This window comes from Aythya ferina, assembly GCF_964211825.1.
Source record: "Aythya ferina genome assembly, chromosome: 5".
Classification (NCBI taxonomy): domain Eukaryota; kingdom Metazoa; phylum Chordata; class Aves; order Anseriformes; family Anatidae; genus Aythya; species Aythya ferina.
The window spans coordinates 43,934,499-44,075,250 of NC_140301.1; the positions used below are offsets into that span (position 1 = coordinate 43,934,499).

Consider the following 140,752-nt stretch of genomic DNA (forward strand, 5'->3'; position numbering starts at 1 on the left):
GGGAGTAGAGAGGGGACCCCTGAGGGCTGCGAAGAATCCCAAGCATAAATCAGGTATCAGCTGGCAATGTCTAAAAGCCTTGCAGCTATAAAAACAGATACACCAGTATTAGGCATGAAGACCTTACTCCAAAGCCACTGCCAGGTTTGGGTGGCACTGAGCAGCCTGCAGGACCTGAACAGGGTGTCAGTGCCCACCAGGCAGGTAAGGAGCCCCCATCCCGTCATGGTCACTCCCCCCTCCCACCACCCAGCCACCCCACATGGATGGATTCCCCACCAGGGACATTTCATTGGCCATGCCCAATGCTGAGTGGCCATCAGCCAAGCCAAATCAGGCGGTTGGAAGCACACAGCGAGCCCCAGCCTTGCTCACATCTCATTATCAGGGGACTGAAGGCTCAGCCCTTGACCTCCTGCAAGCAGATGGGGATGAAAAGCATCCCGGGCAGGAGCAGGGTGGGCGTTCGCCTTCCCCACACTCTGACCTCCACTGCTTTGAAGAAGAGCATCCGTAATCTTTATGAGGCCTTGGAGATAGGAGCGCTCCAGGCACACGCAAGCCATCTGCTCCCATTTTCCTCTGCTTTCCCATCAAATCCCTCCCCATTGACACGATCCACGCTGAAGTCCTTACCTTCACAGTAAAGACTTTTAGGGCTATACATCCCAATAGCAAAGCCAGGTAAATTCAAGGTCCTGGGCACCTTCCAAAAGTAACTGGAGGAGAAGAGATGAGGTGGAGGAGAGCAGAAAAATGGCCATGCTCAGAGGTGAGGACAAGCAGGTGAGTGGGGACAGTGTCACCCTAATGCTTTGCACCTCCAAGAAACGTCCTGCTCCCCTGTGGGGCTTTAATGCAGGCATATGGACCACAGGGGTCAGAGTGTGCATTAGGCTTTGGGCAAATGCATAATTCCCAGGGTCCAGTTACTGCCAAAGCTAAAAAGTAGGTAAATCACTTGTAGTGGGCTTTGTGGAAGGCAAAATGGGGAATATATGGGAAAACAGAGGGCTCATAGCACCTAGACGTGGCCTGAACCACCTGGCCAGGTGGGCTGTAGGTCCAAGCCAGACCCTGGGGGGGCCATGGAGGGACTTCCCAGCAGATCCCAGCCTGGGTCGGGCATGGCCAGCACGAAGGGTTTGGGCTTGCCGAAACGGGGCCAGGAAGGGCGTGCTGGGGACCTGCATGGGGCGGGCAGGACTGTGCCGGCCGTGCCCTCTCCTTCCATTGAGATGCAGGAGATAGGGCTGCGGCTCACGCGGGTACACCAGGGCTGCAAACACGCATGCAGGCTCTTGCAGGCTTCCTGCCGGGGATCTGCCGTCCTCCTGGTGGGTTTGTTTTAATGAGAACTCCTTGTAATCACCCCTGTGAAACTCAGGGTGGGGAGCTGTTACTTATTAACGCCCGCTCTTTCCAGGGAGCATGCAACAGGGGATCTGCTGGGAGAATCAGCCTCGGATGGGCTGCAGCATGCCGTGGTGTGGCTGAGGTGTGTGCACACACTTGTGCATGCACGCACACCTGTGCACGCTCATCCTCACGCCTGGTCTCAGATGCTACCGCCAACACACCTCCGCCACCGCGTCCCGGGTTTTCTGCTGGTCCTTTAAGCCCTCTGCGCCAGCCTGCAGAGCAGGAATGATAGCAGAGGTGCAAAAGTCCTTTCTGGTGATTAATGCATCATGTGTACAAAGAAGGTCTGTGGTGAACAGAGGCTGGAGCCGGGATTAATTGCATACCTTGAAGTGGAGAGATTTATGTAAGGAAACAGACTTGGCGGGCTGCCCCGCTCCGGGCTGTGTTTACCTGCCTGCGCCTCCACACCTGTCATGCTGCAGCAGCAAAATATTATTTAATAACATTTGAAGGGAGATCTTAATAGCTGGGCTCCCTCCCCACCTCACCCCACCTCCACGGGTGCAGCAGTGAAGCTCGGCCTTACTTTTCCAGTGTTTTGGTGGGATCTGTGCCTGACCAGCCAGTCGAGGTGCTTGTGTTCCCGGGGGTCTCTCCCAAATGATTAAGCTCCAGTAATTGAAAATACCAGCCCATGGTGGTCTGCATGTGTGCCCATCCCCTAGGGTCATCCCACTGCAAGGTAAGCTGGAGGTCTCAGAGCAGGTCTCAGCCCAAAACACCCAACCTGGCCAGCCAGGGCTTTGCTCCAGGCATGATCCAAGCTCATGGGCTCCGTGCAGGAGCAACTGCCTCTGTTTATATGTGGACAGCACAGCTCCAACTGCTCAACATGTCCATTCAAATAAGAGACAAATATTTGGTACAGCCCAGTTCAGAAATGCTTGAGCGTGTCTCTTGAAAGGGATTTGGATATTAATTGCAGTCTGTTTGTTGATTTGCATGCTTATCAACGAGGGACAAGACCAAATAAAACCCCACAGGTCTCGAATGGGAGCACTTAGGGATTTTCTTCTTATCGACAAACCCTCTTGGTGATTATAAGCAAATAAGTCAGTGCTAAGGACAGTTGGAGGGGGGAAAGAGAAGTGCTTCCCACCTGCCAGAGCTTAGTCACTCCAGACCAGAGCTTCCCTTCTGGATGGAGACAACACCACACACCAATTATCCTCAGCATTTCCCCCCTGTCAGGAAGGCTCTGGAGCTTGACCTGTGTTTGGCATCTGCTCCTGCCCTTGGCTTTAAACAATGCAGGTCTTGAGTAGGCTGAATGCAATAAGGGGCTTGACCTGACTTTTACTGCGTTGTGTAATTGTGGTTTTTTTGTGTGTTCCTCTCACACCAAGACAGACCCTGGTGTAGACACATGTCCCTACCACCCTGCTTGGACACTGATGTTTGCAAGGACTTCAATCTGGGTTCAGCCGTCATCCCCAAATATAATCCAGCCAGCCTCAAGCCATTAAATGACACCGTACCAAATTAAGAAATCACTGCCATCACTTGTGGAAAGCAAGGACTCTGTTTCGTGCCCTGTTGGTGCAGCGCAGCCAGGGTGTCCTGATACTACCCAAGCACAAGCACAGCCAGTGTGAGGTCAAAAGAAGCTCTGTCCTCTCTGCTAATTGCCCCAAGGTTTGATGTTTTCTCTTCCCAAATGAAAACTTTCCACTAACTCAGACTGTCCCAAACCTGGTTCCTTTCTGCATTATTGAAGGAAAACATTGTGGGATTGTTTTTTGTTCTCTTTTTTTTTTTTACCCCCACAGGACAAACTTCAAAGGAGCAATGGAGACCTCCCCATTTCCATACGAAAAGAACAGGAGACCTGTTCTCCAGGGCCACTGCATGCATCCTGCTTCATTTTGCAGATAACCTCAGTGGGGGGCTCCGGAGGGGGACGGGTGGCCAGGGGGACAAGGTTCCCCAAGGTTAATCACAAACCGCTCGTCACAGCAGCGGCTGATTGATGGGCACCATTAATCACTGCCCAGCCAGGCTGGAGGGGACGCTGGAGCTGTGGGGACAGGGAGAGGGTGCCAGGACGGGAACGGTGACACCCAGCCAGGCTGCTGGAGCCTGGGGAGAATGGGTATCACGGGGTGGTTTTGTAGGTGAACAAGTGTATGGCACCTTGCAGCAACGGAGACAGAAAGGAGCAGGTCTCTCCAGCCCTTGGAAATCCCCCTGGCTTCCAGCAGGGAACCAGGATTTGGGATCCTGGGAGGGCCCGGGCCGAGGTAGGGGTGGGTTTGTCTCACAGCCGTAAGGCAATTAACAGATTTTCCATCCTCTTTATGGACTGAAATCCACTGAGATTTTTATAGGAACAACAAAGGCATTAAAAGCCACAAAAGTGAGATCAGTTGAGGACCTTGTGCATTTACAGGCTGGGTACCAGCATGTGCTTTTTCTTTCGTTCCTGACAACTTCATACACTTTTTCTTTCATTCTGGTCCTAGCTGCTGCTCAGACTTCTGGTCAGGCTCTGCCTGCAGTAATAAAATTTGCATCGGTGTTAACTACCTGGATGCAAATGACAGTAAGGACTTGCAGCAGAGCTTGCTGTGCTGCGATTTAACCTGCTGTGGTACAGGAGCAAGCCATGCTTTCCTCTACAGACATATCAGCTTTGCGCGGATGACCATGCCAGTAGGCTTGTTATGATGCCTTTGCTTCCAACACAAGCTGAAGAGCAGCTCGTGGCCTCAGGAGATGGCTACATTTTCAGGTTTTGCTCCTGCAGTGTCAAACACAGGATGATTTGGATCCTTGGATATGGCTGCTTGGACATGAAAAAGATCCCAGCCAGCTCTCACTGGATGCATTTAGTGCCATTTAAAGATACAGGCTGCATGGCCAGGGGGTGAAGTTGTGGGGTTTTTTGATTTAATCTGTGCTGTAGATCAGGTACATTGACAGCCAGCAAAGAAGCAGGGTCCATTTCTGATACTGCCTCATGCATTTCTACAGGCTTGATGCAAAGACCACTGAAAGCTGTGTCAGCCTGGACTTCAGTGAACTTTGGGCTGAATACGTGTTATTTCAGAGTTGGCTTCTTTGGGAGGGGAAGTGCTTCAGCCTCCATGAGCGCTCAGGTATATAGGGCAGAAGGCAACTCATCTACCTCTGACCACCTACAACTGGCTACAGCTGATGCATCTGCTCACCACGGACCCACCTACAGCCGTCAGGAGGGACGGGCATCACCCAGGGGCAGCTGATCCCATGTGAAATAGTCATCCTAGAGCAGGTAGAATGACCACCTCTGTCTTCATGGGCTATTAAAGCTGATGACTAGTTAAATGACTAACTTGAAGTAGACACCACACTCCTAGATGGCCAAAGAGAGATGTTTGTGCTGGATTTTTATCATCTCTTGTCGCACCCAGGAAGGCCTCTTTCACCAGGGGTGGTTGGCTTTGAGATGGGATTTCTGCTTAGGGGGGAAAAGATGATCAGAAAATACGTTTTACTTTGATTTTATGTTATCTTTTTCAGTAGCCGAGGCTTGTGAACACAGTCATTTTGTTTCCAAATGACCACCTCTGATCTCTGTGTAGGGCTGTATAATTCAGGAATTATTCTGAATTAATTTATGTATGTCAGTTACCTCAGCCCAGCAAGACTTCTCTTCTGTTTGCTCCTGTCCAGGACAGCGTTGAGTTCTTTCCCAACGAGGAACTTTTAACAGAAGAGTTCTCCCCCAGAGAGTTTATGAGTTAATCATCAATATCTGCCTTATTTTAAGCCCCTTTTTCAACCTGAACTACATTCCCTATGTAGAACAGCATTAAATAAATACATTATTATTATTATTATTATTAATAAAGATAAGAGATATAAGTCTCTGTTAAAATGACTGCCATTATTGCCAAATTTCTATGTGGCTGGGCCCTTACAGAATGGTGTCTCATGGGGGTCTATGGAAAGCTTCTGCTTCAACCTGTGCTTCCACTCACTGGCCTGGGTGAACTGACATCTTTTACCATCACTGCCTCATTTTTCCTTCTGAATATTAATATATTTTTCCTTCTGAATATTATTGCTGCCTGATGAAATCTGCATCTTGAACTAAATCAACAGGGACAAAGGTGGGCTGGGCATCTCAGAGCAGGCGGCTTCTTTTTGTTGGAGGCATGGTCCTTGGGCCTGGAAACATCTCTAAGCCGGGGTTGTTTTGCCATCCTGGGTGCATGTTTCAACGGCAACACTATTGTAAAACAGCTTTGTGTTTACTTTGTGTACAGAAAAGATAAAATCAGCATTTATATGCAAACATGAACCAACAAGGAATTTCAAAATCCTGCCATTTCACTCCTCTGAGAAGGAGAGCCAGGGTTATTGTGTAACCAGAAACATCTGAAAGCAGGGGATTTTCTGGGTCTAAATTCAATTTAGATTATAAGAGGCTAATTTAGGATCTGACTGTATCACCTTGGGCAGCCAAAATAGGATTTGAAACACGGGGAGACAAGGACTTTGGGGTGGAGAGGTCTCCCCTGTTTTGAACAACCCGGTACATCAAGCACAGGGAGTGAGGGCTTTCATGGGGATTTCACTCTTTAAGGACTGTATCATGCCCCCATGCTTTTTGGATTGCTCAGGGACACACGTGGGGCTTGGGGTAAAGGCAGTGAGGACCTTCCCTCCCAGCCCATGTTGGTTTTTAATTCTTCTCTGGCCGCTCTGTTACAAAGGAGTGAAAAACATCATGCAGGACAGTAAGGACGATGCCATCAGAGCTGGAGCTGCTGTGCTATTTGCAGCTGTGGGAAGATTGTTCCAAAGAAATGCTCCAAATTTTTTTGAAAGAAAATACCTATTGTAAAAACTTCAGGGTGCAGGTGTCAGAGGGGATTTCTCCACCAGGAAACATCCCCAGTGCAGGCTATGGCTGGGTGTTTGCTCCTCACAGGTCCATGTGCCCATGCACAGGTTCCCTCTGCCACTCCAGCCCCATACCTGCCTCCGCATCCTCTGCAGGGACAGCTGCTACTGGCATTTGTACAGGGTGGAAAAGCAGCTACGCTCTCTTTTGGGGTCAAATCTGTAAAATCTCTCTGCATCCTGCCTCCCCTGGCTTGCTGTGGGACGTTGGGCAGGTTAATCTACCCCTGAGCACATGCCACCCTCTGATAATGTCCCTGTGCTCATGTTCCCAGTGTCACTGCTGCACCTCTAGGGCAGGGGTGGGCAAGAGGGCACTTCTGGCCCAAAGCTGCCCCTTCCCCATGGGCACTCTCTCCCCCCTCACCCCATTCCCCGTTGGGTTTATTTACACTGGGACATGGGGATAAATGAGAGGAAGGAGGAAGGAAAGGTCGCCTCGGTGGTGGTCACAAAAGGGGACGTTGTGCCCCCAGGGAGGGAGCGGAAAGGCCCAGGGAGACACGGGGGCACTTTGATGTGGTTTGAATGAAAGAAGGGACAGAGGGAGGAGGGGAGGGGACAACACCAAAACTCGAAAGACAACAAAACCTCTCCCAGCTCGGACACAAGTCAGGCTGGTCTATTTATTTAGATGGATGGAGCCCAGCACAATGCACTGTGGCTGGGAGCCCTTGTCCCCACCCTCCTTGCCTCTCACTTTCTTCCCTTTTTTCCATTTTCATTCTTTCCTTCACTCCCCCGATCTCTGCTTCCAATTTATTTCCCTTTCTCCAAGAAAGGAAGTGGGATGGTATATGATGTGACCTTAATTTAAAGGCAGGAGGGGGGAAGGCTGAAGGCAGTAGCAGAGAAAAATGGCCCTCAGAGTGGGCAAGGGGATGCTTATGGCTGTTAACACCAGGTGAATCCCATCCCTCTGCACTCTTTTAGGAGTATAAACCTGGAGCACTCAAGCTACCCTCGTGGCTGGAGTAGTTTGGGGATAAGCATCCCCATGCATCCCCAAATGTCATCGCTGTACTTATGATGACATAATTCAGGGATCAGATGGAGAGTGGGTCTGACCCTGGCACCTTGAAGGGGCAGCTGCAATGGTGAGCCAAAGCAATTAGCTGATGAGTACCTCATCAGCTGAAGTGGTCATCTCATCTTGCTGGGCTGGAGGAGTACAAGGATGCAGTTATGCAGTCATACCTGATGCAGAACAGGCACAGAGACATCAAGCATCTGCTCAAGGGAACCAAGAAAAAAAAGTTTCCATCCCTTAAAGTGCTCAAGGCCAGGCTGGATGGGGCTTTGGGCAACCTGGTCTGGTGGATGGTGTCCTTACCCATGGCAGGGGGCTGGAATTAGATATTTAAAGTCCCTTCCAGTTCAAACCATTCTATGATTGTTGGGGGTAAGGAGACAAATGGTGATGTTTCAAAATTTCCCACACACTGAAATTTTAAAATAAGTTGACCCAAAGCAGAGCATCTACTTCAGACCACTGACTGCTGGACATTGCAACCATGCAGAACTTTGGAGCTTTCAATAACATGTTGAACACTTTGGAATTACAAGTTGATCCACTTGAAAAACTCCCTAAAGGGATAATTTTTTAGTTCTGCACTTAAAAAAAAATATATATTTCTTAGTCTGGATTTATATCACCCACACACACACATTAAAAAAAAAAAAAAAAAAAGTCTCCAGTCAAACAATTAATTATAAAATATCAGAGGAAAGAGAGCAGCAACAAATTCCCCACTTAGTTTAATTTTCAATAAATAACTTAATCAGCTGTGGCAGACTAATAACTTCTGTAGCGCTTCATCTGGAAGTGCATTACTGGTTGTTGCAAGGCACACAGCAATGCTACTGACAGAAGGATGCAGTGCGGATGATGCTTCACTGAATGAAGACAGAGAGTGGTGAGAAGTCAGGCTGAGAAGGCAGCAGGGGGGTGTTCAGCACATTTGTGAGGACTGATCCCTGCTCCTATCTCCCCAAAGGCACCAAAAGCAAACAACTTGTGGGCAGTCTGCCACACCAAGTCCATCTCCTCTCCTAGCACCCCAGATGCCACCATGGATCCTGTCCACAGAGCTCAGCCCAGCCAGCCCTGGAATGTGCAATACATGGACACCAGCCTTGCTTTCTCCATCTGTCTTTGCAGCACAGAGGTTGTTTGTCATGATTTCTGCTGGACCTGAAAGAGTGCTGAGAAGATTTGGTCCCTTTAACTAGAGGTGTGATTCTCTTTAATGACAAGACTTGCCTGCCGGCAACCATTAGTTCTCTTCAGCATCATAAACAGAGTCAAATTCAGCTTACACCACGTCTGAACTTGGCTTAGGCACTATTTTTTCTGCCAGTACATCGCTGTTTTCAACTCCAGTCAGCACTGGTTTGAAGTTATTAGTGTCTGGTGGTTGGGGTTTTTTTGGTGGTGTATGCATCCTAAATGAGCTTTGTGGTCTCCCCACTTCAAAAGCCTCTCTGCTCTCACCCCTGTCTACTGGCTGTCCTGCAGCAAGACCAAAGACTGAAGGGTATAAACTATCTCAGTGCTGTCCTAGATCCACACAGCACATGGGGAGGCAACGTGTGGGACAGCAGCTGGGATGCAGGAGAGGGTTTTGGGGGGGAATCAGGTGAAGAGATGCTGCAGAGCAATGTTAGGGTGCACCCCTCCTCACCTCCATTCATATCGGACCTAAATGTAACGTGTTCTGAAAATCCCAAGTTGCTTGAAGCACTTCTCACCCTCTCCATTGCCCACTCTGCTCTGGTGCCAGGTGTCTCCTGGGCCAGAAGCAGGGACAGGGACCGGTGCAGAGTCCCATCAATTGCACACAGGTGCTTCACCAAGGGAAGCGGATGTTTCCATTCCTACCAGTTGGCTCCCATTAAATATAAGGAAGCCCTTGGCAGGGCTAGGTTGATGATGGGTGCTGCAGAGAGGTCTCTGTGTGGGCTCTGCTGGTAAGAAAAGGGCTGTATTTGCTCATTTTTCTGCCTGGGTTTGTATTTGTTCAGTGGGTTTCACCTGTTTTCACCTGTTCTTTGCGTGCATAGTTCTGCGAAGGGGACTGGGGCTCCTTTGTGAAGTCCTGGAAGAATTGTGTGTATGAATCTGGGAAATGAAGAGAAAGGGAAAATGTGTTGGGGTATTGCAACACTTCCTCCTAGTATTTAATATCCTGACAAAAATCACTTTTTTTTAAACTATATAAAAAAAAAAAAGTCAAGTGCTTTACTCTATAGAAAGATATTTGCAGTGTTATAAAAGTGTCAACATCTCACTTACAAATTGGTCATTCTTTTGGCAGTGGCTTTAACGGAGAATTCCCCTTGGGGCTATCTGCTGCTCTGTGTTGGTTTTTCTTCCCCTTTGTAAAAAGTAAGAAACCAAACAACTTAAAAAGCAAGCACAATTTACTGGGTCTGGAGACTGGGTAGCTATTGTGCTGTAGGTTTGAAGTGGTGGGGCTGAGGCCAGGAGATGAAAGGAGATGAAGGAGGAAGAGAAGTGAGACTTCTCCAGCAGCAAGGTAGGTGCACACAGGCCAAAGCTTAAAGAACTTCCCTGGTTTCTGCAGCCAAAAAAAGCATGTTACCAGAAGCTTCTCCTTTTCTGCTGTTTATGCCTCTGATCCTACTAATGTCTACCCACAAAAAGAAGCATTTATAGGGCTGAGGGTCAAACAGCCCTCACCTGCAACCCAGCCGTGCTAGGACTTGTGTGGGTCACGGCATTGGTGGCGATGCCCTGGGACAAGAGGTGGCTACAGAAGGAAGGGGGCAAACAGCACCCTGCAGAAATTGAACACCTGATCAATGATCTCCAGGTTGCAGGCTCTCAGGACTGGATGAGAATCTCTATTTAAAACAGAGCAGCAATGCCGGACCCTGGTGCTGGCTTTTCCTTGTTTTCCCTTGCTGAGCTGATGACACTGTCCTTCTAGTCCCCACCTCTTGATGATAGCTACAGCAGGAGCAGAATAGTCTAGAAAGTGCCTAGGCAGCACTGGGCTTCTGTTCTTGTGCTTGCATCTCAGTGCAGACTTCAACCTTCTTGGTTACATGAAAATAATGGATGGAAGAAGTTACTTGTATGTATTAGAGACTGAGTAAGTGTGTGTCCTCTGATGCAGGTGCTGGAGCAGCAGCTCACTTCCTTGAGGAGCCAGCTCCAGGGGGCTACTTGAGGTGAGCTGTGGAGAGGTGTCCCAGGGGATGCTCTGACAGCACCCAGCAGAGCTCCTGTGCTCACATCAGCTGCTCAGAAGGAGCTACGGGTTCATGGTGTCCCCAGAGCTCACCATTTATTATCCTGCCTGATAGCCTCTGAGGGGCTGTGTTTTCCATAAGGGCCCAATATCAGCTTGTGACGACAGCTGCTGCTGTGTTCATATCGTTATTCCCATCACTCCCAAATACACTTCAGGCTGCTACTGCCCTGGTGGTAGCTTCGAGGAAGAAAACTGAGCCCTCCTGGCTGATGCCCAAGGTGGGTGAAGCCAGGCCAGCTCTGCCTGCTGCTGACTGTTGGAGGGGCTGCCTTTCTCTTCCTCTGGCACCCTGCCAGCCTCCTGGCCCCCATCCAATCCAGATAAGTGACTGAAATATACTTACTGCTACCTGGCTATCCTGTGCCCTGCATGAAAAGACTGAAATGACCTCAGGGCAAGTCCTAGCACACCACCGTTGGCCCACAAACTGTGGCAAGCCTAAAAGCTTTGGGACACAGACCAAAGGCTGAAAAGATAGCATTTTTCTGGAGTCTGCTCCCTGCAGACAGGAGGGGAGAGGTGGCAGTGATATTCAGAAGCTTGTCTTGCTGCCTGCTGTGCTAGGATTTGCTCTGCAGCAAGGTCTTCACAAGGCGCTAATGAAAAAATTGCTATGATTTGAGCCCAACTGTTGGTCCCTGTCCCCAGGAGGAGCTGTGGTAGCCCTGGCATTTGCTAGGGATACCACAAGGTGGTAAGACCATGGGAAGGCATTGCTGGTCCTTCTCCAAGGTTGGGTTGTCCTGCTGCATGGGGGCACCCTCATGGCCCCCCCCCAGCACTTCCTGTGCACAAGGCTTTAAACAGCTCATGTAGCCCTTTCCTAAGAAATTACTCATTTTAAATAGCACACAAAGACTTCTGGAAGAAGGGTGACCATGGAGGTGGACCTTAGGCTGCCCGTGAGGGCAGCATCATTTAAACACAAGCCTCAAAATAGTGTGGTTCATTGCAAGGAACTACTTTAACATGTGCTGGGCTTCATGTGTTGTGGGTAATGAGGAAGGCTTCAGCCTGAGCAATTCAAAATGCCAAAGGAAGGGCAGGTGATGAAAAATTGAAGGGTTATTTCAGCCTGGGGAAGGGGCTGATAATCCTGATACTGTCCTGCAACTTGTTTCTGCTTCATTAGGTGTGTTTGTGGTGTTGGAAGTGCTGGATGGCCTGTTTTTCCTTAATTACCAGGGTTCATCAGCATATTTCTTCTGACTCTCCTGCAGCTCTGTAGCTTAGGGCTGGGTTTGGGTCTTCCCTGGAGTTTCCCTTTCAGGCACAAAATTCCTGGTTACATGACTGAAGAGAAATCATGTGGTCTTTGGAGACATTCTCCATCCCTGCCCCTGGAGTTTCGGGGAGCTGCTTTGTCCTGCTCCCTGGCAGCCCTGGCTGAAAGCAGCAAGCCTGGGCACCTGAGATCCCCCTGTGGTACAGAGGTGACTTTTGTGGTCAGAGGGCTAAATCGCCAAGTCTTTACTCTGGCAGCACTTTGTGTATATGGAGCAGAGGCTTGGGAGTGTGTCTTTGGGGTCAGAAATCTCAGCTTGGTCCAGGTGGCTGCAGGTGAAGACAAGAGTGAGCAGAGCTGGCTGAAAGTACCTGCTGTCTCCACAGCTCTTGGAGACCCCATCCTGCATCCTCCATAATGCTTTTTAAAAGGGCAGAATGATTCAATATCCTGCTTTCTGGTGCAGCCTTCTTCTCAGCTTGATCTGAGAACTTGGTAGTAAGTTGTGGTCACCGTGACTGAGGCCAGAAGTCCCTATGTCCATCTCCTGCTTCCAAAATAGGGACAGACCCTTCTCCCATCACCCTTTTCCTTCCCCTCAAGCATTGAAAAGACTCATGACCACCTTGTTATTCACCCCAAGTGAATATTCCTGCACATTCCTGATTTCCCTCTATTTGATTTGTACTGAAATGCTGGGTGATAGTGTTAAGGCATTTTCATGCTGACTGAGCTCAGTTTTTTTTTTTCTCCTAATATTAATATTGCTTAAGTGAAAACTGTCCACAGCCCATTTCTTGCCAATACTGTTACAGTTGATACAGCTTTAATGTTGCTGCAAAAGTATCTTGGGTGATCTGATGAACCTATAATGATGCTGGGAGTGACTTGACTCAGAGCCAAATATTGCTTTTGGAAATACTAAAGTGATCAGTGCTCCTAATGAAGGAAAACAAACACCCTGCCAAGCCATAGTAAAATTGTCTGAACAGATGCCTTCTGCCATAGTTGGACACCTGTGAAGGTAAAGGCAGCAGTCCTGCTTCCTAAATCACATGCAGGCTAAGAATAAAGTCCTGCTTCCTAAAATCACATTAAGCTCTTTTAGGCTAAGAATAAAGTATGTGGTGATCAACAAGTGGTTTGATGGCTGGACTTGGTGACCTTGGTGTCTTCCAGCCTGAATGACTCAATGTCTGACTGAATTTTGAGAGCTGCTCTGTAAGGATGGAGCTCTTCTTCCAACACCAGGGGAAGGTCCCTTGTCACCCACCGGCCCTATGATGTGCTCCAAGTGGAGCACATCACTTAAACCCAGGGCCGCATGGGGCAGAACCTCTGGAAGCAATTTATTGAGCACTTCAGGTCCCAGGGCCTTTCCAAGGGATGGCTTCTTGGAGGAAACCTGATTAGGGAATGAACATGAAGTGCAATAGCCAGTCCTCTGTGTGACTCTTTGCCTGCAGGCTCCAAAATGCTACCTTGCTGTTAGGGCATGATTTTTTTTTTTTTTTTTTTGCTCGAGATGGAATTATGTGGGATACATGTATAGATCTGGATTACAAAGCACCCACTGTAACTGCTGGATTTGGGGCTGCTGAGTGACAGTAACCCTCAAAACTTCAGGGCCAGGGGAAATGTTACCTTCCCATTACTTAAGCAGTGGGGAGGTTACACACCAAGTCCCTGCACAGTAGGTTAAATTTAATAACCCATTCTGGCATGGCTTTGCTCAGCAAATTCTGCAAGCCAGCCCACTTTGCTCTGTTCAACTACTGGTGTTTATAAACAGCCCCTTGTCACAGGTTACCATGCCATCACTGCTACATTTTGGTTCACAGCAACCTTTTTACCTCTGGCTTGCCTCCACTGATGCAGGTCTTCAGCAGGTCTCCAGCCCTGCCTGCCCAGGAGAGGAGCTAGAAGTCCCAAAGCCACCTTGATGCACACCTGCTTCTCCCCTGTACCTCGTCTCCGCAAAATCTGCAGCAGTAAATGCAATTGTGCTCAATGTTGAGCAAATTCCCTGCTGCATGTGAAATGTGGCCCAGGGAGCTGTCTGTTCATCCCCTGGCCTGAGGCACATCTGGCAAGTACATGCATCTTGCAGCCCAGGAACTGTTTATAAATAGATTTTATTTATAAAGTCAATTTACATAAAATAGGATACTCTTTTTAAAAACTGCATATGTACAACTTAAGAAATCCTAGCAAGTGCATACAAAAATGCCTTCAATACATTTTTTTAAAAAACTTCAGTTTCAGAGAAGTGAACCTTCACACCAGGCAATCTCAGACACTGTTGTAGGACACAAGGTAACTTTACAGTATTTTACTAGTGTTTGGAGGAGAAAAAAAAAAAAAAAAAACACCTTTTATCTAAATCATGAATGTTGCCAAAACATTCTAGCTGGCAGTGTTCAAGAACAAGGGAATAGGAGTTGCTAAAAATAGAACTGTCTCCTCAACCCTTTTCCCTAAGGTTTCTTGTACAAAAATAAGTCTTCATACACCACTGTTCCCATAGGCAGTTCAAGTTGCATATAAAACAGAATCTGACACTATAAAAAAATTCCCTCCCCCTCCAGAAACAAGGAAGCATCAAGTAGGTTTGTTTTTCTTGCTTTTTGCCACTCCACCAGTTGCTCAGGCATCTTTCTCTGGAGAAAGCAGGTGAGCACCTTTTTCCATCGGGCTGCCCCGGAGCGGGGTCGTGAGCATCATTGCACTTCAGCTGGGGGAGCCTCGGAGCCCGGCGAGGAACGCAGCCAGCAGGGTCCCACCACGGCTGGGTGAGAGGATTTGGGGGAAAGAGGTGGTTTTTTAGGGGGGTGGTGATGTGATGCTGGCTGCTACGGAAGACGGAGGGCCCTGAGGTATATCTGTAAAGAGATCGCAAACCCCACGTTGATCCCTGGAGCACCACCAAGCATGGGTGAAGAAGCAGCAGCCCCCCCACCCCACCAGAAAAGCAGCCCCCCAAAGAGTGCTCACCTCCCGGCAGCTCAGTAGCTCCCGAGCCAGCTGGTGAAATCCAACAGCTCCCGCTCCTCGGGGCTGAGCTCCCCATCGTAACCACTCTCCTCGGAGGAGCAAGGGGAGGCGGAGGAGTAACCACCGCTGCCGCCACCGCTTTCCCCGACGGTCGCCCGCCCCGGACGGGGCGGGCGGCCGTCGGGGAAAGCGGCGGCGGCGTCGTGCTCGTCCAGGAGCCGCTGCAAGGCACGGATGTACTCGACGGCGGAGCGCAGGGTCTCCACCTTGCTCATCTTCTTGCTGGCGGCCCCGTGGGGGACGTGCTGGCGGAGGGCGGCGAAGCCCAGGTTGACCAAGCGCACCCGGTTGCGCTCCCGTTCGTTGCGGCGAGCCACGGCCGCCGCGGCCCCCCCGGTGCCCGGGAGGGAGGCGAAAGCCAAGCGGCGCTTGCAGCGCAGCAGCTCCGGGGATGGGGGCCGCCGGCGGCCCCGGGGGGCGGAGGGGTGAGGGGGGAGCGGAGGCAGAGCCCCGCTGTTCATCGCCGTGAGGCCACGGTGGCGGAAAGGGGGAGAAAGTTGCCGGGGGGGGGAGGTTGGAGTTGAGAGGAAAAGTGAATCGAGGGGAATGCAAATTGGGGGAGAGGAAAGTGGAGCGAAATGCAAGGAAAAGTGTAGCGAAGTGTGGGGAAAATGCAGGTAGAATGCAAAGAAAATGCAAGCAAAATGCGGGGAAAATGCAAGAAAAAAAATGGAAATAAAATGCGGGTAAAACGTAAATAAAGTACAACCAAAACACAGGTAAAATGCGAGGAGAAATGCAAATAAAATGCAAGCAAAACTCGGGTAAAACGCAAGAAAACCCGCCAGTAAAAATGCAAGAAAAACGAGAGTAAAAATGCGAGCAAAAACGCGAGAAAAATGCAAACGGCCACGCGCGTAAAAATACAAATAAAAACGCAACAAAAAAACTGCAAATTAAAAAAAAAAAAAAAAAAAAAAAAAAAAAAAAAAGCAGGGCCAGGAGCAGCCCCGACCGAGGAGGGAATTGCGGCGGGGGCAGCGCCGTGTTGCCCGCCTCCCCCCCTCCCCAGGCCTCCTTCCCGCTGCCGGCTCCGCGGCTGTGCGGCGGGCGCGGCGCCGCCCGGTGCTTATCAACGCCGCCGCTCGCGAGCCCCCGCCGGCCGCACGCGCCCCGCCACGCGCGCCCCCGTGCCGCCCCCCCTCCCCGCCTCCTCCGCGCGCGCCCGGCGCGTGGCGCCGCCGGCCCCCGGTCCCGTCCCGTCCCGTCCCGTCCCGTCCCCCCCCCCCGGCTCCATCCCCAGCCCCAAACCCCGCCCGTGCGCCGCGCCCCCGGGTGGTGGGTTGGGTTGAGTTGGGTTGGGTTGAGTGGTTTTTTTTTTTTTGGCTTTTTTGGGGGGTGAAGGGGAGGTGTGGGGCTGCTTGGGGGCACGGCGGGGAGGGGCTCTGCCGGGTCTCTGCGCCCCCTCTCCCCAAAAAATGAAGTGCGAAGGGGTTGCAGGTGCTGGAGGGTTTAGGGTTAAGGGGCAACCCCGGGGGTCAAGGGGGTGATAGGGAAATGCGGTGTGTGAGCTCGGCTAAAAAAAAAAATAAATAAATAAAAATGCAAACTAAGCCAAAGTGAGAGATGCAGAGTTAAACCCTGCTGCTCTCAGCCCCAGCTTGCATTTCTGGGTGAGGAGCGGGACCTGGGCAGCAGGCGATGCCCCCACCCATGCAGACCTGCCTCCCCCCAGGTAGGTGCAGCAGGGTCTGCTCATGGCGTGGCGTGCGTTTTGCTGCGGGAGGTCCAGGGGAGCTGCTTGCAGGGGTAAATGAAGCGGCGTGCAGTGTTTGCAGGGTTTGCTCCAGGCTGGTGCTTGGTTTCTGTCTGTGCAAGCTCTGCTTGCCCCGGGGTTTGTGTGGCACTCGCTGGGGATTGGGCTAGGCAGAGAGGGCACTGCTGCAGCAGGGCAGCGTTGCTGGTCTTTTAGTAGCAGGTGCTCAAAAAGTCACTGCTGGTGCAAGCCTTGCTCTCAGGAAAGAGGAAGCTGCTTTCTTATGAGCTGTTCAAGAGAAAACTTTCTGCAATGCTCAAGAGTAATAACCGGATTTTCATGGTACAGAAATAACTACAGGGATTCCTTTTATTATTCTTGGTAACACAAAAAGGCACCTGGGAGCACAGCAGAGCACGCGCTGGGCTCACCCCCACAGGGAGCCCTCCGTCACACGGAGCTGCTGCACTTGATTTTGCCTCCACTTCTGCACCTCATCAAAAAGTGACAGAGGCCCATCACGACATGGCTGGACAGGGAAAAATGTGAGCAATAAGTGGCAGGGGGTGGCCGAGCATCCTCGGCAAGCAGGTGCATGCCACCTGGGCTCTTCTTGCACTGTTTTTGCTGGAGCAGGGCTGGAGCTGCTGCTTGGATGTATCGCTGGCACAGCTGGCTCCCGAGCAGCCCCAGGTTGCAATGTGAATGCTACGTGGGAAAGCAAAAAGACTTGAGTTTGAGAATGGCGGTGGGCTTTAGAGCCATGAATGTGGTTGTTTCAGTTTTGGGAGGGGATAGAATGAAAGTTGAGTTTGGTCTGGGAACTGCCTGCCTTCAGTTTACACTCTTTTTCTTGCTGGTTTGTCTTCTCCCAAGCCAAGCCTTGCTTCCGCTCACAGCACGGTCCCACGCTGAATTCTAACCTTGGCAAAACTCAGCACCCTCCCCCTCCTCCCCTCTCCTTTTCTCCTCAAAAAGAGACAGCCATGGGCTTAAAAATTGGGGTTTCAGCTTGCTGGTGCCCATGTGCCATAGGAATGCTAAGCAGGCTGCGCAAAGTGTCCTTGTGGTGCCTGGGGGGGGAAGGCAGGCTTTGCATCCTGGGGTTCACACAGCCAGGGCACGCTTTGGTGCAGGGAGCCTTCATGCTGGCACGTTTTATCTGCACACGTGCTCACGAGTGCAGCCGTGCTATGGGCACCTGTGAACCTGCCACGTTTGGAGCCATTCCCACCTGCTGTTTTGCAGGAGGTTTTTCTTTGCCTGCTGCTGGGCTCTGCTGTGAATGACTTGTGCTGCAGTGATGCTGTTGCACTGCTGATGGCTACACTGACAGTGAGAGACCTAGAAAAGTGCAAGGCAAGAAAGCGCCCATACAAACCCAGCGTCTTCTCCTAAACTTCTGTTCAGTCCCACAGCAAATCTCGCAGCTCCTTCAGGGCTCACATCTGACAGCATGGGCAGCATTTCCCTCCAACTCAGAAGCGGGCTGGAGGTTTTTCAGCTCAGCAAAAATACACTCTCAGTTTGTTCCTTTTTTTTTTTTTTTTTTTTTTTTCTCTCTTTTTTACATCAGTCCTTTCCTTCTGGCTGAGGTGCTGTGTACTTCCTCCACCACTGCAGATGGGGATACCCGTGCTTGGTTTTGCAGCCCATCGATCTGAAGCTTGCAGCCTGCCACGAGGACCAAGGAAGAAGGCACCTGGGACCCCCCAAGGGTATGCTGAGCCTCGCTCCCCCCTTCCTGTGCTCTGGCTGATAACCAGAGATAAGGGAGGAAGCCACAGACTGGAGCTGTGGTCACCTGTGGTTTTCGCAGCAAGCTGGGAGCAATAAGCTGTGCTCTGGCAAAGGAGAGCAGCTGAGAAAAACTGGCAGCAAGGTGGGAGGGCTGCAGGAAGGGCCATGCTGATGGCCAGCACATGTGGTAGAAACAGCCAAAAATCCCACCGAGGTACCGGGAACAGGTATCTGCAACCAAACCAGGTAAAAGGTCTACTTAGACCGGGTGGTTAAAGCTCCAGCCCTGCCAGCTTGGAGAGGCAGGGAACAAGCTTGGGTTTTGGGGCTGGAGACGAAACGAGGCAGAGCATCCTCTGGGGAGAGAAGAGCAGCACCTCGAGAGGGGTGTAGGTGAGGATCTGTGTGTTGTGCAGCGAGCTCCGAGGGCGGCGATGGTGCTCCTGCCTTTGAGGCCCCTGCGGGTGCTGCGCCCAGGCCCCCCGAGCCCTCAGGGCTGGCCGGCAGCCCGGCAGAGCTGCTCCACAAAGCCCCCGGGGCTCCGGGCAGGGTTTTTGCGGGGCTGTGGGGACCTCTAGCGTGGGATCCGCCTGTGCACGGGGCTCTCCACAGTCTGGCGCTGCGGGTGACGAAGGAACGGGGCTTTAGGATGAGAAACCCAGCAGGGCAGGGACCCGCCAGCCACAGGGGACCCATCTTTCTGGGAACTGCTCTGGCAGCTCTCGTTGGTGTCTCTGGGGGTGCAACCAAGATGTTTTGCAAGAAAGCTCTTCCTTTCCCGGGCAGAAAAGGAGTAAGAAAAGCATGGCATGCTTTTTTCCTGTGCACATGGCTTTGTGCAATGTGCTTTGTCTTGCATCTCTGTTCTGCAAAGCGCATCTTCCTTCCTTTTTCCCCTCCCCTCTTACTTCTCTGTCATTTTACGGTAGCCACTGATGTGGGATGGTTTTATCTTTTTCCCCCTTCTTTGCCTCATGGGAGGACCGTGGCTATTTCCCGTCACTGCTCCACGGTCTAGCTCTGGAGCCAAGGATTATTAAAGCACTCAGTCACAGAGTCTCCCTTTAGGCAGGTTGTTCTTGAGGCTTCTTCTCAATTTTAATTTCAGAAAAGATACATCCAGCAGGCAGCCGGTTTTGAAGCACAAGCCTCTTCTGGAAGGCATCTGTGAAGCTGCTATTGTCACCTTCAGTGCTGTATTTTTATGGCCCCTGTTTTCATAGGGGAAAAAAAACACTCTGCAAGCCTGTGACCTGTAAGAGCTGTTCCCCGTGATGCCATGCCACTGCTCCAGGACTGCAGAAAGGCAAGTTAAGGGGAAATGAAGATCAGTTGGGTGATTTTTGTGCTGCACAAGACCAGAAGTCACCTGGGCCTGAGGGTCTGTAGCTGTGAGTCCATGGGGCTGCAGTGCAGGGGAGGAGAGCCAAAATGTGTATGCACAGGGTGGTGGGGTGCTTTTGAAGCAGGGGTTGTATCTACATATCTGCAAATAAGATTTCCCTAACCTTTTTCCCAATAAATAATTTATGCTTTTTTTTTTTTTTTTTTTTTTTTGCTTTTTTTTTTTTTTCCCTCTAAGAACTTGACTCTGAACTGCATGGCAAGCCATTTTTTTGCCTGCTTTTCCTCGCTTGCCACCTAGCTGTGTGGCTGCATTTGTGGGCTGCCAGCAGTTTGCTCTGGGCAGGTTTTAACAGGGGAGAAAGAAGAGGTGGGGACTACACTTCCCAAGAGGCTCCACTGTGGCCGTGCCTCCCTTCGGTGGCTTTATCAAGAGCTGGAGGGACCAACAGCCAGCTCTCCCTGGGGACAAGCAGCCATGGGGCCGAGGTGTGGGATGAGGACCGCCAAGTGCCAGCTGATGGCCACCAGCCTCTGCATCATGGTAAGCAAGCAACTTTGGGGGCAGAGGATGGGATCTCTGAAAAATTGGGGTGAGGAGAACAACTGCTTTCACCAGCCCTGCTCAGAAAGGGTCAGCTTTTCCCACGTTCTGTTTTTTGGGTGTGGAGGGGCAAGCAAAGCAAACTGCCTGAGTTATCATTGCGCCCTGCACAGTTATCGTGGGCCACCAGCATCACCGCCCCGCAGCTGATAGACTTCTGGTTTCTCAGGCTGCCGCAGCTGCTTCACAACTGGAAGAGGAAAGGAAAGCAGCATGGGTGGCTTTCAGCAAAAAATAAAGATGTTTGCTCCTCTCTTTCGGGGTTTAAAAGAGAGTCCTGGTGTAATTTCACTCGTTTCTGGGAGGTGGTCACCAGGAGATGGGATGGGTGAGGATGTGCAACTGTAGGGCTTTGGTGGAAGCATGTGTGATGGTGTTCCCTCCGTGGACCCACAGACCTGCCCCACAAAGAAAACACAATTCTAGGGATCCTTTTTAACAGCTTTTTGAAGCAAATTCAAGAAGCACTTCTTGACGTCACAAGGAGTTCAGGGGAAAACACACCACCGTTAGAGCTGATGGGAAGCCATGGACACTTGGGAATGCTTCTATTGGATGCTTCTGAGTTGTAAAGGCTCACTGCATTTTCACCTCATGGACATTTTCAAGCTTCAGAAGAAAACAGAATTAGGTTCTGTAGTTAGTTCAAAAAGTGTTGGTGGCTTGGAAAGAGTGTAATTAAAGGGCAATACCTTATTTCAGTCCACGCCTGAAATTCCAAGTTTGTCAAAATTTCATCTTTTTGGGACTTGTGGCTGTACATTGCTTGTTCTTCCAAATGACCTAAGGTGTCAAAGGAGGACTGCTACCAAACACGTTCAGAGGAGATGCTACCACACAGCTGCCATGGGTGGCTAGAATCACGTTACTGCTGTGTTGGAGGATTCCTTGGGCTGGTGTTTCTCAGAAATCTGAGCTAGCTGGTGTTGCACTAAGCATTTTGCTGGGCGTGGATCGAGATACGCAATAACGCACAGCATGAGGAAATCATAGGTGCTGTAAATTAGGTTATTTGTAAGCAGAAAATGCTATGGTTTGGAGGAACTTAGCTTCTGAAACTATAGTATCATTTTAGTATGTATGTGTCTAGGATTTGTCCTGCTGTGTGCATTTTGGGGTCTGTTCAGTGTTGTCCTTCATGGCTGTTTGGATGTCGAGGCTGTCTGCCTGTGGATAGGACTCAGGAGCATCCAGACACATTGTGTGCACTCAGCAGGACCTGCCACTGTGTAAATCCCTTCCTCCAAACCTTCCTTTGCAGCTGCTGGGGCTGTCCATCGCCACGCTGAGCACAGTCACCCACTACGGGCTGCGCTTCACCGTCATCAGCAACATCTCCCCCGAGAGCAACTCCTACCGGGTCATCCACCACACAGGTACGTCACGGTTACGCCCCAGCGAGACCTCTGGGGAAGGCAGGATCTGGGGCCTGGAGGATGCTCTAGGGCTAAAGGAGTCCTGCAGGCACTGTTTTTCCCACTGTTTTTGGACCCACACTGCATCTTTCCATCTTTCCCCTGTGCTGCAGAGCAAGCCCAGGGGCAGCTCAGCCAGATGTAGGTGGACCTAAAGGTGTGGTGGGACTGGAGGTGCCACGGGAGCATGGGGAGAGGGGCTGCTACAGGGATTGAGGCTGAATATGGTTAAAAATGATGCTGGGAGGAGAATGGGAGAGGAGAAATGAGTGGAAAAAGCTTTTCTTGGGGGAAAAATGTTTTCATTTCTTTTCCCCTGGTTTAATTTGGGCCCTGGAAGGTACAAAGGTCATAGGGAAAGACTAAATGAAGGAGAAATACAAACTGAGTCTTGGATACAAGACCAGAGCAAAGAGATGAGAACAGCCCGATACTTCACGCTTAGCCCTGAGCCAGGGCTGCAAAGCACTCGGGTACCGGCTGTGGCCCTGCCTTGGCCGGGAGGAAACCAGCGGGCGAGTGGTGCAGGAGATTAGCGGTACGCCGAGCCCTGATAGCAGCCGCGGAGCATCTGCTGCTCTTCAGCATCCCCAGTTTGGGGGCATCTTTATCAGAGGGCTGAAGTAATTGTCAGCTTATGGGCATCCTCCCAGGGTGCCTGGCTCTGCTGGAGCTGGGGTTGCTGCTCAGAGGCCTGCAAGATGAGCAAAGCAACTGGGAAATGATGAGTAAGTTATAAAGCATTCGAGTTCTGCAAAGTGGTCTTCTTACACCACCTCCCCAAAATGCAGTTTTTGTCCTCTCCCCGAGCAAAAGCATTTTGCCATTAGTCCCCTCGAAGTCTTGGTGTCTGACCGCAGATCCCATGTCCGGCTTCCTTCCAGCTTTCTACATTGGCATCTGCCTTAGCATGACCCTGATCCTCGCAGCCCTGCTGAGCTCGGCCGCCACGGTACGGGAGTCACAGTGCCTCACAGCGACGGTGCGTATCCCTCCCGAGGGGCCGGCTGGGAGCGGGTGGCGTGCAGGCACTCACACCTTCAACCTGCTGCATGCACGTAGGGGTAGGACATCCCATTACACCAAACTGTGCTGCAAGGGGATGTTTTTTATAATGCGCAGCCTGGCCTGACCCCGTGGGGCTCCTCCAGCTGAGGATTGCATCTTTATGCACCTTGTTGTTGGCTTTTTGGTGATGGTGGTGGGGTTTTCTTGTTTTGTTTTGTTTTGTTTTCCAAAGCAATTGCAGTTATGATGCACTTTTTGAGCAGTGTTTGAGCCTGGACTGTATGCTTTGCAGGAAGCCATGCGATTTCGTTAAGTTCTGGGGAGAAAAGCTCCCATTTTGGCTCATCGGTGCCTAGGGGCTGGGGTGACACGCTTCCCACGAGGCTGGTATTTAAATACGTGCTTTCTCCAGGCTCCTGCTGGCTTTGCCCCAGCACCTTCACTTCGGCTCCTGCCGGCTCCAGGCCCTTTTGGCCGCTGGGGGGGGCCGGGGAGCTGGCGCTGGGCAAGGCACAGCCGTGTCTGGGTAGCAGCCGAGAGCCCTAGGAATAGTCGAGGAGCCCAGGGCGGCCAGTTTATCCTCTGGGATTTCTCCTGGCTTTGGGACAGGGCTGGAAAGGTGCACTTGTCCTCCCTGCAGAGCTCTGAAGCACCTCCTGCACCGCTCCTCCTTGCACAAACAGCTCACCAGCATGGTAACAACTTGCATCGCAGGGTTTCTATAGGGGACCTTTTCCTAGACCTCTAAGTTGGCATACAGCCCTTTAAAACTGTTGATATCTTGCAGCAGGGATTATCCTGCAGCTGGTTTCCCCACCAGTCCCTACCCACATTTGATCTTGGATGTGAAAGCTGGAGATGAAGGCAGAGAGCCAGCCTCTGAGGTCGGATGTGACCACGGGCAGGAGTAGCACAAGTCAGACCTTTGGGGCTCTGAACAGTCTCCTCCTTCAGGAGGGCTGCATATGCAGAAGAGGGGCTTCAGTCCTTTTTGTCCTAATGACAACGATGGGTGCAGGGTGGTTAGAAACCAGAATGAGTTGAATCAGCAGCTCATGTCATAGCTGCAGCAGCGGCACCAGCCCAGGCAGAAACCTCTGCACACCCACCAGTGCTTGCAGGGAAGCTGGTTCCTGGAGAACAACTGAGATCTTAGAGATAAAATATTACTTTCAAAAATCCTGGACTGTTATTCCCAGAGCTCCTCTTCAATGGGGGAGCAGTGACTGGTTTATTGACTCTCCTCCAGCTGCAGTCCTGCTTCTTGGTGATATGCAGTGCACCAGGCAGGCAGCCCTGAATGTAAACATCCTGCAGCTCTCATGGCCTCTGAAGGCCATACTTCTATTGAAGGGGAGGAAAAGGAAGGAAAACTGCAATTTTGCTAGCACTTCTTGTACAAAAGGAACTGGCTCTGACAGCATTTAAGGCACCGTGTGATGGTAGCTGGTCCGACAAGGAGAGAGGGGGGTGGGGGGCGGCAGAGAACAACCAGAATATCCCACCTGAAACTCTCACACTTGAACTTTCCAGCCTAAAAATTACTCAAAATAAGTGTTTGGGATGGATCAACTGTTTCAAGCAATTTCTGTGGTGGAAAAGGCTCGGTGGATGCCCAGTGTAACCCAGCTTCTCACTGAGTGATGTGCCAGCAGGGCCAGCACACAGCACAGGCTGTTTGCTTTACTGCCCCCAGGTGTGTAATTGCAGGCAAGTGCTTTAAGGGTCCTTGATAACCCAGCAGCACACTTCAGCATCTCGGTTTTGCTGTGAATTTGTCTCTTCATAGTGCTGTAACACATCTGTGTGACAGCACTCCCCAGGAGCAGGCATTGATGCTGCGCTCAGCTGGAGCTGAGGAAGGGTTCCTCCTGCAGACAGAGATTGCAGGCAAGGCTTAAATGGAAAGGCAAGCACGCCACGTGCTGTTAGGTGAACTGGGGCAGGGAGGGAGGGCTGTAATCTGATGGATGCAATCTGAAATTATCTATCCCCTTCCCTGTCCCTGGGCTGTGAGTTATTGCAGGGGGAAGCTCTCACAGCAGCACCAAAAAGCAGCCAGAGCAGGGGAGGTCACAGATCTGCTCCTTCCCTGGCTGGGGGGTGGCTTGGCAGAGCTGCCCAGCCCGTCTGGGGCCAGAGCATCCCTCCCTCAGCCCCAATAACTTTCCCTTTGCTCTCCCGAAGCATCAGCAAGGTGCTGCTGGGGATGCTGCTGACTGCGTGGCACAGGGAGGATGCTGATGCTCAGGGACTGCTTTACCCAAAGGGTAAGCATGAGAAGGGTGAATTAAAAGTTACGCCCGCCGAGAGATGGCACACCATTTCTGCAGATGCTGCTGAGTCTCTAGGGGCTGAATTGTTCCTTGCAGCGAGGACGGGAATGAGGTCATTCATAAAAGAGGGACTGATGGCAGAGGGTGACAGTGGGGCTGTCCTCCTCCAGGGAGCCCCTCCACACATCACGTGCAAGCTGCATGTTGCCTTTTCATTTTTATTTTCTTTTTCCTCCAAATATCTTCTAATATAATCAGAAAATTGCACTTCTAAAAGTGCTTTTGGCCAGGAAAAGGAGACAGCAGCCTATGATTCATTTATAAGATGCTCTGGGAGCCGTGTAATTGCTTTGCACCGGCTGGAGGTCCCCAAGGGGCTGCGTCTCTATTCCCAGAGACGCTAGGCAGAAGTAAAGGGAGAGCTGATGCTGAAGGACTGTGGGCTGGAACTGAGGAAGGGAAGATGAGCAAGCGGATTTGATACTGCTGGTTTTTCTGGCCCCAGAGGGATGTCGTAAGTGTGGGAAGGATGGGAGAGTAAAAGGGGAGAAATCCAGGTGATGCCACTTGCATGCTGGGGTTCTCACTTCACAGGTTCACAGCAGGTCCTCTTGGTTATGGGAGAGCTTTCCCATTGCTGCCAGTGTTGGTTTTTCATCTACCTTAATTTTCTTTTCTTTTCTTTTTTTTTTTTTTTTTTTTTTTTCAAGCCTGATTTTGGTCCTAAATTGGATGAAAACATTGACTCTGCTATGCTGTTTGTCTGAGGGTGGTGTAAAGAGGCAGCAAAATGCCAGGGCTGGTTCCATTGTGGAACAATCTGAAAAGTCATTCTGCTGGCATGTGCTTATACATTTCCAGGATTTGAAGTAACACATTTTCCTTTCTTAGAGTATATGGAGGCTTTCTTTTTCTAAAAGCTTTTTTTTTTTTTTTTTTTTTTTTTTTTTTTTTTTAAAAAAAAAAAGCCATACTTCTTAAGCAAAAGTTACTCTTTTTCCTTCCCTTAAGCTTGCATTTGGTAAAATTTCATGAAATATTTAATCTTTAAGTGATTTAAACTAGGTCATATTATTGAAGTATTCAGATGGGAAAAAAAAAAAAAGAGAGAGAGAGAAAACAAAATAAGCTGTAGTCAGATGGGTAGTTTTCTCCTGACGCATAACTCCTTTTTGGAAGAGGGACTGTTTCATGGAAAAGCTTGTAAGGGCAATAATTTACAACTGCTGCTTATTCATCATCACTTGCCATTCTCAGACTAAGCTGTGGATTCATATTTGATGAATCCATTTGGCCTTCAAACGTTTTATAGGCACTTTTTTTTTCTTTTTAATGTGAACAAGATCCTTTGGTCCAGCTGTCACAACAGGTACTGATGTTTACATCAGGATTGGCTTTTTGTTTTGGACTGAATTTCTTCAAATAAAGAGACAGCACGTCTGACTTCCAGCTCTGTGAGCCTGGGGAAGAAGACAAAAGTCAAGCTGCCTCCTGTGTCATTGCTGTCATTGTTTGGACTCCCCAGGGTCATTTGCTGGCCTTGGTTGTATTTCTGTCTTCCTTTTGTCTAAGCAGGTCAACGTGGCCATGCAGCTCCGACATAGCTGACAGTGCTGAGATGTGGGCCAAGGGAAAGTTCAGCTCCTTTCCCAACACTGGTTGTTCTCCATCCCACTTCTTTATGGACTATTCATTTATGGACTTTAGAGTTTTCCCCTCCTTGAAACCCACAACTGACTTTCAGACATGGGGGATTGGATCCCTCGAGAGAGGTGCTATTTTTGTGCATGCTCTTGCTTCATAAGGGGAGCATGTAAACATTATTTATTTATTTATTTATAAGAAGAATTTGGGCATATTAGGTTAGCTGCTCCACAGGAAGCCGAGTGATTTTTTTTGGTCAACCCCTTCAAATGGCCACGTTGTAATCAGAGGGTTCCTGATGGAGAATCATGCTATTGCGCATCCAATTTCTTACAAGTTATGAAGCATACCAAGAGAAAGCAATGCTTAGCTCTAATTTTAACCAAACTTGCTTGAACAAGCACATTAAATATGTTCCTAGCATGTTTTCACATGGATGTCTTCTCCCCATAGCGTAACTGATAATAATTTTCTCTTTATCCTCAGGGGTTTTTCTGCTTCACTCTGGCCTTCTGCGGGCTGATACCAGCTGCCTGCTGGAGATATGCGCGCAGCACAGAGGTAAGCTTCCTCTGCTAGGAAATACCAGCAGCCTCTCATCAGATGCAGGTTTTGTACCAATTTCTCCTTTTAAAAGGGACAGCTGGTGGTAATTAAGCCATCCTCATCAAGGTCTATAGGATGTATGTTGTGTTACATCCCTCCTCTGCAAGAAATAGGTTATTTAAAGGGAGAGAAGGGATTGTGGGGTGCTGGCCCCAGAAATTCTTAGACAGGACAAATGTTTTCTCTTGAAGGTAAATTGAAATATATATCTTGTTTTAAATAGCTTTGGATGTTTCATTTTTTGAAAAATAAGGTGTTTGGCTTTTGGAAAGTTTTCTTTTTTTCTTTTTTTTTTTTGTCTCAAATATCGGGCAGTCTCCAGCCAGCTCTAATTCCTGGTAACTTCACCTGGGAGCCTCAGTTCAAAGGTTGTGGCTGCTTGGTTTGTCTCTGTCTCTGTTGAGATCTATGAGAAACACCCAGGAATTGTGCCTGTTAACCAGCAGCAGTGGCACAGTGAAATAGCTAGTGTGAAAAACAGCATTTGGGGTTGACGTCATGCTGGGATGCATGGTCTGGAGGAGAAGACTGCAGGAGGCTTGATTTTTCAGGTCTCTGAATTGTTACTCCAGAGCTCGCTGCTGGAGAGCTGGATGGTGCTGTAGATGAAGGGTGGTGGGGAGATGTAAGGTATGTGACAGCAGGATGGGGCTTAGTACTTCAGGAAGGCTGGACTTTTAATTCTTTCCTGAGCTGATATCATTTCTTTTCATCTGCTTTACACGTTTACTCCTCTTCCTATTCAGGTGAATTTGCTGCTTCTTGGTCTTAATTCCACCCATGCTCAAAAAAAAAAAAAGAGAGAGAGATCTGGGATTGAAATTTTTTGTGGAGCATGGTTCCACCAAAACCCCAGAGATTCAGTCTGTGCTCGGGCTGCTGCAATTGCACCTCTTTGTGCTCACACTCGACCCACAGAACACAGCTTGTAGAAACTCCATGTTGTAATGGTTTGGTGTCCTGTGGGGAGGTTAAAATCCTGTCCCTGTGGGGCTGTAAGACCAAAGGGCAATGGGGAAGCAGTAAGGGATAAGCTCCTGCCTCTAGAAAGCTTGCCCACAGCTGACCAGGAGCTGAAGATCCTCTGCAATAAGGGTCAGACCAAAGGCACCAGATCTCAGAAAGGCAGGAACACAAAAACCCAGCATGTGTGGAGCAATGCTTTCCAGCTGCCTACAGCCTGTCACTTAGAGATGAGCTGCTGGTTCTTTTGTGTGTGATGTCCTCTGGATTTTTTTTTTTCCTCCATGAATTTGTCCAGCTGCTTTGAAAACGTCAGGTGAACACTGATGGCATAGCAGCAGTGTTCATCTCTATTGCAGCACCACCTGTGCACAAAGGTCCCACCCTTACCTGGCTAAAGCAGTGTCCATCAGAGCTGAGACATCCATAGCAAAGAGTCTTCTTACAGCTTCTGTATAAATTTTCCTTGGTTTCAGGCAAAGCTATGAAAATATGTCATTTTCACACTAGCATTTAAATATGGAAATAATAATTTGCAATCAATACAAAAGGGAGACCTCAAGCAGGGAATCTCCTTCTTCTGCACAGGTTTCTAATGAGAGCTTTAAACAGAAGCGTTGTTACCAAAGAAGTGGCACCAGAAAGTGTGTCTGGGTGGTCTTTGGAAATTGCATTATGTGAACAGGCTGTTTAGATATTCTTGCTCCAAAAATGTGAAATAGGCTGTGAAAAGACCACAAGAAAAAGTTGTATATTGAATGAATAAGGGTATGTGCCATTTAACAAAATATTTAGCTGAGTATATTTAAAGAATGATACCAATCAACAAAACACTTAGCTGAACATATTTAAAGACTTTCTTTGTAAATGATTTAATCGCTACATCTGTTTTTACTTCAAATCATTATCCTGTTTTTTGCTTTGAGTGCCCTGCCCATAAATGCACCCATGTGTTATGGTTAGCTTTAGTACTCATTTTTTATTGTTTGTTTTAAGCAAAACAGAAATAGTTTTCACAAGACAAAATGTTTTTTGTTTTTGTTTCAAAATGTTTACTTTTCAGATATGGAAAAACAGCAATATTTCTGACAACAGAAAAAATAAAATACCATTGGGGATCCCCTTGGGTTTCTCTTCTTGCTAAAATGCAAAGAAAAGCAGGGACTAAAAATGAGGAAAGATTTAATTATAGGAACGTCGCTTACAAAACACATGGAAATTTGGCTTTGCTTGAAAGATAACTTGTCTCACCAGTGAAGAAGAAAGGCCAGATGTGACTGCCTCCCCAGGACAGACAGTGCAGTGGTACGGACTGCTGAGTGGGGTGGGGGATTCAAAAGGCTTGAGAAGTTTCATTATAGAACAGTTTGCTTGTCTGATTTTCTCAAAGTAAAGAGAAAAACTAAACCAGAGGCCCTCACACAGCCTCCTGCATGTTTGTGTTTTCAGAAATAGCAGTAATATGGGGAGAAATCAGTCAAATTCACCAGTATCTTGTAAGTCTGTTGGGATGAGCCCTTCCCTCCTTCTGCAAGTAGGAGCTGGGAAGTTTCTTATCCCCTGATCCACAGCAGATACTCTCAGTATTTCGTTCCAATTGATCTAAAAAATAAATAAAATTAAATAAAAATCCTTTATAGAACAGAACCCTCTTACTGAAAATCATCCAGCTAGAATGGAAAAGCCCAATCTTCAGCTGAAAAAGGGTTTTGATGGTTATTTTCAAAAGGCAGTAGATAGAAGTGTTGTTTGAACATGATAAAAGCAAGATGTCCTTTTTGCCTTTGACTCTTGAGAGACCTGTTTACAGTACTTCTTGCAGAGAAGCTGTGCAGGACAGGAGAAAAAGACAATTCATTTGTAAATATTCACTGTTCTCAGACCTCGCCACTGTAAACAAAATGTGAATCTTTCTCATTTCCCATTCTCTTCTGCTTTTCAGGGTTTCTATCCCTCCTAATTGAATTATTTCAGACATCTGTCATGGCTTTTTAATTTCAAGTTACCTACTTTCCAGACAGACTCAGTGTCACCAGTTTTTATTTGTAAAACAGCTTATCCCAGCTGTGCAAAAATAACAAATCCGGGATTTATTGTGCCTTGCCACAAAAACTTGAATCCTTTGTTCAGCAATGTAGTTAGCCCTTGCTCCATTGGCCTGTCTACGTGGCCAATAACTGGGTTTTGGGCTTTGGGCTGTCTTCTGAGGGTGCTACACATTCATCTGCCTGCATTAAATTATAGGAATTACTGTTGAGAAATAAGGTTCCCTTTTCTGATGTATGCCTGCCTGGTAGGTTTGGCCACAAAATGGTGAATGAAATGGGGAAGAACAAATAAATCAGAATAACATCTTGGATCCTATACCTATCTCTCTGATGTGTACAACGCAGCTTAGTTCCTATGAGATCAACAGGGATCAGCAGTCATTAGCAGGCAACAGTGACTGCTTAAGAAAGGAAGACAGTGTCCCTGCTCTGGCCCAGCTCATGAGGAGTAGCAAGGGTGGTGGTGGAGTTATGAATGAAGAAGCTCCCAAAACACAGTTTGTCCAAAACCAGAGCGTTGAACGTGCATCTGACTTTGTCTGCAGCACATGGCCTTACCCAGCCCCTGCTGTAATAGACAAGGAGGACTTTTGATGTTCTTGCTAACCAATACAGAATGGGTTTGAGGCTTAGTTCTGTGCTTTGCTGCAGAAAAGGCCAGAGGAGCTTCAACGTCATGTCACGTTCTGGTTTTCCCTTTCTCTGCAGCAGCTTAGTACGTGCTCCCAGGAGCCCCATGAGCCCGTTGGGGTTGGGAGGGTGAATCAGCAGAAATAAAATCACTGCAGCTCAAAAGGAGTTCTGCAGCAGAAGAGCTTCTAATTACAGGTTTTTTTTGTTAGGTAAATGTTAGCTTAAAGCCAAATACATTTACAATTTCCTGACTTGGGGGAAATTTTGAAACTAAGCACTGGTGCATATGGTTGTGCCAGGCTTCTTGTTTGGACTGGAGGAGCTGTTCCATTTGCCACAAAAGATACCAGGGGAAAAAAAATGCAGATGTATCCAAAACATCTCACAGCATCCTGTCCTGAGGGTGGAGTGGCCAGAAGATGACAATATGAGCAGCTGTTTTGTGCCTCCTGCATTGGTGTGTATCTGTCCCCACTTCTGGTGTGAAGACCCAATTTCTTGAGTAATTTTTGGTCAAAAGGTTGCTTGACTTTGAACTGGCTGTAATTATGAGGCAATCTCTTAATTTTCAAGTTGCTGGGTGATTTCAGAAGGAGGTTTCCCCAGCAGCTTTCCCTCCATGTGCTTAGAAAGGTGTCAGCCTCTTTTGGGTTGTGCTGGACTGCACGTACTCAGAGAGTTTGCCTTGTCCTTGCACATCCGTGTCGTTTCTGCAGTTATGCAAGAAGTTATGAAATGCTTCCCAGTAATTCCTTAAACAGGGTTGTAGAGGTTCTTCTGGTGGCAAGCAAAGTATGTTTTTTTGTTTGTTTCTGTCATTTGTAGCAGTTTATGTTGGGGCAAATTCCTACAGGGTCTGGTCCAGGGTGATGGTCTCACCCTAAGTAAATGCTTTAATGCAAGATTAAGTCCATGATTTCAGTTGGTCTTAAACACCAGCTGGAGGTGTGTTCAGGTGCTTTCTGAAGCTAGAACCAAAGCACACAGGCAGATTCCTTTCTGAAGCAGCGGGGCTGGGACAGGATTGCAGCTGTTCACAGGGACCTTTCAAGAGCCTTTGCCAAAAGCAGGGATTTTGCTGTTAAAACAATGTGAACAATCAGATGTCTTCCTTGCTCCTGATGTTATTCATATCGCCAGGCACAATTGTTTTAACGTAAGCATGAGTTTTTCCCCTGTCTCTGAAGCATGCAAAATTGGAATAAGAAAATAAATAGGGGAAAACCCTCCCCCCTTTTTAAATATCATGAATCTTTCCCAGCATTTGCATTCCCGTCATGTACAAATGCCCCACTCCTCCGGCGAGACAGTGCTGTCCTTTGTCTGACGCGACGCTCAGGCATTCACCCTCTTGCTTTTTATAATTTATCGCTGCCCCAGCTCTGAACCCGTGTGGCCCCATTGCTGCTGCTTCCCGTGGTAGAGCCGGGGATGCTGTTTCCAGCAGCATCAGCCACAGTGCCTGAGGGTGCTCGGATGGTCCTCAGCATCCCAGCACAAAGTGGCACGTCCAACCTTCACGTGGCCATAGGGGATTGGATCTAGTGCTGATACAACATTTTAATGGTAAAATTAATTTTTAAAAAAGCATTTGTCTATACTTTTAGTGGGAAAGCAGTCTTGACTGGCACTGGTTTCACATGCTACGGGCAAGAGATGGTATGATGATAGTTTTGGGAAGTTCATCGATGGTTGGGTGTAGCATCTGAACTGTGGGAGCACAAAGAAGCGGTGTGGGCCCTTGGCAGTACACTGGTTTTGCAGTTCTGTTATAAAATGTGGACTGAAATACTTCTTTTGCTCTACAAATATACAAAATCAAGGAAACAAGAGGACCTTGACACACTGAGGCTGGTGTTACTCATTGGAGGTACAGCCTTAGATCTGGAGGGTTTAAGGGAAAAAAAAAAAACTTTTGGTGTTTATTAACTACCTGACTGGTTTTTTATTATTTTTATTTTTTGGACTTTTCTGTGAAGTATCTGGTACCCTGCCACAGACACAAACCAATGCTCCTGGGCTCATGAGAAGCACAGATGCTGTGGTGTTCCCTTGCACACTGGCTGGATGCTATGTGCCCTGTTCATCCTGCTGGACTTCTGCTGCTGGTTTGGGCTGTGGGGGTGAGAAAGGAGGAGGAGGTTTGTAAGACAGCAGCTGAAAGGAGAAGGAAATGCGTGTGTGTGTATATAAAGGCATATATGTGATCTGCTGTTCTCAATGACAAGCAGGGAGATCTGGCTTGTGGTTTGGTGCTCAGCTAACTCAGGCAGCGTTCCTCCATTTAGCGAGCAGAGCTGTGGGAAGGTGTGAGTCACTCGTAATGGGAGCTGGCAGCTGCCAGAGCACTTTGGCCAGCCATGCTGTTCAAAGCTGGTTTGTGCCCCTGGAGAAGCATTGTCTGCATCTGCCTTTCGGGAAGGCAGCACTGAGGCGGGAGGGAAGCAGTGAAACAGGTCAGCACTTTCATCATCTCCTTGTGCAACTGATTCAAAACAGGAGGCAGCGCCGGAATTGGAGAGAAATAGCTTTGTAAGGCTTTGCTTCTCCTGCTTTGTTATTTCACGATGGCTTTTGCTCCCTTCTCTGTTTGCATAACCCTCAGTGATGCACCAAAAGACAGGGGCTGCCTGTTCCTGTCCCAAAACCTGCAAGAAAAGGAAAATCAATGAGTTATTTAAAAAATAATAACACATTTACAACAATACAAAATTATATATGTATATATCAAAAGAAAACATGAAAATGACTTGGCTGAAAGTCTCACTTGGATCACCCTGCTCTCTTTGCATCAGTGGTCTCCAGTGATTGCTGACATAAGAGGGGAGCAGCACCTGACGCAGAACCTTATGCAGGTTTTGGAGGCAGGGGCTGCAAGGCTGCTCTGGTTTGCAGTGCTGGCAGGATTTCTGCATCTGGGATTGACTGACTTGACGAAGCCTGAAGCAGAGGAAGGGAGCTGACATGCTGTTAGAGAAGTGTATATGTAGAGGGGCGTTCATTGACATCTCTTGCTTGCAAAGGAATCAGATCTGAATACTGATCTCCTTGTCACACGTATCTGTTCCAAGTACAGTTACAGGGTAAAAAAAAATCTCTTTTGGTGAATAACGAGGCAAAATCATGAATTTCTCTCTTGGAGGAAACAAGTGAAATTTATTTTAGTTTCTAATAGCCAAAGGCAAGAACAGAAGTGGTTTCAACAGAGTAAATGCCTTCTTGCAATCATAAATTCTTCTTCTTGGTGGGCATAAAGGATTTAGAGGATGATGAACAATCTCAAAATTCCTTCTTTCTTTTACTTTAAGTGAAAAGTACTATTCTATTAAATCACTTGGAGTCACCCACATCAATCTCAGTGGTGTTTTTCCATTTGTTGTATCCACTAACTCATCTCTATCACCCCTAAATGTTTCATTAAGGAATGCAGACAGAAATGAGAGACAGCAATTATTTCACTAATATAGAGCTACTACATTTTGCCAAGCTTCTTCCAGGAGAAGAATTACTGTAAGGTGCAACCTCCATACCACTTAACCTGGAGGTTTTTGTCAAGCCAAAGCCCAGCTGATGCTCCATTTTCAGCTTTCCCTGTTGTTTTTTCTTACTGACAAGCACTGGAGGTACATTCTCCTTGCAAGGGAGACCTTTGCCCAGAAATACCCCTCCAGCAACAGGCCTCAGTGGGCAAGCTAACTAGTTTTGAACCATGCAAAAAATCAGCAGCATGTCACTGGGAACAGGAAAATCCATGTGGCCATCGTGGTACTAACGTGTAGTGGGGGCATAAGACCTCGCAAGGAGAAGCCCAGACAGATTTCCTCTTCTGCAGCTGCATCTATCCACTCATCCATCACATGCTAACTGCTGCCTGACTTAAGGGATGAGGCACAGCTGTGGCTTTCTTAACGTGTTACTGACAGTATCAGCATAACCACTCAAACTTAACAAGCATCCGGTTGCTTAAATGGGAGAAAAAGCACCCTGATTACTATTTTTTTCCTCCAACACCTGGTGCAAGAAACAGGGAAAAAAAAAAAAGCAGTTATTCTGAGGTGATAGACTGAAAGTTGCCCTTCATTGGAATGTGTGATGGGAATCTATTGAGGATGGCAATTTGGTACACAGCAAAGAAGTAGTCAAGCTCTTCACTGTGCTATGTCCCAGCTCCCAGGAAACTTTAGGGATGAATTTGCGCCTCATGAACAAAATAAGCCATGTTGCAAAAAAAAGGCTAGGTCATGAAACCATCTGGTGACTCTCTCATGCTTTTGGTTTTTAATTATTTTTTACATCATTAGGCATGCATGAGGCTGCATGCCCTTTTGGCCTTAGTATATGCTGCCATGCATGGCTGGTGCTTCAGAGCTTGGCTGCAGCTCTGAGCACAAATGTAACCCCATCTCAGGCAGAAAAGTTGCTAGGATGATGGCTCATAAGTACAACCTTTTGCTGTCTCTTGTCAAACCAGCCCCCTCATATGCTCCATGGCACAGTTTCCTGCAGAGAAGGAACAGCCACTGATACACGGAGATTTAGGACTTTACATCCACCACTGAAATATTTAAACTGGAAAGCTCTCTGCAGTAATCTTTGCAAACAAATTTCTATGTTGCTAGAAGACAGCAACTTTCCCCTCCAGAATCAAATGATTCTAGCAAAAATCAGGAAGATGATATGGAGGAACTCCAGTCAAATCACTTTAAAAAAAAAAAAAAAAAAAAAAAAAAAAAAAAAAAGCTTTGTACTTTGATGTTCCCTTACTATGATCTGAATAGCGTGTTCAGATAATAGCTGGATATAAATGCTGGATATAAACGCTAGATGTAATTGCTAGATAGAAGTGCTGAGAACAACTAATCAGCAAATTGTACTCTCAGGCTTGCCTAGACACACGTCTTAAAAGGAAATTATTGCTATAAAACATTTTCCATTTAATCCTTTGTGCTTTAACTTCTTGGAGGCTGCTTGGGAAAACGAAAATTCAGTAAATAACTAAGAATCCAGCTCCTAAGTGAGCTCAGAAATACTGTGTAATTTAAGTCTCCAGTAGTCTTAATGTGTCTGGAGAGTACGCTTCCCTCATCAGCAGCAGCACTGCTGTAGTCGAGACAACTGTGAGAAGTGTCTGCTGGCGAATTCCTCCCTTGTTGTTTCTTAGGGTAGGAATAGTTTTCTGCCATAGTGTTTTTTTTATGGGAATCTTGTTCCTTCAATCCTCTCCCATTGCCCCCCTTCCTTCAAACAGCTGTGGCGAAAACGCTTGGCATCATCGTGGGGCACCTAAAATAAGAAGTCTCTTTTTGGGAATGACTTCTGTCAGATTGCTTTCTGTGAAGTACTGTGCACAGCTGCACCGCTCACTGCACAGATACTGCAGGGGAGAGCAAATGCTATTTACAGCAGTGAGTGTGTACTATCACAGAACAGTTTGTCTTGGAAGGGACCTTAAAAATCATCTAATTCTAACACCCTGCCATGGGCAGGACATCTCCCACCAGCCCAGTGTGTCCTCAGCCCCATCTAGCCTGGCCTTGGGCACCTTTAGGGATGGGGCCTTCACAGCTTCTCTTGGCAGCCTGCACCAGGGCCTCACCACCCTGAGTAAATAATTTCTTCTTTATATCTAACCCAAATCTACTCTTTTTTAGTTGAAAGCCATTCCCCCTTGACCTATCACTACACTCCCTAACAAAGAGTCCCTCCCTTGCTCTCCTGTTACTATTAGCAGTAATGAGGGCCTGGAGTCTGCAGTGGTCTTTGCAGATGAAATATCACTGGGTGAAGTCTCATCTTACCTGTGGTTTGAGTACAGTTATAAAGTGGCCAGATCTGGCCCAATGCTCGCTGCAGCCAAAGGAGTACTTTTTTGAGGTTTTGGGGAATATGCCCAGCCAAGGCAGGGGGCTTAAAATTACATGTCCCAACATTTCCTGGCTCAGGTCTCAGCAAACTTTTGACGTTAAACTTATGGATTGCTTTCAAACGCTGTTTGCTTTGCTGTTTCAGAGACCCTTTAGGGTAAGCAGGAGCATAATCTTGTGATAGTTTGAACCCGTGCTATCAAGTCACTTGAACCCTCTTGGGGAAAGAAAAAAAAAAAAAGTGCATAAAATCCAAATGTAGGCCTCTTAAGGGAAACCTTAGCATCTGGGGATGATAGTAAATATGAAAAGGCAAAATTGCATATGTAGCACTGTTAACTTCCCTTGATCTGTGTGTATGTAGTTATAACACAGAGTAGTTGTATTCCTGCAACCTAGATGGGAGCTGGGATATTCATAAGCAGCTGATAACTTTGTGGGTTAAGAAGCAGGCTGCTCTGCTCCTGTTCCTTCCTCAGCAACACAAGGCCACAAGAGGAGGCTGAAATATTATTCTTTTTCATTATTCTCAATCCAGTTCTTCAGTGGAAATGGAAACTTTTTTACTGAATCCATTTATTTAATTGCTGCTGCTGGAAAGCTGCTTCATGGCCCACCAGAACTTAGACAAGTTTAGATGTTTTGCTTTTTATTGGGGTTTAAGATTTGCTCAGAAGCAGGATGGTGCACACATCCACCAGTAATCTCATTTTACTCCGGTGCCTGCCCTTCCTCCTCACCTGTGTGGTACAGCTCAGTGGTATGGACCTTGACATTAAGGTCTGATGCACCTTGGCTCGGCATCTCTGTGCCCTGCCCATCGCTGGAGCTCTAATTAAAGCTACTGGATTGCTCCTGCCTCACTGTCTGGTTGCCCTCTGACATGCAGAGAAGCATCCTGATGGATGGAAGCTTTGCTGCAGGTTGAGCAACCCCTGGTCTGGTGGTGGGATTATGGCTCATCACCTGCCAGCTCTGGTGGACATGCAGGTGTGTGATCACCCTTAGAAACCTCCAACCCTCCCCACTGCTATTCCTCTTGATAGCTTTGGAATATCTCCTAAAGACATGGTGCTTAAATTTATCCCTGGTGACATGGAGCTGAGTCTGATGGAGGTAATCTCCTCAGCCTCCCTCTCTCCCTTTCCTTGTCAGTCATTGCCTTTTGGACAACCAGGTGGGACAGAACGATATTGCAGTAATGGCTATAAACCACCTCAAACAGCCCTGCTTTCACTCCCAAGATGTTCGGAGGCTGGCACATGGTGCTGTAATTTTTTTCCCTAGAGTAATTTCTAGTGCAGCCCCTTAAAACTTAACTTAAAAGCCTCTCTGAGTGGTGGCTTTGCTCCAAGAGCCCTCGTTCCTCCCCATGCAGCCACCCACTCCACTCTGTCTGTCTCGCAGATTGCCTTTCTGCTCTGAAAGCCAAGCATTGCCTTCAGACCCATTCAAATTAACATGGATGAGGAAATGAATGGAAGAAATAGGTGTTCTGTTGTGTTGTTGGTTTTTTTGCTTTTTTTTTTTTTTTTTTTTTTTTTTTACTCCAGGCACTAAATGTAATTGTCATATTTTTCCATTGAAACCCGAGCAGCAGGAGTGGGCTGGGATTTGTCAAGCTGCGAGTTCTCACACTTTTAGTAAATATTTAGGATCTGATTCACCGCTGAGTCACCCCGTTACTTCTTCTGCCTCAGTTCAGAGGAAATCCTCTGTCACTGGGATGACACTATCCATCTAACGAGCTCTTGCCTTTGTATTTGAGCATCTCAGGGTGGCAATACTTGTCCTCGCAGTCCCTTGTCAGAACAAGGAGGTGGTGTCATCCCTGCCTGGCAGGACATGGGGGGACTTGGAGGCATGTAGGTCAGAGGCACCCATGTTCCTCTTTGACACCAACTCCCAAACTGGCCAGAAGCTCCAGCCATCAGCAGGTGAGACCTTGACGTGGCGTGTAGCAGAAAGTGGTACACTTACAGCATCACAGCTCATGGTGGGACTCACCATGTCGTGGGTGCCCCTTGGTGCATGGTGGGTCATACAGCAGCTGCTGCTGTGTGGCAGTGGTTCAGTAGCTGCACAACTCATCTAGCAATATGCCTGGGAGAGACCTTTACATACGTCTGCTTCTATCGCAGGTGGAAGACAGCATGATGGACATGTACGACCTTGTGTACGAGGAGGTGAGGAGGAACGTCTCCAGCTTCAGGAGGCACGAGCTGAATGCCATCCATGAAGCAGTAAGTTATCTTCCAGCCTCTGCAGACAGCCTTGTCCTGGAGCATCTTCCCATTGGTTTCAGCAGGCTGTGGCTGGTGCCTGGCTATGCTTCACAAATGCTGTAAAACTGTTTTATCTTGGGAAGCAGAGGCTCCAGTCAGCTGTGAAGTCTTTCCCTTCCCACCTGGATTATCCAAGGGCCACCTACTTGAGCATCTCTCTGGTACAAAATCTTCAAAGTTTTTGTGCCATAGCTGGTACATATTGCCTGTCTCAGCCGGCCCTTTGCTATGCATCTCCTCCTGCAGCTGGACCTGCTTGGGCAGTGAGATCGTGGCCTGCAGCGGGGCTGGGTGGGAAGGTCAGGTCTGCTCACTTGTTTCCAGGCTTCTCCCATGCAGCTCCCTCTGTTTTTCTGTTTTCGTAATTTGTTGTAACAAGCACTTTCCAAAGCTGCTTTCATCCAGGCATCTCAAGACACAGAAAAGGGCAAATGTTTCTCAGTACCATAACAGTCGTGGCCCTTGGAGCTGTGACCAGGAACATCAGTGCTTGCTGCAGGGTTGTGGAGCAGCATGTCCAAACCCACCTTTGGCAAGGAGAACCACCCAACTTCATCCCCTGCTTAATTTAGCCACTTTAATTGATGGAAAAACAGTCCTCATTGATTTATTTTTTCCTGAGTTTAACTTCCATTGCAGAAATTACCGATTGCATGCCTACCTGCTTTGTTCCTTTCCTTCCATGAAACCCTGTTCCTCTCTTCCAGTTCCTGTGCTGTGGGAAACACTCCCCATTCGGGGACACAGCTGCTGTTGAGCACAATACGTGTCCTCCCAGCCAGGCACAGGCTGCCGGACAGGTAATCACAAAGCTTCTTCCACTCTCCCACTGTGCTACTACTCATGGACTGCTTAAAATCTTACTGTTTTTTAATGCTTAAGCCAGAGTTTTGACCTTTTTGTGGTTTGGTTGCTGTAGGTTAGGTTGTTCTTTGTTTCTTTGTTTTAACCAGAAACAGGAAGGTGTCTCTAGGGGCAGTTTGCTTTGCAGCCCAAGAAAGCCTCCAAAACACTTGTTCTTGCAGCCTGTTGCTTCTCTCCAGCCTTCTCTGCATCTTCTACCTGTGTGGAGATGATGTGATACCACAGGCATGTGTCTGACCTCAAAAAGCTATTGGGCTTGTCTGTGTGGTGCTAGCTTCTGAGACCGAAAAAGTGTTCTGCTAACAGCAAATGCTGAAGGTGCACATGATGACTCTATTTCCCTCTTCTGTGGGCATTAGTCAGGTATTAAAACTTAAAAGGAGGAATGCATAAAGTAGGATAATGTTGTCCAGCAGCAGCTGCACTGTGTAGACTGGATTTCTCTCCTGTCCAGCATTCCAGTGAAGTGACGGAGAAGCCACCAGTATTGGACTGTGTATGCTGTGAAGGTGTAATGCAATCTTCATATTCCAAGCTCTCTTGTATGCTTTTTTCTATGGGAGTAGCCAAATCAGCTGGTGTAGCTGAAGCTGCAAGCATCATACCATACATTGTCCTTAGGTAAAACAAAACCACGTTGCTACAGCTATGAAGAAACATCCGTGTTACGTAAGAGGCTAACGCAACCCTGTGATGCAGAAGCACGCCTCAACCTCTGGTTTCCAGCCACCTCCTGGAAAAAACAATCTCAAAGTGGGGGTGGGCAGCAGCTCGGAGGAGAGGAAGAAAGATGAAAGCAGACCTGGGCACCATGCATGGGCATTAGTTCGCCTCTGCTAATGGTTTGCATTTAGCAGAGAGGAGGATGTGAGGATGTGACTTGCAGTTGGGGACCTGCAGCATTTGGTAGCTGCAGTGCATTTGCTCTGGCACTGACATTGTGGGGCTGTGAGCACTTCTACCTCGCTCTGCAAATCGCTTAATCAAGGGCAGGCTTTTGCATTTCTGAAATGGCTCTCTTGGCTAGCACCCACTGAATTTCAGTGAGGTTGCGGGCATGCTTACCACTCAAATATATTAATGCTGGTGACACCTTGCAGTATGGAGCTGTTTGCTAGTACCTTTGGGGAACACAAGCAGCTTTATGGCAAACTCTGCTTTTCCATCTTTTCACTTCACTCCATCCATTTTCCATTGGGGTGGGGAACATTTGTGTATGACCACACTTACCTGTGCATGCACACATCCTCTACGCTCCGAATCATGGTAAGAAAATCATAGGCACATTTTAGTGATGGAAAATATATAGCATGTGTTTATCTTGCAGTGCAGTGTTGCATCCCTGGTGGTCCTCTGAGGACCTGGGAGTTGGACTCGGTGATTCTTGTGGGTCCCTTCCAACTCAGATATTCTGTGATCCCTCTCTTTCTACCTGGGGTCACAGCAATTGCTATTAGGGGGATGGACGCCTCCCAAGCTCCTGCTGTGCTGCAAGGGGTGTCTCTCTCTTCCCAGGACTGTCTACAAGAGATCCAGGGCTTCCTGAAGAAGCACATGGACCTTGTCTCCATGCTGCTGGGCACCACCATCTGCTTCACGGTAACTGCGCATATTCCTTCTCGTGTCTGGCCCCAAGAGGCAGGCGAATCACATTCTGAATTAGCCCCAGGATGCTAGGATTTGGGATGATTTTTGGAGATCAGTAGCAGGGAAACAAGTGGTAGTGGACTTCGCCTTGGAAATTAGGAAATAAATAGTCTTGGTTATTAGTTTTTCTGCCCCAAACTCATCATGTCAGCAAGGAATGGGGAGAGGTTTCTGCATTTTATCCTTGCAGATGTTTCGGTGTGTCCTCCCCTGCAAGCTAGAGGAGCTGTCACCTGGCGCAGGTCTTGAAGGTGGGGTAGGAGGCCCACAAAGCTTCATCTGCCAGGCAGCTTGGTGCCTCTCTGGTGAAGGAAAACCTGAAATGCTGCAGAAAAGGACATGCTCCTACTGCAGAAGGTGGTGAGGGTGCTCAGTGGTTGTGTGGGAACAGTGTGTTGAGAGCTGTAGAGAGCCCCTAATTAAAACAGGCCTGCTCCTAGGTCCACCCACTGTAATTACCCCTGTACGAGGCCTTGCACGTGTAGTGAAACATGCCAGAAAAGAGTTACAAGCCTTGTTTCTTAACCATGAAATTAGGTTTGGTCTGCTCTGATATCTCCACACTACTCCCCAGACAGGGCAATTTTTCCCAACCAGTGTGTATTTAGGGATTGTTTCAGTGCTTGTGTCCACCTCAGCACAATATGGGTTAGAAGATTTTTCCCTATCTCAAGAAAAGCCAGAGGAACAAAGATTTTTTTGTACTGCTCAGAGTAAATGCAGAAAGCCATCAGGCAATGACACAGGTATATTTCTACTTAGATGGAATTACGTACTTGCAGACAGAATTGTAGCATTAAAGCTTCATTGGATCTTAGTGCAGCTGAGCTCTTGCTCAGAAAATCTTTGGGACACATAGCTGATGTCTAATGCAAAGCCACATATGGGTATTTGGTGTCATTTCCTAATTTTCATTGGCTGTAGAAGAAATTTCACTTCAGCTCTACCCAGACAAAAGTAGGAACACTTCTATATTTTTTCCCTGTAACTTGATGCTATAGCCAGATAAGGCAAAAGTCTTTGAAGCATACATTAGAGGAAGTCTCGCTGCAAGGTTGGCTATTGTGATGGCAGGATGCAAAGGAAAACCTGGTGGCTGGTACAGCTGCTCTTGTGTCCCCGTCCCTCTGGCCAGCACCACGACGTGCACAGATGTGCCCCATCAAGCTGCGCTCAGCTTGCACAATAAGGCAAGCTTTCAGAGGGCTTTGCAGCCCTCATAATGCTTCCCCCAGCATCCTCACCTTTGATAAGCTGCCTGTGTAAATCTTGATACGTGACCAACCACCACTGCACAGGGTGATGGACCCATCAGAAAGCTGCAGTACAAAGGAAGCATATTGTCCTCGCAGTGTGCACGTGGTGGCCTTTTGTTTTTTGTTGATTTTATTTTTTTTTTTTACTCCAACCAAGGCATGAAGTTTTTTTTCTCTGTTATTTATACAAAAGGCTATTATGAGAGATGTATGTTTGTGTGGAGGAATGTTTTGTGGCAGGAGTTTGAAGTCTGAATTTCCTGGCTTCTTCTCACTTTTGGATATTTTTAGGACAGAGTTTGAGCCATGCTGTGCTAATTCCAATCAGATGCTTTAACCGCATGTTTTTTTCCCCCTATCTTGTGTTGGAATTGGTGTTCACCATTTTAGTGGAAAACAGCTCCTTCAAGAAAAATTTGATATTTTCATACATAACAAGTTCAGAAGTGCCAAGCAGACTAGCAGGCAACTCATGATCGCTTATTCATGCAGAGGGAGCATCATCATTAGTTCAGTATTTAACTGTTTGCCCATTTCGTTTATTTCCTTTTAGGTTTACGGGATGGTTCTGACTTCATTCCTCTGGTTCTACATCCACTTCAGCAACAACCTGGACCGGAAAGGCAAATACATCCTGCGGGCAAGGTAGAAACTCCTCTCCTGGGCTTCCCTACGAGGTAGAGCGAGCTTGGTGCAGGAAGACACCTGAAGACCTCCCCAAAATCACCTGGGAAGGCACTGTGTGGGGACAGGTGGAGGGATGGGTGTCACCACTGCTCATGTTGCACATTTTCCCCTCCTGCATCACTCACCCTTGCACACTCTTGAGCTGGTCAGCCCGGGTGATGCTCAGTGGAAGGGCAGCTTTACCGAAAATGGATGAGGACCAAGGTGCACCTGGGCTTGGAGATGCAGATCGCCTCACCAGGTGCAGTGCAGGGTATAGCTCCACAAGCAGGACACACACAGCCCCTTTGGATACATCCAGAAAGGAAATCCCAGCCAGAATCACAGTGCTAAACCAAACTTTTCTTGCACTGTTCTGGGTGACCCCAAAAGATGTGACATTTCTAGGGTTATAGCTTTGGACCGTAGCCTGGGACTGGTTCACTATCAGCAAATACATGGACACAGAGTGTGGCACTGCTGAAGGGAAATGTGCTCTCCTAACTGGAACACTGCTAATTATTGACTTAGGGCAAGTTTTGAGTTATCCCTGGAGTATGTAGGTATCCAACCACCATTGATTCTTTCTTTCCCTATAAAGTATTGTTGGAGCTTGTGGTGGAAATCAGGGAGAAAAAAAAAAAAGAAAAAAGTAGTGCCTGTGTTTTGAAACAACCAGACAGAATAAGGACACATCGCTCTGTTACTCCCCTTTTTGATGTGATATGCATCATTTTTAAAATTGTTAGGATTTGGTCAGCCTCCTAGGTACCGCACTGATTTCATACCGGCACATTCAACCACACTGCCTTAACTTTGTGTTTCTCTAGCTTCACTGACCTACCACGCTGCTGTGAAATACAAAGAGGCTTTGATATTAAATATATACAGGGCTCGTGTTTAAATCTGAGAGAAGTGGACTGATCCTCAGCCAGGTCAAACAAGACAATGTCCACTTCCTCTTTACATCTCCTTATCAACAATAAGCAGAAATTTGAAAAGCCTCAACCACCTGAAGATCTCAGCTTCTCAGCCTTGCTAAAATGATGGCTACCCGGTGTGCTTTGCCCTCATTGCAAGGAGACAGAGCTGCTTCTGAGATGAAAACCATCACTGCAATAGATTTAGCTGGAAAATCTGCTGCAAACTCTGGCTATGGAAAATGTCTGTTTGAACCAACACCAGCTTTCAGCCCTCTCCTTCATTGTGGGTTTTAGCCACAAAAAAAGTGTAAGTGGCAATTGGGATTGTCTTGATTGAATAAAATGAGGTAATCTCAGTGAGATAAAAGAGGAAAGCCCCATACTGATATTCAGGACTGCTACACGTGAAAACAGCAGTACAGCCTACAGCATCTTCCCTCGCCTGGTTAGCCTTCTAGCATGGTTGCAAATATCTTGCAGTGGAAGGAAAGGCATTGAGGGAGGAGAGCTGTCACTCCTAATCCCCATCCTCTGTGAGCGGAGCTTCACTGCTGACTTTGGAAGCAGGATCAAGTTAAAAGTGATCCAAAGTATCACCAGCTATCTCCTGACAGTCACTAACACACCTTCATCTAGCAGGGATTTAGAAGTAATATGCTTCGCCTACTAGCTGCACATGTAAACGTAGCCACTTGCTAGCACTGGGAAGCGATTCAGATACATGCGTGTGTGCATACAATATGTTTTCTGATGTGCATCACTCTCCAGAGAGAGACAATCTCCATTGTGAGCTCTGGCTCTTATTGTCCAGGTTACTGCTGTTGTCATTCCTCAGGCCAGCTGGCAGCTCACGTGACTCCTGCTTGCTTCAATAAAAAGGAAATTCTTGCAAAAGGCTGTCATTCCTTCTGTTTTTCGGCACGAAGCCTGCCGTTGCGCTCGGTTGTATAATAGGCTGTCGTCAGTAAGTCATTCAGTGCTGGGGGGAGATATTCCCTGTGCAGCTGGCACTTGCCTTAGCACTGAAGATGGAGATGACCATGTGTTCCTCCACAAGGAACCTGCCTGGCAGAGCCACCCATCCTCTGGTGTTTGTCACCACCCTCATCTGACCCTCAGCCACCTCTGGAGTAATGCAAGCATGGGTAAGGAAAAAAGCCTAAGGACACATTGAAGCAACAAGGAAAGAGCAAGGTATTTCTATAAAAGAACTTGCTAAGGTTTCCCTTGCCACCTGGCAGAAAGGTTCTTGGTTTTATTTTGGGCTTTGCTTCTCTTTTTAATTCCATGTAGGCAGGCCTTGTCCACTGCTCTCTGCTGGCTGGACAGCTGATGAAGTACAAAACAAACGAAAAAAAAAAACAAACACCACAGGAGAGTGAGCAAATAACGCAGTTTTACCAGGAGAGGCTACCTCATCAACTCTAAAGCCTAGTAGGAAAGATCTCTGTTAAAACTTTACCACCGTTACCACTAACAGCCCATCCCAGGCCCATTTGTAACGTGAAGGGGTGGTTATGGACGGAAGGAGCGCGCACATGATAAAGAAGCCTGAAAGGCTGCAGTATCCCCTTCCCCAAAACTTCATCTGGAGGAGCAGCAAGTGGCCAGCACTTGCCTGGAGGTGTGAATGAACATTGCCGCTGCTTCCACAACTCTGTAATGACTTCTGCCATGGTGGCAGCAGGGAGGAGAACATGACAAGCACCGAGCCATCGCACAAGGGAAGTTAAGTGCCCAGAGAGCGGTTGGTTCTGCCCAACAAGACACAGGCTGCAAGTGTACTATTTCTTGTCCCAGGGGTAGAAGTACTCACTTGGACATCCCTAGCATGGGATGAGGGATAGGAAGGGAGACCAAGGAGCAGGAAGGCAGATAACCTTCAACTCTTTGTTTTTAGAAACTGTGATCAAAACTTACTGCACGGAAGTGCAGCGTTATCATTTTGTTCATAACTGGAAAAATGGCACCATCCAGGAATGCCTCGGTGGAAGCTGTGAGGAGGGCAGGTGTCAAGGGCTTTTTAATAGCTGCACCAACAGCAAGAGAAAAAAAAAAAAAAAAAAAAAAAAAATCTTCCCTGCCCTGCAGTCAGTGTGCTTGCACTTACAAGTCCTGAATTTGCTGCTTGCTATGGGCAAAATTACAGCTCTTGCACAATGAAAGCAAAACCCCAGGAAGCAATTTGTAAGTGCTGCAGAGATTTACTCAGTGCTGAGCAGAGTGAGAGAGTGGTTTTGTCAGGATAAAACATGGAGCTGAACAGCAGGGACACAAACCCTGCAACCAAAACACCTGCAGAGGCCCCGTGAGCTTTCCCGGGGCTGGCATGAGGGGAACCTGGTTGTGGTACACACCTCAATGCTCGGACTGCAATAGGAGAGAAATCCCTGGTTATCTAGGCATAGGTGATGCAAAATGAATACATAAATAAACAAACAAATAATAAAGTTAACAGAAGAACAGAGGTACAAAGTTAACTGTTGAATTGTGCTTCAATTAATTGCCAATTATGCTCCAGCAATTAGTTCTACTATTGTCAGCTGGACAATGACAGCCTGGCCTCTATATATATGAGCTGCCCTAGTGACAGCATCAGTTTGCACTGAAATGAAACTTTCCTTTTGTTGTACAACCCTGATTCGTACCCAGAGCAAGCTATACTACTGAGCAAATCCTTCTGAAGCCTTAACCTGGGTGGACTTCTCTGCAGTTCGTGTGGTAAGGAAGCCATCTCCTGCCAAGGCAAAACAGTGGTTCTAAGCATCTCTATTTCTGCTAACTTATTTAACAACAGGGCTCTGCCCAAGCTCCAGCTGTAGCCTTCCCTTAGTTTGTGTGCATCCTTCTAAGGCAAATCCCCCCCCTTGCTCTCCTTAGCATCACTAAACGCTGCTGTTGTTTAACCCTGAAGCGTACCAGCTTGCTGGCAGACATTAATTTTCTTTTTAGCCGCGTTATATCAGCAACAAGCTATTCCAGCCTTTAGTCACCTGCTAATGAATTATACATTGATGACACAACAGCAGCTCCCTGAGCTGCGCTGCTGGGCTGGGCTCTCGCTTTCCTGCATCGCGTCTCACAGCAAAGCCCAGCTCAGCCCTCTCAGACGTGCTGGGAAAGAAGAGGAAATGTCTGTGCTGGATTGAGAAACCTGCTTGGGTTTGCTTTCTCTTGTTCACCACTGGTGCCTTCTGGAAGCAGCTCCTCCACTTGCATCAGAACCAGCCCTGGCAGCCAGCAGCACCAGGAGCTTCCCCAGCACCTCCTCCTCTTTGTATAACCTGGCCATTGCCACAGACATGTTGATGTAAATATTTAAAGATGGCAGAGAGACAGGCTGCATGGACTGGAACTGGTTGTTGAGTTTATTAGAAACAGAAACTTCAGGCACAGCTACAGGTTTCTGCTTGCCTCGTCCCCTGCCCAAAACACAACCCCCCTCCTGCTGCAGTGGGGCTTGAGCTGAATTTGCAGATCAGGAATTTTCCAGTTTGCCTTGAGATGAGCAGGCACCAGGATATCCCCAAAAAGATTTCCTGGAGATGACTCTTTAGCTGCGTGGGTGAGATTCTTGACGTTATTTATTTTTTCTGCTGAAAATGTAAGTGCTGGCTGCATCCCTGGTGCTGTGCACACTTGACCTTCTGCTCCTTGGCTGGGAAAGCAGATAAAAAAAAAAAAAAAAAAAAAAGGAAGCAAGTCATCTCCCTTGCTCTTTGCTTTCACCTCCAGGGCGAGCTCTGCTGTTTCCCCACATGATCTCCCACTATCTAGAAACTGGATAATGACCTGCAGCTAAATGTCACTAGAGGGGAACTCCCTGAGATGACAGAGCTCCCTGTCACTGCAGGCAAGGCCACTTGCTCTCAGCACCTTGGAAAAACAGAACTGTTGGCTGCCTAGGAAGTCATCCTGATGTTACCATCAGTCCCACATGTTACGTGGAACTATTAGCCTCCTGCAGGGTGAATTTCTGTGCTGTACAATTCCTTTGCATGCATCTCTACTTAAAGATTTTTGGTGATGCTGCTGTGTGGTTGTTTTTGTTTGTTTGTTTTTCCAATGCGGCAGGTAAAGTTGAAATGTGGGCTATTTCTTTCATACTTGGCACAGAAAATAAGAGGCAGTGATTAACAGCTAACCAGCTGTTAACAGCTAACCATAAAAAAGCACGTATTTTATCTTCATGGTGTATAGCCTGACCTTTTTCCATCATCTTTGTGCTGGAGGAGGGCAAAGGGACTGCCAGGTACTTACATCAAGAGCTCATCCACCAGCACAGCACACTGCGTGGCTGGAGGCCCCGTGGTCCCCGGAGGATGAGGGACTCCCATCTTCTCCCCCACATCTCCTGCTAGCCCTGGACAGGTCCTCAGTGTGTGTTTGTAGAGCCAGCATTGATGTTAATTATTTCACACCCTCATAACCGGTTTTCTAGCCATGCGTACGAAGTGGGGAGGTGATGCCCGAGCACCTTCACCATCACTCTTCTTTTAGCTAAAGGCTACCGCTGCTGTTTGGAAAGCACAACCAGGGCTTTTTCTAACACAGAGGTGCTCAAAGAGCTGCTAGGCATCTCCCCTGGAGAAGCGGGCTGGGATACACAGGGACAGGGCTTCTGGCATCCTTGTGGTAAGGGCTGGGAGGCAGCTCAGCCATGGCCTTGCTTTAATGGGCCCCCGTGAGTCACTCCATGGGTGTTGGCTGTGCTAAAATCCACAAAATTGACACTGACTTTTAGAAACAGTGTCAAAAAGAGAAGGGGGAAGAAAAAAAAAAAAGCCCAGCAGATGGAGGACGAACACTGTGACCATCTCTGGCCTCTACTGCTTTACTCTACTCCAAACCACAATTGTGAAAGCACATTTAAATGGCCCCTCTTGGGGGAAGGGGCGGGGTTTTTTGGACTTTCAAGCCTGTTTTACTTCTTCTTCACCTCTTTTTAGGCCCTGATTTTAAGCTTTCTGCAGTCTTTGTAAGTTAGGTAACTCCTTCACAGGGTTGCCTTTTGGGTAAACAAATCTGTGTTAGCATAGTGCCCTGCAGAAAACCTGACTTTAACCCTTCCTCCAAGAGAGGGAAATCCCCTGCCTGACCCACAGCACCTGCACTCCTTACCCGCACGTGACCCGTGCACTCTTACTGTGCAATTTAGTTTTACTTCCACAACAGCCTCTTCACAAAGAGCTGGTAATGCTGCTGGGAAACTTGGAAACACGTTTCTGGTCCTCTAAGGTCTGTCAGGCCAGCAGTATGGCATGAGGAATATGCAACATCTGAATCGACATATAAGCTGGGGAAACGCTCTGCAAAGGAATATGTGGACAAAGGTTGAAATTCTTTCCCACCGGGGAGTTGTGGAGGGGACTTTGCGGGGACTTTGCTGGGGCAGCCAGGCTTGGATACAGTGGGTGTCAGCCCAGAGCTGGGCAATGTAGGAGATGGGGGCTGTGAGCCTCCAGCCTGAGCCAGGGGAAGCAGATGGCTCAGGCCTACAAACATCCCAGAAACAGGACTGCCTTAGCTCTGATCTGGATTGTTCATTAATACAGTTTCTGGAGTGCATGAGAAGTTTTGTTCATCGTTTGCCACTTTCCATATGAAAAAAATAAAAGGAAGAAAGCAAGAAAAAAGCAACAGTGACACCCCCATGCTCTCCAGGAAACCCAAGCTCCCCGAAGGAAGCTTCAATGCCAACTTTGTGGCAGTGATTGCAGCTCAGGCCACCAGCTCTCCAGCACCCAGATGTGATTTGAGCATCCTTTTTGGCCTTATAACCTCCAGAGCTCAGTGTGCTGCCACCAAAGGCCTTATCGGTCTGCAGCTGGTTCCTTCCTCTCCCTGCCACAAACTGCACATTTGTTTAGGGGAACATTCACAGTTTTGGCAGAAAAAAGGTGTGTTGGGGTCCTGTGCTGCAGCGAGGGAGAGACTTTGGGATCCTGATGTTATCCTTTGGATCAACGGGCAGGAGCTGCACGGGATTAGGGATCATTCTGATAACTTGGGCTAGCAGCTACATGCCTTGTGAGCCTCTGGCTTCGTTGGTTAGGCTGCATGAGTGAATAGGGTTGAGAGACATTGAGAGACAAAAGGTTTATATGTCCATGTCAAGCCCACAACCAGGGACATATTCAGCATCAGTAATGAGGGAACTGGGCCAGCTTCTGCTCACCCCCAGTCCCCACCTCCACGAAGTGCCGTAGCTGGTCTGGAGGGGTTCAGAAGGGTTCAGAAGAATGTCCTAGGCAAATCATCCACTGGGGAAATAGGACAGTTTTGGAACAAACTGATTTAATTTTCAGCATGCATGTGTAGGAAACGTGTGCTTAGCTATTGGGTCAAACTCCTGCTGAGAAGGTGTGCTCAGGCCCCACCAACAGGCAGGACAGGCTGCAGGTTTTAGGCTCGAAAGCTGTTCTCTGCAATGCTGATGCATGGGCAGAACTGAAATGCCAATGTGTGCCCCAAATGCCTTGGGTGGCGAGCCCTGCCCCCCCCCCCCCCGGACAGTCAGTGCCTGAGCAGATCAGCAACTGATCAGCAGCATCAGTTGGGTAATGAACTGGGGGCAATTTTTTCACACAAGGCTTGGGAAGATGAGTTTTAATGCAGAGAGGATGAAAAAAAAAATAAAAAGGAAAAAAGAAAAAGCGTTGGGGAAAAGAAAAGAAAAAAAAAAAAAAAAGCTGAAACCATTAGGGGGGGGAAAAAAATGAGGAGGGGGAAGCGAGAGGCGGTCCCCCTGCTAAGGGGGGGAGAAGGATGAGGAGGAGGAGCAGGAGGAGGAAGGCAGGGGGCGGTCCGGGGGTGGGCTCTCCCCGCCGCGCCGCCGCCCCAGCCCCAGCCCGGCCGCAGAGAGCGAGCCGCCGCCGCAGGAGCCACCATGGGAGTAGAAGGCTGCACCAAGTGCATCAAATACCTCCTCTTCGTCTTCAACTTCATCTTCTGGGTGAGCCCCACCGCGGGGGAGGAGGGGGCGGCTGCCGAGGGGGCTGCGGCGCGGCTCGGCTCGGCTCGGCTCGGCTGCTCTTAGCCGGGTTTTTTCCATTCCTCCCTCCCCCCGTGCGAAGACCTGCGTGGTGTTGGGTTTTTTTTGGGGGGGTGGGAGAAGTGGGGGGGGGGGGGCACGTTTATCCTTTGCTTATTTTTTTTTTTTAATGCGTGCAAACACATCTAGATATATTTATTTATTTTCATGCATCTACGTATACACCTAGACGGCCTTTTTTTTATATATATACCTACATCTATGCACTCATATGGCATTCATGGATGTATATGTTTATATATTTATATGCACCCTTCTCAGCACGAGGCTGGGGGGCATTCCCCCCCCCAGACCCCCTGTTGTTGCTGTGGGGTTCCCTTCCACTGCCCAGGGGTGGATGGGGCGAGCCCCCTGCCCTGGAGGTGCTGGAGGGGAGAAGGGGCTTAAAAATAGGGGTGGCTGGGGCTGCTGCTGCCCCTCGATGCCCTGCGTTGGGTTGGAGCTGGGCACTGCCTCCCGGGAAGTTATTTGGGTCCGCAGCTGTTTCCCATGGTGGGGAGGCTTGCTTCCCTGGAAAAGTTTCCTGGGGAATAATTCGTCCCCAGGGGTGGCTGGACCTGGGCACAGTGGTGGCAGCGGGGCCTCCCGCGCGGGAGGAAGGTCACTGTCGGTGGGTTTCTGCACAGTCTTTACCAATTCTGGGTTAGCAGGCTCTGGATTTTCTGTCGCATCTCAAATCCGGTCCGAATTCAGGCTCTGCTTCGCCTTTCTCCCAGGGTAGCACTGACTGAGGGGAGCAGTGACGGCAGCAGTGTTAATTGGTACCCGATGCTCTGCCAGCTGCAGGATGCCTGTGGGACCTGTCTGCTTTTAACCTCTTCCTCTTCCCGCACGATGGAGCCTGGTGGCCCCCTCCCCGAAATGCCTGCCTATGTCGTTCCTCCCGCCTTATGGCGCTTATCCGGGGGCTTTTCCATCCCTTCTGCACCTCATTTCCTGCCATTCTTGCTGCTCAAGTGTGGATGCGAGGGAGGAAGGGTCTTTTGGGGGGCATGAAGGGTGCAGGAGGCCTTCGCATGTGGTTTACTGAATAACTTACCTTTTATTAAACCAGCATTTTGCTTCCTTCCTGTTTTCCTTCCCCCTTATGGCTTCTGCTTTGACCTGCCGGCTACCCGAAATGCTGCCCCAGCACTCACTTGCCAGCAGCTGGCTCCCTCAGGCTGCCTCCTGTGCAGATGGTGAGCCTGGGCTTCGTTAGCATTAACGATGCTCGCTGCCAGGCACAACAGTGGGTGAACAACAGGTCTGATGGCTTGCAGATCCTTCTGGTTTTCTTTAAGCAGAATTCACGGGGTAGCACCTTGCACCCTACCTGGGGGGGTGGATGCTTTGGTCACCACCGTGGCACCAAGACCCTACAAGAGCTGGCATTGTAAGGTCGGGAGCAGCATCGACATCCCTTTGTGCAGGGTGCTTGGGCTTCCTGCAGGGTGGCTGTGTGGGTATCCCAGTCCTGGGGTAAGCCCTAAGTCGAAGGGAGGTGTGAGACATGGGATTTCGTGCAAGCTGCTTGGTATGCAAGGGCTGCTGGGCTCCTCGCGCTCGTTTGCTTATCGTTTGCTCAGCGCTGAATCGAGGTCGGGCGCTGCTGGCGAAAACAAGCGCGAGGCAGAGCCAGAAGTTTGGCAGACACAGGGGCTTCGCCGAAAGGCAGCTGGCTTCGGAAGGAAGGAAGCAATTCTAAACCATCGCTGTGTTAACAAATGAGAAAGAAACTCCGATAACTTACTGAAGTGGCCCTGTTGTCTTGCTGGAGTGTAAATAAACCAACACCCCCTGGCAGCATGGGGCGAGGGGCGGGGGGTGGCTGAACAAAGCCGCTGTGTTGAAAAGCAAAAGGAAAAGGCTGCCCCAGCGCCAGATCCTTGGGGCATTTCGGCAGCCTGCCTGCCTGGGATTTTTCTCTTTTTTTTTTTTGTGTTGTTTTTCCCTTGTGTGTGTTTTGGGAAGAAGCAGCCAGGCTGGGCTTGGTTGTCTGCTGGAAGGGGCGAGTGGCTGTGCCGTGGTAACTCCCAAGGACCACGTGTACCATTGAAAGATGTGAGGCTTGGTAGGGTGCCCAAAGCTCTGTAAAGCTTTCAGAAGCCCCACTGCACCTCCAGCTCTTTGGTAGAGCACTTCGGGCCTGTGGCCAGGCTCCCAGTGGAGCTTGGTGCCCGCGTCCTTCGTGGCAACATTGCTTGGACTGAAGCTGTGGAGGAGGCCAAGGGCAGCACCTGGGGCGCCTCACCCAGTTAGCAAAACACAGAGCTGATAAAGGAAAAGCTTTTGTGCACTGCAAACTTGCCCTGAAACCTTGGTTTCAGGAAAAAAAAAAAAAACTTGAACTGTGCTTCTGGTTTTCCTTGCATGGCTGATATAAGCACTGGGTTAGGGATACTTTGAGGGACAATGGTTTCCAGGGGGTGGCTTGGGAGCAAGCTGCCAAACACAGGTCTTGGGGTTTTGCTGGTGGACCAGGCGGTCCTGGCTCGTTCTTCAGCCTGGAGCTGGCAGGAGCAGGGCGTGCGGTGGGGCAGAGCCCTTTCTCCACCGCACTCTTGGCAGCAGCCACACAGGCGGCTGGGCTTCGGCCGCCCACCGAAGTGAGTCGAAGCCCACAGAATCTGGCTGGACTGACCACTGTGGCGAAGCATCCCCAGAGAGGCTGAAGGAAGCCGGATGGCTATTTTAAAATGTAATTAAACATAACCAAGGAGAAATTGGCTTGCTCCGAGAAGGCTCGCCCATCCCATTAGCTAACTCAGTCAGTGGCAGCCTTCCAGGTCCGGAGCAGTGCTGGCTGCTCTGCCATGGAGGTGTCTAATTAAAAGAGCTCACTCCTAATGCCATTTACCAGGCAATGCACAACTATTTGCTCTTGCTTGTGTTGTCTGTGGTATGGGTAGGGTGTGAAAGAGAAGAGCAGAGGGAACACGAAAGTGAAAAACCACCGTCCTGAGAGGGAGGATCTCAGGGGAGCGTATTGTGAGAAGGGATGGAGGAACTGATATTTTCTCATCTTGTGCAACTCTGGAAAAATCTGTTGGTCATCTTCTGGAGTCTGCACGGCGTGCACAAAGGTGTCTGGCTTTGGCGTCAGGGGAAGGCAGTGAGCCCACGCTTCCTCCTCTCTGGGTGGCGGTTGCGGTCCCGGTGTGACAGTTCTGCCCCCAGGGGTGACCTCGCCACCTGGGTGTGCCGAGGAGGGCGGTGGGTGCTGCTGCCACGAGTTTAAATGAGGTGACGGAAACGAGGAGGAAGAGCTGGTGGTTAGTGTGATGTGCAGCGCTCTGAAGCACTGCTCAGAAGTAACTCGGTGGATTCGTAACAACAGCTCGACTTCTGTTTAGGTTGCAGCCCCACATGCATGCCTGTGCTGGAAACTGCTTCAGTTGTATTAGTCATAGTGTGTCACAGGCTTTTCCAGTGTGGAGCGGGGGTTTTTGTTTTGATTCTTGGTCTCCCAGGGAATTGCACACAGCATTGCGAATGCCAAGGCCACAGCACTTTTCCAGCATCTCCTTGCAGTGACTTGGGTTTGGTGGGGTTGGGCAACGCACAGCCCAACCCAGCGTATCTCCACGTGCCTTGGAACATGGCTATTTAATGCCTCTCTTTGTAGAGCAAGGAAATGTTTTCTTAGTGTGTGGAGAGGCTCAGGACCTGGATCCAGGCTTTCCTCCTGGTGACTCCCTGCAATGTGTTTCTGGGCTCGCTATCAAGTGAACGCAGCCCTACCATCACTTGCAAAACCTTAAGTATCCGCGTGATGAAGCTTATTTAACCAGGTCTTTCAAAGAGACCGATGCTTCATCATCAAAAATACCTGACTTCGCTGCATGAGCTGCACTGAAATCACCAGGAGGGAGCATCTCTGGCAGCTGAGTGAGGGGGGTTATTCTGGCTTCCTGGGGTGGTTCTTCTGCCAGCCACCTAACGCTCACCTGTGCAAGAGCATGAAGGCATGCACAGCGCCTTCAGAAACACTTTGATCCTATGATGAAAGGCGCTGTGCAAGCACCTTTCACTGTTATTAAAAGGAGAAAGCAGTTGTATTACTCTTGTAGTTAAACACTTTTGCGTGTGGCCAAATAAATTTTAAAGCAGTATCTGAAATTGTTTTCCAGTGGGGCAATTAACCCTTGCTGGTAGATGCCAATGTGTAGGGCTGCTTCTGGCTGAGGTGGTTAAAGAGCATCCCACGGTCTAAGCACCCTGCTGGTGTGTTGGGCACCAGGTTCCCACTCTCTTCTTCCTCCTCTTCCTCCTCCTCAGTCTTTATTTGGCACCCTGCCTGCCTCTACTCCGGGATTGTTTCTTCCAGCTTGTTTGGAGGAGCCGTGCAGTTTTGTTGGGTTGGTAACTATAGGCACCAGTGGAGAATTTAGCCCAGCTCTGTGGCTGTATTAATAGCTGCTGCTGGAAGGTGGCCATGGCTGAGCCACTCTCAAAGTGGAGCATGGGCGCAGTAGTGCCTTCCTCCCCCTGTGTGAAGAAAATGGGGCTTTTTTGCCTCCGTTTCTGGACAGGCTTTGCCTACGTGTTTTCAACCGCGTGGCCTGATCTTTGCCTGTCATCAAACATCACAGTTGCAGAAGACGGCAGAAAGGTCTCGTCTGCGCTTTCCAAGAAAAGTGTTGTTGTGGCTTGTGAGTGCCTGTGTCACGTTCAACAATCAAGTTTTTATGTTTTGTGACCATCTTCAGTCCAACTGCACCCGAATTTGTCTGATTTAAGTCACTTACCCTGCTTTCATCCCCCCCAAATCTTTGTATGAGTCTGATGGGTTGGTGCTCCTGCTCATCCCATGGTCACCACATCCTCCACATCACCGAGCAGAGCTCAATGCAACTCGACGTGATGAACATGGGGAACATCCACAGCGCTCGTCTCCTTAAAATTTTAAGGAACTTTCAGCATGAGGTTCTGCTATCTCAGTGTGAGGACCATGACAGCATCAAACCCACGTTCCTGCAGGCTGCCCTTAGCTTTTGGCATTCAGCTCTTAGCACAGGGGATATCGAGCCCCGAGCTCCTTAAGCACTTCCATGGGTGAATCTCTTCACCTTAGCTGAGAAATTCGGCTTCTGCTCCGCAGGGAGCGAGGTGCAGGGCAGGTATGCCAGCTTGGCAGTGCCTGTCTGCAGCCTGCATCTACGCGTATGCCCTGCTGCAAGCGTGCTCTGCTCTGGGCCGCAGCTCCGTCTAGGTATTGCTGCAAAACCTGCAAGGTCCTAGTGCACGCCTTGGCAGGCTGTGTGAGCATGTGGATTGCCTCTTCCAGAGATGGAGTTGCATTAATTTATGAACCTCTGTCTCCTTTACTTTTTGCTTCCGCTCACACTGGATGGATCTTATGAAGATCCATCTACAAAATGATTCTTTGTTATTTACGCTGCACATACTGGATAATATGATATCTGCTTTTCCATCTAGAGCCCAATAAGAGCTGGGAGCAAAACATTCAACCTCAATTTAGCAATTAATTCCTGGTTGCTTGTGTGATGAGACACTTCAGCTATGGTGAGCTGCTTCATCTTTCTGTGCCCCAATTCCCAGCACCCCAAAGAAGAGGGATCTCTGGTTTTGCATCATCTCAGCCACTTCGCAGCTTGTGTTGGAGAGGAGCCTCATGGTGCCAGTGCTCAGTAGTTCAGGGAAGCTGCTACAAGCAAGAAAACTTAACATCTAATCTTTGACCCAAGTCTTAAAACACCCCAAAACAGTGTCGGTGTTGGTGATGTCAGTGCTTTGTTTCTTCACTCTGGGTGATGGTTTGGGGTCACTGTGCTGAGTCTGTCCACAAGCAATATGCAGCCTGCCTGGGCTGTGCAAGAGGAACGGAGGCAGCATCTCCTTTGGTTGCGTTTTTGCAGTCTGCCCTGATGCTGGCGGCGACGGAGGGGTGAGGAAAGTGGCGTCCCAGCGGGAGGACCACCGCGTCCACGGGAAGCCGTGCTGCTAAAAATACAGCATTGTGAAACTGTCGGCACCTGGACTTCCCTTCTCTTCCTCAGGGTTTGGCTGCAGGATGTCTGCTGTGCTTCAGTCAAGGCGCACTATAGCTGCAGCCAGCGCTGCTTCCTCCTCCTCTTCCTCCTCCCTGCCAGGAAGCCTGTTTTGGAGGGAGGTGGAGGGAAGGGAGCAGAAGGAAAAGGGGCGGTGGCGGCAGCGGAAAGGACTGGGGGGTGATGCACATCCTGGTGTATGCGAGTGTCTGGGGGGCAGCGGGCAGAAGCGGGGTCATCTCAGCTACGGAGTACCCCGTGTTCAAGGGGAGAAAAGGGATACTCCTTGCACCCCTAAATCATGGGAATTTCTAGAGGAGGCGTGACCGGGCTGTGAAAGAGGGGTTATCACTGCACGTGGTGTTGCATCCTTATTGTGGTGCTCTACCGGTGATGCCCCATCCCATGGATTGCACCTCTCGGGGGTCTGCTTTCCTCCCCGCCGTCCTGTGCTGGCTGCCGGCAAGTCTTGCACACGCCCTGGGCAGGCAGGATCCAGCTGGAAAAGCCTGGCTGTCTGGGGAAGAAGCAATAAATCTCGTGAAGCTGGAAAAGAGCAGCAAGTAGGAAACAGCAGAGACTGCTGTACCACCTCTTCTGGCACGCTGTGCCCTTTGGGGTGTGAATCCCAGGGTCAGCTTGCTGTGGGTTTGCAAAGGGGCAGGGGAGGTGGAGAAAGTGTCATTTGCCCTTGGGGCTTGTTTTCTTTGGGGATTTTAGGGATATGCCCATGGGAATTTAATTTTTATTATTATTTTTAAATAAAGGTGGAGGGAAGCGCAAGTACAGGGAGGAGGCAGGCCCTCTGTCCATGTTAGGGGAATTGCAGGCTGGAGGGGTGGTGTTGTGGGAAGCATGTCTGAGAATAATGCAGCATGGATGTTGCCGAAATTGCAGCTTTTACTGTTGCTCTCATGGAAGCAGTCCCCAAAAATGTAAACTGAGGACTGTGAGATGCGTTTGTAACAAGCCTCTGAGACCTCACGCTCTGAAGAGCTGGGCAAGCAAAGAGAAATTCGGTAACCTGCACAGGGTGCTAGGTGCCTAGAGGAAAAATAGGACATTTAGAAAATAAGGATATGCAACTTGGAGACCAGAAAAGTGCCCAGAGAAACTGTAGCCCCTAGATGCTAATGCGGTACAAAAGCAGAAGGCAGGGTTACTGTGACAAAGGGACGAGGCTTTCTCCTTGTTTTCTTTCCTTTGGAAAATGCCTTTGTTACATTCTGTGCTGCCTGGTGGTGGAAGGATATATGGTTTTCATGGAAAAAGTTACTCAGCGTAGCCTAAATCCTGTTTTCATTAGTAAGTGAATGTCGTTTGCTCTTAAGAAACGCAGCTGCTGTTGGATTGAAACTTCCAGCCGAAGGTCCTTGGTGCTCTGTTTAAAAAAAAAAAAAAAAAAAAAAAAAAAAAGCTAAAACAGCTTTTCTTTCTGAGTTGTTCTCTTTAATTGAAAAAAAAAAAAAAAAGTTATTCTGCTGGAAGCCAGGGTTTCTATGGCAATCCAGTGATTTTTTTTTTTCCTTTCCTTGCGCTCCTTCCCCCCCAATCTTGTTTCCTTCCCTGCCAAATTCCCAGCATGGCCAAGTTTCTCTCTGCGTTCAGGGGACTGGGTGGACATGTCGGTGAGGGGCCGGGTGCCGTTTCACAGCTGACGTGCTGCTGTCCAAGTGTGCACACTTGGTGGTGCTGATTCCCAAAAACACTGCGGCATTACAGCGAGACCTTTCCCCAGCTGAGCGGAGGGATGCTGCATGGCACTGGGCTTATCACGAGCCTATCACTTTTTGGTGGTTTGGGTTTTTTGTTTATTTTTTGGAATGAAAACAAACCAAAACACCACAGATGGCTGCGATCTTTTCTTCACCTCTCCCCGCCCCCACAAGAATCACAGATCTTTCTTTGGGATCTCTTTTCCCATAGGAGCCACAGCGAGACCCTTAAGGGGAGTACTGATGAGTTTGGGGACCTTCCGCATCTCCCCAGAGGAGAAGCAGACATGGGCTCCGTTATGTTCTTAAACAATATACAAGCAGTGCCAGGCTGGATTTTGGGAACTTTCTGCCTTATTTGGAGCTGAGCTGGAGCGCTGGCTGGCTTTCATGGCTTTTTTTCTGTTGCAAGAGCTGGGAGAACCGTGGGCTGTCCCGAGTGTGAGAGCGGGGAGGTTGCACCAGTCGCTGGGGCAGGAGCATTAAGGGTGATTATTTTGGAGGCAAAAGGAGGGAACGGCTGGCAGAACCTCTCCTCCTCAACCTCCAAAATTGCCAGGTAGGGTTCATGGGGATTTTTTTTCTTCTTTGGGAGCTGCACGGTCAGCTTGCCCTGGGCATTTTGCACAGATGGTGTGCACTTGCCTGAGCTCCCATGGCACCCCAATAAAAGATTAAAACAAAACAAAACAAAAAAACTCCTGGCTGGGGTTTGCAGAAGTTAGCAAGGAAGAAAAACGCACACTGACCTCAGGAGGAGCAGAGCGAGGCAAACACAGGGAGCCTTTTTTGGAAATCCCAGTCCACATGTGTTTGCTTGGGCTTGCACAGCTGGAGACTTTGCACTCTTGCTCAACAAAATCTATTTGTTTTTTTGTTTTATTTATTTTTTTAATCTGACCTTCATGCTCACACCTGACCCTGCTCAGACTCTTTTACAAAAAACTTTTGTAACTGCTTCTGTACTTTTCAGTAGTTATCTTCAAATGGCTTGAAGGTTTTAGGATACTCACATGGGCAGTTAAGCAGACACTTCAAGAAATTCTTAGCCTTAAGAATTTCAGTCACTTTTTTTTTTAACCTGTGTTTTTATTCTTTCCCCCTCTCTTTGATGGTTTTATATAAAAGGGATGTCAGGGATAACACAGTTAGTCCTGCTGGAAGCCTGCTCCTGTCCCCCATTTCCATTCCCTGCCCCCTCCCCTAGAAGAGAAAATGCTAAGGAAGCCTTTCATAACATTTTCCATTACCTGAACATAATGTACAAATTTTATTTTTTTCCCCAGCTCTCTGGGGAAAGGAACAAGTCCCTTTGCCAAATGCTGCTGAGGACGGGCATTTCCCTGTCTGTCATCAAGTTTGATGGACTGGTTTATAAATCCCTGCGGGTATAGCTGGTTGTATTGGTTTTGCTTTTAAACGAAACCCACAACCCTGTGTGTTCATCGCAGATAAATGAAATCAGGTAGTAACAGCCTGTTGGGAGCAAGGGGTAATGAGGGCTGATCCTGATTTCTGCTGAAAATCCCCTGGGTTGCCCACCTTGTCCTTCTGAGGTGAGACTGAGCCTTCTATGGTAGCCGAGATAAAACAGCTCTGGGAAGGAAACCATGGGCAGGAGCTGGAGGCACCGTGCACCTGCTGGGGATGAGGGCTGCTCCTAACGCTGTGCAGGGTGTGTGAATCACGGTGTGTACGGCTCAAAGTGCTGTGGAGATGGGACAAGGAGGATAGAAAAACGTAGAAATTCTTCTCATAGAAAAGCCCAGGTGGGAAGGGACCTCGGAGATCATCTGGTACAACCTTTCACTGTAAAGCAGGGCACAGTCCCTGTGTCTAGCCAAACCTCAGGAGTCTCAAACTCTGGAGAAGCCACTACATCCCCAGGGAGGCTGTTCAGTGACTGCTTGTTCTCACTGTAAAACCTTTTCATCTCAAAGAAGAACCTGCAGAAAGCCACAAAGCAAGTGGCCCTGCTCCTGTGTGAGAGGTTTGGCTGTGGGTAACGCATGCTTCCTCTGCTTTCTCCCCAGCTGGCCGGAGGGATCATCCTGGGAGTGGCCCTGTGGCTTCGCCATGACACGCAGACCACCAGCATCCTCTACCTGCAACTGGGGGACAAGCAGGCCCCCAACACCTTCTACGTCGGTGAGTAGCAGAAAGCAGAACTAAAACTACCTGATATTCCCCTACTGTGTGGGCCAAGGGCCTTGATTAAATGCCAGCCATGCCTGAACGGTGTAACCCAAAGTTACGGCAGCTAAAAGTGCAGAGGGACCTTTCTTTCATTGCTGGGTAGCGCCTTTTGTTGGTCTCTCCTGGGGAAAGGATGCGTGACTGGGGATCAGGGAGGCTTCTTGGAAGCAAGTCTCCTTTCCTCTCCCAGCGGGATGTGAAATCGCTGAAGGAGTGGCTGGCAGTGGAAAGGAAAACTCGGAGAGCTCGTGACTCATGTTCTCCAGGAGGGGAAGGTGGAATGTCTGGGTATGGTTGAGGGTGATCTTTATTCATTTGACAGCATGCTGGCTTGCGGGAAGACAGAAACCATATTTTGCCTTATTTTGCAGTGATCAGTGGTGGGTGAGGGAGAGCAGCTTTTGCAGGCTATGGGGCAGGACTCAGGGTATGAACAGCCAGGAAGGGGTGAGGGCCAGTCCCTCCTGAATTCCTTGGATAAGAGGCACAGAGAGCACATACCTGTATGCCATGGAAAGGAGGTTTGAGTCTTCCCCTTTCCACAAATGAAAATTGGTCCCAATGCTGTGCTTTTCCATGGGGTTGAGGGAAGCATCCGTCCTGCGCAGTGATATTCCCTTGTGCCTGAAAGACCAGTTATCTGCTGAAAGATCCATTTTAAAAAGTTTTTTTGTTTTGTTTTGGTTTGGTTTTTTGCATATTTAGGAGCACCAAAGGATGCTGGTGGGGTCAGTCAGGTGGACAGAACCCCTTCTAGCTCGGAGGATATAGGTGTAGGAAACATGCAGAGCTGGACCCACCTAACCTATGTCCTTGTCTTGCCTGTAGCTGGAGTTACCTTCCTGGAAGGGTTTCTCTGCAGTTTGCTCTCCTTGCCCATCAAGCAGCATGCCTGAGCCCTTTTTCCCAGCAGCTGCTCCTGCTGTAAGCAGCAGTGAGTTTTGCACGGCAGCTGCCTGCTCCCTCCTGCCTTATACCCAGAGCTGTATTCAGAGCATTTCCCCTTTGTGTATATTAAACTTTTTTTTTTTTTTAAAAAAAAAAAAAAAGAGAGAGAGAGAGGGAGAGAAAGAAAAAAATGTTAAACTCCTTCCTTTCCAGGAACTGGTCCAAACATCTCCTTCCTTCTGAGGCCAAACTGATATGTCCCAAAACACATTTCTTCCAAAACCTGGGAGCATCCTTTGCTTTTCAACCCTTTTTTGTTTTGTTTTCATCCTTTGGCCATTGATATTTAGATGGTAATGAGGAAAACACTGCAGGAACAGGGTGAGTCCCACCACCTCGCTGGCTTCCCGGTGCAGTGGACATCCCAGCCCCAAGGCTGTCTGTCTTTTTTAAGTTACATTCAGCAACAGCTCTGCCCGGATTCCTTCTGGTGGCTGTAATTTCCATGCAGTAATAATAGCAGAGCATTTCTTTCAGCTGCTGCCTCTTCTAGCCAGCCCTCTTGAGCCTGAAGTCTGGGATTCCTTTTTTTCCTTTCTTTTCCTCTCCCCCCCAACCCAGGACAACTGACACTCCCTGCAAAGCAGTGCACGCCCTCCTCTTTCTCTCTGCTGTCCAACGTCCACATGCACACAATGTTCCTGCTTTGGGAACCTCTCTCTTAAGCCCAGGGCTGGCCTCCGGAGCTGTTTTTTTTTCCCCTTGCAAACTGCTTCTTGGTGCCTGGCGCATCCCAGGATCTATCGGGAGGCTTTCAACACCAGCCAGGCTGTGCTGCGGGACAGGGGAAGCAATAAAACCCTTGGAGGAGGCAAACGTGCACAGTGGGGTTTTGTACTTAGGGAGGGGGGAAGCGGCACTTTGCTGGCTCCTGGTTTTTCCTCTGTTTCCCTTCCACCCCCACCCCAAAAAAAAAAAAAACAACAGTTAAAGCTGGTTTGTAAAGACTGCTTCTCCCATGTGTGTGTTGGGGGAGAGAAAAAATATTGCATGCAGGATTGGACAGCGATGGGGAGATAGGAGGAAGGGGATGTGGGGAGTGAGGCAGCTGCTGGGGGACAAAGTGCGATGTTTATCTGCCTACAGCCTGCTGCAGACCTTCACCTCTGCCCAGAAATAACCCAGGTTTCCACCACAGCCACCTCTTCTCCTCCAGCTCCCCAGCCCCCACTGCAGAGCTTGCGGGGCTTTTTCCGGGGATTGCTCTCGAGACATCTGATCCTGAGCACTTGTTGCAGCTTCTGCTCGTGGCATTCCCCATTTGGCCAGGGGAGCTCATGCCACAGCAAACAGCACGTTAACTGCTTCGGTGCTTCCTGCTCGTCCTCCTCTTCAATTTGGTTGTAGTTGTAAATACCAAGCCCATCCTGCCTCTCAGCCATGGTATATTGCTGCTTCTAAGCGTATGGAGGCTGTGAGACATGTTGATAACCAGGTCAGAAACCATCATTCAAGGTAGCTAGCAGCATGGATGAGTTGGATGCTGACAACTGGTTAACTATTTCTTAGGTATCTATTCACCCACTGCCTGAAGTCCTGTTATTTTTTATTATTTTTATTTTTAAAAGTGTGATGCAACGAGCTATGAGAGCCCCCACCGCCAGATTGTCTCGCCGACCCAAAATAGGAAATCTGCGTCCAGCTGCTAATAGCAAGCAATGGAGCAACACGACCCGGTGCTTTGATTATCTTATCCCTGGGAGTGGGGCCAAGCTGCAAGGAAGAGTGCCAAAACATCCAGATTTGGGGTGCGATTTTCCATGTAGCTTCGGGGGTGGGAAGAGGGTCAGTTTTGCTTCTGCTGTAGTTTTTCCCCCAGCTTTTCACTTTTTGTTAGGAACTCCTTGGCTGGCTTGCGTCTCGTCCCCAGAGCACAGCGGCACCGTCACTCTTTGGGAGGGGTGTGAGGATTTGGACAGGCACACAATAACAGATTAAATTTGGATCTGGAGGCTGTTGCTATCACTCCCTTTCTCCACCATCCTGCTGGGTATCACTGCCTCAGTAGAAAGTTGAAAGGCGATGAATTATTTTGTTATGTTTGGGGCTTTTTTCCCCTAGCAGCCAGGCTGATTAAGGTGGCAATTCCGGGTCTGGCTCCCAAGCAGCTGCACGTCTGCCCTTGAAGTCATCAGGGTGTGATCCCCACCACTGGCGAGCTTTAATGGGCACCTCCTCCACAGCATTGCTTTTCGCAAGTACCTTCAGGGGGTTGTGCAGGCCTCCGGGGGTCTGATGCTCGCATTAAAGCATATTTAGCAGCATGCAGGAAGGGATCAGGTCACATATCTGAGCTTCCCTGGTGTTCCCTGGTGTCCCTATGGCATACAAGGATGCTCCTAACCATGGATTCCAGATATGGCCAGCAGCGCAGAGCACCCTGGCACATGCTGAGCAGTGCTATGTCATCCAAACAGCATTGGCAAAGCGATCAGCGGGGTGCCGTGCTTTCTGCCCATAAGGGTGGCTTTTTTCTTAATTACCCTTTTCAGGGGTAATTGGGCAAAAAGCAGCCATTTTCAGAGCTTCAGAGATGGGTATTTGTTGCAGAGGAATTCCCATCTTCATCCCCATCCCTCCAGAAACACTAAAGTTGGCACCAACGTACTACAGCAGGGGGTTAAACTCAACAGCAGACCTTTGGCTAAACTGCTTGTGGAAGGGCTACAAGATCCCAAGAGTCCTATTTCTAGGTCCTTGTGCTCTTCTTCAAGGCCCAGTGTGTCAGTGGTTTTCTGATGGAAGTGTGAGCAGTGGCCAGGCATGCGTGCTCGGAAGTGGAAACCAAGCACAGCGAGCAAAATGGGCGGTTGCAAAAATAACATGTATGTGGTTGTTTGGTTTTCTCCAGTAGAAGTACATGCATTTTTTTGTCTCTTGGAAATAAGCCTATTTATGGCTAAGGACAATTTAATTATTTAATCCCCTAAAGAAAAGAAGACTGAAGTTTGCTGGTTCTAGATTTTCCTTTAATCACATTTTTCTTTAATCAACTTCTTCAATATCGAAGGAATTCTTTTTAAAGTAGTAGTTTTAGTGCAAAACACTTTGTCAATACTTCCTGTTAAGTATATGGCTTATAACATTTATCTGACAGTAATTATAACACTGTTTCTGTATTTTTAGCACGGAATTCAGTTTCTATTAAAAAAGCCACTTATATTTCCCTGTGTCCCTTCATTGGGACCAGCTCCTGAGGATCATTTACTCTGCAAGCTAAAGTTGATTATGACTTAAGGCCGCTTCTCTGCTGGCTTTGTAAGTCTTTACTTAAAATTGGTGACAGTGAGTTATTTTGGGTTCAGACCTACCCAACTGCAAAACAACTTGTGTCATCACCTATTTGGGTTAGGTTCAGACGGGCAACCTTGTTTTCTCTCATATGCAGCCTATTGGTGCTCCTCAGCTTTCTGAGAACGCCAAAATAAAGAGCAGAAATGCAGGAGGGGTTGTCCAGAAGCACAGAAGGATTTAGGTGAGCAAACTTAGATGCCACTGAGTCCTTGAGGCTGGCAGCGTTGTCCCCTGTGGTGATGGTGGGAGAGTTAAGGTTGTTCCAGCCATCGGTTGTTTCCATGGTTGGTCCTGAGCAGAGTCTGTAAAGGAAAGAGCTTTGGTTCCTGCTCAGAAGGGATCCCTGTTATATCACTGGGGTGCACCAAAGACAGGTGAAGCTCAGAAACCCCTCAGTCCTTCAGATCCACAAGTAGTGATCCCCCTCCCTTGTTCCCTTCCATTGGCTGTGCCATGGGGACCTGTGTCAGCCATACTGTCTTGCTTTCCAGAGCTGCTTAAATGAGTTTTCCTGTGAAAAGCTGCCACATGTTTAGGCATACGATGTCCACAGGACATCCTCCAGCAGATGTCCAGAGGTGGTCTAGTTTGGGGCAGCATAGGATAGCTCTGGGCCTTCGGTGCTGTTACCATGGGCCATAGCAGTGCCAAAAGCCTCCTGCCAGTTCTCACGTGTGCCAGTGTTTGGAAACTGAAATCTCCATCCAACATTTCCCATGTAGGCAGAGCAGAAGAAATCTGACTGTGGCACTTCTGCCTCTGTGGGATCACTTAGGGTATGGGTGTGCACACATGTGGGTGTTGGTTTGGGTTTTCTCCGCTCTTTCCCTCTGTTTTTACAACGAAGGCATGACCTTTGCTTCCGTCCCGCATTGCTCTTCCCCACAAGGGCAGCATGTATGTCCTTTTGTCTCCGCATGCGCGCCACGCAGCCCCCGGAGAGCTTTCCATGCTTTGCAACAGTGGTGCTCCATCTGGAAGGCATTAGCAGCCATGGAGCAGCAGCGTTTTTCTTAGGAGAGGGAGCAGAGGGGAAGGAAAGAGCTTCCCAGTTGTCACCATCAAACCCTTTGCTTTTCCCTTCTTTCGCCCTGTTTTCAGGAAAGCGCTGTTGGTCCTGCTGGCACCACGAGATAGGGGTGAGCCTCCAGGGCTGGGAGGATCTGCTGGGCCAATTCCATGGGCAGTCAGACAAAAATGTGCAGGAGACCCACCCTCATGGGCTGCCCTGTGCAGCCATCCCTTTTCCACCAGGTTGTGGAGGGACTTCCCACTCCCTGCCCTCAGGCTGAAAGGAAGCAGGCTACAGCCAGGATTTTTTGGCTCTGGAGATGGTGTTCTTCCAGGATTGGTGCTGCAGGGTAGGAAGGAGTCTCCTTCCCACCTCCAAATGACGGTGCCACATTCAGAATGTCCCGACCAGGCCCCACTGCAGCACTCCCTTTCTCCCTGGAAGGTTCGCAAAGCCCTTGCGTTCACGGAGTCCCCTCCCAGAAGCCGATCTGTTGGAGTCTGAAGACAAAAATCTCTTTTTCCCTCCCCACTAAGGCTTTTGGAGCCCTGGCCCTGCAGCTCTATGCAGGAGGAGTGCCTCTGCTCTCTTGCCCCCTTCTCAAAGTGCATCCCCGGAGGGGGCTTGCAAGGCTTGGGGGACCATGAGGGTTTCCCAGGAAGAGTGGTGTGATGCTGGGGATTTTTCTTTTTTGTTTGTTTTTCTTTTGGAAACATTGCCATGGTGACCTGTGGGGGAAGAGACTGGCTTCCATTAGCTTAATGAGTTAAAGCTGGCAAGAGAGAGGAGGGAAATGGGGGGGGGGTAGGTGGGAGAGAGGATGTTGTTTGGGAATGCCCCTGCCTGGAGCCACACAGCTTCTTGCGCAAGGGGAGAGCTGGCTTGTGCTGACCCTCCTCGATTCAGAGTAATTTTGCTGTGCTTCTTCCTCCTTTTATTTGTTTTTATTATTATTTCTTCTCTGTTTTTTCTATTCATTTTTTTTTTAACTTCCCAGCAGGGACAGGACATGAGTTTTACAACCCTGTGGGCACCAGCAATGTGGCTTTAATGCTGGGGCAAGCAGCGACGTTTAACGCTGCCTTTTTCTCTCCCATCCCTGCTCCGAGCACCAAGCATGCTGCTTTCTACCTGGCCTGGAGGCATCATCTCCACAAGATAGGACCTAAGCTGGCCTCTTAATTGCTTTTTTCTCCACCCAGCGCCATCCAGAGAAAAGTGCTCGGTGGCTCAGTCCCCTGTGTCTGAGGTTCAGGTGCTAAAGCTTGAGGAGTCCCCACCACCCAAAGCAGCATGTGCTGGATGAGTTTTACTCTGCTGCTGCAGCTTTTTTGGTGTTTTATGTTCTGATGCTCTGGAGTGAAGAGGTCATATCGTGGTTGTGGTGCTGCTGCTTTGAATTAAGATGGGACCCTAAATCTCTTGCTGGTGCCGAGGTGAAACTGAGTCTGGGTGGCCCCGTTTCCTGAAGCTTTCCAGTTTCCCTCTCACAGGGAGATAACGGGGGACTCGAGGCCCTGGTTTGTGTGTGGCAGCTTCCTGCTGATAGTGGTGCCTTGGGGTTCAAGTGATGCTGTAGGAATGCTCAGGACTGTGGGACCATGAACACCTCCAAGTGGTTCTCTGGAGTTCCCAGGGTCTATCGTGCTTCACTCAGAGGGGACAGGATTGTTGCAGGCGTTTTGTATTTTATACCTCTCTGCTTTTATCCTTTGTTTATGATAAACAGCCTTTCTTGTTTTAAAAACCCTGTGGAAGCTGCCATACAAATGCACAAGCAAGATGTGAAAGGCAGATGGAGCTTTGCTCAGTCACAGTTGTGCCAGCAGAGGCTCGGGTGTTGCTTCTGGCCGAGGCGTTAAACGTTTCCATCCAGGACAGGCTCGCAGGAGTTAATTCTGTCTCTGACACCACAGCAGCGAGGAGGCTCAGGCTGGGAAAGCCTGGCCTGGCATTACAGAGGACAACGCCCCATTCAGGGTGGGCATGACAAGTGTCTTGCTCACAGACACCCAAACCGCGCTGTCCATCATCACCACGGGCTGCCAGGAATGAAAGCAAGGACGTGTCAGGTTGCTTTCTGGGAAAGGGCCTGGTTGTACCGGGCTTTCTGTCAGAGAGTGGTCCCACTGCCTGGTGACTCCCTCCATCCAGGCTGGAGGGAGAGACGGGGCACCGGCCCTTGTCCTTCAAGGGGAGGGATGGGTGTGGGAAAACACTCGTGGCCCGAAGCATGTGTTTGGGTGTTTTGGTTGCATTTGTTGTTGTTGTTGTTTTTTCCCATGCAGCATGAAAATGTTCATTGTACAACACTGTTATTTGTGTATTTTGTGCTTGGTTTTGAATAAGCCCCAGAGCAGAGTCCCACTGCATTGCCTCCTCATAGCATCTGTTTGTCAGTGAGAAAAGGGGGCGCCATAAGGGCCATTTATTTGTGCCCCACACTGAAACTGGCCTTCATCCCAGAAACCAGACACATCCTCTGGGTGCTGGTCAGGAAGCAGTGTGTGGGACATGGGGCTGGTGGTCCGGTAGTTGTCCATCATGACCTTTAAATGAAGCACTGGAAGGAGCTGGTGTCTCGTATGCCCATGGGTGTGCACTGGCCGTTGGGTTCCCTGCAGCATCTCAGGCTCCAGCTGTGCTGCATCTGTCTGAAGCCAGGGTGGGCAGCACCAGTGGTGGCTGAGGTGACGTGTCCCCTTGCCCACGGCCCAGCTTTGTCTGCTCTGTGCTGACCTCATGGGAGGAGAATTCAGAAGCCGCTGCACTCAGGAATGAGCAAAATTGATTTTGCCAGAGACTTGTGATGAAGACTCTTCCATGGAGCCACCCAGGGCTGTAAGATGGAAAAGGTTGATGCCGTTTGGGTTGGAAACCTAAAGCCTCAACATCGCTTGCACAAGTTGAAGGGGTGAAGGCAGTAGCATATTGCAGTGATAGTAAGCCAGCTTTTTTTTTTTTTCTTTATTTCTGAGAGACCACTGATCACACATTGTTCTTCTCGAAACAGCACTTTCGTTGCTTCTGAAAACCTCCATCAGGCACTCTCGTGCTTGGCAGGTGTCCAGCAGCCGGCCTTCACTTCCCAGGATGCATTAATGCCTTCCCATCACCCCCAGCCCCTGCGGGGCACACTTGTCCCATGTGCACCCTAGCCTGCTGCCCACTTGGGAGAAAACTGCTTTGTTCCACCTCAGGCAGGTGGAACCCCACAGCTTTAGCTGCTGGCCTGGCCTTTCCAAAAAACTCTCCCTGGGGGTTTGTCTTGCTCATTTTTCCCTCTCCTCATGCCTTCAAGCAAGGAGCTGTTGTCCCATCCCTGCTTGGTCAGCTTCAGGCAAGGCCCCCCGCCTGTTGGCTGGGTTTTGTTGATGCCAGATGCCACCAAAGACCCCTTGATAAGCATCAGGAGGTGCCACTCATGCCTTTTTCCCCTTTTGCTTGCAGTAAGCAGCAGCTCGCTGTGAGGATGTCAGTGTCACCGGCAGTGAGCGCCGTCAGGTTTTGTGAAGAGGGACATCCTGCTGGGTCAGCTCACCCCATTGTGCTGTGCTTCCCTTGCATCTGGCTTCCTCCCTCCTGCCTCCCACTAAATATAGCCAGGGGCATTGTGCAAGCGCTGGGCTCTGTCCCGCTCTGTCCCCTCGCCTGGGACAGAAGGGTCCTGGCAGTCAAGTTGTGCTGGTGGTGCTTCCCTTGCCAAGTGGGGTGGCTTTTGTTTTAAAAAGGGAAGGCTTGGGAGATGAAGTTGACCTTTCCTGAGCTTGCAATATCCATTAAGGAGAGTTAAACATGTCGGGGTTATTATCGTGTATCGGGTTTTTAGAGGAAGGTTTAGCTCTGCTCTCACAGAAGTTGGTTGTGTCATGCGTGCCCTTTAAACTTTACACATAAATTATCAGATGATTGCTTAAAAGCTACAAAGATAAGAAAAACCTTGGGCACCATGGGCACATAAAAAGCAGTTTTGATCTTGTTTGTACTTTAGTTCTGATCCTAAGAGCTGACTGGCTGATTAATAACTATAAACATGTTTAGACTCCTAGCAAAATAAAACACTTCATTGAAGGGATGTCTCTCTCAAGCACTGGGAAGATTTGCTATATTGCTGTTAGCTTTGAGATGCTTATACATTCATAAGCATAAATATAAAATACCTTCTTATTCAGATTGTTTTTTTTTCTCACTTTGGATTAAAAATGACTGAGATCTTGCCTGATGTTGAAGTATTTCTTTGATTATTTTTTGCACACGTCAAGCCACTTTGTTACAGAAAGTGGAATTCACTTACAAAATAGTAGACCCACAATACTTGAGAATGTTAGTTAACTAAAAATACCCAAAATGTACAAGATACATGAGGAGAAAGCTGTGTTTTTTGGAAAAAGAGACAGTGTTACCGAGCTGGTAGCATTGCGTGGCTGGGGAAGGAAAGCGTGGCTGTGTACCTCAGCTAAGTGCTTGGTTCCTGAGTGAAAATGGACTTTAGTTCCTCCGTTTTCTCACTCTCCCTGCCTGGTTTCCAAGCCTTGAGCTAGTTGGGAAGCAACTTGACTGTGCAAATTTAATAAGTTGAAATAAAAAAAAATCTCTGTGGAAGAACCTTTGACAAACAAAGGCTAGATTATATTAACTGGGATGCTTAAGCAGCACTTTTCCCTTAGTTATGTGGCTTGTCTGTCTCTGAAACATTAGCAGGATAAATATTTGTCTGATGTTTAATCTAAACAAGCCATATGCCTTATTGTTTGTTTAAAAAGATATGTTAACTAATCATTTTTTATCTCCTCTGCTTAAATATTTAAAATAGGGTGTCATGGGATCTCCAATAATGCAGCTTTCAGGACACTGTAATGCCTTTGTCTTCCTTGCTACACCCTCTTCCTATCATTGATCGCGCTCTGTGTGTTTCCTGTGATTTTGGGGGTGGCTGCTTTTTCAAGTTTCAGTATTACTACCTTCAAGCGCTTTGAGGCCCAACTGGTCTAAGTTGTGTGATTTGCATTGGTGCTGGACCAGCCATGAAGTCTTGGCTAGCACAGAGGGAACTCCTGTGGGCAAATTCACCCCAAATGAGCTTACTGATGCTGATAATGTTTATTTTAATGGGAGGAACAATAACAGTGGCCTGAAATAGTGTCTGAACTCGGGTAGCTGTGGACCACTTCCACCAGCCCATCTTGGTTCACACCTGAGGACCCCATTGTCAGCAGAAGAGTAGCAGAGCAGAAAGCAGGGTGAGACACGGTGGCTTTTTCTGCTGCTGCCACGTCAGCCACCTCTGTTGCTCTCAGGACTTAATTATGCACACCTGTAATTAGCTATGGAGCCAGCATGCCTGGTCCAGTGGTGGGATGCGTCTTCAGGAGGCTCTGCAGTAACGTCTTTGCCTCTCACTCTTCCTTGCAGGAATCTACATCCTGATTGCAGTCGGTGCTGTCATGATGTTCGTGGGCTTCCTGGGATGCTACGGCGCTATCCAGGAGTCTCAGTGCCTTCTGGGAACGGTAAGGGGCTCAGCACCATGAGGGCATGCGGCCACTGAACCACCTTTTTCTTACCTAACATCCCCTACAGCTTCCCCTTTTGTTCTTGGGTTTGGGGCCACCTGTGGGGAGTTCAACGTTTGTATGAAGTCATCTAATATTTTTACCTGTTAGGGCTAGGAAACAGCAAAGATTTCCCACAATATCTTAGTGAGGGTGTCGAGGTAAATCTTGGGAAAACCATTACTGAAGCACTACAGGCATCCTTGATGGCAGGCAGCAGCTTGGGATTCCTGGCGTGGGATGAGCTTAATTGCACAAGCTGCAGGCACACCAAAAGCCTTGGCCTTGGGGGTGAGGGAGACCCAGTTATTTGTAGCAAGTTCTTGCACGTGGTTCGGGTTTAAACCAGATGCCAGGCTCCATAACCATCACCAGGCTCTGCCAGCCTCAGGGAGAAGCTGGCTGGAAGTGGCCCCGTTCATGAGCCACCACGTGTGTGTCCTCATTCTGCAGCCCTTGGGATAACCCTGTTTCAGGGCTTTCTGTGATATCTGTGATATTTTATTTTTTTTTAATTTATTTTGATTTTTCCTCTCCTCCCTCCCATAGCAGAATTGTATGCAGAAGAAGAGAGTGCTGGCACGTACATACAGGCTCTTGGGCTGTTATTGAGGCATGTCAGAGCTTTTGGCACATTGTGCTTGAGAAGGCAAGAAATTGCACCAAAAAAAAAATAATAAATTGAAGGGATTAAAAAAAATACATAAAATTTGGAGGGACTTTCCAGCACTTGGCTTCATTGAGCTGGAAGACTGTGATCCGGTGACCTGTGGGTGTGGACTCAATTGGGACGGAGGGAACTGAAGCTTCTTGCTCTGCAGATTGCCTCACCTCTGGTTCCTTCTTTTTCTACATTGGCAAGAAGGAGGGGGGCTCTCATCAGCTTTAGTAAAGCACTTTGGAACATCGTTGGGTGAGAGCTGTGGCAAGAGTTTGCAGGCATTACCATTGCTGCCGGGAATAAAAGGAGTCTGTGTGCAAATCTGACAGTGGTAGTTGTAGCAAGGTCTGACAGCTTTGGATTGTTGTTTTTCTTTTTGTTGGCATGAGCTATTACAGACCCTGAATTACCCCTCGTTCCCTCTTGAAGTTGGAAAGAGGATTAAGAGGGCAGATGGTGATGGTACAAGGTACCTGCAGCTCGGCAGGGGAACCGGCTGCTTCGGCTGCAGTTAGCAGCTCTAGCTGCTGCGTGCTGCCCGTCTTTGCTCACACCTTGGCTTGCCAAGGGGAGGCTGGAGGTGCCTCCTGATGATGCTTTCTGCTGGCTAAGGCTCCCTCCGGGCTCCAAGGACATTTCTAGGCAGCATCCTTAGGGTGCTCCCCAGGAGTGACCAGGAACACCTCCACGCACCTGCCCAAGAACAGCTCCGTGTTTCCATGGTGTAAAGCTGCATCTTCAGCGTTTTACAGCTAGCTTGCAGAAGCTTACCTGCACTTACCTGCAGAAAGCTGGATCTCCAAATCTGAGGTGAACAAGCCAACCCTCACTAGAGGGTAACCACTGCAAGAGTGAGCCCTAGTGCTTAACCAGAGAATTACAGTGGCCTTGTGCTTGTGGTTTAGGGTGATGTGGGTCCCAGTCTACCATGGGAGTTCCTGGGAAACCAGTGACAGATAAGTGTTTAAATAGGAGTTGGTTGTTCTAGGGCAAAGATGTTTGAAGTCCTTTCCTGCAGGTAGGTCAGAGGTCCTGTTCCTGTTGTGCGGATATCCCTTTGCTTTTCTTGAGAGTAAGGCTGGCTTATAGCATCGTTCTGGAAACTCCTGTTTGCCCAGTTGTGGAAGAAAAGGTCCTGAATGTGTCTGAAAAAGGCACTACCCAGAATGTGGGGCTGTGTTTCCCACCTCATACTGTGATTTTATGCCATCTCCTGGCTACTTTCACCTCTTTTACTTATTTCCATGGAGCTTTTCTTAGGAAGAAGCCACTGAGTGTGATGTGGTTGCAGAGGTAATGTGGGCTGTGTGGAATGTACCTGCCTGTGTCTTTCTACTTGGCTATGATGTATGGTCTCTACAGCATCCCATGTCCAGTCTATTGGACCTCCCATCACGTTACTGGGATATGAACAGAAGAATGGAGGAAGGCTTGGAGTGGTGGCAGGGAGAAGGAGGAGTGTTGGGGTTGTGCTAACAGGGTGAGGCTGTGGGAAAACATCACTGCTAGTATTTATGCAAAAAACTGCAGTAGCCTTGCAGGGCGGAGAATGCCAAGAGAACTGGCCATAAATCATACCCTGCAGCTCCTCAGCAGCCAAAATGTGCTTTTAACCCTGTGCTGGCAACTCCTTGTCCTGGGAGCATCTGTGGCAGAGCAGGAAGCTAGGCTGGATATTCCTGCAGCCATATCAGAAGGGGCAATTTGTCTGGTGGTGTGCAAGGCATCCTCATGCCTGCAGGTCCCTGTGTGGAAGAGGGCTCTGATTGTCCCTTCTTGGCTGTACCAGTAGGAAGTTTGGGCACAGGGTGGCATCTGATGAGTTGTAGGAAAATGTGCTTGAGCAACGTGTGTGTGTGAGAGACCTTGCTCTTATCTCCCCCATCAGAAGTGCTGCTCCACACCCCTACCTACCTTATCACTTCTTTTTCCTGTAGCCAAGTGTACTAAGCATCCCTCTCACAATTTGTCTCCACAGTTCTTCACTTGCCTGGTGATCCTGTTTGCGTGTGAAGTTGCGGCTGGAATTTGGGGATTTGTCAACAAAGACCAAGTAAGGCGACCCTAAAACTTGTGGTGTGGGGCTGGGAGGCTGGGGTGGGAGCACAGTGGGATCCTTCTGCTCTTACAGTCCCAGACTGAGTCCCAGGAGCTGGGGTTTGCTACGTGACCTGGGCAGGTCACTTAACTACTCTTGGCTCGGCTGCTAACCTTTAAATGTGAGCACTTGATGGGAATGGCTGCCCCATGCGGTATGTGGTGCGATGTCTGGGATAAAAATAACCCCATCTGGCTCAGGTCTCCTCCTTGCTGCCAGCCGCAGCAGGAGTGGATTTATGTGTGAAGTCGAGGAGGAAAAGCCACCTGCACGCCTGAGGTGCCAAGGAGCAAAGCACAGACCTGGCCGTGTGGGAAGGAGGTGTCACTGAGTACACGGGCTGAAACCGGCAGCTTTGCACCTCTCTTCCCGTTGCCTTCCCTACGTTCGCTCTCACATTTGCAAGGTTTGGTCCAAAAACCACCAAGCTGTCTGTGTGTGGGAACCAGGGCCATCCTGCGGCAAGCAGAGGGCTGGGTGTCCACCACTTGGTCAGTGCAAGTTTGGGGAGAGAAGGGGATTTACTTTTGCTCACAGCTATGTTAGGCTTGGTGGTGAAGCAGCAAATGTGTTTACAATGAAATGTAAGGCAGCTGTGGAAGTAGGTGGTGGCCAGCTCAGCTTTCACTTGCATTTAGGACACAGATGACCAGCTCGGCTGTGAATGGAAACACCCTTGTAGTGATTCACAGGAGAGCATGACTTCACCAGCATAAACTCTTCCGTGGCTAACTGTATTACTATGCAAGCAGGGTGCTGTTCCCTAGCAACTTTGGCGAGCTAATTAACCTTTGCAGATGTTAGTTTGTGAATCCTGAGGAGCCCAAGATGTGCGAATGAAATGACAGAAAAACGAAGGCTGGGTAAGGAGGGAGCCTGTGGCTGTTGCTCTCCGTGCCAGGGAGAAGGCACCTGGATAAAGGTATAAAGAGCATAAAGCAGAGAAGTGTAGGATTTGCCAATGTGAAAGGAATGACCTCAGCCACCTAAAATTAATTTTGCACTTCAAAATGAATGGTAGCAATCAGTTGGCTCTGTCTGCATTTTCAGCTGTGATGAATGGGCTGTTTGTACATCACTGCTAGCAAGGCAAGCGGCTTGCTACTCCCCCAGCATGGTTGAGGGCATCTCATGAGCACCAGGGGCTGGGAGCAAAGTGCTGGGTGCTCCCAGCCACACTGTGTCACTCTCAGGGGACACCCAGTGGATAAGGTGGGAAGCCCCCTTGGGTTTACAGCCCTGGCCAATAGTCTGGGGGGACAGTCATCTCCCAATGGAGCAGGCAAAGGATTTTGTTTCACAAAATTGCAGGCACTCTTTCCGTGATCCCGCCTTGTCAGAGCTGCTTTAGATACAGAGTGAAAGGCGAGAAGTACTTTTGTTTTTGTTTTTGTGTTTTTTTTCCCCTTTACCAGAATCAAATGGTTTGTTCACAGGGTATTGCCCTCCAAAGCAAACTTTTTCGAGCATGGAGAAATGCTGGGATAATTGATTGAAATCATGCTCCTTTTTGCTGCAGTCTCATTTTTCGTGTGCTAATCCAGTGTGCACTGCCAAGAGCAGATGTTCTGGAAAGCGCTTTCCATTTCATACTTGTTCATATTTTTCCTTTGCTTCTTTCACATGTCCTCCTTTCATCTCCCTCCGAAATTATTGGAAAGTGTTAGAGGAGAAGACACAGGGTCAGTTTCTCTGAAAATTAGGGTTTTTTTTTTGTTTGTTTTTGGTTTTGTTTTTTTTTTTTGGTTGGTTGTTGCTTTTGTTTTTTTTTCACCATGGAGCGTCGACTCCCTGTGGGTGTCTGTGGTCTACCAGGCCAGATGGCAGAGCTGGGGTACGGATGTGACTTCTCATTTACAGGATGGAGGTGTCCTGCTCCATGTAGAGACCCAACAGGACTTTGCCACCCATCCAAGAGCATCAAAACCTCCAGCTGCAAATGAGCCACATAACTAGGCTTTAGTGTGTAGTCTCTCCCAGATTATTCCTGTCCCCTCTTAGCCAGACAGGTTGAGGTGCCCGTATCTGCTGATATCCACCCTTTGCTTGTTTGGTTTCCATGCCTTTGGTAGTTAAGAACAAGCCGTTTCTGAGTTCCTGGCAGTGTTAACAATCCACACAGCTTGAAGACTATCTCAGAGCTTGTGGTTCAACCTCTGTGGCTTGGCTGTCTTTGCATGCTACAGAGAGCTCGCAGAGTACTGAAACAAATTTGGGTGGAACCTGCTGGCTGGTGAATGAGGTTCTTAATGTTTGCTTTTTGTAACATGCTGTGGCTGGAGGGACTTGAGCCCCGTGAAAGACAAGCCTTTCTCCACTCACCTGGGTGAATTAGCAGCATCTGAACCTGTTTAAAACTTCTTGTTTACCTGCAAGTGCCATTTGAGGGAACCGTCCCTGTTCAGGCACATCCGCTGGATGGGTTTCCTTATGCTCCCCTGGCTGAAAGAGACTTTTTGCGGTCTTTCCTAGATAGCCAAAGATGTGAAGCAGTTCTACGACCAAGCGTTCCAGCAGGCGCTCATGGCAGATTCAGACGCGAGCAACGCGAAGGCCGTAGTGAAGACCTTTCACGAAACGGTGAGATGTCAGAGGTCTTGCTGCATGCTCAGGTTGGGCCACACATGCTCAGCCCAAGCTGGTGAATGGGGTCTGCAGTGCCTCGAATTGCACGTGGTTAACTTCTGCATGGGGTTTGTCAGGGTGTAAACTTCTGTATGGGGTGAGCGGCGAGGAGCGGCTGCCACTGTGTTTCAGATGCTCCTCACCAGAGAGGAAGAGGAATTAAGTTGTCCTGGGGTGGGAAGTGAAAGCAGTGCTGAATACGTAATGCTTAGGAGTGAAATGAGTGCTGAGTTTTTGTTGCTTGTCTTCTGAGCACTGTGCCAAAATTCTCCTTGACATAGGAATTTTGTGCAGCCAGAGGAAATGAGAATGTGGGAGGAAGGAGAAGGAAGCAGGGTCAGGAAAATGAATAGGAAAATCAAGGTCTAAAGCATATAATGCTTCATTTAGGTCTTAGCCTGCTAGAGGTAGCTCTTCTTAGGGGTCAGGTAAAAGAGTTCCACCCTCTTAAATATTTTGTCCTTAGCACTGTGCTAGGAAGTCTGGGCTGAGCTCTAATGAAGTTGTTTTCGATCCACCTTAGCACTCCAGATTAAGTAAAACTCAGTGGAAGACAAATGCTGCTCTGAGGAATAATTAGAGATCTCTGCTCAGCAGGAGGCAAATCTCTGGAGGGAGTCGTGTTCGTTCTCCTCCAGGATACCAGGCCTGATGTGTCTGGGATCAGTGCTGGAAGCAGCTGCATTGCATGTAAAGAAAAAAAATGAAATTAGAAAATTGTTTCTTCCTCCTCCCCTTCTTTTTCCCCATCCAAGGTGCCTCTTTAGTTTTAGGTGGCTTTTGGAAGTGTTTAATGGCAGGGAGAGCATTGCAAGAGAGCATGTGCTGTCTGCTAACCTGTTGGTTTGTTGTTGTTGTTTTTTTTTTCCTCTTTGTAGCTGGAATGCTGTGGTCCTGATACTGCAATAGGAGCAATCTCTGCGCTGTGGAGAGAGGACCTCTGCCCGAAGGGCTTCCAGAAAATCTTGGTTCAGGTAGGCTTGGCTGCTCTTCCCCTGGCACATCTTCTGTGAGGGAGCTTGGCTGCCAGGGAACTTTGGGGATTTATTCAGGATTTGGATACCAGGCAGAGATTTCATTTATCTGGGGATAAAGGTAGAGGGCTGTCAGAGGTTTGTGTCGATGCTCCCCTTGCTGTTCCTGCTTGAGGGGCTTACAGAGGGCTGATGTCCAGTGGGAATTCCTAGAGCCAAGGCATGGCACGAGCCTGGAAGCATGAGTAGGACCTGGGGGAAAGCAGGAACCTTGGACCTGCCTTTTTGTATGCCCAAGGGGGTGTGGGAGGAAAGCAGGTCTGTGACCACAGTGTTTCTCTGCTTCAGAACTCGAGCTGCCACAAAAAGATTGACGAGCTCTTCTCCGGGAAGCTGTACCTGATCGGTATTGCAGCCATCGTGGTCGCCGTGATCATGGTAAGCATTGCAGCAGGAAGGAATTTGCTATCCAGGACTTACTGGTATCGGTGATCTTAGGTCAAAATGGCCTGATCCCTGAAAAAAAAAAATAGCAGCAATTATGTATCGTCTCTGCTTTTATCTCTGGCATGAGAGTGTTTATGTGGAGAGGAGGCTGGGGGAAGACCAGAGGCTGTGAGGTTGTCCTAATCCCTAGCTTGAAGGGGGGGGAGCTCCCACGTCTTACAGGTCAGCACCTCACCAGTGGCCTTGTGTCTCCTGACAGATCTTCGAAATGATCCTGAGCATGGTGCTGTGCTGTGGCATAAGGAACAGCTCCGTCTACTGAGACGTGAGAGCCGGTGAGGGGAAGGGGGGAGCAGGGCGGACGGCGCTGGAGGGGACCCCAAGTGCCACCAAGTGACCAGGAGACATTTCAACAAAAGACAAAGAAACCTATGTATATAAATACTTCCAATATTACCATACAGTACTTATCATTTTTCTTTTGAAGTACTTTTTTTTTTTTTTTTTTTTTTTTTTTTTATAAATAAAACTTTCCCATATCCTTGTGGCTGAGTTAGTTACACATCAGTTTTGTGTGATAGGGAAAGCTGCTGTAGCAGGAGATCCAGTCCTTCCTCCCCTTTCCCCACCCCAAAAAAATCAGAAATATTGTTGGTGGAGGATGTACAGAGGGGAAGGCTGCAGCCTGTTCTCAGAAATCTTTGCATTTGTTTTTACTCTTTTTCAGCACGGACTGTTTTTTTGTTTTTTTTTTAATATACATATATATATTATTATATATATATATATATATAATTTGATGATGAAGCAGGATTTCTTGATGAAGCAAGATCTCTTTTCCCACCATCACCCTGATTCCCTGGCTTTTCCAAGCCTGGGAGAGAGGAGAGGAAGCAGCCCTAATCGTCTTGGTGTGATGTTTCCGAGGGGAGATAGAGGTGGATTGCTCCTATCGGACCTGTTTGCAACACTAGATAAACTCGTAACAGAAGTCACAATTTTTTGCATTCTCTGAAGAGTGCGGATGTTTTGCGCTTTTTTTTTTTTTTTTTTTTTTTTTTCCCCCTGGGGGTTATAACTTTATAAATTGGCTCATTTCCAAATATTCATAACATTAAGGGTCAGTTGCTGGGGGTGTGAATTTTAGTCACAATTTTTCAAACACAATCACCTGAAAGCTAAGTCACTTTTTTTTTTTTTTTTTTTTTAACTTTGTTAAATGTTTCTTTATAGGCATAATATTTTGGGAGAGACTAGTGTTGTACAAAGCTCCCAATGTTAAGCTGATGCCTAGATACAAGTGATATTAGGGAAAGAAAAAAAAAAAAAGAAAAAAGATGAAGAAAAGTCCTTAACCTTAACAGTCCTACATTTACATATTGCAGGATGACTTTGGGGGGATTTCCAGCTGTATACGTACATATTTAAATTTCATCTTTACATCACTCTCCTATTCAGTGAAATTTTCCTTGCTTATAGCATATCGTCACACACTGTAATATTGCTGGGAAAATTTTGTAACTTGATTTTGAAAACAAAATAATTACTTATTTCTTAAGACTTTCCATTTCCAGTTACAATAACAGCAGGAGATGAGCTTATCAAAGCAAGGGAATTCAGGATTTAAGATTGCACCAGTTAAAACACTTTTTTGTGCCCTGGTAAGCTTTGATTGCCAATTATGCGTGCGTGGCCTCTGTTGTATGCCACTCTGTTACTGTGTACATAGAGGGGAAGAGTGACCCAGGATCTGTGTAATAAAAATCAGAGTGTCTCTAAAAAGATGATCTATGTGTATAGTTCTATAGATATATATTTTTAAGCAAAGCCTTTTCCTTAGCTGTAGAGGCATTTGAGCTGGAAATGCTAGCATCTCTCAGCTCTTTGCCACGTTGAAGCAGGGGAGAAGAGGAGTTAAAAACCCACGATCACCTTCCTCACTTCAGGAATATTTCCGTTTCTTAAAGCATTTCACTTTCCCCCTCACCTTCAAGTTGCAATTAAGAGCTCCAAATCAGACGGGGAGAAAGACCCGGGACTATTATGAACTAGCACCTTGTCCATGGCATGTGGGTGCCATGGCCCCTGCCAAACGGGGACAGGAGATTCCTGCACTGAGGCGAGATGATCTGTGCAGAGGCTTTTCTCCCCTTCCACTCACCCCTTTCCTGTCCCTACCTTTTAGTATATAGGGCCTTCTGAAAAGTCTATATAGGGGTATATATATGAAATTGTGCTAGGTAAGAGGAGGAACTGCTTCAACAGATCTTTGGTTTGAGTGGGTTGGAGAAAAAAATCAGCCTTAGAAACAGCCTTAAAAGCAACACTGCCCTGAATGTCCACTTTGTGCACATGGAGAATGAGACTTGGTTTTGCAATAGGTAATCCCTTCCCCTGCTCCCCAGCGTAGCTCCTTCAGGTCATCTACTCTGTTACGTGGCTATATGTATATGCATCAACCAAGCATGTGTGTTTACATATATGTGCATCAGAATTGTTAGCATACAGAATGGATGTGTAACTTGCCGCCTTTTTTGTTGACTGTTGATAAATGTGTATAAATATGCCATTAAGCATTTCAATTCTGTTTTCTTTCCTTATACCATATTTTTGATATTGTTCAGTATTCAGTTGATGCTGCGTAAGTAGCTGAAGCTCTGTTTGAAGACGGACTGGGTCCTCCCTGCAGAGAACTCAGTGCAGGTTGGGCACGTCCTTGGATGTTGTAGCTTTGGGGGTCTGCGTTGTCCTGTGCAGGATCAACTGGGAGAAAAGTGGCGCTTGAAGAGGGAGCCAGGGCTGTGGGAGGAAGAACAGGGTGTTTGCTCAGACCATGTGCCACGCTGGCTGCCATTTGCTCTTTGGCTCCTTTCAGAGGAGAGCGCCCTGTGCCACCTCCTGTCTATGTGGATGCAGGAACTGGAGCTGGACAGGAGGGAAGTGACCAGGGCTGGGAATGTCCTGGGGAGATCTGAAGGAGTTCTGCAGGGACAGTAATGCTTGCTGTGGAATTCAGCTGAGGGTCCCCATGTTTGACTGCATAGTCAATCCCAAACAGATGATAGATGAAATTGAGGGCTGTAAATACAAACCTTCCCTCTCTGAGGAAGCATATTTCTGGAGCAAGTGGCAGCTGAGAAAAATGGCTGCAAGCCTGAGCAGGGAGGAGAGAGGTAGGTGGGGAGAAGCAGAGTGCGCTATCCAGGTCTAAGTTCAAAGACCACATGGAAAGGTCAAACAGAGCCACTGACAGCTTAACTGAATGCTTGGGATTTTTTCATACTGTGGAGCATGCCACAAAGCAGTGTGTTGAACTTGTTTCTGCCTTTTTTTTTTTTTTTTAAGAAACAAAACAAAAATCGATTTAATAAACATTTCTCATCGTGTGCATAGTGTGATGAACCGCTGCAATTTTACAACCAGTTAACCTTGACACCAGGATGCTTTGTGAACCAGGCTTCAGCAGCATGGGTTTTTCCAGCCTCGGCGAGGGGGGTGGCAGGCTGGGGACGCATCCAGAATGGTGCTGAGGGACAGCAGAGAGGTCGCTTGCCAGCAGCGGTGGCTGCTGCAATTGTGCCCCCCTCAATGGAACGGGGCACAGCTGTGGGGGAGCTAATGCGTATTGCAAAATGGGGTGACTGTGTTGAAATTCAGGGGAGGGGCTGTGGTGGCAGTATTGGGCATGCCCATGGGGCTTTTAAAGTGACCGAAAATAGCCCAAAATGCCCTCAACTGCCATCCAGCCAGGGGCTGGGCTGTTTTTGTGGCTGGTCTGGTAAGGCCACCGCTGCTGCTGCCGCCTGCCCCTCTGCACCATCAGGGGAGAGCCCTGCTGAGAGTGAGGGAGTAGGCCGAGTGCTGTGATCCCACACCCGCCTTTCCTTCTTGCTGTGTCTTGGACTTCTCGCTGCGTTTGAAGCATGGCTGTCCCCGATGGCCCCTGGCCATTGCCTGTGCAGAGAGGGAGGGAGAGCGATGTTCAGCTGCCATGAAGGAAGGCAAGCCCTGCTCCCTGCTCCTGGCGGCTGTGCCTGTGCTACGAGATCATCCCCATCTGTTGTTCTTTCACTTGTTTACCTGAATGTTAATGGAGTCGGACATAATGACTTCTGGAAAGAAAGAAAAAAAAGAGATTTAAAAACAATAATAATAAAAAAAGAAACAAAGCAAAACCTTCCCTTGTAAGTCGATTTTTAATGATGTGTTGTCAGATCTTGTTTCTTTCCATCGCGTACAGATTTCTGACGTGTCTTCCAAGGGAGCAGGGTTTTCTCGCTCTTGTGTCAAAGCAGAATTCGGGCTGCTTTGAGGAATGCAGTCCTTAGCTGACCTTCTAGGTGGTTTCCCATGAATATGATGCTTTGTGCTTCATGCCTTAGAACGTTTGGATTGTGGAGCTGTGTTGTTGCTCCAGATGGGTATGAAATTATTCTTACCTCTTCAGAGCTAAGATTAAGCTGATGTGAGTCACTGTCAGACTCAGGATAGTGTTCAACAGTAAGAAAAGCGATAGTGGAAACAAACTGGCAAAGCACAGCGCATATTTGGCATCCAGGCTGTGTGCCTTGGGACATCAGCCTGGAAGCATAGCTAGAATCTTAAACCTTCCCCAGCTAAATGCTGTACCTTGTTTGCACCTCAGGTTTGACTATTAACACTCATGCTCAGAGCCAGATGAGTTGTATGTGCTGGTGGTGCTGAGATGCTGAGAGGGAAATGGGCAAACCAGGCCCTTTTAAGGTGCTGTTAAGTGAAGACACAGGTTGTGAGTGGAGAACAGCAGTCCTGCGTAGGAGCATGTGAGGCTGCACAGATAAACCACTGCTAGGGGAAAGGGTGGGTGGAAAGCCTGCTGCCCAGTTGTTCTCATATTACACCAACAGCCATGGCTTAGGCTTTTTTTGGAAAAATGTTTCTTGTCCAGAGGATTGAAGGACTTAGGGACAAGGGCTGACTGAAGGGCCAAGAACTTCAGCTTCCTAGGAATACTACCGTGGATTTTATTTTTATTTTTTCAAACAAGAATTTATGCAAATTAAAAAATTAAAGTGTGAATTTTTCTAAGCTATACCAATTTGGGCTTTTTCCTGTGGAATTCTTCTCTTTCACCCATCTCCCCTAGGTGTTTAGAAAAAAAAAAAAAAAATCTAGAGTATTTCTCATGGGAGATTTTAGAAGTGTTTCTGCTTTGGCCAGCTCTATTTCCTAAGCCTATTCTGGGCTGTTTGTGTTATAAGTAGCAATGTGCCTAATTGTTTCCTACTAAGACAACTGGGACTAACAGCAAAGGTATAAATTGCCGATGTCCATTCTGTACTTAGATGTTGTCTAAGCTCTAACTATGTTTTGCTGTACTCCCACAGGGGAGAAAAAAAAAAAAAAAAAACAGCCAGCTCTCTCATGGGAGAGCTGTTTACAGCAGAGGTTGCTGCAGGGGAAAGCACCCTTCCTGTTCTCCAGCTGCCAGCTCCACTTGCCTGGCTCAGTGATGAAGGATGTGCTAGTTGCTGTGCTCAGATTCCTGCTCTGAACCACAGTTGCCTTTGCCGCGTATCTGTAGGTGCTGAAGGGGAGTGGTGAACATAATTACGTGACTAGTGCTTGATTAAGTGATAAGCACAGGCTAGAATCCCCAAATCCTGTACATACTGAACCAAAGTAAAGGTTCAGTGTTAATTTGTGTATTTTTTTGTCTGACCGCTCCTCGGTTTCAGCCTGGAGATCATTGTGCTATCCTGCATAGGGCATGAGCTCAGCAGGATGGTGGATGTATAAAGATGCACTCTTGGTGCAAACATTTCAGCCAACCTCTGGCAGCTTGTCTGACGCAAGCAGCCCGATGCTTTCCTTTCAGAGAGTCCAGGGAACTGAAGCAAAAAGAAAACACCATCCAGCTAATAAAAACGCATTTCACTTTTCACACTTGCAAATACAACAAAGTGGGCACGTAACTTTGCAACCAGGCATGCAAAGGTGGATTGCTTGGCGTTTCTCCACTGGCTTTACATTAACCAGCTCAAGTGCCAGCGGTTGCAAGTAACATTTCTAATTAGAGTTTAATCACACTTCTTTTTTTTTTCCTTTTTTTGTGTGTGTTTCTTGGCCTGTTTCACTAGTGCATTCCCTCATGTTCAAACACAGCTTTGCTAAGCTCTGAAAAGATGTTGGTGTTAGGCCAAGTGAGACTGTTCATGTACAACACCCTGCCTGCAGGCTGCAAGTCAACTGGTAAGAATCCTTCCAGCAAGGTTTAGTGGGGTTAAATGCAAAGCCCTGTGTCAGCTACAATGCAGTGTCAGTTAATGAGTTCCTACAGGCCATGTTCTAACAGAAGGTCTGAGGAGTTTTAGAGTTTTAAGAGTTTTTTTCCAAAAGGTTTACTTCAAGGCCCTCAGCTGCTACAAATGACCTCTTTCAGCTCTTCTGCTGGTAGCATCAGGCATGCTGTGGCAAATGATAGAAAAAAGACTCAAGATTTAGGAGAAGGGCTTTTTAGTAAAAATATTCTGTAGCTAAATCAAAATGAACAGTGGCTCCCAACTGCATTTTTTTTTTTTATTTGAAATAATTGCAGAAAGCATTAACTTTGCAGGACTTCACTTCCCACTCATGCATGTAGTGTCTCTAGCAGAAAAGAGTTGCAAATCTCCCTACAGGTAGGCAATAACTTTGTTATTGTGAAGAATCAGGTTGATACAGCCCTTCATGACCTGCCCTCATTAAGAAAACTCCTTCCACAGGAATTGGTTTTATGTAATCTTAGGGAGAATAAAGCATCAACATGGGTAGAGAGCACTGGACTAAATCCAAACTGCCTGCAGGTGGGCCAGGACCAAAGGAAAGTGCAAGGTAAAAGAGGTAAGCAAAGAGAGAAGCAGTCTCAAGCACTCACTCCACCACATTTTGAGGCTATTTATAGGCTTCCCTTCCCTCTGCTTTTACCCATTCTGGCATGGTGCAACTGCATTCTCCTGGCAGAGTGGTGTTCACTACCCTGCTTTTGATTTTTGCCTACAGGAAAATCCTCCTTTCCTTTCCCACTTCCCCTCAGGAACTCCAGCATCAGCTGAGCACGGCCACACCAGACTTCCACTCTCATTCTGCGTGCATGTGATGGAGAAAATGCATCTGATTACTGTCTGGCCTGTGGTGCCTGCTGGGGAATCACCTGCCAGTTTCCTACAGCCCCAAGGAGAGGGGCAGGCAGTCTCTGCCAGACACCCACCCCAGTCTCTGTGCACAGAAGCAGCAGAAGCCTTTAGTGCACGGGCTGGGGCCAGAGCCTGCCAGTGAGCAGCAGAAACAGTTACCAGATAGAGGCCAATGACAGATTTATTTGCAAGACAGGAGCATGAGGCTCCCAGCACTGGGGCTGAAAATGGTTTGCATTTTCACACACAGCTCCCCCACAGGGGGATGCGCTGGCTTCCTGCAGCGGCATGGGGCCATCTCTGCAGAGGAGTCCACGCACTGGATGGTGTGGTTGCTTGGATGATGGCCCATGCTGCTGCTCAGATCTCCATCCCAGCCTCCCCACCCCTCTTCAAGCCACCTTAGTTCACACTGGCGAGGGCGAAACGCTTTACCATCTGTTCATCTTCAGAGTCTGACTCATTATTTTTATTTCAGCTGTCGCCAAGCAATAGCGAAAATCCCAACACACCAGCATAACCACCGGTGCAAACTGTCTTGTTCTCAGTCAGCAGAGAAAAAAGCAGCTCATCCCTGGCTCTTTGCAGTGTCTGATACTCATCTTCTGCAAAGACAGGAAGGAGAAAAAGGGTACAGACAGCTTCTGAAGTAACCTTGGCCATCAACAGTATCCTGGCCAAAAAAAAAAAAAAGAAAAAAGAAAAATAAAAAATCCATGTCATATATTGCTTGTCTCCACCCTTACAAAAACAGGGCATGACACCACTTACTGCACATCTTTTTCTTGCCTATTCCTCATTACACTCAGAGTCTTGCTGCTGGTGCACCCCGACACCCCAGACTACATTACACAGAAGTGGCAGCCTTCATCCATGGTTTATGCTTGGCTTCCCTGTCCAACGCCTTCCTGTGCCTGCTTAGTGCCCTCCTCATATCTGTTCCTGCTCACCTGCCAGAGGACTCTGTTTTCCTCTTATCTTCCCTCCAGCCAGGAACCTATTTGTCCCTCTGTGCCTATACTATGTATGTATATACATTTAAGGAAAGGCTCACCAAATGGGGAAACACCTCTAGAGCTGCTGTTTTAAAACAACAGTACAGCTCCAGGCAGACACAAGACATTTTGTGCTAACCTTGCTATTGCTGCCAAATGTATTCCAAAAGGCAGCCTACATTTCATAAATTACTGTAGTTAGCAGCACTCCAGAAGGCAAAAGTACATATTTTAAATTTGACAATGCAAATGAAGTGGCTGAAGTTTATATTATGGATGACTCACAGTGAGGCCCCTCTTAAAGGGATTTGGCGAGCTTGTCTCAGACACAGACACAGCATCACCTTTAGCACATCTATCTGCAAACAAACTGGAGATGCAACAAGGTACAGATAACATGGAGGGGGACAGCAACATCAGGTGAGGTGAAGTTGCACAATCATATATATATATATATATGCATATATATATATATATATTTATTTTTTCTTCTGCAAAATGATGGCACAGATGAGGGGCTTTGTTTATTGCAAATCAAAACTTCGCATGTTGGTCTCTCAGAGCGGGGTGAGAGGCTCCAGAAGCTCATCCCCTCTGCAGTCATTATTTAATTCAGGCATTAATTTAATTCAATTTAATGATGAAGTCCCAGGGACATGCAATCTAGAATGAGACTGGGGCCCAGGGAACGGGTGGGGATGAGGCCAGCAAGCCGCTGCCACACAGCTTAGGGTAAACAAGCTAAGTATTAAAGCCACTTGGGAAGTATATTTCCACTGTAAAAGTAAACTTCTAGCTGAACGAAGGGGAAAAAAAATCAGGCAGTGCTGGGGCCAACACCAATAAAACATTTTCAGACAGAATTCCACTTCTCGACGCACACACAAAAAAATGTTTTCTGGGACAGAAAATGGAAACTTGTTTCTGGCTGAGCACTGGTTCTACGCCCCTAGTGACTTGGGGTTTTCTGGTTAGAAAATACAAATAATAAAAAAAAATAAATAAAGCCTGCACTTCCTCTGAAATCCACACAGTTGCCAAGCCCTAGTGTTCTGATGAGGAAAAAAGGCTCTGTTTGATGTGCTTTTTCCACACTTTGTCGCGGCAGCCCCCGGGCCATTCGGCAGGGCGGCGGGGCCAGAGCCGCCATTTCGCAGCCCCCGCGGCCACGGGGCAGGGGGATGCCCCACGGCCGGCCCCGTGCGGCGCCAGCGGATCCCCATTTCCTCACAGACTACAAAATGGCGGGCGGCGCCCGGCGCGGTGCACCCTGGGAGCTGTAGTTCTGCCGTGCCACTGCGCCGGCGGAGCGAGCCGGGGAAGTTTTTTCCTCACAAAATGTCGCCCCAGCCAGGACAACACGGGAGACTACAACTCCCAGGAGGCAAAAGGAGAGAGAGGGGAAGCTCCCGCCCGCTTCCCGCCGCTTTGCCTGCTGGGATTTGTAGTCCGGGCTCCGCGGGCTGCAGCGCTGCAGCGGCTCGAAAGGACTCAATGTCCCAGCGCGCCCCGCGCCAGGGCCGGGGCCGCGGCTTGGAGGAGAGGGCTCGGCGCTGTGAGGAGGAGGAGGAGGCGGCGGCGGGTGTGTGGCGCTGCGGGTGCGGCGAGCTTCCAGCCCCCCGCAGCCAGGCCGGGATGGCGGAGCCCGGCCGGGAGCTTGGCGGGCAGGGAGCCGCCGTCCTGCCCGAGCCGTGCTGCCGTGGCACCGCCGCAGCGAGCCTGTGAGTGCAGGGTGTGCGCGCTGCTCGCCTCGCGGGGTGCCGGCCCGAGGGAGGGGGCTGCCCCTGGAGCCGGCCGTGTTCGCCACTCACACTTCTTAACGCCGCCTTGGGGTCCTGGCTGCTTATTCTGCCTGATTCAAAACCAAATGGGAGGATGAAGGGATTTCAGGTGGCTCTTCCGCGTGTAGGGGTTACGCTGAGGGACGTGTGCCCAAAAGCAGCCGTTGGTCCCTTCAGTCCCTCTGGCAGAGACAGGCAGGCCTCGCAAAGACCACAGCACTTGGGCGCTCAAATTTTTTAGGCCTTTCTCCATGTTCTAACGCTTCGTGCCAGTCCACCCCTGACTGCAAATGTGGCCTTTCCTTGAAGACATCCCCATGGTGTACCTCGTAACTTTTCCTGCAGTATTTATTGCCTGCAATGCGTGACTAGCAGTTTGGTATTTTCTCAGCTTTATCTAACACAGCTCATTTACTGATTGTTTGCTGCACCTATAAATTCCAGTTTTATTTTTTTAAAGCCTCTCTTCTGCTCAATAGAAGAAGGCTTGGCAACATGCACGTGGGGCCTGAGTAAATACAGCGCTGCCTGCCTTATTAGGTTGTGTTGCTCTTTTGCCAAAATCCAGGAATATTTGCACGCTTTTCTGCTAGCTTGAGTTTGTGTCGGATTTGGAACTTGGTTCTGCAGCTTTGGATGATTCAGGGAGAAGGAATTATTCTCAAAACTCATTTTAAAGCTACATTTCCAGAATCTTGATGGAAATGTTTGTTTTCTAGGATGGAAGTGCTGAGATCTTTGGTGGCTTTAACTGACCCTCAGGAGGGGAAGCTGGCCCAGTCTCAAGAGAAAGTGAGTGACCCTAGGTCTGTTTACTGCATCGTTCGAGAAGAACCTTTAATTACGCAGCTCAGCTTAATCTAATAATGTATGAGAACTATTTCCATAATTCGCATTTCTTGGAGCTGAACCGAGGTGTGTGTTTGCCAGCTCTGTTTCTCATTGCTTAGCAATTGGTGGTGTGATTTTCGGCCTTCCTGGTTCTTTAGGGTTTCCTTTGAGCAGGTGGCAGAGTGATTTAGCCTGTACTGGAACTCAGGCTACAGATCTTGGTGTCTTTTTATTGACTGAACAGCCAACTCTTGCTGACCCTATGTTACGCTGTCCCCTTGTTTCCAGTGTGCTAGTGCAAGCATGGCATCTGCAATTAGTTTTCTTAATCCAGTGGGATTCATTTCTCAAACTAGTTTACCATGTGATTGCAGGAATCTAGTAATAACATGAGAGCTTAAAGCCAAAGAGGGAGCGGAGTTTGTACTTTGTTGAAAGCCATCGCGAAACTGTAGCAATGGGTTTAAACTGACAGCTGTAGTGACGCTCTGCAGGCTTCTCTGCCACGGACCTCAGTCAGCAGTAGTGCTGTTCATAATAAGCAGGACATGATGATTACTGGGGCAAGAGGCAAACTGGCAATAAAGGATTGCAGTGGCTAAAAGAAAATGTAAGAGATTAGGAGGTGTTTCTGTGGATTTATGCAGAATGATAAATGCCGGGTATGATTTAGAGAGGTCACTTTCGTCCAATGGAGGATGTGTGAGACTGTTACGGGGTTATCAGATTTGCTCTTTATGTACATCTCTTAGTAACTGGTCCTGCTGTAACCTTTAATGAAATATGGTGTGCAATGCTGTTCTTGCTTACTTTGTATTCTTGTACCTACTCTTGTGTAACTTTATATTAAGGTACTTCATTCCATAAATAGTGTTTTTATTTCAAGCAAAACTGCTTAGGAATTCCTGAAGTACAGTTGCTTGCGATATTGTAAAAACAATTATTTTGTACGGCCTAGAATGATAGTCATACATATGATTCTTATTTCACAGTTGAGTTTTCATGCTCCTTTGTATTCTAGGCATTAAAGTCGCTGGGCGTTTGGCAGACCATATTTGCAGACATTCCATCAGAGCCCTCAGTGGAGCGATAGCCCCAAGATGGGAGATCAAGATGCCGGTGAATCCTTCCTGGGCATAGTGGCTGGGGCCACTGACTACGAAGGAGCTCTGCCCTCTGACACAGTGTCGCTCAGCGATTCAGATTCCGATGATTTGGGGCTAGATGAAGCAGAAGTCAATACAGTATCTCCAGAGGAGCCACCTGTAGAGGATGGGGATTATGGATCAGAGGACGCCCCTGACCCTTCAGACAGCAGTCACAGATCTCCTGTCCAGCCATTCCATCTGAGGGGCATGAGTTCTACGTTCTCTCTCCGCAGCCAGAGCATTTTTGATTGCCTGGAAGAGGCGGCCAAACTGTCTGTGCCCTCAATGTCTGAAGATAATGTTGTTGACGGGAGGTTTAAACGTCCTTTACCTCCAACTACTGTGTCAAGTAATGTGGTTCCAGAAAACCCTGGAAAGTCAGCTAGACCAGTGCAGGCTCCCAAAATCTCTCCAGCGGTGCCTGACTACGTGGCACACCCAGAGCGCTGGACCAAATACAGTCTAGATGGAGTTTCAGAGTCTAGTGACAAGACTAACAGGACAGTGGCTATGGAATTTCTAAAGGGTCTGAAGAAAAGAGGAGAGGAACAAAGCTCAGCTGCCCAAGATAGTTATACCCCATACTTCAATCAGGATCCCTCCAGCTGTGGAGCTGGGAGGATTGTATTCACCAAACCAGCAAAAAGGGGTGTTGATGGACTAGAAAAGAAAGTAGCAGCAGGGGAGGGAGATAAGAAACACACAAAACCAGATCTGAAAGGAAAATCTCTGAAGACTGATTTGAGGGACGACGATAAGGTTGAGCTGGGGCACTTAGATGGTGGAAGTAGAAAGGCAGCAGAGGAGGAGGGGTGCCTGATGGTGGGGAACCTGAAGACAGAAGGTAAGCTTAGTGCAAGGTTTAGTGGTGCAGCTGAAGAACCTTTGGTAGAAAAAGTTGGATTCCATTGCAGTAAGAAGAGGAATAGGAAAAATTTCCGACCCAAAGTAGATGATGAAGGGGAGGAGGAAGAGTCCTGAATGATGGAACAAATTGGAAACATCCAAGAAGTTGTATCATCTTTGGATATGCTTGTTGTTTTTTCTTCCCTACCCATGTATATATAAGATATATCATTTTGTTTGGGTCAGGGACCCATGTTACGGTGTTTTGTCTAACAGTTTGTATTATAGCCACCCAGGACATTTTATATTGTTAGAAATTAAGCTATCAAAAGTGTGTTACAGACTTTTTTTTAGTGAGAAGTCTGTGGGCACAGGATCATTGCACCCTAGCAGAAACAGCAGTGTGCTTTATTTGCTTGAGCAGCTCCCTGGGGTTTGCTCTGGAGCTGAAGTTATCATGAAAGAACTGTTAGCTAAAACGCTGCAAGGCATCTTAGTTACCCCCAAGATTTCAAGCTGTTCCCAAATCCTATAGAATCCTGGAACAAAGGTCATGTAGAAGTCTTTAAACAACAAAAATAAAACCCAGTCTTCCACTAGATTTGATTTCTCCCAGTCTATGCTGTAGAGGGAAACTTTTTAGAAAATATACCCATCATTGCTATTGAGAGTGAAAGCACAACGTGCCCACTTGTGAGTTTGGAGGCCCAGGTGACAATTGGCAAACAAAATATTTTTAAGGTGGTCTTAATATTTAATTGCATTGGTACATTGAAAACAACAACAAAAAACCTGCCATGTCTCCTGCAGACAGGTACAGCTTAGAAACATCCCAGTGAAGACACGCTTTGGACAGCTTCAGTTGTTAGTTAGGCAACATCTTTTCCTCTTAGTGGTATGATGTGGTGTGATGATTTTTGGCCTGTATATGTGTTTATTTTTTCCAGGTGGCACTGGTTCCACACTTCTTTGTGTGGATTTGATGGGAATTGGGTATTTGTATCAGAACTGGATACTTTTTTATTCTTTGGTATTCAATAAATTTTTGGTTGTAGCTTGGCTTCTGCATCTCTTTGAAACATACTGATACTAGTGAAAATGGGGGAGTTCTAACAAATACTGTGTTTATCTGAGAATTGTTTAGAAAATCTAGAATCTACAAAGTTACTCTAAACTTAATGTTCCATAAACTTTTCCTGATCTTCTTAAATTTTAGATTCTAAAGCTCAGTTTTTCAACAATTTGGTGATTTTAGAGTATAGAGAGAATCACCTGATAGAATGAATCAGATCATAATGTCAAGTGTAGTAGTTTTTCATATATAATGTTAATAAGTGGATAGGTTTTTTTGTTTGTTTGTTTGTTTTCCTGTAAATAAGGCTGAAAGATTAAATGCTTTGAAAGGCTTTATTATTTGAAACTAATTCAGTTCACTTTGGACTGACTTTTGCAAGCATTCTAAGTTAACTAGCCCCAATGTTAATATTTATAACTGTAGTGAAAGATGACTACTTCAGAATATGTGATTTTTTTTTTCTTGCTAGACTGCGCTTGTTCAGACTCCAAAGGATGATTGAGGAGACTTCTTCCCCTTGGGTGGGATGTCAGCACCTTGCCAGTAACTGGTAGGCCTGAATCCTCTGGGGGTTATGTTTGAATAGATGTATTATTTATTAGCAGAAGTAGAAAATGTAAAATGAGTAGCGTGCCATCTTTTGCAATTCACTTCTTAATTTTAAAAGATGGTATTTGATCATGAGACTCCAATTCGATGCATGTTAATTAATGGTTCATTGCTAAATAAGTCAGATATTCCAGTGCACGTGAATGGGACATAACAAAAATTCCAAACAGACAGAAACTGGTTTCCAGTGGATGATGAATGTACCGGTCACAATAAAAACAGTAGCAGGGAAGCTGCTGTGAAGAGTATGGTGTGCTGCGGGTTGTACAATGAGCATTATTTCCTAACAAAAAATGTAGCACTGTACACACCCACTGGTTTTGTAACTTCTCATTTGCCTAGGGTGATGAGCGTTTAGTATAGTACCAAAATTGCATCACTGTTAATGTTACCACTAAGGTCTGGGGCACAGCTGAATAAGCTGGATAAATTTCTATTTTATGAAGACAACAATTAATTTCCACCATGCGTCTTTGTAAATAGAAAGGCATTTTGATCAGATTTGAGATTTTTTTCTCACCTCTGTATTGAGATACCTGGCAGTAGAGAGAGTTTCCATGCATTTATGTTGTATAAGAGCTGTGTTACAATAGGTATGAGGAAATGAAGTTCAGCTGAAGCTTATCACTGCAGCTGAAGCTTATGACCACAGCCTATTACTTCCCCCTTCCAACAATGTTTATGTTAGTCCAAAGAAATCTCCCATTACAGGACAGTAGTGAGATCCATTTTATTTGTGTAGCTTTTCATACAAAATTAAAATAAAGCCAGCTAACGTTTGTCTGCTTAAAAGGTACATGCTAGTTAAAGTAATGCAAAAAAATGGCCAACAGCCCAAATTCTTAGTTTCTAGGAAAATTCTTGCTTTATTATTTTTTTTTTCGAAGCTTTGAGAGAGAAATGTAGAATAAAATCAGAAAAATGCTTGGCTGTAGATGCAAGGGCAAGGTGTCTCATACAGTGAGATGACAGAAGATGAGTTTGACACTAAAACAAAAAAATCAAGCAGCAGGGGCTGCTTGGGACTGGTGGGAGGGTCACCTGTTTTGTCTTTGGAAACTGACTGCAAGCCACTGAAGACTTGAGGACCATGCAATGAGTTTCTGTAGATGAGTGAGGAGCACTTTAAGGAGAAGTCGGAAAGGGAACATCCCACAGAAGCCAGACTGGGAAGAGAAGATGGTAAGTACAATCATTTGAGGCTGATAAGAACTCTAGGAACTGGATTCATTGTAATAGTTCAGTATCCCAGGCCCTTTCTTTCCTGTGGAAACTTTTTTCAAAAGCAACTTGTAAATGCAAGTTTGCTTTCTTGGCCCAGGAAGCGGGTTGGGTTTTAGCGAGGAAATGATTACCTTTCAAAAGGGAAACTCCCTTGAAAAGAACACAGAAGTGTAGACATTGGCGGTGATGAAAGTTTGATTGAGGGTATGCAACTTAGAGAATAAAACACGGGCTATATAGAAAATAAGGTGGTGGTCATCCTGGAGGGGAAGTAGTGCCATTTGTGGAGGGGAGTGTTGGATAAATGACCAAGAAACATCAGGAGGGAAGGAAGGCCAAGAAGTTGAAGAATGCCCAAGAAATCCTCAGCAGTATTAACCATTAGCAGTGTTTGACATTAGGTGTGAAGATGCCATCAAAGGCTTTGAGATTTGGGTCTTAGGCCTTCATGAAATTAGGATTTTATTTCTGTAGTAATTCAGTAGTGGAAGAAGTTTAACTCAAAGAATTGAAAATAAAATTTAATTATCAATGTACATGATGTCAGCCTCAGACGGATCTGCATGCTCTTCTTCTTCACCCCTTTCTGGCAAAGGCACTTCAGTGTTGGCATTCATCAAACCTAATAGGATTGTGAAAAAACATATTTGTTAAAAGCTTTAGGACAAGGGTTGCATAGCAATGATTACTTACAAAAATGTAAATGTTGAAAATAATCCACAGGAAGATCATACCGTAGATTGTAGTACTTTGTTTGCTCAGTAAATGATAAAAACAGGTGTTTTTTTCATCTATGTAAGTTTCAGATTGATATACAGTTACAGTATTAAAATATCTGGGGAACATGCTACAGGATAGTTTGTCTTAGTGGAAAGTTTATAATGAAGCAGCGTATTGAAGTGCTTTATAAACTTGAGAAATTAAGTCAAATTTGAAGTTCTAGTCTGAGAAGCTGGTTACTGCAAGCTGTTGTAGGACAAAGCTGCAGTTAGGATCAAACTTGATCATTTATCAGTGATCTTCACTGTTTAGTGTATAGGGAAAATTGGTAACTCCTTTCATTGCTTTCAGAATATAATAGTTTGCTATGCATGCTGAGTTATTATGAAATAAAATATCTTTCCAGCCTGGCTTTGCTATGTCTAAGTTTACAGTTTGAATTTCATACCTGGTTAAGTATGTTCATAATTCCTCCTGCAGCTGGGTAAATTGCAAACTATTTGTGTTTGTTATGCCAGTGGTTTGCTACAAGAACCTCAGACAGATCTCATTCCCCACCTCAACCTCCATTGAAGTAAATACAAATGGACAAGGAAAATTGATGGGATCCAAATTACACACCTCCATTTACTAGAGTGCTTTAAGGTCTTGTCATGCCAAGACTTAACTAGGCTTCCAGCTACTTTTTTTCCCACGTAGTACCTGTATGTTCTGTTTAAGGGGGTTTTGATATTATTTTTGTTCAATAGATAGCTATTTCAATATCTACCTATTACTAATTAAGAAAAATATCCAAAATATTTATTGAGTCAGATATCCTGCAGTGGCTGAGACAGTCTGTTTCTGACTCTAATGTTTTAATCTCCAAACAGTGGAGCTCCAGGACATGCGACTATATTCTTGACCGACAGAAATAGCTGCAGCTCTGAAGGCAGCTGAATTGCAGTGATTAAAACAAAGTTGAAGGGGTTTTTCTATTTTATGATTATTGTTATCCATAGTAAATGTTTTGGTTATACTATCTCATTGACTCAAGAAACCCCTAAGACACAGTCCTTTCAAGAAACCAAATGGCAAATAGATACTTTTCTACATCCTTAAAGTTAGGTGAGATCATGGTAACCTGCAGTGAATGATGGTCCATTCCCCAAAGCTTTTAAATATATTTTGCAAAAGGTAATTTCTTCAAAATATTCATACTTCGGAATGTTTGTTGTTTATATTGCAACTCCTTTGCACTCCTTATGTGGTTCTTACCTTTGTTGTCGTTTTTATTTTTAAATAATAGTTTTATTTAAAAAACAAAAACAAAAACAAACAACTAAATTGTCTAGTTGTGTTGATTAGTTTTTCCATGGTGATTTTCAATACTTACGTGTATAATCTGGAGCTGGTTGGTTGCACAATAGGTTGCTTTTGGTTAAAGCATCTGCCATTGAAGAGATAACAGCTGTACAGTAGCATATCTATAAAATAGGTAGTGATTTCTACATCAGTTAATTTTCATAGTTATCCATTCTTACCCAATCTTAAATTTGCAGGAAAGACAATGTAGGCAGAAGCATGAAGCAACATCAGAAATACCACATGTGACTTTTTTATTAGTTTGTTTAGAATTAGATGAACTGACTTGGAGGAAGATGAGTATTAAATATCTTCCTTTTTTTGTGAGTATATTGCATTATCTCAATCTGGCACAGCCTTTTTAAAGCATTTCTCGTGTGTTCCCATTGAACCTGTATTTGGTTTCAGCATTGTTCATGGAATAGCGTGACTTTTTTTTAGGAAGCCATAGAATGGGTAAGAAAAAGGAGGGAAACTGCAATTGAGATAAACAACTTTCAGTGAGGCCAAAATTACACTGAAGAATTCTAAGGACAAAGAAAACAATGAGAGTTTTACTGTGTAGCACATGGCAATGGTGAGCATTTTCATACTGCTTAACAAATGTTTGTTTATGTTTCACAGATCTGTCATCAAAAGCTCAAGATAGGGTTTCCTTCTATTATTTATTTATTGCACATTTCTATGCCAGACACTTCCTTTTAAGAAGCTGATATGTGGTATCTAACAAAATTAGAAAAACTGATGTCCAAGAAGATTAGTCTCTGTCAAATCAGAAAGCATATGGGTATTTTCTAAGTTGTCATTTTTAAAGTAAGAAAAGGTTGGATGAAAGAAGAATGGAGGGGGTAAGATCAAACAGTTGCCTCCAGGGGCAACCTCAAGGTAAGAAGTGAACACTTCTCAAGTAGACTAGCAAAATAGAACAGGAAATGCTGTATTCCCCTTTTTCTTTTTTATGAGAGGTTAGAAATGTTTCTTTATGTAGTTATCATTATGGATAAAACAATAAGGAAAATGAAGTCATAATACAGATCCATTTCTTCATCCTTTTATCCCTGAACATGGTACCAAAACACCGTCAAATACTACCAGCAGTGATTAAAAATGGCCACACAAAAAATGAAAGAAACATGAAATCCTAAATCTGATATACATGTAAATGCCTACAAAGCTATTACTTACCTGGGATTCTATAATTTTAAGCCGCCTTTCTTGTTCTTTCAACCCACTAAGGTATTTAGATAAATTATCCACCCTGTGGAAACAAAAATGATGTGCTGAGTGAAAAGGAGAGGCCTCAGATGAAATCCTAAACCACAAAAAACGAGTAACTTACTATGTCTTTGACCCCTTGCTTGCAGTTCTGTGCTGCTGGGATATCCTGGAGCCCCCTAAAAGTTTTGTCTTTTTCAAGGGTTCCTGTAAGTATTTACTGAAAAGAGCAGCATTTCAGTCATACCTCTCCCATGCATACTGCCCAAGGGCTCCTCATAAACTCATACAGATTAAAGCAGCCGCTCAGTCCCCTCTGATGTGGAAATCAAGGACTGCAGTAAAGAGCCATAGGTCCAGCTCTGTCTTTCTAGTCCTTTATTAGTCCATCCACGCCAAATGTAAACTGATTCTAGCATGAAAATTTATGCCATAATATTTATTCCATTAACACAGGGCTGATGAGCCACTTGATGTATTTAAGGTTTCATTTTCAGACACTGATTTGATGTTCAAATCCCTTTTTCCACGCAGTCCAAAGGAACCATGTAGAGAACTTGAATATGGTCCCTCCAAATCAAATTATTCACACATCTTCTACATAATTTACCTCTTCTCCCATCAGTTTCTTATTCCTAGCATCCAGTTCCCCAAAGACTCCTTAAATCCCTCTCTGCTTTGTCCTAACTACTATTTAAAATTTTCCCTTTAACAAGTCATGTTGCACTCAGGTCTATGAGAGAAGGCTGTTTTGCTGGGTGTATCTAATGTATTTTGGAATTGGTTTACTGCAGAGTTCAGTGAATAGCTTTTGGAGGGTTCTGTAAGATTTCAAATACGCAGGTAAGTTTGCTGACACCTGAGAAATAAGATTAGTGGTGGTCATCTGAACCTCTTTCAGTCTGTGCTATATCTGAAATCATGTCCTTTGTTTAGAAGCAATTACATGCTTATTTATTGTTTGACCTGGGCAATTAAGCTCTTGCTTATTCTTAGGGCCAAAATCCTGTATTTTGTCAGTGACTTGTGTATGAGAATAAAGTTAAAACCAAATAATCTAAATTATTATGAATTTAGAGTCTGTTAGAGTAGAGGGAGAAGAGTATTTCCCAATAATATACTCGAGTAGGCTGGTCTGGAGTCCAGCTATTATGAATTAGATGAATGTTTTGAAAGGCAAAGCACAGAAAGAAAACACAGCACAAGAAGGTTACAGCAGAACTTTGTAACAACTTTCACACTCACTGTGACTCTATTTGAAATCAGATTTATTGTAAGAGGAAACACCTGAACCAGGTGTTAAAAGCTTATTCAAAGAAGGCTTTGCTGTGTGGCTTCTCGTGTTGTCTTAGATGTTTTAGTTTTCCCTGTATGTATCTATCTTGTGTCTCACTTAAAGGATGTAATCTTCCAAGTAGTAATTTTGTATTCATCAGAATATTAAACCAATTTAGGTGATATTCGTATTGGGAAGATATTCTAGAGAAATATTGAAATGGAGATCCAGTTAATAAAATCTAATTCCAGAGTTCATACCAGGAATTTCTTGTGCAAAACATTAGTCTTATGTCATAAAGCCATAAATAGTACTTCTCCTGTATTTGCAGGCTGGGGATAATTCCAGAGATTTTAAACTTTCATTCAAAAGTCTAAACCTCTTTCTGTTTTGGAAACAACAATTTCACAGGATTTTGATCAATGTTTTGTTTCCAGTACTGCTGTATTCCTACAGGGGATGGAAGTACATGCTCTCCAGTACAGTAAAGGAACTGTTCTTCCATCATTTCTTTGTGAATATGATTTTCATTTGAGCTTGACTGCAAGTTTGCCTGGAGCTTACAGGTCTGTAATTGTACGTACTTCAAGAATGTGAAAGACTCTTCTCATTATTGAAGTGATGCTGCCTTGTCATGTTTTTCATGCAATGAAGAACTGCATTCCAGTTGGTCTCCGCATATAAGTGTTACAGTACCCGAATATTTATCTCATGCAAATTTGAAGACCTGAAAGGTTCACTTAATATGGTTCATAATAACATACTTGTTAGATGTGGCCTTCAGCCTTTCTTCATTGCTTTCTTTCCTTTCTTGTTCAAGGTTTACAAGATAATTTTCTTTTTGTACCAGCTCCCATGTTATGATTTTTTGATCTAGGCCAACTGGAAGATCTCTTTCTATAGGGGGGAAAAAAGATATTAGGAACTGTATTTTGCTCCCTTTTTCCCTATAGTAATTTATGTAATGAAAGGCTGCTAAATTAAAGAAAAATCAAGTATTGCTTTGCCATTGCAGGAGTGACAGGCTATGAAGATTTATTGTAAAATAAGTATTTTCTACGTTTTTTTTTTTTGTGATGGAAGGTGATAGACCTTTTGCAGCTGGATAAGGGTCCTGAGTTTTCTAAAGAACAGCACAGGCCAATTTCAGTGATTCCATTTAAACTCCTTTAGGACATTACTGGACTTCTCACATACTGTAGCCCCCAACTGTTTAATGAGCAAAGCTTTACATTCAGATGCACTTTATCATCTAAGCTTCTTTATTAGAACAATTATAAATAGGAAAGAACTGTGAAAAATCCCTCCACCTTAAAGTGTAGATCTGTTGGCTGTTGTTGTCATCTTACAAAGCAAACCAACTGGCCCAGCCAACAGAAGAGCTCAGTTTCAGTGGTATCTTGAACATACCAGTTATGTATCTTCCTAAAGTCTGTTAAAAGAGCACAAGAGCACACTTGCTGCCTGCTCCAAATACTACCAAGGTTAGACCCTGATCAGGCAGGTACTTGCTTTCTTGGAGGGGAAGAAGCTTCAGCAGTGCATGTGCCTTGATAGCCAGAAGGTGTGTGTGTGTGACAGGAAGCTTAGTCTAAGGGCTCTGAACATCAGCAGCTCTGCTCCAAAGCCCATTATCAGTCTGCATGAGGAGGAAATAGGCTTGTTATCAGACACCATTAAACTAGATATACCAAGTTTGCAGTCACTATAGGAAGCTTCTAAATGCCTTCTGTTATTAATTAAATTTAATCCTCCTTTTTAATGACAACTTTTAAGGGGATGATCATTTCTCTAAATGTATTCTTTCTCTCTAATCTGTGCATTGGGAAATTCTACTGAACCCAGCAGATTTCAGACTTCATACGCACTTTTAGGGTTGTCCATTTTTAATTACTAAAATTTAAGAGCAGATAAAATAAATGGTTATAATTTATTCAAACTATACATTGTTTTTTCTTCAGAAATCAAATCCCTTCAACCAGTTCTGTATCATAACTATGTTGCACAGAGAAAGACATTGTGGGAAACTTTATAGCACAGGCTACGTTATAAACATTAATTTGTCATGTGTATTCTCCTGGCACTTTTTGTTAAAGATAATCAATTATGGCTCTCAGCTTATGAAAATCTTACTTGCTTCTCTGTTTGGCTTATGCAGCATACCTTTGAAAGAGCATCAGGGTCTCCAGTTGATAGACATTTGTTAGCTACTTACCCAGATGTTCTTTTTTATGTTCCTTTTTGTTGAAGATTATTCTGAGAACCAGAGTTATGTGGTTAATAATGATAAATGGTGGTGCTAAGGCAGGCCGTCCATGATATTCAACAATCAGATTGTAGCGCTGAAGCTTCCAAAAGATGTCTGCATTGCCCTGAACAACTTGAAAAGTGTAACTGTAAAGAAAAAATTACAGTTTTTATCTCAACAAGCTTATCATTACAAATACAAAATACAGCCCCAAGTTTTCTTTAATAAAAGGAACAGGAAGGTCAGCAAGTAGTTTTAATTTAAACTAAAGATTGTGCAGTTTTTTAGATATTAAAATAATAGCAGTTGCAGTCTTCAAATGTTAAAGAAATACTAGTGTTTTTTTTTTTCTTTTTTAAAGAAAGGTAATTCTAATTCACTCCATCAAGATTGGCAAACGTGCCATGTCAGTTCTTCAACCAAATCAATCATCATTAATCATGTTGACATTAAGTGTTTCCCCTTTGTGCAGATTATCCACTGTTAATTCTGCCAAGTTTACAGCTGTTTTGCACCTGTGGACTTCTCCTGCAGCACAGCCAGGGATCCAGACCCTTCTATGCACGTTTAATTGATTTTTTTACAGTAAAAGATGCTTCTTCTTGTCTTTAATGTGGCTAGAGTAAAGATAATGACAACTATATGATCATAAAAGTCTACCTATCAACCCCCAAATAATATTAGGAAAACTGTTAGTGTATTCCAAAATGACTAGCCAACAGCAATGTAGTAAACTCTGGCATTCGGTTGAACTTTTGCCATCTCTGTCTGAAACCTGCTGAAATCACTCTTACCTGAACATAGCAATCAGGAGGTTCATAAGGAGAACGTTTGTGACTAGTAGGAAGATAACCAGCAGAAGTATGACAAGCCAGTTGGCGTAGTTGTTAGGACATGATGGTGAGTTGTCCTGCAGAATCTGCAGTGGATTAAGTGTACAGTTCCGGGGAAACACTCGTGATGCTGCAAAGAGAGGTAGAGAAATATAGTTGTGACAAGTCCTGCCACACGTATTTCTTAGAGTGGAGACAAAAGTTTTGTGTTTTGGTGAGGAAAATTTCTTACGTTCAACAGTAAAGGGCAGGAATTACAAATTATTCCTGAAGTTTAAGACACTGAATTTTATAGCAATTTCAAGGCAAATAAAAACTGATTAATTTCTCCAACTGGCTTCTCAGTCTATGCACAGTTTTAGCATTCGAAGCATCATACAGCAATTAAATGGCTGACAGTTATGTATGTAAAAAAAAAAATAAAAAATCTCCTTTTGCTTGTTTCATTTGAAATCATTTAAAACTTATGGAGGAAAAGATAACTACTCTATATTGGTTATATTCATTATCATTCATCTAAGTCTTCTTACACTGGGCTTAAGAATCATAGGTGTTTGGTGTGTTTTTTTTTTGTTTTTGTTTTGTTTTTCAGGAAGTTCTATCATGTAATTAATTAAATCTACAGATTTAAAGTAGCCATACTTACTTGTTTGTTCTCCAGTTTTTCGTCAATAATGCCTTTCCCCACAGTCACAGGTAATGCTGTGATCTTATTTGTTAATGCAAAGAGTTATCTGAAAAGTCACTACAGCTGTCACCAGGCACATTACCTTATATTTATCTACACTGAATTTCAATTGATGCTTCATCTCTCAGGAGGGTCTTCTGCAACTCTTAGGTGTCAGCTTTAGTCTTTACTACCCGGTAACTTTGTTTCATCAGAAAATATTGCTGCCTTCATTAACCATTTCCTTCTCTATATGTTTTATAAAGATACTAAGTAAGGTCAAGAACATCCCAATACAAGTGATTCCCTTCTGGAATTTGTCCGTGTAATATTTTTTTTTCCCTGTCATCTAATCTGTTATTTATGTATATGAAGACACCTTTTGGACTCCCAATGGGGAGAAACAGCCACTTCTAGGGGATATTTTATCTGACCTATTTTCAAATGAGATTAATCCTATTCCAGAAATATTTTTTCTTACCAGTTACTTTAGTGGGAGTAAGAGTGACTTGTGCTGCGGATGCTTAAACTGTAGGCATTTAAAGCTAAGTGAGATGAATCATACCCCTGCTCTCTTGCCTCATTCAGACTTCAGTTTTCTAAGGTATGTGCCTTTTCTTATTAAGCAGGATGAATATGAAAGAATGCTTTCTAGTTTGCTGCCTATGGGATTTTTTGGTTTCATCTATATTACTTCAAGTGTAAATCCCATTTCAGTACTGTCACTAACATTCAGAACTGTTATTCTGGCTAAATTCTGTGACACTACATCAGACTTCTTTGGGAGATGACCTATTCTGTATTGTACGTGCTTCTCTATCAGAAATATTGCCTGTAAACCTTTAAGTCCAAAAATTTCCATGTATTCTGAGTATTTTTATGTTGTTTTGTTTGAAATGTAGCACAAATACAATTACTAGCTTTATTTGATTGGGGCAACTTTAACTCCAGAGTAAATAAATGCTCCAGAGGAATATTTATTCTAAAACACAAGTGTTTGCTTATGGACAGAGCAGTACTGCTGTAAAACTGTCATATTAAACAACTGCCAGAATATATGGAGATGTTGTTATTACAGTTTACACAAGGGTTATCTGGATCTAGGTTAAGCTGAGCAGAAATGGATTGAAGTGAAAGAAGGTATGCCAACCTTTTTCAACTGCAAATCCTTGTGCGAATATTGTAGACAGCTTCTCTAAACAGGGCCAATTCTCATGTTCTAATATAATTTCACACTGTACATTATCTCCATTTGCAAATGCACTATTTATATCATAGTGACGTAAAAGCTTTGGCTAGGGAAGTATGCACTCAAAAATGGTAAAGTTAGGGGAGAAGTTTTCTCACTGTCTATTTCGTCCAGTGGAATCTGGCCAAATATCTGAAGGTAGGGACGATAAAGCACTCTTCTGAATATCCACTCCACTCGGTTGTCATCAGGATGAAGCAGAGCTTGAGTTGTCACACCATAGGCAATGAGCCATACACTCAAGAAAAACAGAAAGAAGAAAACATCCTTCATCTAAAAGAGAAAAGGGGAGGGAGAAAAGGAGGACAAATGACTGATAGCATAATCAAAGAACAGTAGCTTGGTATGAAAACCGTTCAAGTAATTGTTTCTTTACAAGCTTGTTTAGGTTAAAGGAGGTGGAATACAGTTTCATGCACAGGATTTCTCTCTTGACCTTGCTGTTACCACATTGCTCCTGGTCCATAACCAGCATTTTTGTTTGTTAGCTAGTTTAGATAAGGGCATATTTTAAATTAAAACCTTGCTTTTCAATTGATTACTGTTTAAAAATGAAACATTTTATCTTTTAAAGTAATCTGTTTTAAATGCAGATTTTCTGTGAGATCTCACAGTACCATTGACTGTTTAGCTGTGAATTACAAGAAGTCTGCAGCAGCAGTCAATCCTGGATGACAGCACTCATTAATGAATTCTGAACCATGGATAGGGCAGACATTGAAGACTGCAAGGATCAGGTAGCTCCTGTCTTGGGTTTTCAAGTTAAGTAATGCATTTGAGAGATTCCTTTCAAGGCTTCCTGCTTTTAAACATTGTATTTCTCTACAGAAGCAGAAGTAATTGAATCCAAAAACACTTACTTTTAAAAATCGAATATGGATTTCAAATGCAGTAATTTTTCCCTGGTGGAAGAGGAACACTTCATCCTCTTCCCATCTAATCTGACAGAGTTCATTAGGGACTGTAGATTCATTTCAATTAGATAATAGGATTGCACAGTTACCTAAAAGCATAGGCATTTCAGACCTCCAGGAGGTTACTACAAGTTCCATTAAGAATTATAGTATCTAAGGCAGGCAAGACATAGTTCATGTCTCTCTGACTTTCATCCATCTATTTTGTTTTCTGGATGATTTCAAGTTTGTCAGTACTGCAGGACTGCAGTAGTGTCACAGTTAACAGAAAGCAACAGTATGTCTGGAAATATTTTTTCCTGACTGCAGTCTGTGTCCTCATAAAATGTCATTGGAGTGCCATTTTAACAGCGACGAGACTTATCTCAGCAATTCTGTATCAAGGTTAAAAAGAAGGAAGACGGTAAGACACAGTCTTGGTTTACTTCCCTATTTAAGGGAAATGATCTTGCTTAAACCCACCTGATGAACCTTTCAATAAGATGCTGTTTACTGAAGTCAGTTTCATTGTTCTTTCCCTTGATGTAAGGCTCAACACTGAACTACTGAAGCTAAAGTATTGTGTTGGCTTGGATGAGGGGAAGATGAAAGGTCCCGTTTTACAGTTTTGTCTAGGCTACTGTTTATGTTCTTATTTGCATCTTCTTAATCCATGTGTTATCTCATATGACTTCAGATGCTAACATAGTAGACATATCACCATATTTGTTCTGGGCCCTGGTTTAGTTTGGTACGCTGCCAGGAAGGGTTGGGAGCTGTAGATCTGCCTGGTTCTCTTACAGCAGAAGTCTGCTAATGCTGTAAACTAGATAATGTGCAAGAACAAATATTTATTTGCCATTTACCCTTTTGCTACTCAAAGCAAATGTCATGTTAGAGTTTCAGTTACTGCATTTGTAGACAGATCTAAATAGCTTGGTAGTTACGTTTATTCAATGTATAGGCTTGTTTAGACTGTAGAGCTTTTACTGAGCTCTGCTTTGAGTCACAAGTCAAATATTTGTAGAATCTATGATAGCATTTACAATTAGATGAACTCCTATTAATCAGTTACCTTGCGCTAATTGGCCTAGAGGATTAACATGCCTAAATAAAAAGCTGTTTCAAAGTTCCAACCTATACCCAAGCACAGTAAATATAGTCCTAATGTCTCATTTCCTGCAGGAGAGTGGTAATAAATAAAAATCTTTCATCAGCATCTTCCAACATATGCTTACAAGGTGCTGTTTTCATTGTAGCTTAGAGTTACAAAGTACAAGTAAGAACAACTCCCGTGGGAAACTTGCAACTATCAATTTTCTCAGATTTCTTTTCACACTTCTTGCAAATAATGTAAACTATTTCCCAAAGCACAGCAGGGCCATTCAGTAGATGCCCTGCCCTTCTGTAAACGGCCTGTTGTCTGTCTGAGGTCTTTGCTCCAAATGCACAGTTTATGAAATAGGAGTAATAGCAGTGTGTAAGACACAGACACTACCCCTGATTTGCCAGACCAAAGGGTAAGTGATTAGATAAAGTACAAGGATTAGTAAATTGAGGCTAACTTAATACACTACAGAGCTCTTTGGATGGATCTGTTTGAAACTCACTACATCTAATTTTCTTGATAAATAAGGCAATATACGCAAAATGAAAGGTCTTAAAAACATAAAGACGCATTATAAACTGATTTCCTTTGTAAGGAGATTTCCTGTTCTCCACGTTTACACAGTACAAGTATTTATCTGAGAGAGGCTGCACACTTACCATTCTTTCCACAATTATGATTTTTGGTCCAAGCTGTTTGTGAATTGCAAAAATGTGTATAAGTCTAAGGGTAAACACCATAAAATCAATGGCAAGTATTGTGCGGCCAGCTTGAAAAGTTGAATTCAGCATCCTGAAGAACAAATGAAACAAAATACCAGATCTTAGCAAGAACTGCTGAGAAGTCTTTTCTCAAATGTTACACTTGGTTTCCAGGCATAGTCTAGTTAGGAAAAGGCAAGTGCTTCAGGGTTGTGGTTGCATATGTCAGTCATTACAGCTGTAAGAAAAATGTAATGTAACATCTGTACATTGGTGAGAAGTAACCCAAAGATGCAGAGACACCAACTTCTCTGTCTCAGCTGAAATGAGACATTAAAACAAAACAAACATAGCAAAAAAGTGATTAAAGTGACTAAAGGCAAAAGCAAAAAAATGGGAAGGAGAGCTTCTCTGTACAAGTGTTTGAAAATAGCAATATGTCTTTTGTGGTCTCTGCAGCAACATCTTCAACAGAAATGTAGAGGCTTTTATTGCAGAAACTTTTTTCAAAATTTGTAAATATCATACCCGGACCTCACATGCATGTGAGACTCTCCTGTCAACTGGCACACGCAGCCCAAGCTCCTGAAGCTGACCACATCACATAAAACAGATGTATATACCTGCAGGTTACCCCAATTATGAAAAGGAAGATGGTCACCATATCACATTTATTCCAGTTATCCTCTAGATACAGTTTGAATTTCTTCATTAAATTTGTGTCTTCATCTGTAAAGAAACTCTGAAAAAGAGAAATGACCATCAGCACAGATCTGTTTAAAGTTTCGCTATTTCATTGTGAGTTTTAACATTATTCCTGTTTCCCTTTTGTCTTTCATTGCAAAAAGCAAAAATTTCCTAGCGTAATAGGAAAAAGAAAAAAAAAAAAAAAAAAAAGCTTGAAAACATAAGCTCAGTTTACTGTCTTAAAACACACACAGAAAAGAAAAGTACAACGTTAATCTTGTGATATTTTGATAGGGTCTGATTCAAGATGTGAGCATTCAGACTTAAAGAATGTAACAGATTTGTGGTCAATGTTCAATTTCTAGATACAGCTATTTAAACAGCATGTACAGATCTGGCATTTGTACACTGTAATTGTGAGTGCACATTTGATTATCTAGGCAAAGAGCTGTCTTAATTGGCTTTCAGCCTAGCACTCTACTTACAGGTTTATAATGAAATATTCTTTGATCCAAATATTCTCCCTGTGCTTTTCTGTTCATGCCCTTTCCGAATAATTTCAAATAACTTGTAACAAACTGGGATCTCCTTCACCATCCCCATCGCTTAAACAACAAGCGTCTATTTGTTCTTTCAGAATAAGTGTTTATATCTGGTTTTAGTCTGAAGAGGACAGTTTTATGCACCCACAGTTGGCAACGTGCTAGCATGCATTATTTCAGTTGTTGAACTGAAGATATTCCAAGAACAATAATTAGGAGATTAGTGAAGTCTCTATGTTTTCTTAAACAGGAAAAGCAAAACAAAAAAAGATCTGCTAATGTTTTGAATGTATAAATATTTTCAAACAAACAGAAGTAATCTGAATTCATTAAATCTTTTTTTTTTTTTTTTTTAAACAGTCCCCAGCAGGGTAGAAATCTTTGATTACGTTGTCGATGTATCTGCTGCACTTCCAAGTGCAGCCTGTAACTTCCAATTTATGTTAACTGTGGTGGGAAGTCCTAGTTCTGGGGAGTAAAACCAGACAGATACTTCATAAAGTGAAGGACGCCTGAGTCTTAGCAGCCCACTTGGCTATTGGCTACAGCTGGAGCAAGCTAGAAAAACAAAGGTGGAGCTACAGGCTTATAAGGTGCAGGGAAAGGGTGCTTTGGGAGGGAGAGGTGGAGTGTTTTGAATAAGGTAAGATTTGTATTTCTTTTCTGTGCAAACCTGCACATGAGAGTTGAAATCTTCAAGTTTGCACAGTTATGCGGTTTGTAAATCTATTCAAAATATTATCTCAAGGTTTATTGCATTGCTGCTGTGATGTTGAATGTTACTGACCTGTCGGATTTCTTCTAAGACCAGGGTAAAAACCCAGAAGTAAAGTATAATTTCTTTAACAGATGGACCCTCAGGTGGAGGTGGTTTAAAATCCAGTAAAAGGACATAAGTAAACAGAAACAGGAAAGCAAAATACATTATAACATTTCCCATAAATACAGTTACAGGGGCACTCCAGAATTTTTTCCACCGAGTAAACAAGAATGTTGCCCACGCTGTGTTTTCAGAAGGGTTCTGCTTTTCTAATTTACCATTTCCTCTGCAAAACAAAAAGAATATAGGCTTGGTGACAATTTCCTAAAATAAGTTCATGGGAATAGGCTCAGTATTATTCTATATAAAGCTTCTTTTAAGACAGTAACAGGCAGATGCTGGTAGAGGAAGGAGGAAAGCTGTGGAAATCAGAGCAATCATGTTACCATAGCAGAAATCAAAGAGAAGGCTTTGAAAAACAAAGATGCATCAGGCTTAAATGTGTATCCTTGTTATTTCAGTTTTGTTGCATTAGATTTGCAACTTCAATGTGTTCATACTACATGTAGTATGAACATCATGCAAATTCTCAGGAAGAAGGAGAATTTTGCTAGTTGGTCTTCATCATCCAAAACGATAGGTAAGAAAAGCAAATAGCTAGTGTAAGTTTGCAAGTTAGATCTTATTTTGGTCCTAGAAGTTTTTTGTAACAGTCACATGCAGAAGTTGTCATTGCTGTGGCTACTTGAGATGATTATTCTTTTTGACCTAGACTCAAAAGTGCTGAATCACGCTAAATGTGTTTCTTGACTACCCTTGATGGAGTCTACGAGAGCTACTGAAGGAATACTGCAGTTTACGTAACTGTGCACACTGGCATCTTGCCCCAATGATTAAATCAAATTGCAAAAGGATCACCAAAGAAGCCTTTCAGTGTAAAAAAAAAAAAAAAAAAAAAAAAAAAAAAAAAGCGGAGCTCATAAGTTATTCATACAGGTAGGCTTTGACTCTTCTGGAGTTGCACGTGTATTTTGGTAACCAAAGGGAAATTTGACCTATGCATCTACTGTTGTTTTAGCAGTGTTTTCAAATATGAAGTGTTATCTACTGGCAATGGAAATTATCCTGTGCAGAAAATGCAAGTTCCTTGTGTTTGGTAGCAATCTGATCTGATCTTAGCATGAGGTTTTGTTTCCATATAAATTGCTCACCTCTGTAAGTTAATGATATTATTGGATCCTTTAGTTTTCTGATTCTGAGAGGAATGATTCCTAACAAAGGAGGTGCATGCTAGAGTATGCTCTCCACCCCTCCCACTCCCCCCCCCCCCCCCCCCAAAAAAAAAAGGCAAACAATGACTCTTCAGTAGTCTTTAATTTCCCCTGACATTTTTGCTAATTATTAAATATACTCATTATAAGGAAAAGTTTCTCATCTCCAGTCTTTTCTGCGTGCCTGATTCTACCCTACCTCTTGCTTGTAAGAGACATTCCCATGGTAACAGGCTAATATCATAAACAGATAATTGCAGCTTTACTGTAAGATGCTCAGATGCTGAAACAACTCTGGGAGGGAGAGAGTCCCTTTGTTAAATTAAATCTCTAAGATAATAGCAATTGGAACGCACAACATAATGACCAAGAGTCATAAACCATGCCTCACTCAGGATATGAAAGGACTTTATGACATTACTTACAAATAGTCCTCAAGAGGCAGACATTTTTACACCTATTTTGCAGGTTAGAGAGGGAGCAAAAAGTCGTGGTTTTCTTCAATATACCAGCAATTAAATGCCAGAGCTAAAAACAGAGGCTAATTCTGACTTGGTCCAGCACTACATACTGTGGACTGTGTTTCATTGGTAACAATGTCCACATATTTCTGAAGCTCTCTTCAAACAATTGAAAAGCACGTGTTAAATACAAGCAGATATTTAGCTTCTGTTAGCTATTAAGTGAACTGTGTATTAATCAAAAGTTTTCCTGTCCTGACTTAAGTCTTTATGGCCTTACAGGTTTTGCTAAGGAGTGTGCGGTTGAAGGATAGGGTGGGGATCAGAAGTTCTGAATTGTGGCTGTATGAGAGCCCATGACCAACTGCCAAAATCTTTGTGCTTAGTTCCCCATTTCTGTAATGCTTTCTCTAGAACATAAGTCCGTTTTTGTAGTTCAGGTTCCTCAGGGCCAGTTTTGTTTTTTCTTTAAATATAAATGAAGAGGACTAGTATAGCGGGAAGCTGGCTACGTAAATTCCCAGGTACCGCTGTTTGCAAGTATTTCTGTTGCTGCCTTTGTAGGAAAGTATGCAGTGATGCATTAGAGTTACGCAAGAGTTAGCTGAGAACCTTTGTTCTGCTGAATTCAGTAGTCTTAATGGGGATTGTAGTTCCTAAATCTGATGTACTTCAGCTATTGCTGGCTGAAGGGAATCTCAGGAAATGCCTTCTGACTCCCCAGGTATTGACCAGATACTTTGTTCTGTAAAAATGGCCTGCTCATGAGGTGTAAAGTTGTCTCGGGGATATGGTGCTATATCCCCGTTTATATTCTGTATTCCTTTTACAGAGTAACAACAACAGCAATCAGAGGGAGCAGCACTTTTTGAGGAATAATGACTTTCCTGGCCATTCAGCTGCTCCTTAGGATCATTAGCTGGTCACTAATCACAAGAAGTGTCCTGTTCTTTGTAGTCATAAAAATTGTGTTAACCGATGGTTTTAAACTTACCTATATTCTTCCTTAGAAAGAAACAAAGTCCTTTCTGTATCTGAACTGTCCAGCTCTCTAGGTGGCTCTGGTTCTTTCTTTGACTGTTTTTCCTCACTGTAAGGAAATAAACTCACTAGTTAAAAGACAGTGGTTAGCAATTCTTTGCTACCAAACTGGCATTCCTACAGAACTGTTTGCATATACTTATTTGGGACTTGCTCTGCAGAAAAGCTATCAGATATGCATAAACCTTAGCTCTGCAATTTCTTTGTATTTGAAAGCTGAAGTCAGCCACAAGATTCAAAGGAGAAATGATAATCAACACGTGTTCCAAAACAAATGGAGCGAGATGCTCAGTTTCCTCAAAATAATTAGGAAAGAATTTGAGCAGAAATAGACACCTCAATCAGTCCTAGAAGACAGTACCCCCATGCTCCATTCCTGGATGCTCTCACTAGCACTTAAGACAGGAAATGCCAGGAAGCGTTGGGGTATGCATGTCAACTCTTGCATTTCCAGGGAAAGGAGAAATGTCCTCAACAGAACAAATTTGGAAAGGCTTCCTTTGAATAAGAATTGTTGGGCAGCCTGATCTAGTGGGTGGCATCCCTAACTGTGGCAGGGGGTTTAGAACTAGGTGATTTTCAAGGTTCCTTCCAACCCTAGCCATTCTATAATTTAAGCCTTTCTATGAAAACTTGGCCAATGTTTCACATTAAATTACTTGGATTTGTGAAGCTGATAACCACTATTCATAGGAAAAAAAAAAAAAATCTTTAGAGACACTAGCAGAATGGAAGTCTTAGGTCAGGAATGGCAAACAAGCTTTCCTCTTTCTGTATAAGTAGTTTAACAGTTAAGCATATGTATTTCTTAATAGCAGGTCATTCTATAGAATTCTATAGATTTCTATCTCTGCTTCTCACAATACTTGGAGGTTTTCCCAAAGTTTCAGTTCTTAGATTCTTATGACTGTGCCTGAACATCATGGCTGCTTTTTTCTTCTTTTCTGTTTTGCTTGGTTTCCTTTGGTGATTTTATTTTTTCTTTGAAGAAAGCCTAAGATCCTAGCCTCTTCGTTGTGACAAAAAGCTCAAAACTATGAACTCCAAAGCTGTGCCTGCAGAATACTACAAAGATCTCCCAAGATGTTAAATTAGAAAGTCTTAATTGGTTTCATATGAGTCCTGTGGTTTTAAGCTTGGCTTTTGGTTCCCAAGGCTTATGGCTGCTATTTCTGCTTTGTGATGGTTGTTTTTACTGCTAAGATACTGAGGTTTGAACCAGGCATCCTCACATCTAGAAATAGATGGTGCTATATCTGGAGATATCCTCTATATGCTACACGTTACTGTATATGCTGAACATTCAAGTGGAGCTGACAGAATCCCAACAGGCTTTTCTGTGGACTGTACAAAAAGTGATCTAGGTGAAATTGATATTGGCTTTTGATGTATTAGAATAAACACAGCACTAGCCCAGTACATACAAATCACTCAGTCCCATAGCAAACTAATTTGGTCAAGAGTGGTGCACTCCTTTTGTTAACCTTCTGAGGCGATATTACTGTATTTATTCATAAGAAATTTTCAGTTTGGATTTTTTTTCATGACTTCCTTTACTTTTCTCTTGCATTCAAATACTTGTTTTTACCTGAATGCTATTAAATTTGTGTAGATTAGGAAAGGACACCAGAATCCACAGATTAATTTCAGGATCTGTGTGCTTGTAGACATGTCACCCCACCATATTTTTGTCAGGAAGGCCTGAAATTCAAGAAAACAAGAGATGGCTTTGGCATCATAAAAATGTAAGTGCATCTACGTTCTGTGGCTCCTAAGACAAGTAAAGGTTAGTCAATGCTCTGAAGACCTTAAGAGCAGGCACACCTTCAAAGCATATGGACACTTTGCATGTCCTTCTGCAGTTGTTTTTTAGTATGCCAAGAGTTATGAGAGAACAGTGGAAAGAACTGTAATTCAAGTGGAATAAAAGAACATCTGTACTGCTGAGGAAGTGAAAGTCAGCCACTGGGAGCTAAAAGCACCATCACTCTTAATTTAGTTTAGTGTATGTGGATAGAACTCAGGTTGTGGGGGTGAAACTGAACAGTAATTTGATTTAACTTTTATCAGTGAGCTTCTCTGAATCTGAACAAGTTCTGTTAAGGAGCTACCTCATATCCTTGAGCAGCTTCATTGTGCCTCAGGCAGATTTTAAGTACTTTCCTGATGGTTTTCTCTGAGCAATGGAGGAAAAAGCACCAGATGAATGAGGGCTAAACATCGTCTTCAGTGCATTGGTCTGGAGGCTAACTGGATAAAAGGGACAAGAGTATTGCTTTGCCAGATATACAGCATGACATCCTCTTCATCCATTGCCAGGGAGAGTGAAGAGTTCCCTCTCCAAAGAATGTCTCTGATCTGAACATGTTTCATGGGGCCATTTGGTTGTTGTACTATCCTCTTTTGTGTCCAACATCATGCTTAAAGGCCCTGGTGGTAGGGGAAGTGTCTGTAGGACTTACCTGGACACCATCATGTGCAAAGAAAGACTTTGCATCTGCTTCTGTAGCCAGTTGAAGGCAGGTAGTTTTGCTCCAGTACTGATTTTTTCTTACCAACAGAGCAAATGCTCTCTCCTCGCTGTTGCGGTAGCATTCACTGAACAGTTCTGCCAGATGAAGGAAATGTAGACAAACAGATCTCGTCATTTAAAAACAAAAAATGAATGTGAGGCAAGAGGGTGATATATGGAAGGTGCAACATCTGCCAGATGTGTCTGTTGCACTAAAGAGTTCTGCAAGGCTGCAATAGTTAAAAAGCCCAAGAGCTAAGGTGAGGTGGGTGGGAGAGAGGAACAATCCTGGACACAAGAATAACTCTGAAGAGGCCAGATGTAATGGATTTGCTTTGGTGGGGAAAAAAACTACTGGAATTGTAATTTTAAAATTCCCAATGTTTGCAGGATGGTATGAAGTAAATCTCAGAACTTCCTCGCTTCTTTCCATCTGCATACTTCCTTCTCAGCTCTGGGGTGCTCTGTTTTGTTTTTTTGATCTCCTATGGAAATGTATTTTCTTCTCAGTTCCACAGACATGTCTTAGAAACATCGGTGTCTTATAATCGCTCATCTGTAGCTGCCTTGTGTGGAGCTTTAGGCAGCACCGAGCCAAAGCAAATCCCAGAGGAGATCCTCCTACACTTTGAAGGATGAGTTGCTACACTACTCCCTTTCCCCTGAATAGACTAAACAAAAGGAGTAGCTCAGGTTTGACTCATAGCCAATGAATGCTTTGTTTGAGACATAGATATTTGACATAAAATAGTATTAGACTTGATAGTGTGTTGTGGCATAGATCTATTTCAAGAGAAGCTTGTTCTGGAGCTCAGAAACTCAGATAAATAGTACAGAAAGTCAAGGTTTTCTCGTTAGACAAAATCTGACTTTTTGTCTCTCATTCTAATTCACTTGATTATCTCAGCACCTTTCCTAGGCTAGCCTACACCTTGTTGTTACACTGCAAGGGCTGGGGAAAGGATCGAGTTCACTTAAAATATGCTGATATGCAGACTTCTTTTGCAGTTAGTATGGTATTTATCATTCTTAAAGAAGGTTTGCTCTACATAATATTGACAGTATTATCTGGGCCAGAAACGGAAATTGAGGACCTGATCTCATGTTTACGAAAGCCAAGGAACAGACTGCTGTGTATTGGATTAGGCCCTCTAATTCCATGACTAAATTGTTGGACTCCTGTGATTATATGAGTGCTGTAGTTTTTAAAATAGTAATGGCCCTGTAAAAGGAGCATGAAATGTGGTCTGTGTATAAATAATGTATCAGTGTCTGCATGAGGCTTCGGGAGCGTGATGTACTAGTTCGAAGGGCAAAGAGTTTCTGGATTTTTACATGAACTGTATTCTAAAGCCCTCTGTTCACAGCAGCATTACCTTCAGGTACAAATTGGAGTGATGTCAGAACAGCAGAGAATCTCATCTGCAAATATCTGTTTTTAAACCAAGCTGAGGAGAGAGGGCTTGGCATTCCAGCGCTGTGGATGCCTGAATGCTGGCTGCTGTAGGGTGGGGCGGCTTGTCTGCTCTTAAGCCAACCTGAACCTTGCTCGGACTTCGGCAGTTCAGTTAGCCCACTTTTGGGTGAGGTAATCTCAAATTATTTTTAGCAGAGAAGATATCCCTTCAGAGTTGGTGCTCTATTACGTGGCCCATACAGAGTGAGGTTGATGTTGCAGGGCAACAAGACTGCTATGAGCCTGGAAGTGTTCTGGTTATTCTATCTTGCCTGTCATTGTAATACACCTTGTAGTAAGGTCAAACACTTAAAATACCAATATGCAGCAAGGAAGAAACTTCTTCCATGCATCCCAGGGGTCAGCCTTAGAACACTGATTTTTCCAGAATGAGAATTTGGAGTTTTAGTCCTCCTCCTGTGGTATTTGAACGCTTGGGACTGGCTGTGTTGCAAGTCTGTTAAATTACTCATGACAGTTGGCTTTTTACAACTTCTTGAGGGTTTTGGTGTGTGTGTTATTTGTTGCTGGTTTTTTACCCCCTACTTGCTTGTCTTCCAGAGTGGCCTCTGGAAACTGTTGATGCTGTTAAATAGCTGCCTTTACTTACCAACAGCGAGCTGCTCATACTTTGCTTCTTTCATTATACGTGCTACTTCTGTCTTTGTCTCCAGGTGGGACATCTCCCTAAGGATCTTACAGGCTGCCAGAGCTGAAGCTACACCCTCCTGACCCTGTAAAATGGAAAGGTATTACCGGTCTGAAATGCTCAATTGGGGATGCTTCACTAATGAATAGCAAATTCATGTATGTCTTCCCTTGGAAGAGCCTTCCCTAAAAGACAGACTTGAAAGTTTAAACTGTCTACAGAAATAGCAGTTTTGATATTTGAGAGTCAATAACCATGCGTTAGTAGTTTTTGTGCCTTATGAGGCTGGTGACACCTGGGTATGTTTGACCTTAGGGGGCCTGATTTGGGGTAGCAGTTGAGGACCTAGAAGAGAAGAATGGGTTATGGAAATAGAACAAAACACTCTCATGCTGCTCAGTTTCCTAGAACATGGCTGTGCTGAGACCCTGCATAAGGACATATGGGAAAGGAGGGAGCACAGCTGGTAGAGACACAACAGTAACACACAGCAGAGAAATGTGCTTTCTGGTAACAGGGCTCCACAAACACAAGGTCCTTCAAGGTGCGGATGTGTCTGCATGCACACACTCACTGGTTGAAGAGCTGTGCTGCAGTTTATCTCCCTTCACATGACCCCTTTGGGCCAGATGCAGCTAGCTGGATGCTTGCAGATGGAGCTGTGTCTGGCCTCTGGAGCAGGAGGGGGAAGAAACAGAAACTGTGGTACTGCAGATGTGTGAGATGGCCTCAGCTGTGGAAGGGTGCAAAACAGGAGCCAATTATGCCGGTTTGAAGCTCAGTCCCTGGGACTGTGATGCTGTTGTTCCCTATGTATCCAGCAAATAAGCTGAAGATGCTCAATCGCAGTGTCCTCCCGCTAAAGCGCAAACAATTGACCTGTTGTAGAAGGAACAAAATCTGAGACTGGGTGGTGAGTCATCAGCAGCAAGGAAGACAAGGGTCAGCTCTGCAGCTGAAGTTAATCAGCAGTTTCAGGCTGCACTGATTTACACCTGCTGCTGTTCTGTACTACCTCTGTCAGGCCCCCTGGCCCCTGCTGGCATGAGACACACTGAGATGAAAGGTGCTATAAATGTGCATCCAGTATTTCAGAAGCAAACCTATCTATCATCTGAGCTGCAAGGCAGAGCAAAAAACCATCTCATATACATGAAATATGACAATACCTCACCTGAAGGAGCTATAGCTTGATGCTTACCATAGCCCAGAAATAGTTTGCCATCTTGTGCCGGTTTTGAAGTACTGCCCATACAAACAAATCCCTCCAAGGATTTTTACTTTTCTGGTTCATGTCCAAGGGCCCAGGTAATTGCCTTGTGTTTGTTTTATCCTGAAATATGGTTTTCAGAAATTAAAACCTGCTTTGCAATTTCATTCCGTGCAAATGGCATGATCTAAGCAGCCCCTGGCCTTGCCAGCCACTTCATAGTCTTTTGATTTTTTTTTTTTTTTTTTTTTTCTCCTGTGGGTCTGAGGTAATTAGTTCATTCTGTACTGAATCAAAGGACCCTTGTGTCCCTGATATAACTCAATATGTGTGAGAATGTTCTGGATGAAACCATGACTCCACTGAAGTCGATGGCAAAGCTCTCATTGACTTTATTAAGGCCAGGGTTTCACCTCTGGTGTGTAATATCATACAAGACAGACCTGTGATTAACTAATCTGAGCTGGCCTATGGTTATATCAGATTCTGCTCAACTGCCACAGAGGATGTGGTTTCAGAGAAAAGGGAACAGGAATAAATCACACCAAGGCCCTGTACATGACAAGAATAGAGCTCTCTTTTTAGTCTTTCCTTTGAGAAACCTCTTCCTCATGCAGGGAGTATTTTAAGTAGAATGGTGCTTTTTCCTTTAATGCTTGATTAAAAAAAAAAAAACTCTCCAGAGAAAGTATGGCAACTTAGGTCAAGTCCTGAATTTAAAGTATATTTTAAAAATGTCTATATATCAATCGCATTAATTAGAAGCAGCCAGAGTGGTGTGTGGGTTTTTTCTAAAACAACTTTATGCAAGGATATTTTTGAAATCACTTAAACTATGGCATTCTGTTCAAATTTATATTAATGGTTTGGTTCCCCCCTCCTCTTTTTTTTTTTTGTTTGTTTGTAGGGAGTTATTTAGTATACTAAATTGCTTTGAAATCTAGAACAACTGAGTAGGAACACACTGGTATGCCCCTACAGGGATACTCTTAGCATTGCCAATGTTATTGGGATCGGGCTGCTGCTCACAACCATGGAAAGAAGCTTTTAAGGGGGGCAGTGTGATCTTGTATCTGACTTGGGTCTTATTTGCATCAGTTGGTTTTAGGTCAGTTACTGTCAAATTCTGCAAAAGTAAGTGAGACTGCAGTGGCAAACTTTTATTTCTGTAAGATGTTACCCCGTATTCTGTTCTTGTGCACAGGGAAAACCTGCCTAGATTCAAACTTGGATAGTTTTTTGTACTACTGATTAATTCAGGTAAGCTTTAATAAAGCAAAAATGATTGAAGTTATGTCTCAAATGACAATTTATTTTGGAGTTTAAAGAGTTCTGAGATTAAACTAGAACTTTACAAATATCGAAAGTTTTAATTACTATATTACTCTAGAACTCTGATCTTTACCGAGTTTCCCTGTGCTTCTCTGGAAATCAATTTCGATGCATGATTTCCAGTGCTTTGCAAGAACTTTGGTATTTCTGAGTTTCATTCAAAATGAAAAAAAAGTGACTAATTTTTAGCTGTAAGATTAATGAGCTAAAAAAAAAAAAAGAGAAACCAACGTTTTCTTCCATTTCCTTCCTTGTCCCATCCCTGAAGCCAAGAAATAGCCAAAACTTTTCAAATTCTAAATTGCAGAGGATCAGATTTATGAAGGAAAGTTGTAACTCACAGATCTCTTCTTGCCTCCGTGTCTGAGATCTTGATAGAAACCTTTGCATGCATCATGGAGAAAATCCTTGAGAACTCTAGAAACTTCATTGAGAGTGAAGAGTGGGTAGGACTCCTGCTGCTGCTGACCTGTGAGCCCTGCCAAGGTCACTTTGCTTTCCTCATGTTTCTTCAGTAGAAGTTTGTAGAGGAGACACTTCTGAGAAATGGAACAGTAGAGTCTCTGCAGACGACTGTATGTCAGGAATTCAGATATGTTGGCCCCATTGTCAATAAATAACTTGACGAATTCTGGTTTGTCGTTGATCAGAGCATCCATCATCACTTCCTCCAGGTCACAGGACTAGATTGATTGAAGGACAAGGAATGGGGGGTAAAAAAGGAAGAAAAATAGTGGTTTTAGAGATATTCATGGATGAATAAGGAAGGGAGGTAAAATTTACTGTTAGGACATGTACATTTTGCCTTACAACAGGTCATCTGTGGGTATGATGAGAAAGAGGGATAGAACTATGTAGAAAATGTCTATGTAAACATTAATATTAAAACACTAGCACAACTAGCAAGCTGTAGGACTTGTGATGATGTTCAGGTACCCACTGCACTGGGTATTTATGTAGCAGTTAGAAACAGTGGTTTGCGTGCTTAAAGGTCTGTACAGAAAGAGGTGTGGGGGTAAGGGTTCTTGCCCCCCAAAGGCTCAAGAAAAAGAACGTGACCACTAAATTATTCACCTGTCTTCCCCCATTATCATCTGGGGTGCAGGACGGGAACCAGAAAGATATCTTAAACAAGGCTGCTATGGCTGCCTGATCTCTTAGTGAGGAATGCAGGTATTGCTGAAAACTGAGGCCTTTCTTGTCAGTATGTTTGTGTCCCACACCCTTTAGGTTACACGCCGATGGGCCTCTAATGCAATAAAACCTTGTACCTTCCATTCCACATCACCGTTGAATATTTCACTTTTAGCTATGTCCACTCTGTTCCAGGCCACTGCCAACTTCAGTTCATCCAAATATTCCTGGGCCTCCTGACTGTGGCTTTTACAGGCTGGAACAAATAAGAAAGGCAAAGAAATTCAGTACTTTACACTAGTTACATTTAATTCAATATAGTATTGGTAATTTGATTGGCAAAATTAGCTATTATTCAGTTATCACAGATTTGTAGGTCACTAAACCAGGAACCGTTCACAGGTGTTTTTTCTCCTCATTTAAGAAATATTAATCTAAAACCTCATTTTTTGAATATTTTAGTGGCTAAATTCTCTTAAAACATCAAATTAAATTAGTATTTTAAGAAAGACCCTGATCTGCAGAAAGTGGGGAGGGTGAGGCTCTTGTTTTTGTCTTGTTTTAATTAGCACATGAGGAATAGAATTTCTTTTTCCCTAATGCTAAAGTTAGGCTAGTCTAACACAAATTAAAAGGGCTGGCAGAGCAAGTAATGTATTTCAGAACAGACAGTGAAGGTTTTTTATAGAACAACTTGGTTGTACTTGGTTGATCTGGAACTAAGGTAGTTCAGGTCTGATTGTGTTTTCTGTTGTGTGTGTTGTTTTTTTTTTTTTGTTAATGGTTTGTAAATGGAATAACTGTTACAGTATATATCAGTTCTTCTACTGCCTCTACGACTAAGAGAAGCAAGCTGTGAAATAAAGGACTAATTAAAATAATACTATACAATAGCATGAGATTAAAAAGCAAACACTAGTTTAATGCTAGATTCAAAAGCTGCCAGTTACTTTGTCAATAAGCAAGCAGAACAACTCTTCATTAGAAATGAAATCTTATGGAACAGCCAACTGAACTTGCTCTGGACAAGAATAAAATATATTTATGGCAGAGTGAGGTCAAATAACAAAGTATTACAATTATTGTTCTTACCTTTTACTAAAGCTTTTAAAATGACTGTGTCTAGTTCTGAATCGTCTTGCTCAAAGTTGTGCAGAGTTAGAAGATGTTGGTGTGAAATAATGTTCTGAATCTATTGGGAGTTGAAACAGAAATCATTTAAACCACTGTCTAAACACTAATGTCTAAGAGCCCAGTGTAGACCACATGTACAGCTTTTCCCAAAGAACATGCATTCTAAATGCAAAACTGAGGTTTGGCAAGAAGATGAACATTATTAGCTTTCCATATAAATAGGTCCTGAGGCAAGGAAGGAGTTATTGTCTTCCCCAGCATTGCATAGCACGATAGGAGGAATAGAACTTGGAGACCCTGAGAATCAGGGCATTGCTTTAACTAGAAGATCTTTAACTCCCATTCCTATTTGATTCATAGTCATGCTGTGATCACTAATTCTGCTTTACCTTTTTCTGCTCTGACATTCAAATTCTCCTCTCAGAGTTGTTTATTTCAAAGCATGGTCTCTAAAGCTTCTTTGAGTCATTGATGCCCTTCCATCTCCTTTTCTTAGTGATCTGACAAAGTTCTCCCTAATGGAAGTAGCATGTGGACCTTCAAAGCTAAGGATTACAGTGAGGACTGCAAAGAATAAGTAGTGGGTGAGGTTGTGTGGCAAATGCCTCCATTTGTCTCAGAGGCATACATTGTTCTTCAATCTTCACATGAAGACAATGTCAAAGTGTTTTTTTGTTTCTTAAACATTTAGCCATAGTGGTTTAAGTCTAGTGAGTGTGCCTCAAGACAAAGAATAAAGACAATCTATGGATCTGTTTTGTCTGTCTTTTTTAAGAAGAATACAAATAACCAACAATATATAGGGTAACTTCTGAACACTCTTTGTTCTTGTTAATTTATTCATGCATGCCCACAATTAGGTTTTCCACTTAACAGCTGTAGATCATGAATTAGGTTGCTTCTTTCACAGCTGCACAAGCTCCACAGCTGTGGAGGATAAATAATGCTTCATGTCCTCCAGAAGGACTCTGGGATTCTTGGGTGCTGGTTGTTACTTGAGGAAATAACTGAGAAAGAACAGAGGCTTTGGTTGTCAGCTGAATCACTAGGACAAAGTAGCTTGTATGATCAACTGACACCTTGATTTTAGTGTTAGAGAGGTATATGGCATTAGCAAGAGAGCAATGGAGTATCCAAAACTTTGGGGGAGTACATTTTCAAACTGCACTGAATGGAGTACTGAAGCTAGGAATGGTAGAAGAGAGCTTGTGAACATGATGCATGTAATTATCAAACACTGCATGCAATTATCAAACATGAGCTCACTGTTGCTGTCCACTGGAGAATGTCCTTCCACAAGAAGCTTTCTGCAGGGAATTTCTCCTTAAATTGCTTTTCAACAGCTTCTGGCACAATAAGCTGTGGCTCATTCATGAATGCAGCTAAGATGTCAGCTGTACCTCCAGACCCTGCTAAGATAAGCCAGGGAGCAGAATTTTCCAAACCGATGCAAATCCTCTGTAGTTTAAAAAGTACATTTTTAGAATTCATACATGCAAAGAAAATGTTACTCAAAGAAGAAAGATTCCTTGCAAACTAGAAATAAATATGTACCTATTCGTTCTGGAGTCAGTCCAGATTCCTCTGGACTATTGGGATTTTTTTGACTTTGTGGCAGATTTTCCGTGTTATAAGTCCCTGATTATAGTGCTTTCCATGGCACGTGCTGAGTAGCTAAGCATCCAGATTTGGACAGGCAATGCATAAAACATCTTTGTTCATGACTGGTTGTCTGTTTCTTGTTTTTCCCCTCCCCTCTCTCCACTCTTTCCTTATAGCTGTTTGTAGTTCAGCATGGTCAAGTGCAAGAGGAGTGCTATACAGGAATTCTCAGCAGGCTTTTCTGGCTGCTAAACCTAGCTATACATTCTGAAAATTTTATCTCCTGAAAGGTACAGTAGGGTATTTGTCTTCAGCTGAGAGTATTATCAAAAAAAAAAAAAAAAAAAAAAAAGCCATGCTGATATTGACTGCTACAAAGTACTAAAATAAAATATCAGAAAAAGTAAAATAGATATTATAGATCTCCTAGTCAACACGTTCTGGAAGTTGTGGAAGTGCTCAAAAAAATTCATAACTGATTCTTCACTAAACAGGATATGGGAACATTAGCAGGCAACTCTCCAGTCTTCTATTATACAAGGTATTTTTGCTCAGGGGAAGTAGGACACTATCATTTGAAAGTGGAATATCTAGAAAACCTGGCCTTGCGTTTCCTTGGAGCTCTGTGACAGTTCTCTCTCTTGCTGAATGATTAATCCTTTCGTATGTCATCTCAAGTAATAGCACAGTATTTCTACTCTACTAAATTTGAAGCTGACTTCTGAGGTTTTGTTCTGGTTTTGAATTTTTTTCTTTGCGCTGTACTAGCTGGCAGTAGAAGCCTTACTGATTTGCCAGCACCTTTTCAAAATGAAATATTTCTTCCAAACAAATATGGTTAATTTTAACATTAATGGAATTCAGTTCTTAAGTGATGTATAGATCTAAATCTTGACTTCATGTAAAGTGCCAATACATGTATTTCTCATCCAACCATTTTTCCAGTAATTATTTAGTATTTATTACTTTTTTTTTTTTTTTTTTTCTTGAATTACAAACAGCTTATTACCTCAAGTGTGCTTGGTCCTCCATTTACCAGTAAGCAAAGCACAGGAATCTCAATGCTTCCTGTTCCTGTGAAATAGATGGTTTAAAGAAGAAAACAAAAACAAACAAGTGTTAACAGCTATCACAAGAACTATTGATTTTCTGCTGTTCACTTTAAAAGTACTTCTATTATGTCCTGTTTCAGTACCTAGCAAAACTTGAAACTGCAGGCAACTGCAGAAGTAAGTGGCAAAGGAAGAAAATAACCCTATGGCCCAGCAGACAGGGCCTTAGTCTAAGATTCAGGACCGAGGCACATTTACCATAAACGTTCGTGTGATTCCTGGCAAGTAGTTCGGTCTCTTCACACCTCTGTGTGCCTCAGCTGCAAAATGTGGATATTGGCACTTCTGTACATCACAGCACTGTTGATTTAAGATGTTTGTTTACCCTATATACTCTTTATCACTCTGATTAAAGAGCCTAAACATCATTCAGTACAGTCTAATGTGGTCACTATCAATATTATAATCTTTTATTTTTAGAGTAGTGCTATATTTAAAAGAAACGCCTATGCAATATTTAACTTCTTTTATGGCTGCAGGGGAAGAAATGGTGAAGGCATCCCTGTTCATCCATTCTCCCACAGATATCCACTTATTTCTAAATGGTTTATACTGTAAACACTGAACTCTGTATTCTGAAGATGACTGCAGATTGGCCTAAGAGAGCTCTATCAGAACAGCAGCGTCATGAGATTAATGCCTCTTATAGTTGGAAGATAAAAAGGTATTTGGTTCAAACAGTTTTTTAGTGTTTTCCTTTGTAGGTCTCCCAGTCTCTACTACATCTTGCATCTGTTGTGGGATGACTACAGAGATAAAGGAGAACTGAGCTGTAGTTTAGCCATGATTGGCAGGTAACTTGACTTGTTTTAGTGAATGGCATAGTAGTGCTATACCTCTTTAAGGTGCTATTCTAGTTTGAAAACTGACCCCTATGACTACAGAATACTTGGAAAACATTTGTGGTTTTGAATCTTCTTCATTTAGCATAGATTTGGATGAAATTTACACTTCTGTGTGTGGTGGTGGGAAATTCTAATGTTATATTGGGGAAGGTGGGAAGTCCTTATTTGCAAAGAATATTCAAAATACCAAATTTTTTTTTTTTGTATGATTTGTAGATATTTTAATAGGGAAATTCTGCATGACCTTATTGAAGTGTTTTAGTTCAGTAAGGTTAAATGGGTTTGCTGAACTTAAATGAACGACACTTGCTTTCTTTATAGAAGATCTCACTGAACTCAGTATGCTCCAGTGAAATATTTGTCAGATGAATCTGCATTTTTGGACAGAAAATTGTTCCTCTGAGATTTGTTTGATCAGATTGGTTTGCAAGCAGAAAGAGGCTATTTTCCAATTGTCAGCACTGCAACCTCTGCCTACCATTAGAGTCCACCTGTGGTCTTTCCCAACTGAGTCACAAGATAAGCACTGTTTGGGTGCATTCCTGCTCTCAGATATATCTGTGCCTATACTATAGGCTATGTAATAGAATACTCCAGTGATGCATGAAAATGTGAATAAGTGAGCTCTTTCTCCTGTGTTTTAGCTGTGCTAGCACTGCAGGTATTACAGAAACAAAGGAAAGGTGAAAGTAATTGTATTAGGACTACAACTGAATTATTTCCATAAATCGCAACAGGAGGCCTACCCCATGCTCAGTTATCATTATAAACAAAGCTCACGTTGGTTTAGAGGGGTATTAGATGCTATGCTGTTCACCCAGGATAAAATGTTATCCTGAAACAAATATGGCTTAAAAATTTTCAGAAGGCTTTGGCAAGTCTTTTCTTCCAGAGTGGGAGCAATTCAAGACTCAGTGTGAGAGGGGATAAAAGTATACAACAATGAACATCCATCTCTTAGAGCCACTGGTTAGGGCACTTAAGCCTGGATTTATTTTCCATCTGTTGTGTTTCGAGGCAATTTGAGAGATGCTTTGAAGGTCAGCTTTGAGCTATGTTTAAGGAGATGCAATAAATGTCAGGATTTTTGGTTCAAAGAGCATTTTTTTCAACTTCAGTCAGCTTAGTTCTGCCTCTTACACAATGACAACTGTGTTTACTTGATCTTGCCTATGTAGATGGTAAACTGAGAACTGGAGTTGCCTTTGATAAGGCGAGGGACCCACATGTATCCCTGTAATGTCGCTAGTATTCAAGCTATAGGATGTTTGTATAGTCTACTTACCACCATACCCAGTGCGCTGTTCTGAAATGTGCTTTTCCAAGGTGAGCCGTAGTTCAGTCGTTCTGTCTGGATCCTCTGGTGTTACGTGATCCACCAAAATAAAATGGGAATGGTTGTGGTCCAGTGAATACAGTGGGCCTTGGACATTATCATCTGATTGGTAATGTACAAGGCTTTCATCCTAGAGATAGGAGAGATGTGAGCATTTTTCTACAAAGCACAGTCTGCATTTCTATGTGCTTCATCTCCCTTTTTCATGTTATCTGTGCCATGACATAGAGCACCACTTTTCAGACACTTGAATAGCCTCTATGAAAAGGAAGGAGTATTTGTTTCTTCTGAAAGGTGCTAGATGTGATAGCCTGAAAGCTGAAGTCCCTGAAGTTTCCCTCTCAGGCTCTGCAAAATATACTGACATTAGGAATCATCTCTAGAACACAGGCATTCGTGCAGAGGTGCTGCAAGTGCTTGCACAAATGTTTGGGGCCATGAGACTAGATAACTGTGAGTGATGCCTTAATGTCTCAGATGTTTGTGCCAGATTTTAGACAAGGGCAAACCTGTTCATTTCAGTAACGTTTTCACCATGCTTAGACCAGTAGATAAGTCAGCCTGCTATACATCCATATTGATTTAAACACAGCTTGGTTTAATTAACATGGGTATGTGAGGTCTCATGGTTATTCTTAATGTGGAAGCTGCATTCTAAAAATGTGACAGAGCACACAGGTACAGGTAGGGATTCTTGCCCTCTCAGCAGCTCTGGGAAGAGTAGAAATGTCAGAGGCTATTCGGGGGGGGCGGGGGAAGTAGTAAATTTGCATGTCCTTTACAAACAGCTAGTGCCACAAATTTCTCTTGCCTCCCTTCTGCTCCTGTCTCATTGCTGAAGGTTACCTTGAAGCAGTTACTTGCTTTCATGTTTTGTTTAGATGGAGGATGTGCCTATATTCTGCTGCCGTGTAACATTAAGCCTACTTGCCAGAGAGATTTGGCCTTAGATTGGGACCCCGATACACAACAATCAACTTAAAAAAAAAAATCTCACAGGTATTTTCCTATGTATTCACTGAAAATGTGGAAGCAATTGTTCAAGGATGTTTAATGCGTGCCAGTAACACAGAAATGATGGAGGGACCAACTGGTATGAGGGCTTGTTTTTTTCCTTGCTACTGTGAATTCTTAGCTCTATTTTATACAACAAGCTGTTTGTGTTAGTGTCAACTATAAGAAGAACTGGGTTTAGGTCAATATCCCTGTCTATAGCCCTTTTTTGTCCTAAAGTATCTAAGATCTAGGGTGTTCTTGGGTAGAAGCAGTGCCAGAAGTCAGAGGGTCAAGAGTGCTCTCCACCTACTCTTTGACAAAGAATTTGAGCTTTAGTCAAGAGGGAGAAAATCTAATGCAGTAAAAAGAATGGTGCACTTATTTTGTAGCTACTGTTTGGGAAAGATACAGGTGTGTTTTGATCACTTAGATTGGGAGGGAGGTGAAGCAACTAGTTTGCTGTTGCCAAAGGAACAAAATTCCCTAATGAGATTCTTTCCTCTGAGCCACACAAATAGGTTAAAGTCTTCCAGCTGGAGAGCCTCATCTGACAGAGCACATTGATACCTGTCCTTGGCAAAAGGAATGGAAAAGAGAGAAAACCAATGACAATAAAATGCAAATACAGTCTGGCGGCCTCCCTGCTGATAGCTGGTACTTGCCAGCTTATCTGAGAGAACTAGGTGCAAGTTCAAAGGGCTGTGTTTGTTACCTGCTTCTCAGCTTCTATAGGAAAGTAAAATAACACAGAAAGTGTTGTTGTCACTACTATACACCCATTTTACTGTTACAATAGTCTGCTTAGGACAGACAGTGCAGTCACAAGAATGTCATTAATTCCCTTTTCCACCTCCAAGTCAATTCAGCATCAACTTGGCATTTGCAACAACTCTTCTGATTTTTTTTTTTTACTTTTTTTTTTTTTTGTTAGTTTGTATTTTATTGTTGTTTTGCATGTACTTTTTTTTTTTTTTTTTTTTTCCCTCACAAACTTCAATTGCTTTGATCTGAATTCTGAAGTCCCCAGAACTCTCACCAACTAAACAAAGTCTTGCATGGCTAGCACTTTTGGCCCAGCATGTAGCGAAGGTTTTGTGTATTAGACACCAGTTCAGTGACTGTTCAGGAGAACTTGAAATAATTACGACTCGGTTTCATACTAGGATATGCAGTTTTTACAGTATTTCTGAAATAGCTTGGAATTCTGCCGTAGATGGACAAGGAGAAAAAAAGCTTTAAGGCATCCTATGGTGTGTGCTGTTCCTCAGGTTCACCCTATTACCAGCTACTGAGCTAATGGCCAATCCTGCCACCTGGTGGATATTTGCAGATTTGCTGCCAAGTTTAATGCACGGGGCATGGAAGCAGTGGGGTCTAACGATTCTTCCTGCTCATTGCTAAGGTCTTTCCCTAAAACACCCTTTGTAAATGTGAAGTTCACTTCTGAACGATCCTGTCTCACAAGTAGAATAAAAGGAAAAATACCTTTGCGTTCTCCAGAATTTCTCTGTGCTGAATTTTTCCGAGGGAAGTTATTCCTATGGCAATCACTCTTACTTTGGATGAAGCACTAGCCAGTGCGTGATCTCGGACTGCTTGCACTAAGTGTCTTGTTATTCCAACACGTAAAGCACTGGTAAAAATCCAGGCATCTGAAAATATTTTAATTGTTAGACAATTTCTTTGTAACTGGACAGGTTTGTGTGTGAAGTAACATTATGGGAAGTACTAGATTTAAGTTTTGTTTAGATAATTGGATAAGCTGCAAACAGATCTTGATAGACTGTAATTTTTAGAATTGAAAGACATACACAAAATGTAAGGCTTTAACAAGGGAAAGAGGAAATTGTGCCCAAGCAGGTGTGCTTTACATATCCTGCCAGCCATCTTTACTCTAATGTAAATATGCTTATCTACAGTGCTGTTTCCAGACAGGAGTAAATGTCTACTGTCTAGATATGATCAGCAACATCACTACACTAGCCAGGTCTGCATGAGGAAGGGGCAAAGGGATGGAGAGGAGGAAGTTGTTGGCTTGAAATGAGGACCAGATAGGGAGAGGTGAACTGATATTTTCACTTCATTTTGCAGCTATTTTCACAACGATAAAAGAAGATATATTGTCTTAAATATTAGCCACTTCTTTTCAGATTTCCAGACCTGATTTTTGTTTGTTTGTTTGTTTTTAAATGCATTTCCCTACTCTTGTAATTCATGTATACAGCCAGGGAGAAGGTGAGCTGACTTATTTTCTGCTATGTTAGACATTAATGTTAAGCATTAGCAAGGCCCTTTTGTTTAAACTTGACTCTAAATGTTAAGTCTTCTGTTTCAATAATAAAGTACATTTCTTACATTTGCAGAAAACAAATATTCAAAAACCATAAACAATTGTAACAGGATTTTGTTAACTAAAAAGTAAGAATGGAGAGAAAAAGAGTTACTTTTGACCAAATTAAGCTATGTTAAGAGTTGTTTTGTTACAACTTAAAAGTTGGACAACATATTTTGTCCTATCTCTGCAATCTTTCTATTGTCGTCTTTGAGAGAATAACCTCAGGTAATTTTACACTTAAGAAATGATTGCCTGGAGTAATTTGGTTTGAAATAGCTTATTTTTGCTATTTGTAATACAATAACTTATTATAACAACGTATATAAATAAAAGCTATTTAAATGCAAGTTGTAGGCTGCATTCGGCAAAGCCTCAAACTTCTAAAATAATCACGTGAGTGGGACCATTGATGCTAAAAGATCATTAGGTGTGAGAATATAGCAATGTAAATTTCTCCTTTAATGCCCAAAGCACTAACCTGTGCTTTGAGCTGCTTTTATGAGTCCTTTTTTTAAGGTGTCTCGTAGCCAAGGCTTCATCTGGAAATTTTCTTCTTCCCCTACTAAAGAGACGACCAAATTGGGAGCAGGTAGCTTCCATTTGTTGAGCATAACTTCAAATATAATTCCAGGATGAATAGTACATGGGACCTTAATAAACTTCAATAAACAAAACAAAAAATACTGAATAATAATAGTACAGTAGGATACAGTATTTTTCATGGTGAATGCAGAGGTAAATGTATCATAACAATTAAATGTTTATTAGTACTCCTTGGGAACAAATTATTTGAGTGAGACCTGATAAGAAAACTAAGTTCCAGGATTAATTTAGCAGGTTTCTGCAAAATTTTCATCTCGTTAATCAGGTCAATTCCATGGCTTCATTCTGCATTAAAGACTGATATTATCATTCTCTCCTTTAATGTTGCTACTCTTCTTTAACTGCCTCAGTTCCTCAGCAGTTTAGCAAAGCCAAGAAATCTCTTTAGGCACTACTTTTTTCTGAACTAGCTGAAATATTTGCCTGATTTCATGTAGGCAGCCCATTCCTTGCTGTGATCTTTTACATTCTTATTGTGCTACACAAATCTATTGCTTCTTCCTGTTCTATATATATTAGCAGAACAGAAGGAAAGAACTTTGAGAGTTTTAAAATAGCTCAACAGTATGTTTTAAAAGTTGAAATCCACAGTGATTGATTACTTGGCAGAAAGTGTTTAAAACGGGGAAATGATGCAAAATGAAGGAAGCTGGGTGTGAGGTTTTATTTTATTTTTTAAAGGAAAAAAGGTGTGAGCAACTGTACCTGTAGAAGGTCTGTGTGAATCAAGTGTTTGAGTTCTCTTTGTTAATAGGTCTCATCTTGAATTTTGCTAGTATTCATGAAGGTATGGTCCCTACTTTGGTTTCAGTGTGGTGCCTAGCCCTGTGATATGTTGATCCTCACTATTATAATCTCTACCTTTAATGCTAAGCAAGTAACAGCTGAACAACGGCAACAGTGATAAAAGGTTAAAAGTATTCATTGCTGTACCTTTCCACGTTTCTTCCCAGAAGCGGTGAAGTCGATTTCTCCTATGCAGTATGGCAGTTCTCTTTTGAAAGCTTCCTCTTTGTCACTGCTGCAGAACTTGGTTTCCATTTCCTCCATTGAACTTCTAACTTGATCACCAGGTTGTTCACTGAAATGATGGGAGAACTGGAAAATAAGTTGATTTAAACTGGAGAGGCCACAAAATCCACGAATTAATATCTAGTTGAGTAGTTAACTATTCTACTATTTTAGTATTATGCTTAAATTGGAGGCATTTGTGTCAGATACATGTACAGGAGGAGGTGGATTCCATACCAAAGCTTCGTAACTTAAGTTTATAAAAAGGCATGAAGGAGTAAGACATCTCGAGTCTCAGTTAGCAGGTAGAAAGCCAGTACAAGATCCCATAATTTGTCTGAAGTCATGTGTGATGTCTTTTGAGTCCAAAAGTAGACCTAATTCTCCAAGAGAGAGAGGTGCATCGGCCACAAACTATTGCAAGCAAAGGTTGAGCTGTGTCAGTGAGTGTCTGAGTCACAGTTTGTTGATGTTGTTATGCATCATGCTACTAGACTGATATTATCCAACATGAACACTAAATAACTAAGTGATGGCATTGTATTCACCTGAATATTTATTCATTGTATTGTATTCATGTATTCACCTGATATTTATTCATAAGCCAAAGTATCGAAGATCAGAGTGTACTTAACAACATACAGTTCAAAAAGGGATGTGGCTTTGTCTATATGTGGCTACAGGAATGACAGCAAGTAATCCATCCTAGAGCAAAGGTCATATGACAGCAGTTGTTCTTCTGCATTACAGAAGCTGGAAGAAGTCTTCTTGCTTTCCCTATTTTGCCCCCCAAAGTCCAGTTTGACTGGACTGATATATTATGATTTAAAAATTATGGGTTTCAACCTGTCTGCCTTGTTTCTTTTCAAAAACAGAACAATGAAATAGCTCTCTCCCTCTGCCTTCACCTGCATATTCAGTACATTGCTAAAAAAAAAAAAAAAATCCTTGTGATGTTAAGTCAGAAGTGGTAATCAACCCTGCATTAATGAGACCATATTCGTAAAATCTTTATTTCCTGGTCAGAGAGATTTGCTGTGGACTTTAAAAGTGGGTCAAACTAGCAAATCTCTTGTGGGTCCGTTAGGATGCTCCAGCAGAGGGAGCAAGCCCTCCAGCTGTTTCCTTGAGCTGACAAGTCTGGGAAGCCTATATCTGGGCTGCCTCACTACTACAGTCTCAGTATTCTTTTCTTTTACGTTTTCCATGAAAAAGTTGTTTGGAGTTGTCCTTTTCTCAGATCTTCCTCTGAAAAATGGTTATGGACCCTCTCGTGATTTCAGTTTTTCCTTTTCAATTACTTACCACACCTTCCCCTCCCCACCCCTCAAAGATACCGCTCTCATTCTTCTCTCTGCCAGCACACTAGTTGCTTTTTGAGAGAAGGAAGTGTTTATTCTGAAAACCAGGATATCAGACTTTTCCGGGTAAGAGTCTTACCTAGAAGGCCTTCTTTCAGGTTATTGGTAATGGTCGTCACAACAACGTCCACCTTTTTGTTTAAGTCACTGGAGATGCAGCTTTATCTCCAAAGATCATAGAAAACAGTACTCTAGGGGAAAAAAATACTTGATACAGAGTCATAATAACACATTTTAGCGATTCTGAAGTACAGAAATCACTTCCCGGAACTTGCTGACAGAACAAAGTATTTAATTAGAAATGAGTATTCAGAACTGAATTCATGGGGTACATTTAGTCACTATTCATCACTGTCCTAGATAGCACACACATATCTGTAACTGCACCCAGGCAATGAACTCAGAATAGATTTAAAAAGTAATTTGACCATTAATTTGGCCTCGTGGTTAGGCCCCAAGTTGTTGATTTTAAGTCTAGTGCTAGATTCTAATTTACAAAATTGGACCATGTGGTTATCCATGATTTCTCTTTTGGAACAAAGGCATAGAATTACTGAGCCTTATAAGGAATCTTGCTGTATTTGGATAATTAATTTTGCCAGAAACAGCATATTATTTGGTTTTTAGTTTAGCAACAATTCTGGCTCTGGATGGTAGTAAACAACAGTGAAAGAGAGAAAAAACTAGATAAGATGCAGAAGCTTTGTTCATAAGACATTATAATAAAGACTGAAAAGTGAGGTAGAGACTTGCTGAGACTTGCAGTATGATTGTAGTAACATACAGGTGTAAATGTTCCACCCAATGGTGGTTATGGAGCAAGGAAATTTTGCTTTGGTGTTTAAAATTGTGGGGAAGATTTTTAAAGGCTAATCTATAGATACTGTGTAAGTGGGAGAATAAAAAAGGTCCTTACATTGAATATTGCAAAATCACCAGGAGAAAAAAAAAAAACAAAAAAACTGCATAAGATTTGTAGCTTGGTTCCTGAGCATAAAGGCTGACCCACAGTAAAAATTTACTTTACAGTCATTTCAGCTACTGCAGTGTAATCCCTCACTGTTACAGGCAGAGTCACAGAACGTGGCATGGATTTGTTCAGTACTGCACATCCCCTTGTTTTGCACTGCAGGGGAGCTTCACTATATGTTGATCAGTCAGCACAGAGATTTCATTCTGTCCCTAATATTTGAAGAAATAGATATATTCAGCAGAGGACATGACAGAGCTGACTGTTAGGCAAAGAGACATCTTACCAATTGTCAAAACACAGTTCCCTTTTGCTTATTAGAAGACAAACTGTGTAATATAATTACAGGTGTTTTTTTTTGGAGTGCCTCTCTCCTGGGTTTAATTCTGTCTTATTCTGCTTGGTTTTGGCTTTCACATAAGTCTCTGTAGTGGTTTCAAGGGCTATTGCTTTGAGACTTGAAGCTGTATTAGATTGCAATTGTGTCAGGTCACAGCAATTGGGTCAAATCTTTCTGGTCAAAGTCATGACGTTCCACTGAAGTCAGCTTAGCTATGGTCAGCTTGCGTCACTGTAACATCACTGAGTGTTAATTGCAAGGGTCTGGTATAAGCCCATGCCTTGGGAAAGAATAGACAGATGGCCAGAAACAGGAGCATAGTCCAAGTACTTTTGAATGAGAGGAAAGGTAGGGAAGGAAGCAAAGAAGAGACAAAGATTATAAGCTCAGCTGGATGAAGAATCAATGGGGGATGAGCAGTACTTCAGCATTTTTTCCCTCAACACATATTATTTTGTGTTGAATTTTTACTTAGAAAATTACAATTGATGTTTTTATCCTAACTTTTAAATTGTTTTGCCATCCATTAAGTGAGTGGCATTCTCACAGATAAAGGCAGATAGTTAAGCGGTGAAGAAAATACCACAAAAATTTCACCTGCTCCAATCTGTGCATTCATATTTTAAATATGTTTTGTGTGTATATGTATACATCGAGCAATGTTACTTTAGTTCTAATTCAGACTTAAGTACAGATTTTCTATCTAGGCTGCTACTAGGTATTAAGTTTGTAGGTCAAATTCTGTCCTAGATGTTCCCGTTGACTATAAATACAAAACATCTATGGAAAGAATGTACCTCTAATGATTACCAGATTTGAAATATAACCTAGAAAACTACTTCTAACTAGCAAAGCAAGTTAAGACAATTATGAGGAAAAGACAATTGCCAGTTCCACCTACAGTTGGAAATGTGAGTCAATGTCATTTACGCTGGGGATGGCCTGATTAAATCATTCCAGGTGTCAGCCAGTTTCATGAATCATTATTTCTTTAACCTCATAAATGGGAGGTGTTAGAATTGTATCAGTGTACAACGAGTGCTTGTAACACTGGAGTTTGTGTGTCCTAATGCTCTTAGCACTTCATTTTAGGCACTTCTAACTTTTTATTTGGACATTCTAGATTTCTGGGATGCAGGAAATAGGCAAGTACAACTTCAAGGGGGCAATTGTTATGGTTGCAGGGAATCTCTATAAGAAGTATTCTTATGGAGATTCTTCCTACGTACGACCCTTTTTGGACTGTTCTCCCTCCTATCTTTACTTCCCTACTCTTCCTCTGTCATGCCTTCTCTCCCCTGGTCTCCTTTTCACTGCTGCTTCATTCCCACTTCCCCCCAGTCTTCTGGAGGATCTTTGCAACCACTGTCACTGCTACTTAGCCTATGGTGAATGTGCAGCTGTTACTCTGTGTGTGGTAACAACAGCACAGATCACTCGCCTCCAGATGGATGACAAGATTGTGGGTCCCTGTCATCTGTCCTTTGCTATGCTTATAGATGTTAACTGGGGACTTGAGCTGTGTCCATGATGGGAACAGAGGCCAAACTGGACCCTTCCAAACACATCTTGTGAAAATGGGCCCAATGAATGGATGGCTTGACCTCAATTGGTATCTTCAAATGTAATCGTTGGATTAAGAGAGTAGGCGTACGGTATTTGTTAGCTCTCGGACTTAGTAGTAAGAATTCTCCTTCATACCAGTATGCGGATCAGCAGACTGGGACACACCCTGACTAAATCACTATTTGACTCCCCCACCTACTCAGGGAATACATTTGAATATGCAGGTGAAATGATTAAATATAGTAATGCAGCTGGGCCAGTACTGCTGCTCAGTCATGAGGCCCCCTTTTAGCTTCAGTGGCAGATGGAGCAAATCCCCCCTCCCCTTCTTCTTTTAAATGTATTTTAGAGGAAGCTTTTGTGGAACAAAAGAAAACTGCCAATTACCTGTGCAGTTCATCCGTGCAGGATGAGCTAGCAGTCCCAAAGAAAACTGAGCCTTAACTGTTGATGAGAAAAAGAGAGGGTTCACAGTAACAATGCAAGTGAGGAATGAGGGGTCTCTGCAACAGAGACAAACACAATGAACTTCTTGTGAGCAGAAATGTTCAGCTTCCCACGTGCATAATGGGATACAGTTGGCTAAACTTCATTCCTATAGGAAAGGACCTAAGTATCTCAGGCAAGACAAGCAAAAGTGAGAAATGCCATATATGATGGTATCAACAGGAGAGCCTGGGAGAAATTTGAAGTCACTCAGCTGTGCATCAGAACAGCTTCAGCTGTATTATTGTTTGGTTTGGGGTGCCAGGCTTGAAAAGAGTTATGGAGTAGCTGGAGAAGGTTTGAGCAGGAGCAACAAGAATGAACAGGGACTTCACATTTAAAAAAAAAAAAAAAAAAAAAAAAAAAGAACAAACTGGAGTTGCATAACCAAAAGTATAGAAGGGGAGGGATAAAGGGAATGTAACAGCTAGTCAGGACAAAACGATGGTGGGAAAGATGTGGACTTAGTACTTAGAGCTAGGATAGAAAGTAACGGACTCAAGATAATAATTGTAATATGGCTGTTTGGGGATAAAATAGTAACTATGTTCAGAGAAAGATTTCCCTGGAAAGTATGAAAACCCTTATACCGGTGGTTAGGGAGCTGGTAAAGCAGTGAGGCCACGGTCCTTGGCTGTGATGGGTTCTGTATGTCGTGACCCAAAGAACGTGACCTTAACCTGCATGTCATTGCAACCCTAAGAGCTGCATGCATGTTTGTGGCTCTGATCACTGAGATGCATATATGCTTATGTAACTTTAATAATGGAAATGTTCCTATTGACTGTAGTGCAAGTACTCACTCAAGGAAAAATTGCATCAGTGAGTTTACTGGGTCAGCGCCAGCAAAAGAGTAATTCAATTATTTGCTTCCAGTGATAGCCATATTTTCTACTCCTGTCTTGAAACGTAATCAATAAATATGCAGAACAAAGGAGCAGGGGAACAGAATAAAGAAAACCAGAGAAGTGAAGAGCAAAGAATGCAAAATTCATATTAAAGGAAGTCTTTCAGCATGTGCTCTGAAGATGAATTGGTAGAATCTAATTGGCGTGTATGTTTAAGTGTGAAGAAACAAGAATAATGTTTCATAATGGAGAAGGGGGGTGTAAGAGAAGACTGATTAGAAGCTAGGAGGAAAAAAAAAATCTAATCATGGCAGTGAAAATATAAATACATAAGGTGTGAGACCTTTGTAGAGACTTTTCTTAGGGAAAAGAAATGCGTACATATGGTAGAGACTGATATATGTGTGTATATGCAATTATACACATTGTCCAGCTTACGTTTACGTTGCAGCTTTGGAAAATGTTTGTCAGGAATTAGCACACTCAAATTCTGGAAACAATTCAAGAAATGTTTCTGTGTCACAGCATACAACTAGGATCATCTACTATGATTGCCAAGGAATTGCCAAATCATGAAGGCCTAGGGATGGCCCTGCTTCTGCAGGTGAATTGGACCAGATGACCTCCAGAGGTCCCTTCCAACCACAGCCATCCTGTGACTCTGAAATGTGCCATCAAAAATTGTAGCCAGCTCTCCTGTGGGCTTTATCAAGTCTGTATCAAACAAATTTTTGAGAATTACATAAAAAGATAAAGGTAGCAAAAGAAATTTGACTTATAGCAAGTGCAGTTATAATTGTAGTGTAGGACTCCTCTCGCTGTCAGACAGGAGGGCTAAGAAAAGCAGTTAAGTGCCAGAGGTGAAAGCTGGAGAGGTGCAACAAGTACAAAGAAAATAACCTACAGAAAGGTTTCTATATACTTTATTTAGGACACAGATACAGAGCCTATACTAGGGGTTGACAGCAACTTTGGGGATATGTTCACTAACCATAGATTTTATGAGTGTGCAGACACAGGGCTAGGCCAGAGCAAATATTAATAGAAACAAGAAAATTGAAACAAAATCAGGTGAAGAAGTGAAGCACAGAAGTGGCCTAATAAAATACAAGTTTGGGTTAGGTTTTCCGATATATTTATATGAATTACCTCACTAGAATCTTTCGAAAAAAACATCAGTGTTAGTTTTGTTTCTAGAGAGGCAGCTGTTTAAAGAATGTTATCTGAAGTAACTTGTCTTTACTGAACATGTATGTAGTCAATAATCTGAACAAAATATCAGAGGAGGAAAAAATGTTTAAAAATCAAGCAATAAAAAGATGAGTGGGAAGACAGTCTTATTACTGAACCAGCATAGGTTTTGTTTTAACATGTGCTAGAGTATGTGTCTCAAGCCTAATTCTTCCTGTAACTGCCAAGGCATAAGGATGTGAGGAAAATCAAGTATTTGCAGGAGTCTTCCCATTAGTTTCTAGGAGTGTGACTTGTGGTTTGGACAGGGTTAGCACCAAGCCTTTAACAAATGAATGTGCAAAATGCTAATGCAAATATAGGTACTTTGTCTTTTTGTTTCTGTCTCCATCTGCTTAACATGGTAAAGAGCACCAGAGGCTATTTGAATAATGTACTTTTAGTGAGTTTGCAGAAATTTGCATATGGATGTCTGCCAGTAAATTTCATAGAAGTGGATTTATCTGGGGAGAAAACCAGAGAGGGTGGAGAGGCAATAAAAGGGAAATGAAGACATCAGGGAAGTAAATAATGGAAGGAGCAGATGGAACAGACTAGAGAAAACACACATCAATACTGCTCGATTAAAATGAAGCGACTGGCTGTCCTTATATAGCACATTGTATAAAAGGGCTGGGGGGAGCTTGACGCTAGTTTCAAATACTCCTGGCCCTTCACTGCTCTGTTCCCACAGCATGGCATGCCACTTTGAAGCTGTGCCAACATAACTCTTTGTGTGGCCTTACAGCGAATCTGAGTTCACATAAAAAGAACTCATTTTTGCCAGGTCATTTTTCAGCAAAATTGGTTCACTTATGTGTATACAGCATGACACGCAAACTCCTGAGAATAATGCATTGTGAATCCACAGCTGTAGTTCATGCTGGAAGAAAATGTAAGAATATGGGAATGGTTCTGATTCATAGCAAATGCCTCAGAAAGGGCAATATTCAGATAAGGCAGGCAAAATCATACACGAAAAACTTAGCTGAAGCTGGCTTGTACATGGACACTTGACAAATGACTGCTATTGAAAGCAAAGGACACAATGTGTACTATTGAAAACAGAAGGATTAGAAAATAAAAAGGACCACTACTCAGGAACTGGAAGGGCTTGAAATAATCTACTGTGGCTTTGCTCAGATCAGCTAGTATTTTTCATCCCTTAGATCTCTAGTACGTTAGACTTGTAGAATTTTCAGAAACTCACAGATTTTTTTCCCTTGAGGCCAACATCTGACTTCATAAAGTCAGCCCTTAGCGTTAAGCAAAGACCTAGTCTTTTACAAATTCCAGTTTATAAGCTATGCAAAAATAATCTTTACCTTATTTCAAGGTTGTCATGTGTACAATAAATGTGTGTAATTTTATGCTTTCAACCGTACTTTCTTTTTTGAAAAATGCAATTGGGGAGGGGGATGGGGAGAGTGGAGGGCAACCAAACCTTCACGTTGTTTCCTTGTGTGACTGCTTTCATCATCACCTATTTATATGAGTTTATTCAATGCTTTAGGCAAATTTTGTAAGCTTGAAAGGGAAGTATATTCAAAACGTAGAATTTGTTTTGCATAAAACAAATAATTTAGGAAAATAATTTATTCTGTTTTGTTTCTTAAATACAACAAAACTGTAGACACAATTTCCTTTCTTTTAATATTTTGAACTTGGTGCACTGTGCAAAAATGTTAGTGGCAAAATTGTTAATTTCCTGTTCAAATTTTCTCCTTGATAAGATGTGAATCCCCCTCTGTCTTTTCAGTTAGCTAAAACACTGAAGTTGCCTTTGGATATGATTGTTCATTTCAGGAGGGCTTGAGCTTTAGAACCTAAGTGCTGCACACTTAGAAATCACACTCGCTGAATGCACCAAGGTGTATTTTTACAACCTTTCCTAGAAATTTGAATCTCTCGCAACTCCTATAAGCCCTGGCAGCCCTAAACTTTAAAATATATGCTTGTCATCCACTACAATGAAGCCCGTCCTTTTTTTGTTTTTCTTTCTTATCGATAGCATTTATTTTTAACTCAGGGTGGCAGCAAACCATAGCCAATTTGTTCTTTGGCAGTCTTTCTTAGATTTCTTTTCAGATAGATATAGATCAGATCCAGATGAATAAGGAGATTATAAAACTGTGAAGCACAGAAGAAAGTGTCTGAAGGTGGATGAAAATGGTTGACCCGGGGCTGTTAAGGATGGCTTCAGTGTACAGGAGAAAGATAGACCTCACTTAGGTGTTTGGGATACTTGAGAATATTTCTGACTACAGTCCTTGCCTGCAGATTAGCAAGAGGCACGTGCTGGCAGGCACAGGGATTCCAGCTCTGTTGAATTTTGTCTGTATTAAAAGCCCCCATTTTCCCCCCGTCTATATTCTTTCCCTATGTCTGTAACGGTTCTGCTGGCAGGTGTACTCACAGCAGTAGCCAGTTATAATCACCAGGTAGATATTCAAATGCAGTGAACTCTGCCTAACAGAGGTTAACATTCTGTAGGAGAGAAATAAAATAGCAGATGCTTCCCTTCGCTTGATCTTTATACACATATAAAGTATTACCTTGTTCAGTTTTTTTGTGCTTGCAGGGTCTTATTTTTATTGAGATGAAATGTGGAGATCAAGGAAAAAAGGAAACAAGAATGTTTAAGCACAAACAAATCCATAAGCCATCTCCTCACAGGTTATGCCACAGCGTGGGCCTATGCAGCAAGGAAGAGCTTAGATTAGCACTTCAGTAGTTACTATGTTGTTGGATACTCTTGTCTGAAATATGACAGAATTCCTTTTAGTATTTCTGCTATAAAGTTGGATCATAACTCTAGCTAGGGTAAAATATCTGTAGTTGCAGAAACGTGGATCTACATATATAGAAGATTTGACAATGCTATTTAATGCTATTTGTCTTTGTATAAGAAATGAAAAAAATAGATGCACATGCAAGTTCTAATTAATTACAGGATGCAAGTACAGAAAAGCTTAAGAAAACACTTTCTCACTTGCCACAAGTCTCATAAAAATAGATAAGACCTAGAACTCTGTAATTATTATTAGGAACAGAAGTGTAGATTTAAAATGTAGCTGTAA

The 140,752-nt window shown here is 44.8% G+C and overlaps 5 protein-coding genes and 1 long non-coding RNA gene across 14 annotated transcripts in view; 4 read left to right on the forward strand and 2 right to left on the reverse strand.

Moving 5' to 3' along the window:
• Window positions 1-9,245: 9,245 nt before the first annotated feature.
• Window positions 9,246-11,054, forward strand: LOC311438187. The gene is made up of 2 exons (XR_014693973.1): window positions 9,246-9,285; window positions 10,458-11,054. It is a non-coding gene; the product is annotated as an uncharacterized lncRNA (long non-coding RNA).
• A 2,885-nt stretch (window positions 11,055-13,939) lies between these two features.
• Window positions 13,940-15,827, reverse strand: ASCL2 (achaete-scute family bHLH transcription factor 2). Of its 2 annotated transcripts, none has more exons than XM_084520623.1 (2): window positions 14,815-15,827; window positions 13,940-14,702 (listed from the first exon to the last, which is right to left on the reverse strand). In XM_084520623.1, exon 1 carries the CDS (start codon window positions 15,333-15,335, stop codon window positions 14,826-14,828), a length of 510 nt encoding a protein of 169 aa, XP_084376749.1. In that variant the 5' UTR covers window positions 15,336-15,827; the 3' UTR covers window positions 13,940-14,702; window positions 14,815-14,825. The 2 variants fall into 2 exon arrangements, with proteins under 2 accessions (XP_084376749.1, XP_084376750.1); XM_084520624.1 differs by having other exon boundaries at window positions 13,940-14,734.
• Window positions 15,828-16,447: 620 nt separating this feature from the next.
• On the forward strand, window positions 16,448-45,250 carry TSPAN32 (tetraspanin 32). 2 transcript variants are annotated; one of them, XM_084520622.1, is made up of 12 exons: window positions 16,448-16,549; window positions 18,147-18,288; window positions 19,419-19,616; window positions 19,893-20,198; window positions 21,520-21,634; window positions 22,558-22,655; window positions 27,088-27,162; window positions 38,857-38,958; window positions 39,708-39,800; window positions 41,380-41,463; window positions 43,321-43,412; window positions 44,264-45,250. In XM_084520622.1, the coding sequence occupies exons 4-12, from the start codon at window positions 20,133-20,135 to the stop codon at window positions 44,355-44,357; spliced, it is 819 nt and encodes a 272-aa protein (XP_084376748.1). In that variant the 5' UTR covers window positions 16,448-16,549; window positions 18,147-18,288; window positions 19,419-19,616; window positions 19,893-20,132; the 3' UTR covers window positions 44,358-45,250. The 2 variants fall into 2 exon arrangements, with proteins under 2 accessions (XP_084376748.1, XP_084376747.1); XM_084520621.1 differs by lacking the exons at window positions 16,448-16,549; window positions 18,147-18,288 and having other exon boundaries at window positions 19,354-19,616.
• Window positions 45,251-51,156: 5,906 nt separating this feature from the next.
• On the forward strand, window positions 51,157-83,100 carry CD81 (CD81 molecule). The gene is made up of 8 exons (XM_084521546.1): window positions 51,157-51,311; window positions 61,152-61,266; window positions 71,981-72,078; window positions 74,760-74,834; window positions 77,352-77,459; window positions 78,383-78,478; window positions 78,827-78,916; window positions 79,185-83,100. The coding sequence occupies exons 1-8, from the start codon at window positions 51,246-51,248 to the stop codon at window positions 79,245-79,247; spliced, it is 711 nt and encodes a 236-aa protein (XP_084377672.1). The 5' UTR covers window positions 51,157-51,245; the 3' UTR covers window positions 79,248-83,100.
• Window positions 83,101-90,786: 7,686 nt separating this feature from the next.
• Window positions 90,787-92,734, forward strand: TSSC4 (tumor suppressing subtransferable candidate 4; the record flags this gene model as incomplete). Its single annotated transcript, XM_084521545.1, has 1 exon — window positions 90,787-92,734. The coding sequence occupies one exon, from the start codon at window positions 90,787-90,789 to the stop codon at window positions 91,813-91,815; it is 1,029 nt and encodes a 342-aa protein (XP_084377671.1). The 3' UTR covers window positions 91,816-92,734.
• Window positions 91,940-140,752, reverse strand: part of TRPM5 (transient receptor potential cation channel subfamily M member 5) — a 52,231-nt gene continuing 3,418 nt past the window's right edge. The window contains exons 2-27 of one of the 7 annotated variants that reach the window (XM_084521536.1): window positions 135,496-135,552; window positions 132,312-132,423; window positions 130,794-130,958; window positions 129,736-129,916; window positions 128,408-128,574; window positions 125,876-126,056; window positions 123,643-123,707; window positions 122,298-122,489; window positions 120,990-121,089; window positions 120,035-120,153; window positions 119,105-119,446; window positions 117,423-117,554; window positions 116,183-116,306; window positions 114,067-114,212; window positions 113,193-113,305; window positions 111,558-111,653; window positions 108,859-109,117; window positions 107,466-107,584; window positions 106,801-106,933; window positions 104,239-104,413; window positions 102,186-102,354; window positions 101,359-101,537; window positions 99,908-100,040; window positions 97,838-97,910; window positions 96,684-96,774; window positions 91,940-95,210 (exon numbers count right to left, since the gene is read on the reverse strand). In XM_084521536.1, coding sequence (XP_084377662.1) covers window positions 95,110-95,210; window positions 96,684-96,774; window positions 97,838-97,910; window positions 99,908-100,040; window positions 101,359-101,537; window positions 102,186-102,354; window positions 104,239-104,413; window positions 106,801-106,933; window positions 107,466-107,584; window positions 108,859-109,117; window positions 111,558-111,653; window positions 113,193-113,305; window positions 114,067-114,212; window positions 116,183-116,306; window positions 117,423-117,554; window positions 119,105-119,446; window positions 120,035-120,153; window positions 120,990-121,089; window positions 122,298-122,489; window positions 123,643-123,707; window positions 125,876-126,056; window positions 128,408-128,574; window positions 129,736-129,916; window positions 130,794-130,910 — 3,507 coding nt within the window. In that variant the 5' untranslated portion in view covers window positions 130,911-130,958; window positions 132,312-132,423; window positions 135,496-135,552 and the 3' untranslated portion in view covers window positions 91,940-95,109. The other 6 variants (XM_084521535.1, XM_084521534.1, XM_084521537.1 and 3 more) reach the window with 6 other exon arrangements.

Bases quoted from the DNA above. Each gene is read 5' to 3' on its own strand.
- ASCL2 (XM_084520623.1), bottom strand. From the start codon at position 15,335: ATGAACAGCGGGGCTCTGCCTCCGCTCCCCCCTCACCCCTCCGCCCCC.
- CD81 (XM_084521546.1), top strand. From the start codon at position 51,246: ATGGGAGTAGAAGGCTGCACCAAGTGCATCAAATACCTCCTCTTCGTC. The intron at 61,267-71,980 runs GTGAGTAGCAGA...TCTTCCTTGCAG, and splicing joins CCCCAACACCTTCTACGTCG to GAATCTACATCCTGATTGCA. The intron at 78,479-78,826 runs GTAGGCTTGGCT...TCTCTGCTTCAG, and splicing joins TCCAGAAAATCTTGGTTCAG to AACTCGAGCTGCCACAAAAA.
- TSPAN32 (XM_084520622.1), top strand. From the start codon at position 20,133: ATGGGGCCGAGGTGTGGGATGAGGACCGCCAAGTGCCAGCTGATGGCC. The intron at 38,959-39,707 runs GTAAGTTATCTT...CCTCTCTTCCAG, and splicing joins TGAATGCCATCCATGAAGCA to TTCCTGTGCTGTGGGAAACA. The intron at 43,413-44,263 runs GTAGAAACTCCT...GTGTTTCTCTAG, and splicing joins AAATACATCCTGCGGGCAAG to CTTCACTGACCTACCACGCT.